General features: G+C 39.3%; 1 protein-coding gene across 9 annotated transcripts; it reads right to left on the bottom strand.

The window, feature by feature from the left end:
* Nucleotides 1-15,509: 15,509 nt before the first annotated feature.
* On the bottom strand, nt 15,510-113,194 carry RBMS2 (RNA binding motif single stranded interacting protein 2). 9 transcript variants are annotated; one of them, XM_063427064.1, is made up of 14 exons: nt 113,068-113,194; nt 54,792-54,964; nt 39,514-39,572; nt 38,445-38,536; nt 29,163-29,320; nt 27,449-27,528; nt 26,694-26,803; nt 26,410-26,456; nt 26,232-26,325; nt 26,095-26,145; nt 25,425-25,535; nt 22,684-22,761; nt 21,029-21,124; nt 15,510-18,195 (listed from the first exon to the last, which is right to left on the bottom strand). In XM_063427064.1, exons 1-13 carry the CDS (start codon nt 113,131-113,133, stop codon nt 21,053-21,055), a joined length of 1,191 nt encoding a protein of 396 aa, XP_063283134.1. In that variant the 5' UTR covers nt 113,134-113,194; the 3' UTR covers nt 15,510-18,195; nt 21,029-21,052. The 9 variants fall into 9 exon arrangements, with proteins under 9 accessions (XP_063283134.1, XP_063283108.1, XP_063283126.1 ...); XM_063427038.1 differs by having other exon boundaries at nt 21,039-21,124; XM_063427056.1 differs by having other exon boundaries at nt 21,043-21,124.
* Nucleotides 113,195-114,823: the final 1,629 nt, after the last annotated feature.

Raw genomic sequence — 114,823 nt, 5'->3', positions numbered from 1 at the left:
TGTAATGTACATACGGATGTTACCGTCTTCTAAATAAAAAATAGGGGGAAAAGACAGGGTTTAAGTCAAAGATAATTTAGACTGATAGGATCATTTAGCTTGATAGTGTGATCAGTGTCAAGAGAACAAATAGGACTCAAACCCGTGCATTTAAGAGGATTACAGACATCTAAGCAGCTGTAGAAAAAAAGAGGGATTTACACAAAAATTTTAAAAGGGCACATTATTGGAGCTTGTTATGACTAATTAGTGGTATTGCTATCATGCCATTTAACAATAATAAAAAATGTGTATCTGCAGAATTAAGAGATACATATTGGTGTGAAGGAGGGGGACCATTCTTGTCATTTGGTTTAGGAAAGTCTCAAGACAATACATGGTCAAGGGAGCGGAGAGCTGGGACAAACTTATTTTTATTATAAATAGATCACAAATTAAAATATATATATTTACTTTTTTTTTTTTTAAATAGCCATTGCATTAATACTGTGGTTAATCGTGGAGTACACTATGGAAATGTATATCTGGGAGAGAAAAAAAAGAGAATATAGTGCAATGCAATCAGCACAAGCGGAGGGTGGGAGGTGGAAGAGACCTCACTAGATGTTGGAAAATTCAGGCATCTCCCTCAATAATGGGGTAAATCCGCTGGTGGAGAGGATCTTCCAAAGAAACAGACTTCTTCGTACAGGTATATCTTCTTAAATGGCTCAAAATAAGAAAGTGAAAAGAAAAAAAGATTGTATGAAAGTAACAAATTTATTGATACAAAATTCAATTGCAGAATTTTAAATGACAGGCAGCATGTCTCACACAAAAGGTGGTATCCAGGTCTCCAACAAATTACAGGAAGAAATCCCAGGATCACAGATGCAATAAAAATAAACAGAAATAAAAAACAAAAAAATGTTAATACAAAATCCTACACGTTTCGTCCTGTTCTGTACTTCCTCAGGGATATGTAGTGATGGTCCATCGAGTTCTTCTTATATATCTGTTTCAATCGCGGCAAACTCGCGGCAGCTGATGGCGTGCGTTCCACTGTGGAACGCATATCAAACTTCCATGTAATCGATGTCACTTACAGTTTTTTTTCTTTTCACTTTCTTATTTTGAGTCATTTAAGAAGATATGCCTGGGGGTGCATGGTCAACAGCGAAACAGAGCGGACGTCTCTTACCTGAGCTCCGCTAAGGCCTAAGATAAGAAGCAATAATAAGCCACGAACAACGCAGAGACACAGACCAAGACACGACTATCCCCTCAACAGAGACTATGGGGAGAAAAAATAAGAAGGCACACGGACCTACCAGTCCCTGCCAGCCAGACATCAGAACCTCCTTTGAGAGGCCAGCGAACACGCAGGCCGCAAAGATGGCGCCCATGGCCCGCTGCACACACAAGGCATCAGAGTCCTCGCTGGACGAGGAAGACTCCATACCCTCCCCCCGATCAGACACCCTGTCCTGCCAGTCAGAGTCAGAAGAGGACGAGACACCCTCCACAAAAGGGGACATTAAAAGGCTCCTGATGGAACTGAGAACACTCTGGGGAGTGGACCTTAAGAAAATTCAGACAGAAGTGAAGGAGGTACACCACAGAATCCAAGCGCTGGAACAGCGTGAAGCAACCAGAGATACTCACCTGGCCAAGTTAACCTCTCAGGTGCAGCAGCTAAAACGCACAGTGACCGCAATAGAGGCACGGCACCGTCGAAAAAACCTCCGCAGGGGGGTCCCAGAGATGGTAACAGATGAGCAGCTCCTACCCTACATACATATGCTAATAACAACCATGGACGCGGGCGGCAAAGGCGACAAGCAACGGATCACTGCGGCTTTCCGCACGTGGAAGTCGGCGGCAGCCCCGAGCGACGCACTCAGAGACATTATCATGCTGACCCAAGACGTAACGGCAAGGTCGGCGATTATGTCAAGATCCAGGGAAATGGGAGCAATCATTCACAAAGGACACAAAGTGGCAATACCATTTGCAGTCCTTGCAGAGAAAAGAAAACTAGCACCCATTGCCAGAAAACTGAGAGACTCAGACATAAAGTACCGCTGGGAATGGAGGGCTACCTCCTAACAGAAATAGGGGGAGAGAGCATGCAACTAACTTCAGAGGACGATCCGGAGACCTTCATGCAAAAGGTGTGTTTCTCCACCAGGCTAACGCAACGACTCTCTTCACCTACCAAGAGACCCGAGACAACAGAAGACCCCAGCGACGCTGACAAAGCACGGAGCAGACCACAGAGTTTTAAAGTCAAGAGGCTGACTCCAGCTCCAAGAGCCACAGAGGCGCGACCACCTGCAGAGAAAAAAGACCGAACACAGACCGGGACCAACAAGGAATCCCTCTGGTAAACCGGACTAATGTATAGACATACTTACGGCACTGTAATTATCTGGTTAACACAACCCCAACAACTAATCACTATCTTGACACTGTCACCCACACCCAGACCTGCTAGATAGCCATGCATTGACAATACAGCGACCTCACAAGACATACCTTACCGAGACCCGGATGCCGGTATACCTATATACCCACACACTTACATACACCACAGCGGCAACACAGTAGCCCCAGTTAAGGCCACCAAGATGGCGATTATATTGTTACTGTATCTAATTGAACGCATTGCATAATTGTTAATGTTGATTTCAACCTAATAAAAAAGAAAAAAAAAAAGAAGATATGCCTGTATGAAGAAGTCTGTTTCTTTGGAAAATCCTCTCCACCAGCGGATTTACCCCATTATTGAGGGAGACATGCCTGAATTTTCCAACATCTAGTGAGTTCTCTACCACCCCCCACCCTCCTCTTGTGCTAATTGTATTGCACTATATTCTTTTTTTCTCACAGTTATACATTTCCATAGTGTAGTCCACGATTATTATTCAGGTTGTACCATTTTATTTTTCACCTTTGGTGATCAACACCCGTTTTCTTCCTTTTGGTTTTCTTTGTGTCTTTAGTACTTGCCGAGTGTCCCAAGGAAACACTTATTAAAGGGTTTCTGTGTGTTTCAGAGCAAATAGTGATCATTTTCTTTTCTTTGCATTAATACTGTGTTTGTGCTGGAACCGGTTGGAACATTTTATTTCTCCACCGTGCTCTGACCCACTGCATATTTATCTCCTCCCACTGCATATGTTCCAGTGTCCACCCATTACAGTACTCCTGAGATCTGGATAAAAGCGTTTTGTTGTCTTTATCTAATACAGTCCTTAGCAACAGAGACCGCTTTACTTTCTTTTAGGAATGCAATAATGATTATAGTTCTAGGATTCATGGAAAGAAATCCACTCACTCAGGCCTTTTTTTTTTAAATTTTTATTTATTTATTTAAAAACAAAAACAAAAATTTTGCCCCCCCACCCCCCCGAATTCGAGCTTCACAAAATCATTGCAAAAGAAGAAGAAGAAAAAAACAATTAAAAAAAAAATGAACAGGGATTTGTTTTTGTTTTTTTAAGCACAGAAGCAATGTGCGAATTGTGAATCATTGGAGAAACAATAAATCTGTACAAACATATTTAAGAAGAACCTAATTTGCATTATTGTGTTTGAATTAGCTAATGGGCAACGTACAGCTGATAGGTAATAGCTCAGGGATGTGAAACTTGGTCCTTAAAGCCTAGATTCTTGAAAGTTTCTTGTAATACACATGTAATGCGTTTCATCACGTAAACCACACAGCAATGTTTTTGTGGATATCAACCTTAAGAACCTGAGTTGGACACCCTTGATATAAATCACTTACTGTATTCCTGAATAAAACAAACTGAATTCAGTAACACAAAGACGAAAATATTATGTACCAGACTTGTAACAGACATATTTCTTTGATGCACCATAAGATCTACCATAATTATACAATTAGCTATGCATGACCATTCACATATCCACAAGCTAGTCCACATCTGTCAATTTTAAGATGAACCATGAGATAGTACTGTTAGAACGTTCTTTTTAAGTTACTTATTTTTGCTTATGCCAGCTTGCCAAGTGAACATGGCCATTTATGGCAAACATGCTTTAAAATGTCAGCTATAAAGAAATATATGTTTTACAAGCAATATCCAAGAGTACATTATATTTTACACAGACAAGATTTTTTTCAGGTGCTACTGCCATTTTATGGCGAACCCAGTAACACAGTCCAGTGTTCCCACTAAGCACTTTTCCACAAGCTGTCCCTCACTGTAACAGTGACATCTTTACAACGACTATATGCAGCAGTTTATCAAGGAACAAACACTAGTCAGTGTCAAAAATCAGGGACTGAGTGCACATATAATAAACACTGGGGGAAGTACTGAGAGGAAACACCACTTAAAAATCATTTCATTTTTGTTTGGATGCCTGCATTGCCAAAAATGTTAATTTAGGTACATAGCAGTAAATGGGACGATTTGACATTCTAAATAACCTGACATTTCATTAGTTATTTATATAGCTTTGAGGCTTTTTAACATGTCAGGTCAAAAGGCACCTCACCTTTTTTTCGGTACATTAGAAAATGGCCTGTTAAAATCGAAGCATCAGGCCAATGCTCTCCTCACCCCACTAGAGGCAGAAAAGTATCTACTACACCCATCTGGTCTTTCCAGATGGATGTCAAAACAAGAAGCACGCTATCTAGTGGAAGACTCTGTCACAGCAGTAAAGTCCTCACCCCCTCCCACCCTTCCCTTCCCTCCCCTCCTCCCCAAACCCCCTGTACAGATGGAAAACCAATGCAAGAACATTTGACATTTCTTTATCCCAAACAGCAAGGAGGTCGACTGAAGCATCTAACTTCTAAACCAGAGGTGGGAAATAACCGCCTCCTCTACAGTGACCGCACTGTGCAGTTACTGGTCTATCTCTGCCAGGAAAATGAACAAGAAATGGAACAAAAGAGATACTTGTCCTTCTACACATTCTGTGCCAGACGATGTATATTCTTTCAAACTTTCAAACGTTGCAACACCCTTTGCCTTCAACAGTAAGGAATCTCTCCGCAGTGAATCAAGTTAAAGAGAAAGCGGACAATTCCTTGACTATACTCTTTTCTTACATTAAGAGAAAAAAAAGTCACCATACATCATTTTTTATTTGTTTGCTAGGGAAGAGATCCCCAGTGCTTTCCGTCTAAAATATTTTGTCCACTAAACAGTGAATTGAAAGTAGACTTGCAAACTTTAGGCTACAAAATACAAGCAGAACAAATGGGTTGGAGAATTGTTTTTCCATAACAGCTATTTTGGCCTCAGTTTTACAACTCACTATTTAGTGAATGAACCCTTTAGTGTTAAAAGTCTTGCCACTTCAGAACTCCAACAACCCCCCCCCCCCCCGGACCCCGCCCGCTCAGCATTCCATTACATGTTTTACCATGAGACGCCTTTAGTAAAAACAGTCTGCTTACAAACATATCCTCATCTTTTTTACACACAATCCTCATGTTACAGTCTTTCTGGAACATTTAGCAGCAACAAAAAGGTTTGGAAGCCACAAAGTATAATAATCATAAGAAAAAAAAAAATCAACACGCCCCAGTTTTGTCTTTTGAGTGTATAAAGCTTTAACTCCTTGGCTGCTGGCCCTGTAGCAGCATACCCCCTTCATTGTGTTTGGACAGCTCCAGAGAGAGAGGAAGACTGTAGCTTGTAATAGGTTATACCATTTGGCAGCTAATGTTCATACATATACAGGAGACATCTTAAAATTAAAGCACCAGTTCACGTGGTATTTAAAAAGATATAAATTAAAAGTGCGTTCTTACACTCGATCCATGTACGTTTGCTAGGAAGCACTTAACTGACCTTGTCAATGCACAACGTTTTACTGTTGCCTTTGTTGGCTCTACAGGTGTTGAACAAAAAAATGAAATGTTCCAAAAACCTCTGGCAGATTGTATTTCAACTAAAGCTGGAGAGCCAATGGCAGTCAACTCCATGCAGACATAGGGTCATTAAACATTAGTTCAAGAGTATGAGTTTGATGATGGAGACCAGCCCCAACAAAAACCCAGAGAGTTGGACAAAGTAGCCAAATTTCCCATTTCCTAGCTGTTAGTTAAGTAGATGCGAATATAGCCATGGTAACCTGCTTATTATTCCAGGTTACATCTTTTACAACATGCATCTGGCATGAAGGTAAATGCCAATGTTTTCACCTATTCTCTTATCAGTTAAGATTAGAAAAAAACAAAACTTAAAACATGTAGGTCAAGTCAATCAGTATAGCTAATAAGAGAGAGGGAGAGTGTGAGTGAGTGAGTGTGTGTCTTTCCACTAAGCCAATTCCTCTTTTACATCTAAAATGTACACAAGCAATACCAGATACCTGACCGTGCATAAAAAGTCACCTCACTGTTGATGGATTTTGCATTTTGACCTATACATTTGACATTAAATAGATAACCTTAACTGCCCAACATAAAATATGCACATCACAAGCTTAGAAACAGACGGTTTCAACGCATTGGTTTGCATTTGAAAACTATGAAGTATATGGAAAGGGAAGGTTGCAGAATGTGGAGAGGTAGGTTAGGCAAAGTGGCAAAACTATATGAAGGCAAATGAAAATGTATTTTATGTTTATATGGTATCTCACTGGCCGCAGATGATGTTTTACTTTCCTTTGCGCTTCCGACTATATAATATTATGAGGCACGTTTTAGTAACCTGACACTATGAAGCTCCAAGGAATCTGTTTTGAATTTAAAAAACCACGAATACAAAAACAGCAGCCCCAAAAAGTAAAGAGAAACAAAAGTAGCAGAGTCATAACTGAACCCATCATAGCTTTCACATTGTAGTCTGCAATACACAGCAAATGTCCTGCAAAAACTCCTGCTGAGGTAGTCAATACAAAGCATAACCCTATTTATGACTAATGCTGACTCAGGGAAGGAGGGCTGGGGCAAATGGGCACATACGGCTAAGTTGTCTTCTTGAGACTTCCCAGTTTATAGGGTATTGAGCTAGGGAGGTTGTGTAAATACTAAGTATCTTAATATCCCGTAATTCGCCACTCTTGCTTGCTGTTATTTCCGTATTAATACCAAACATGTTCAGAACACAATTGATACAAAGAATGGATGATTTGTCGAAGTAAAACAAATGTAATTCTTTCTTTAGAACAATGTTCTCAGTCTCAGGTTTGCAACAATATAGTGTGCCACATTTGGCGGACGGGGAGTGGTGGTGGGGGGGGAGTAATAAGAGCATTTCCCTTTAAGCCTTGATGCACCCAATGGGAAAAAATTACATTTGAAGTTAAAATATTGAGCTGGATAACCTTTAGCTATCCATCTGTTATGGACTATGCCTAATAGGCTGGGTGCCTAGTTGAGCATCATGGGGAAAAGAGACAAAACAATGGGATTACCAACGATTACAATCCGATGTTCTGTATCAGCTAATGGAATAGAAAAGGGACAGTAACATCCATCTATAAAAGTTTACAGATCACTACATTTTCTGCAAATTATCACTTTCAAAAATTACAATCCTACAAGGAATGCTACTGTTTCATGAAGCAGACTGTTCATTTCAGACAAGTTTAATTAAGGGGCTGTTAAAGGGACACTATAGGCACCCAGACCACTTCATATTATTCCACAAAAATCAAGCAAGCAGTCTAAATGCAGATTGTGACCCAAGGAATATATCATTAACATTCTTTCACTACCCTTTCTCTCAGCTCTCACTGATGCCTTTGTCAGCCATGTTTTCTTGCAGGCCCCCATCACACTCTTTCCTCCTATGCACAATGGCCTTTGAGTCTTTATATCCATGACTGAATCATTTCTTTCTTCAAATCTACATGCGCGTCTATACCATATTTGCAGCTCCATGCTCTGTAACCATTCACTTTTTCTACAACTCAATCTCTATTCCCATCTTTTACCTCCGTAAGTACTCCTCCTTATTACCACCTTTTTTCAAAGAAGATCTAGTGCTGTCACCCAAGTGCCCTGCTTGCCGAGTATTGGGGTTTTTTGCTGCCTCATCCCATCATTCCTTCTCATATGGGTCAGCCTGTATAGCTAGTTTCTAGTTCTAAATTTTATTTTAGCTTGTTTCTTAAATCAAATTAAACTCAAACTATACTAGTCATGCAGCCAGCAGTTTTTCTCAATTAGATCACTGAAAAGATCATTGGAAAAATATCAACAAAGCAACTTTTAATGATATATTTAACCATTTGCTGTGCCATTTTGTTGATATTCTACAATACCGTAGAAAAGATATAGTTATCTCCTATTGGATATATTGCTAAACATTGTTTAAAATGAATACTTTAAAAGGGTTCTTCAATTATGCAAATGAATGGCCCATTTAAAAAAATGATTTGTCCCCATAGAGCAATGCTAAACTCTGGAAGTAACTTACTATGGGGCTCAGGGGTGCCAAAAAGGTAGATTCTCAGATGTTTTAGAACTACAACTTCCATGATACTTTGTTAGTCTAAAGATACGCAAAGCATCATGGGAGTTATAGTTCTGTAACATCTGGGGATCTACCTTGTGGGCACCCCTGATGTAGCTGATGCCAAAACTAAGAGAAACTGGAGTAAATGACATATTGAGAAAATGGTACCCTAAATTCCTGCACACCTGCAAACCACATGGCATCATAGTTACTAGTTAAATTCAGCATCAAATTCACATCTCTCCTCCCTAAAACAAAATCGGAAAAATACTTAACTCGCTCTCCAAAAACGTGAACTATTCATAAAAAAAAAAAAACATTTGCAAAGATGAATAAGGCACAATTAAACAAGAGTTTCTCACATGAATGTTAAAACCTTTCAACGTAAAAAGAGAAAACCCTACAAAACAGCTCTGTATTATGTTAGCATATAAAGAGATAAAAAGAATCAGAACATCATTTTCTATTGCTTGAAAACTTTGAGCATCGCACACATTTAAAATCATCTCTAAACAAGATGTCTACAATCCAACAGTAGACATGCATCTAGCAGTCTTCAATTCTTCACAAGCATGCTACGCAACAATGTAATATATGGATGGCCTAAGGGTAAATTTCAAACTGCTCTATAACTTTAATTCTCAAAAAGCATTGCCAACCTTTTTACCATCATGGGAGCTGTAGTTTTAAAACAGCTGGGGATATACCTTTTGGCAACCCTTGGTTTAATAGAATCTATCGGTCTGCAAAGAAGCAACCAGCACATTGCTTTTCAAACCCTCAAAACACAAAACAACCAACTACACCACAATTACATTGGAAAACTATCCACCTACTTATTCATAATTAATTAGTCCGGTTACCTGAAAATGTGAAGCAGCGTTATCCCGTTTATTTGTATTTTCCCTTATTTAGTTAGAAAGTTTGTTCTTAGGGTAGTTAAATTATGGAGTAGTTAAATTATGGACATTATAAAATGTTATGTACTTCTATGATGCCAATGGAATGATTATGCATGTTTTAGATTTAAAGATTGATCCCACTGCATTGTAGCAAGGTGAGTGAAATGGAAAGCCAGGTTATTATTATTATTATTAACTGTTAAGGGAATTGTGGACAAATGACATAGAAAATATTGATTTTAGGATTTAATAATAAATTCTCCAAGAATTAAATCGGATAATTCTCTCAAAATTCCCTTGTCAATTCTACGCAAAATCCAGTTTAGTGAGCAAACCTCAAAATGATGTGAATTTGTATTGCTGCACACCATCATTACCAAAATAATATGAAATTAAATAAAAATGCAGGCATGCAACAGCATAGTATGTATGTATAGGTGAACCATTTCTGTTTTCAGACACAGTGAATTCTGTTAAACTCTACAATTCTATTCAGAACACAACAGACAAGCTAGCACCAATGTGAGGACGGAAAAGCACGTGATCATGTAACACCAAGCCCATTAAATTATATCTTATATAATTCTGAGACTCCATTGGCAATAATGTGGGCTATTGTATAAATCAACAACGGAACTCTCAATAAAATATATTATACGATTAATTTGGGCTGGTTAGAACATGGCATCACTTGAACACATTCAAAAACACATATTGCTATAAAGTAACAAGAAGGAAGACTTAACACACCGAGCTAAACATTCTTTTCTCAAGAACATGCCCAAGATAAGGAAGAAACCTATGTACATGTATATACAAGCTCTGTTAGCAGTATAACAAGTCCATTAAAAATTACAAAGCCTCAATTCTCTAGTACGAGAATAGGAGATGTGTCATATTGCACTGACAGGATGTACGCAGGGATGAATTTCGAGTCTTCCCTTTATATGGCTTTCAAAGTCTTTGGTAACATTTTTTTATTAACACACAGACACTAAAAAAAAAAAAAAAAAAAATATTTTTACATAAATACATGATACACTATCAGCTTAACCGTAGCATTAAAGCCCTACCGGCTGATATTAGCTGTACACAGAAAGAGAGTGATAATGAAAGCAGCCGGCCTGTAGTTAGACCTTGAATCTAACTGCAATTCTCATGATCCTCAGCTATCTCTAGCTTGACTGAAGACCGCAGCAAGTCCAATTCAACAACTGCTGCATGGCTGTTAAAGAGCCACAGGTTGGATACCTTGAAGGTATTTATACTCAACTTCAGGTCAGTCTTTCAATGCAATATGTTTTTTATCACCATTTCAATATCCTATTGACTCCTTTAATGTACTGCATGGTATATGCTTGGCATATTGGTAGATATCATTTAAGTACTGTTTTGAGAAATCAACAGGAAAATATTGGACGCCCTGTTTTTTCAAGAAGTTGGCTATTTAGGGACTTTTCCACCAAGCGGTGAGTCGTAATGAGCAGAATCAACTGAGAAATCTGTATATTTAATTTATTGTTTTTCCTATATTTATGAAATTGTCAGTCACCAACACATTACAATTTATCATTCAATAAATAAACTCCCTTTGGCTAAGTCCTTTAAAGCAAAACAGGGTTCGCTCAAGCACTTGTTTGACTGGATAATAGAATTTGGTGGCCATTAACTACGGGCCATAGTCAGGTGGAAAGTAGACCGATTCAACACTGCAATGAGCTGTTTGCTTCTTAAACTGTCAAGCACCAGGGGTGTGATCACTTAAAAAGTAAATCACACAAATCACCTTATATATATTTCTTTCCATATTCTGAATGCATTCAAAATCTACTTTGGGTTTGCAGTCTGTATATTTGGATATTATTACCATTCATCAAACAAGCTCTGAACAGTGCCTGCAACAATGGCTAATTTGAAATCATACACGATCACAAACTACGTTTTATTTGTTTAGAGTGCTATGTCAGCTTTGGGGATTTCACGGTCAACTAACGAGTTTTTTGTTTAAATGGGAAATAACTACTACTAATGCTATTTTGCTTTATTAAATAAGAATATTAAGTAAAAAAAAAGAAAAAGGAAAAAAAAGTGGTGGAATTGTTGTATATAGTGTAGGAAAGAGGTAAGAAAGGCCCTGCTCACATGAGTTTACAATCATAGTTTAGTGTTAAGATGTAACAACTTGAGATGGGTTACAGATGAAGTATAAAGGCTGTTAATGATTGTTGGACTCACGCTGGGTTAAATTTATTATGGAGGTACATGGGGTGTTTCATTTTCAAGAAGAGCTGAACATAGGATTAAGGTAAATTGTTTATTTTTAGTTGTCTAGAAGTCTTTTGTAGCCCAGTCAGACTGATGATATTAGAGCTGCAGGAGTGGTTATATATGGAGCATGACCAAGAGCTTCACATGCAAGGTCTTTCCTATGTGAGAGGTTACTAGTGGGCAGATGCCCAACCCCCATACTCAGACACTGGAGGAGGTGGCACAGCGCTGAGTTTGACATCACTTTAAGCTGTTCCTGCAGTTCTGCTCTTAAGTTAACAGTCCAAGCACCATAACAACTTCATCAAAATTAAGTTGTTATGGTGCTCACGTTAAGGGGTTAAACCTCTCAAAAGTACATTTCTTTTCTAACAAGATTTGCGAATGGGGATTTACTGAATTCGATAGAATCTGACAGCAAGCCACTCTTATCCAATCAGAGGTGCACTGCCAGAATTTGCAAGAGCCTTCCGCTTTAGAGTACTTTAGAAAACGGAAGGGCAGAGAGGCAGGGAAATTTGACGCTAGAATACAGACTTTGGGGTTAAACCGATCTCGAACGGTTTAACCCCTTAAGGTGAGCCAGTACCAGGGGATTTCTGGCACCATAACTTCATTTTAAGTTGTTATGGTGCCCAAACAGACCCTTTAGACCTGCCTGGGCTACAGAGGTCACTGGTCATGGCTCCTGAGATTTATCTATCCCCATCAGCCTGCTTAAGGGCACATTGCTAGTGCTCAAAACAGGTGCCCACTAATGGTCAGTTGCCTGTAAGCCCGTGCCTATTCTGCCTAAACGGAAATCCAGCCCTGGCAAAGATGGAGATAAGTAAAGTTATCATGGACACAATATTTGAATTGTTTAAATTGTGTGAATTTGTAAGTGTGTACGCAAAATCCGGTATTGCAGAATATACACATTGTTCCTTTTAAAGGAACACTATAGTCACCTAAATTACTTTAGCTAAATAGAGCAGTTTTAGTGTACAGATCATTCCCCTGCAATTTCACTGCTCAATTCACTGTCATTTAGGAGTTAAATCACTTTGTTTCTGTTTATGCAGCCCTAGCCACACCTCCCCTGGCTATGATTGACAAAGCCTGCATGAAAACAAAAACTGGTTTCACTTTCAAACCGATGTAATTTACCTTAAATAATTGTATCTCAATCTCTAAATTGAACTTTAATCACATACAGGAGGCTCTTGCAGGGTCTAGCAAGCTATTAACATAGCAGGGGATAAGAGAATCTTAATTAAACAGAACTTGCAATAAAGAAAGCCTAAATAGGGCCTAAAAAGTGTTTATGGAAGGCTGTGCAAGTCACATGCAGGGAGGTGTGACAAGGGTTCATAAACAAAGGGATTTAACTCCTAAATGGCAGAGGATTGAGCAGTGAGGCTGCAGGGGCATGTTCTATACACCAAAACTGCTTCATTAAGCTAAAGTTGTTCAGGTGACTATAGTGTCCCTTTAATTAATAAAAACTGAAAGTGCATAATACTAGGTATAGCCTACAAATCCTTTACTTTTAGGGTTTTTTTTTTTTTATAAAATGCCTACTTTTCTCCTGAAGTGTATTGCAATTATTTGCTTTCTGTAATGTACTGCAAATCTCATTTTGGTGTGTTCACCAAACAGCGAATTTTAGTGATGCCATGCATACCTGACTAACCATACCTTGCAGGGATGTCCTGCCTATTTCTCGACAACCCTCCATTACATGCCATCCTTCCCAGATATTAAAAAAAAAAAAAAAAAAAAAAAAAAGTTTTAGGTACATGAGCAGCAGATGCTAACTTCTATTAAGGTCCCAAACAAGACGAGCACATCTGACCATTCGATCTGAGAGTAGAAACTCGAGCACTGCTAACTCATCATGTGTAAATTGTGTGCAATACGCCATTTAATTTGAGGACTGTGCTCCAAAGCACAATGAGAGCGATCAAACCAATTTTATAATCTTGGACTGATTAATGTAGGGAAATTTAATACACTGACATCATGGCTATTATCAGAGTTAAATCTCATCAGTACCATGCAGTGGTTCTGGGTATAACAAGTATTTCTCAAGAAATTCACATTTTACTTTGTTCTCAATTTTTTGTATATAGGTTTCTGGTCTAGATTTGCAAACGTTCACAATTTAATTTGGGGAATATCTATGAAATATTTATTTAATTTCAGCTCTGCATTAACGAAAAAGTATTAAATATTAAAATAAAAAGTAGGTGTTTACTAAAGTAGTCCATAAATCAGCTGCTGATTTGGCAACCTTAGCCTTGCCAAATCTGCTGATTTGTCTCCTCCTTTGGTAACTCATCAGACTTCATCTTTACTTTTACCCCTCTTTGGAATTCAGTTGTTCATAATAAATCGCTGTTTATTGAACAGATCTGCAAGAGTAATTAACATTTATAGCCTTAAAAAAACAAAACCTAAAAAAAAAACAAAAAACCCAAGGAATCCTAATTATTCTGATACCAGAAAACACTCACAATTCTAATACTGACCTACGGGAGATGACGGTTTATGGAAAACCATTCCTGCAAAAGATCTTTCAATTGGAGACGCTTCTTTCATTCTTATGCAGAAGAAACTTCTAGATAGCGAACTTTAAATCGAGTGGATGCTGACAAGATATGTCCAGCTAAGTGGTTGCAATTAGAAACCTCATATCCTTAATTAAAGTCCCTGTGTTCAAGCAGGGATATTCAACTTGGACATACCAGTACGAAAAGCACCAATAAGAAGGATCACACATCATTATATTAGTAGAAAATGGGAAAAAAATGAAAACTCCACACTTTTCAGATAAACTCCTCGGACTGAAAGCTTTTCCATACAAAATACATTTAAGCACAATTTAACAAATGGATTCCATATAATAGACCAAGGTGTGACCCTAGACAGGTTCTAATACTGCTATTTATCAAGAGAATGAATAAAAAATGGAGTCGACCGGAAACAGATCAAATGGACCAAGCCTCCAACCAATGAACTTTACTGTAATAGTTTGAGTTTTGTGTCCTTAAAACTCATTTTAAATTAATGTTTTAATTATAGTAAAAACATCTCAAAACAAAACTTTATGATCAACTAGAACTCTTACTTTATCCCATAGAAACACTATACAACTGAAGCCCAAAACCAACACATATGGGTACAGCTAAAATTTAAATAGTCGGTCTGAGCACATTAATTATGCCATACTTCAAAATAAAATACACCTCTACCATCTTATATGTCTCTTTCTGTACAAGTCTTTAATGTTTTTTATTTAGATCCAAATCATTTACAAATTTCTCCCCCACCCACCCAACTTTAAGGGATAAATGCTTGCGGAGACAAATTGATTATCAATGTCTAGAGTCTTGACATAATGAAACGTGTGATCATAGCTGCGTACAGCTTTCTCATGATGAAAATGCAGGTTCATATACAACGTTACAGACCTCTTGAGTAAGTGAAAGTCAAAGTAACTGACTCCCTTATCCTAATGAGTTGGATGGGTTATTCAGGGTAAGTTATCCATTCCTTTAAATCCATCAACTGAATATTATTGCTTTGTACAATTTCACAAAATGTAAGGAGGCTACGCTACATTAAAGGGACAGTCAAGCCTTTAACGCTTACGCCCTGAAAATTATAGGCAAATCTCACAAGCTGAGAATCTTTAAAGGTACCTGTATTCCAAATAGTACGAAAGATAAATTGTGGTCTACGAATGTCATTGACTATTATTTGACTAAGGCTGGCAGGCTACCATTGAGATTGGATGATATAAGATTGCAGGTTTCCTAGAAAATTCAAATTTGGTCTCCTGTGTAGAGCATTAAACAAACTGAATATGTTCATAAAGTGGTGGTCTACCTGAAAGTATACAGGGCTATGTTTTTAAAAAAAATGGAAAGTAGATAACCTATTACTATCAAAAATTTATTTTTTATAGTGACACAATAAAGGGGTTTAACATGTCTCAAGGCTTTACTGCCCTTTAACACATTCAGGCACATTCTAAAATTAAAAGGATATTTTTCTGTTAAACCGCCCTACGCATTGTGCCGTATTCAAATAGCCACCATATATTTACAGGAGAGGTATTGGACAAGTAGGAACAATGGAAGCCCCCCTTAACACAATGAAATATAGATCACTACTTAAATACAAAGAAGGTAAAAACAATGGCTGGATCACATCTTAATATTCCAAGATATAGCTGTAAACTGAATTTACAAATAAGTATACATTTCTCGCATTGATTTCTTACTAGTCTGGCCCACAAAATCCTGAGTCCCTTGCAGAAGTCAGAAAACTATTAAGATAATGAAATTTCCTATACAGTACTGAATACCACTAAACCAACCAATTCCTAGTTATACCTTCTCATCATGGGCATGACTAACTGCCATAAGCATATGCAAAATCTAAATGGGATTTATTTCTATTATTGCTAACATTGAACACGCTCAGGTTATGCACCAAAGTGTTTATTGTCAGAAATTCTAAATGAATTTCAAATTTAAGGCTATACTTCTGCCAGCTATACTTCTGATTTGGCTACTTTGGTCTTAAATTAGAAATTCACTTTGAATTCCCAACGATTCTCACTTTGGTGAATAACCCTGAAAAAAACCCAAACTACATTAGAATTCTCCAGTAAGAGAGAGCTCTCCCGTTCCTATAAGTTCCCAAACAGTCTTAATCCATGGTCTTGTGAAAAAGAACAAAATAGGATTTTCAATAAACCCTACATTAATTTTACCACTTAGGTGTTTTTACCACATAGTAATTGTACACTTATGTTATTACATATTGAGTTTTTTCATCACCCTAAAAATGAGGATCCACAAAATAACACTGACCGTTTATGCATGAAATTGCTTCACACTTTACATACATACAATTAGAACTCGTTATCGCATCTTTTCCATGGTGATTGCTGACAGAATATGTACTAATATAAGATACATCCACTCGAGAAACAACATTTCCAGAGTTTTGTTAGTAGAACCCTTACTGCCCTTGGTATAAGAACCGTTCTGAAAAATGAATTTAACTAAACAAAGTAAAGGGTCATAATGAGATAAATAAAAATGCTTTAGTTGATAGAACATAGAGAGAATCTACCTGAAGATCTCAGTTATAAACCTTTTCTGGAGAGTTATTATTAAATCAGTAAACAAAGATGTCTCTACTACAAAATAAAATTATAGAAAAAATAATAGTACGGTAGTTAAGTTGTACCTCAAACTCTCTAGAAAGGCTTTTCAGGCTTTTCATGATGGTAAACAATAATTTATTACGGTCTCTGGTCAATGGGTTAAGTTAAGATGTTCCTCAAACTCTAGAAAACCAATTCCCATGGTAAGCAAATTTAAGCTAGGACTGAGCACCTGCTAAATCATTTCAGTTCATTACTGACCCAGGTTTTTATCCCATTATATTTTTAGGCATTCAGAATCCAGCCTGGATAAACATTACAGTGTAATTTAAAGTAGTGAGTGATTGTGCAGCTGGATAGGCTACCACTGAGTGGGCTCCAGTCACTTTTCAGAGCTGTCCAACACCTTCCTGTTTCTAAAATGGAGGCCTCTTTTCAATATTGTGAGAAATAAACATATAACAAAGTCAGCAAGTCACTAAATCATATTCAAACAGGATCAATGCATTTACTATGCTTCCATACCACTTCTCACCACACTGAGGTAAGACAGACTTTTCAATTACAGTCAGCAGACCACTCATTTGACTCAGCCTCTATCAATCTGGCATCCATTGTTTTTTACTGGCACCCTAAGCTATAGCTTCCATTTTGACATTAGACAATCCTTACAGGTGACAGGAAAAATAACCCCCAAAAACATAAATCAAAATTTGAACACATCAAAATAATAAATCCCCCTCAAAAAAACAGCTTTGCATATTGCTTGCCCCCTCCCCGCCCCTATCCCACAAACAAAAAATATGATTAAAAAAAGATCCTGCCACACATTAAAAAACAAAAATCCAAACAGTTCTGAAAATAAAATGGCGTCAGGCAGCAAAATTGCAACTTCCCCTTTGCAGTCTTTCTTTCGCATACAATTCGCCGAGTTATGTCCTGTTTCTGCGCTTTCCTCATAAGATACGCATTTAAATAAAAAAAAAAAAATATTCTACCGTAAAAAAAAGACAAAAAAAAAAAATCTTCTTAATAAAATAGAATTTTGTTTTTTTTCTGCTTGGTTTTTTTTTTTTTGCTTTTTGCTTTATATTTTTTCTTTTTTTTTTTCTTCTTTTTTTTTTTAAATGTAGTTATTCAGTTGAAATTTGTAAGTCTGTTCTGGTTTCATAAGGTTTGCTGAGTTCTCTTTTTTTATTTTTTTGTAGCTGCTTTGGTTCCTTGGAAGTTTAAAGTTTATTGCAGTAAAAATGCTTCTTTGCAAAAGAAAGAAAGAAAAATAAATTGTTTTTTCTCCAATCATTCTCTCCCCATTTCTTTTTTTTCTTCCGTTTTTCATTTTTTTCGCATTTCCGTAAAGCCTCATTTTAAGCCCTGCACAGTCCATCCAGTCACATCCTGCACAGTTTCATTTCCATGTTGGAACCTGCAGACATTAAAAAAAAAGAAAGAAAAAAAAAGAGTGATACCTTTTATGACACACAAAAAAAAAAGTGAAAATGTGTGTAGGCGCATCAAATACATAATAGTGCACCGTGTGCAGCTAGTTAGAAGTTCTTCCACGACACTTAAATTATATATAACAAGAATAAAAAGAGTACATAAAACACACCCAGTGTACAAATATATGTATAAAATACTTAATATTCAAAAAGTAAAATACAGCATAACTAAAAACAAAAATAACATGCATACAAATATGAACAAGGGTGAGGGATGGAATCACACTCACATGATTCAGAGCAGTATCAGGCTTTGTATAGAAAGTCTCAATACAATACAGGCTTAGATATGTCCCTCTCTTTGTTGGACACAGGAATCCAGATTTAGTAGATAGGTATTTTTTTATTTAAACATTAATATAACTGAATATAAAAACAACATATAAACTAACAAAAAATGGGGTGGTGCACCTCATGAAAGCAGTAATTTTACTGAAATTCCACCCCAGTCAAGTGTATACTGAGACAAAGTAGGACTCTGTATACTTTGTCTCTGTATATTTCCTACGCCTAACACTTCTAGACACTGGGAGGAGCTACCCCCATCTGGAGGTGTCAATACTCCTCAAATATATGGAGTGTATGTATGTATAGGTGTTCGTGTGGGCATGAGTAGCAATGTGTATAAATGAATGTCTGAGAGAATGTGTGTTTGTAACTGTGTGAGTAGCAGCATGGGTGTAGCAATGTATGTGTGTGTAACAGTCTGGGTAGTAGCAGTGTGTGCAGCAACAACATAAAAACAACCTGCCTAATGTCATGTAGGTCCCCCTTGTGCTGCCAAAACACCTCTGATGCGTCGAGGCATTGACTCCACAAGACCTATAAACGTGTCATGTGGTCACTGGCATCAAGACATTAGCAGCATTTCCTTTAAGTCATGCAAGTTGTGAGGTGGGGTCTCCATGAATAAGATCTGTTGTTCCAGCAATTCCCATAGAGGATCAATTGGATTAAGAGTTGGGGAATTTTCAAGGCCAAGGCAACAACTTTATCTGTTTGTCATATTCCTCAAACCATTCCTGAACAATTTTTACAGAGTGGCATGGTACATTATCATGCTTAAAGAGGCCATTGACATCAGGAAACACCACTGTCATGATTGTGTGTATGTGGTCTGCAACAATCTCTATGTAGGGGGTATGTGTCAAAGTAACATTCACATTAATTCCAGGAACCAAGGTTTCCCAGCAGAACATTGCCAGGCTGGCCTGACTTCTTCATCTTGCTGTAATCTCTACGCACATGCACCCGGCCTGCCACCTGATCTAAAAGAAAACGCGATCCATAGGACTAGGTAACCTTCTTCCATTGCTCCATGGTCCAGTCCTGGCACTCCCGTCCCTTCTGATTGTGCTGTCGGAGGTGGACAGGGGTCATCATATAAACTGCAATGTACTGTATGTTGACACCTTTCTATCGTGACCACTATTTCTATCATGGCAAGACATTTTTAAGCAACAGTAGCTCTTCTGTGTAATTGACTAAATGGGCCAGCCTTTGTATATCAATGAGCCTTGGATGCCTATGACTACTGCATACTGGGAAGACCCCACAAGACTTGCTGTTTTGGAGATGATTTGACTCAGTCATCTAGCCATCACTATTTGGACCTTGTCAAAGTCAGTCAGATCTTTTTGCTTGCCCATTTTTCATGCACATGAAAACACATGAAATCAAAGAACCAACCGTTCACATAGTGCCTGATGTAGACCATCCGATGACAGGTGCCACTGTAACGATGTAACAATGTTATTCACTTCACCGGTTATTGGTTTTAATATTGTGGCGGTTCAGTGTGTGTATGGAGAGTGCGGGTAGCAGTACATGTGTGCGAAACAATAGGAGTGTTTGTCAATACTGTGGGCAGCAGTATGTGTATAACAGCATGTATAGCACTGTGTATAGTCTGGGTAGCATCGTGTGTGTGTGTTTAACAGTCTGGGTATGAGAAAGAGAGAGTAGAGAGAAAGAGAATGCGTGTACACCTGTCACTTCTAAGTTGGCTATTCTGGCCAATTCTCTCCAGCTGTATTTAGTCTGAAATGGTGGGGTCATGCACACAAGATTCCTTCAATCTGAACAGAGCGATCCCAGAGTCCAGCAAACACCAAATAGGTAGGAAGGGGGCTTATAAGAGGCTGAACTCAGTCATAGGGAAGGGTTTCATAGCATGAAAAAACTGCGCAGGAAAAGGTCTGAGGAGGCAGAGCAAGACAGCTATATGCCAGTGGAAGCTCACTTCCACTAGTACCAAGACAAACTACATCCAGGTTTGGACAAAAATGGAGAAGACAACCATAAGCACAGGAGATTATGATGCTACAGGCATCATGAAACCTATCAATTCACTATAAACAGCCACATTCATCTTATTTTAATGGTTCAGCACTTTACACAGTGTATTGCCTAATATCAAGGATGTAAGTCCAATATCTCTGCGCATAGACTTCAAAAAAATGGCAACCACTTGCACACAAAAGGGGCACAATCAAATAACATGTCAACAATTGAAGGCTATTGCACAAACTTTGCAAATATTTTTTATAGACTGTAACAAACCTACTATTTTCTGGTAATAGAGAAATGTGTTAAGATAATTATATGTAAAATAATAAGACAGAATATTAAATACTGAGCGACCCACTAAATGTCACTGGGTGAGATAGTTTGCACTAGCCGCACCAGTGGAAGTGTCAACTGTGAGCAGAAAGATTTAGAAGTCTGCTTTATTTTATTTAAGTAAAATAGACATACTTCTTCTTACCCACATTTATTGGTTCATTGGTAGGAATAAGCGGCGTGTTCTGTGGTGGTTTCCACGGCAACTTGTTGAGGCTGCCCGCTGCTCTCCTGAGCAAAACAAACAATTAGGAACGTCGTAGATAAAGTTACACTAACATATCCATTAAAGTAAATCAGAAAAAGCAAGCAGTAGGTTGCACGGTCTCTCATCTAATCAAAGGTTTAGCCACCATCTGGGAGGAAGATCGGAGGTGATGTAGCTTAACAACAACAGGAAATTTACAGAATTAAATGATCACTTTCAGTGATATGTAAAAAAATATCTGCATTCATTGGATTAAAAACACATCAACAGTGCAATCTGCAGACGTTTTTGTAACACAGTGAGCAAAATAAACCTGGATGCCAGTTATGTCTACCATGGCAAGAAAGCAGGTGCGGACAACATCTTCATATGATGCTCACCTAGCCAATTAGCAGAGACAATTGGGAGAATACGGTATATACACAACATGCTACATGCCAAATAAGCCATATTAATCTACACTACAGTATGTACAGTGATAAAATGTGAGAGAGAGGTTTCTCTATGCGTCAAGCATCTCACTATAGCAGAAGTAGCCTGAACGCTGATACTTGTATACGTATAAAATGTATAACATATATAAAAATGTCAACTCAGAAAACTTGCTTGACAGGCCACAATGAAAGATATCACCAAACAGTACAATAATTTATACAGGGTGAGGGATGCTTAGAGGGGGCTAACAAGACCGTAGTCTCATAGTTCTTTACAAATCTGTTAATCTGAGCCATTAGTCTGCTCTTATATCGAGCAGGTAGTGTTCCCAATTTTAAATGCCCTTACATGTTATAGTCCGTGATAGCAACAAATCAAGGTCTGTCTTACCATAAAGGTGATTATGTGAAGACTAAAAGAATAAGGGGATACTCTTATCAACAATATTATAATAGCCCACTGATAGACGCCTAATAAAACCACATAAAATGTGTCTAGAGGGCAATAGAAAATGCAATTTGAAGCTTAAAATTTTAATTTGATTTTATCTTCTCACTTATGCTGTGCAAAGCTTGAAAACAATATTCTGCGGCTAATTAAAGATTTATACAAATACAATTCTTCAAAGAACAGCTTTCCAAATTTTGCTAATAGCGGTCTTGCATGAGCTTTTTCTATTTAAGCATACTTTATCTACAATATGGGAACTACAATAGACACTTTGAAGGTTAATGGGCAATTCTGGAAAAGAATGTTCTTTCTATTGCTTCACATATCAATAGAAAACTTAATTTGCCATATACAAAAACAGGAATTCTATACAAATTATAGAATTACAGGCTATTGTACTGCGCTGCGGAATATGTTGGCAATATAGAAATAAATGTAAGAAGAACAATTAGATGTGTACATAACTGGAAGCCTGTAACAATCACCAAGTATGTATGTGTTTTCATTCCCTATAGTGTATCCAACAGGTAACTCTCAATCTCTTACACAACTTCAACTTCCATGATGCTTGGCCAACATGCTCACAGCCAAATCCTCTCACATTCATGGGAGATGTTAGTTAGTCTAAAAAAGGCTTCTCAACATGGCACCCTTAACATAACACTAATTTATCCTTCTGTTCATCACATAATCTCACCTCAATGGAGACAGTAGAAGGCACGGACGAGTACTGGGGGATGTAAGCCCCCTGCATAGCGGCTGCAGCTGGCATGTACTAAAAAGAGAAGAAAAAGATCATACAGGAACATAAAGCGAATTTATAGATTTATGGAATGACTTTGCTGATTATATCCAATTTCACAGTATACTATGTTTGTGCAGAGAGCATCTCACTAGTTTATAAAGTCTTCACCTTCACATTTGGTTATAGAGCCCTGATCTAAAAAGAGGTACTCAATTTTTATCTTAACTTATGGATCTTTAATATAAGTAAGTCTTATTAATAATGATGTCAAAAGAACTACTTACCTCCCGACTGTCCCTATATAGGAGGGACAGTCCCTCTTTTGGGCAAAAATCCCTCTTACCTTCTTTTCTATCATGATTTAGTTGCATGAAATTTTATTAGGAATTCGCCTAAATTGATTCAATGCATCTCTATGAGGAGATGCTGATTCACCAGGGTTGTGTTTGACTTGTGCTGGCTCTGCCCCTGATCTTTTCCTTGACAGTCTTAGCCAATCCAGTGCTTTCCTATGTGAAAGCATTATGATTGGCTGAAAGAATCACTTCAGATGATGTCAGCCAAGCAGGTAGATCAGGGGCAGAGCCAGCAGTAGCAGACTGGAATAAAAGTAAGATTTTGCTATTTTTAGTGGGGCTAGATGGTGGTTTTAACACTTTAGGCTCAGGAATACATGTCTGTGTTCCTGACCCAATAGTGTTCCTTTAAAGGGTCCCTCACTGTCCATCTGAAATTCAAGTTTGATCTCTGGTAGTATATAAACGATGAGGGTTTAATTATGCATAGCAGTGAGACTCAGTTAGTGGGGCAGTCTTCATGTTGTACATTAAAACACGCTTGCTCCCTAGCAACAGCAAAATTATTTTATCCTTCCAAACTTCCTGCATTCTAAAAATGGTAAAACTAATCTATATCTATCTCTATCTCTATCTCTATATATCTATATCTATATCTATATACATACACACACACACATATATATATATATATATATATATATAAACAGAATTAAAATTCCACAAACAGTTTCACACACACAACCCTCTACTATCCTTAACTAAATGGGGACTTTTCTGCACAAAAATGTGTCATGCTTCACGTTTTAAAATCTTTAATAACTTTACACATTCTTACATTCATTACCTCTATCCATATACAGTTGCAAGAAAAAGTATGTGAACACTTTGGAATGATATGGATTTCTGCACAATTTGGTCATAAAATGTGATCTGATCATCATTTAAGTCACAACAATAGACAATCACAGTCTGCTTAAACTAATAACACACAAATAATGAAATGTTGCCATGTTTTTATTGAACACACCATGTAAACATTCACAGTGCAGGTAGAAAAAGTATGTGAATCCTTGGATTTAATAACTGGTTGAACCTCCTTTGGCAGCAATAACTTCAACCAAACGTTTCCTGTAGTTGCAGATCAGACGTGCACAACGGTCAGGAGTAATTCTTGACCATTCCTCTTTACAGAACTGTTTCAGTTCAGCAATATTCTTGGGATGTCTGGTATGAATCGCTTTCTTGAGGTCATACCACAGCATCTCAATCGGGTTGAGGTCTGGACTCTGACTGGGCCACTTCAGAAGGCGTATTTTCTCCTGTTTAAGCCATTCTGTTGTTGATTTACTTCTATGCTTTGGGTCATTGTCCTGTTGCAACACCCATCTTCTGTTGAGCTTCAGCTGGTAGACAGATGGCCCTAAGTTCTCCTGCAAAATGTCTTGATAAACTTGGGAATTCATTTTTCCTTTGATGATAGCAATCCGTCCAGGCCCTGACGCAGCAAAGCAGCCCCAAACCATGTGCCAGTGACTTTTGTAAGTCTTTAGCTGACACTCTAGGATTCTTCTTCACCACATTGAGCAGTCTGCGCTGTGCTCTTGCAGTCATCTTTACAGGACGGCCACTCCTAGGGAGAGTAGCAGCAGTGCTGAACTTTCTCCATTTATAGACAATTTGTCTTACCGTGGACTGATGAACAGCAAGGCTTTTGGAGATTCTTTTATAACCCTTTCCAGCTTTATGCAAGTCAACAATTCTTAATTGTAGGTCTGCTGAGAGCTCTTTTGTGCGAGGCATCATTCACATCAGGCAATGCTTCTTGTGAAAAGCAAACCTAGAACTGGTGTGTGTTTTTTATAGGGCAGGGCAGCTGTAACCAACACCTCCAATCTCATCTCATTGATTGGACTCCAGTTGGCTGACATCTCACTCCAATTAGCTCTTGGAGATGTCATTAGTCTAGGGGTTCACATACTTTTTCCACCTGCACTGTGAATGTTTACATAGTGTGTTCAATAAAAACATGGCAACATTTCATTATTTGTGTGTTATTAGTTTAAGCACACTGTGATTATCTATTTTTGTGATGATTGATGATTGATGATCAGATCACATTTTATGACCAGTTTGTGCAGAAATCCATATCATTTCAAAGGGTTCAAGTACTTTTTCATGCAACTGTATCTGCAAATTTAAAGACAAAATATCAGGTAGTCAATTTTAGCAAGAAAAGTGATGTTATGTGTTTGAAATATGCATTTTCAGGTGGAATTGCAGTCCACAGCGGATCCTCTATCAGCAGAATCATTCAATATCTTTACACCAACCATAATTTATTGTGTTAAAAAAAGTAAATTAAGTCTAGTGGTAATATAGAAGAATGTTTCTTACCGCTCCAGTGCTGCCAAGCGACAGGTGCCCCAGCTGTTGAGTCAGAGGTCCCATCATGGAAGCGGGCTGGATGGAAATAGCATGGTCCATAGTGGAAGTGAGGATAGTTCCCTACCAAAGAGTGAAGGTTCAAGGGGCAACAGTACAAACAACCACATAACTATGCCACCTTCCCACTGCGAGAGAACACCAAAGGCTAAAGCTTTAGAAATATTATCTATATAGCCAATGGTTTTACTATTAGTATATGAGGAACATTTTAAATCCACAAAATGCTGCAAAGATAATTACCTGCGGATACCCTTAATGAAAGACAAGGGCTCAAATTTACATATACAACTATCATAGGTCATTCTTAATGACTGCTGGGAGTACAGTTAATAAGGTCAAATGAAGTAGTTGATGCTCAGGAAATATCCAAATAACTAGATCATAGTGAGAAGGTGGCACCAGTGGAAGAGCAATAGGCTAGATGCCAGAAAAGAAGAAAGAGATAGAAAGCAATGCACTGAAAAGATTACACTAGTGGAGGAGCAAAAACAGAGTATATGCCAGAGAAAAGAAAAATACAGAAAAGAAACTAGTGGGGACAGCAATAGAGAGTGGCACAAGCAGGGGAAAATAGATAATGTCATTCTCTTAATAAGGCTATGTATAAATGGTTACTCACTGCAGGTTGCATGAGGTAAGACTGGTGATGCATCCAGGAAGGATTGTGAACCTAAACGAAAATCAAGTATTAGTACCATACCATTCTTAGATATCTTTAGAATACTGATTTTATTATGTAAGTTTTTAAATCCATACCGGATAAGAAGATACGGGTGATGGCAAGTACGGAGAGAGGGCTGCCTGTGCGATCACCCGATTTGGGGCAATACTGTACGGGGTGGTATAAAACCTAAAAAAAGTGAAAATATACATTGTTAAGAAACTAACAGAATGAAATGAGAATACAATAAGACCGGTATGCTACGGGACTTACCCATTCTGCAAAGCGTTTGTAGGATCATATGTCAAGGTCATACCGCCCTTCAGAGGTGAGGAAAAAGTGATATGTCAATAAAAGAAATGGGACATGAGGAAGAATAACTAATGGGTGAAGAAAATGTGAGGAGGAGGAATGAGGAGATGTGAAAAGTGGAAAATGGAAGAAAAGAAGCAAATGAGGAAGAAAATAAAATTAAGAAATACACAAATAAAAGGAAATTTGTATTTTCAGTAAAAATAAAGAAAACACAACAAATATACTCCCTCATTTGTTATTACCGTCTCTCCCTCTCGTGGCCAGCCACGCCCATTTTGAATGTACTTTCCCTGGGTCTGTCGTTTTTTTTGTCCACCATCTGCAAACTTGCAAAGCAAGGGCTCTTGGGGAGCTGGAAATGAAAAAAAATTACATGGGGTAGTAGAAAATTGTAACCAGTAACTACGGGCATAGGCATACATTTTCATATTATACTATTGTAAAATGTCCCTAACCCAGTGATGGCACGTCTTTGAGTACCCAAATGTCTGCAAAAATCAAGCGTTTTCTTTCTTCTTTACAAACGTCCTCAGGTGGGATTCACTTGCAGTCTATAGTCTGCTCCACTAATGTCTGCTGTGTGCTAATATCAGCCTTAGCTGTGACTTATTACCTGGCGGCGTCACGGTACTTTACACACAAAATTTAAACAGGTTATCGGGATTGACAGCTATGCAGTAGGCAGACACTGATTCCAATTCCATTGGTGGCACCTGCATGTTTGGTTCGCCTTCAGTGCCTTTGCCTCACCCTGATCTATTTTATTCAAAGATACTAGAGCTGCATCGTAATAGGCAATTTATCAGACTGTAGTCATCCCAAATGCTCAACACATCTAGAGCTTGTAAAAAAAAAACAAAAAAAAAATGCAACAAATATATATGAACATATTATTACCTTCCCTTGCATACAGAGGAAAAATAAATTAAATACAAAATTACTACTATATCCTGAACTAAAAAAAATAAATACTGACAGACATCCTGTCTTTGCTTACCTGGGACACCAGGGGGCGTTTTGATATATTTGCCATTGAAGTGATGGATTACAGCTTCACACTTTTCTGTGGATTCCATTCTGAAATTAACGAATCAGTTATTTTATGCTCACACAGTAAACCATTGATTGCCTGGTTACCTGCTTATCGTTTTTTCTGTATTTTCTGATTATGTCTGGTATTAGCATAAAATGGCCATAGGAATTAGAAATATAGAAATGTATTAAACTTGTTTCAAATGTGCTTTTTAGTGTGTTATAGACCAGTTGCTCTACATATCATATGAATGGAAGAGAATCCTTAAATCAAGTACATACGGTGATCCCCGAGGAATGGTTTTTGAAACACTGGTGAGACTGAGGCATTGTATGGTATAGTCTTAAGTAAGTTTTAAAGAAACTGATTTTAAGATCTGCTTACTGCTTACACTCAATGTTTCCATTGTTCTAAAATCAAAACACGTCTTCAAGAAGTGTTCACTTTTGTGGGTCATTATTCTCATTTTTAAAACCTACAATGTAGTGACCAACAGAAAAGATTAAATTAATATAATTTGATATATGTACGCATTCTTGCCAAGACGTGTCTTGAAATGACTTGAGATTACGAGTGTGTGTGAAATGTGTTAGACTCAATCTGCTGTTTACTCGTCTGGATCATACGGATTTGACATTCAGTTCTAATTGCAACAAAAGTTAACTATTATATCAATGATAATGTAATTATGCTGGAAGATGTAATTACATAAATTAAGCCAAGTGTTTGAAGCCCTTGATGAAACCCCAGCAAGTGTTTTCTGTAGTCTCTTACACAGCAACATTTTGATACAGGATGACACAGAACCCAGGGGTTTTCAACTGTTAATAATCCCCAACCTTTCAAATGTGCCGAACTATGGATACCTGTTATTATAACTCCCATCTTTTCGAACAGTTGGAAACATAAAATACTATACAAATGTCCCTTAAGATATGCATGATACAGATTGTGGACCTTAAAATGTGTAATAAAACCAAGAACTCAGAGATTTCTCCTTTGATTTTCAAAGGAACGTAGAACCGTCTGGATGTCCCTCTTTCATCTTTATAATGAAGATTTACCGAGCATGTGTATGACTTCACATCAATACACGCTTACTAATTTGTTGCAGGAAGTTGTGAATGGGTATTGCAGCCACAAGTTGCATTTCCTTATTTTTTAAAAATGAGAACTGCTCACATAATATGAATGGGAGCCACCACTGGTTTTCATTCCCCTGAGAAACTGTTTTGCAATACTATTTTTTAAGTGAATGAGATGTGGCTTGCTCATACATGTTCAATGAATTACATGTGTGTAAAGGATTAGAAAGCAGGAGATACCGTGATGCAAGAAGGTGTAAATTACATATTTCTCAATCAAAATTATAAGATAACAATAGTTCTTAAATTTTAGGTTGAGACCTCATTTATTTGTGGGCAACAAGGATTGATAGGAGTTTTAAGACATTATCCCCATCATTTATTCATCAATGTTATAATTGACAATATTAGGAGAATATAGAGAGGACCAAATTAGGACATGTAATGCCAGAATAATGAGCAATGTGATTAACGCTTTAGTGCTAAAATGGTCAAAATATATATGTTTAAAACACAAGAAAGAACAACACGCTACTCATTTCTTAGTAAAATTCTTACTGTTTTCTAAAGCATTATTTAATACGCTCTCTTACCTTGCAAAACCAACACCTCGACTGGTCCCACTAGCATCCCGCAAGATACGAGTGGATATAACCTGCCCAAAGGGTTTCAGCAGGGACTCCAGCTCCTGCTCATCCATACTGACCGGCAGGTTGGAGATGTATAAGTTAGTTGGGTCCTGCTCCTGTTGCTGAATATACAAAATTATGAAATTTTACAAACTTGAATTAATGGATACTTTCACCAAATCCACAATCATTATATTGTGAATAAACAATTGGCATTTGGCAGCATAGCAACAGGAGACATATATTATCCAGTAATGAGACAGAAACACACACACTTAGGAACACACACTCTACGGTTCTTAAACGGGCCTCTATAGCCACCAAAACAACTTTAGCTTAATGAAGCAGTTTTTGTGTATAGATCATGATTCTAAAGTTTCACTGCTCAATTCACTGCCATTTAGGAGTAAAATCACATTGTTTCTGTAGTTCTAGCCACACCGCCACTGACTGTGACTGACACAGCCTGCAAGAAATAAAATGGTTTCACTTTCAATCAGATGTAACTAATTTTAAACATGTTTTTATTCTGCTCTGTAAAATTGAGATTTATTACATATAGGATTGCTCCTGCAAGGTCTGGTAAGTTATTAAACAGAGCAGCAAAAAGGAAATTCTAGATTAAACAGAATTTGCAATAAAAGGAAGTATACACATTAGACGACTCTTTGCAGGAAGTGTTTATGTAAGCTATGTAAGTCACATGCAGATAGGTGTGCTGCCTAGAACACGTGATTTAACTCCTATATGGCAGAGAATTAAGCAGTAAGACTGCAGGGGCATGATCTATACACCAAAACGGCGTCATGAAGCTTAAGTTATTTTGGTGACTGTAGTGTCCCTTTATAGCATCACTGTCACCATTCGTGTGTTGTTTTTTTTATCAAAGGGATGGAGAAGGGTTATAAACGTGACCTGTGTGTATGGTATTTCTGTATATATCACATAGTAATCTAATTCCCCATTTTGTTTTGAGGAGTCCACAGAGCTATTTTAACTTATCATGCTAGTCCCCAATAAGTAGACTGTGTTACCAGACAGACTAGCCAAATATGTTTGTGGTACTGGACACATTGTCAGCTCCACAGGGTTTTCTACATTTTCACAAGGATTTCCTAGGAATGACAAATGTGATTGATAAGGCATCCTAACATTTGGAGAAATGAGCCTATGTGACTTGGTGATGGGAGACACTGTCAATATATTGAAAATCAAATCGCACTCTCCTGAATTCACTCTACATTTATTTTGTTTAAAAATTCAGCAAAGGCTATTTTGGAGACATACTTACATTTTAGGAAAATTTAAATGTATCCCTCCTGGTGAAACATATTATCAATAAATAGATACATATGTACATCATAGCTCAAGCTTTCCACTTATCATAAGCCATTGGCAAGTGAAAATGTATCCCTGGTAGTAGAAAGTTACCCCTGGTTTATATGCAATTGATTGCAGAGGCGCATACATTTTAAGGCATGGCTAGGAGCAAAGGAGTTCATGTGAAGCCCTGCGTACATGCACGCATACATACACTATACTATACTCCATCTGAGGAGTGGCCAGTGAAGTTATCACTAGGCTGTAATGGAAACACTGCATTTTCTACGAAAAGACATTGTTTACAGCAAAAAGCCTGAAGGTAATGATTCTACTCACTGGAACAAATTCAATAAGCTGTAGTTGTTCTGGTGGCTGTAGTGTCCCTTTAAAGTATTATTTGAGCGTGTAGCCAGAAGTCAGTTTTGCTGCTGGGGATACTCTATTTTAAACAATTCAACACCTCTAGTTCACACTGTGAAATATAAACAGTTTTGCTGCTGGTAATCCCAATAACAGGATTAAAAGTGCTCTTTAACCCCTTCTTGTTAAAGTATTACACACATCACCGTATGTAATGTAATTCTTGGCGAGTCATCTGTCACAAACAGGTTTCACGATTAGTCTCATAGGTGTCTAATATATTAAACCTAAACTAGTTTAGCGCTAATACATCCAAATCTCAACTATGAAATGTTTTTCGTGCAGGCAGTTACACATTAGCTTATAAACGGCCACTCCAAGCACAATACGTGCATAGGTTCTTTGCATAGGTTTCAGTGCAAGAAGATCTTCTTTCCTTTTTTCAAACATACAAGCTCATAATCTGTTTGAAGATAACACAGGGGAACACGTTTTCACCTGCTCACACAAGTGCTCATTCAGCATATATTTGGAAAGCACTTGCCTTCACACACAAATGCCGCATTAAATGTGGCTTGAGTAGAATAAATGTATACATTATATATAGCAAGATATTCTACGATCAGTTTAAAGGGAAACTATAGTCACCTGAACAACTTCAGCTTAATGAGGTTGTTCAGGTGAGAACTATAGCTCCCTGCAGCCTCTCTCATGTAAACACTGTATTTTCTGAGAAAATACAGTGTTTACATTGAAAGCTAGGAACACCTCCAGTTGCAGTCACTCAGAGTGAACCAGAGGGACTTTGGAGTTGATGGAGGCATAACATGCCTCCATCCACTCAGATCTGCTGTCAGCAGAGCACAGGGCAGCACTGTGCACAGCATCCAGTGATTCAGTATCTCTTCCCTCTGCATGCAGACACTGAACTTTCATCATAGAGATTCATTGATTCAATTCATCTCTATGAGGAGATGCTGATTGGCCAGGGCTGTGTTTGAATCATGCTGGCTCTGCCCCTGATCTGCCTCTTTGTCAGTCTCAGCCAATCCTATGGGGAAGCACTGTGATTGGATCAGGCTACCACATGTCAGCAGACTGCTTGTTTTTCTGAGTCTAACAGAATGCAGATTTACAGCTTCTGGCTTGAATACAGTAAGATTTTTACTATATTTATGGAGGCATGAGGGGCCCAGGGGGGCTAGATGGTGGTGTTAACACTATAGGGTCAGGAATACATGTTTGTGTTCCTGACCCTATAGTGATACTTTAAGAAAGAAGTAATGCAACTAGGGTGCCCAACAGTCATATTAAAATTAGATACCGAACCACCAATATTGAGGTTCCTCGAAATTGTGGTAGGCTTAAAGGGGCTGTCACTTTCCAGAATTTTTAGTATTATGTTTATTTATCTACAAAGCTAATTGCTAAACTGGAGGAAAATCCAGCTCTCGAAAGATGAAATGGAGATTGGGATTTTAACACTATAGGGTTAGAAATGCAGGTCTGTGTTCCTGACCCTATAGTGTTCCTTTAATACAAAGAAAGAAAAAAATATATAATGATTGTCAATGTTTTATCCAATGGTGTAAATTCAGGAGAAGTGACAGTTCCCCTTTAACAATTATTTAGACAGTTTATTTTTTTGTGTCCACTCATTATATAATTTACATTCTCCCTTAGATTTGATTAGAAAGCATATTTATGAAAAATGCATACAGTAGATGTTGCAATTTCATGGAAAAGACAATCGTAGAGACTACTTTGTTGTAAGTTTAAGCCTTAACCAGTGTCCACCTGCCACATCTTGCCATTTACCAACATCCACTACTTGCAACAGCTGATTGGAACGGGCTTCTTTTTTTTTTTGGAGATGTGCAATTGATAGCATCTTCTTAACAGAAGATGTATGCAGTATTCCACAGGTGTGTGCACAAAGGTACGATGTGGCTCCTAACAGCTTTATCTGCCAGGACAAATGGATGGAGATGTACTGGAATGTTGGGACATGCAGTACCAAGAAAAGAGAACTTTAGGCAAGTTTTTGTTTACAGTCTTTCTCAAAGTACCACAATACAAGTGGACAGGTTACCTTGGGGTATGTTTGTATTTGGGGGGAAAATCCCAGAAAGCCACAGGGTTGCTATAGCAGCATATCTTCTGTTGCTTGGCTTTCTTTGACCGAGCAGTTAGAGAATGGGAACTCTGGGTGAATGAACTGCCAATGTTTCAAGATATATGGATCCCTAACAAGGTTTCACCAAAGAGAGATAATGTTGCTTTAGAGGGCATGTCTGAAGACATGTAGTGTTTTCGTGTGTGTGTGGAGTGGAGGCGCACTAACATACCCTCAAAACATTATGACCTTCTTTGCAAGGACGACAGTGGAATATGGATTTATATTATATAGTGACTGAATGTATGTAACTTAGAATAAACAGAATACAATACAAGACAAAGAAATTAACATTTGAGCACCAAAAGGATGTTCTGATCCTGAAGCCTGTGAATAAGTGCCAGTGGATGCATGCAAGCAAAGGGGAATCTCTCTGTATATTCAAAATGTTTCCACACTCTTACTAAACCAGTTTGTATGGAGTTACGTAAAAATAATTTTAAAAAATTGATCTCCTTGAGTCAAAAGAAAAAGTGTTCACAGAAAAATTCACTAGACACAGATAGCACTGGCACCACTGTATGTAGCTGTATGTAAGGTAAAACAAGTAAGCAGGATTGGTGTGCTCTCTAAATAGTTTACCCCTACATGAAATTAATGGAGGTGTTTACAGAGGTAGTATAAATTATAGGAGAAAGCGAAAGTGTGACCGTAGCATGCTGGTGAAGTTTACGATAAATCTTCTCGTGTCGAGTGTTGCTGGCACCTGATTAAATTCCTCAACATTTACACTGAGTCAGATAGCAGAGAAGAGATAGTCCTTTTGCAACACCACACTAATGAGGCCTACTGCACCTACCGTCCTAACCTGCACTCAAGAACTGCGTTTGCTGCCACACCCACCCCAGTCTTACCACTGAACAGACCATAGCCTCCTTTCATATTCCCCAAAACCTGGGCCTTGTAAAGAGTGAACATACACCTGTCATAGTTCTAAGCACCCATGAGTGTTCTAAGATTGTGGCCAGTCAAAGAATCTATATATTCACTTTGTTGGTGGCTCAATTCATTGAAAAAAGTAATGTGCTTACTAAGCCACATACATTTCCACTGTCTGCATGGTTCTTCGATACTATCATTCAGATTTACGAATGCCTTGGAGCATTTTACACATGTCTGCATTTAAAGTAGCCCTGCTATTTTTTCCTTTCATTATGCCTCTTGTATCTTGGTGATTAAGCTCTCCCTTTTGCCGGATCTCAATATCTTGTTGCAGCCATGTTGTACCCTTCTGCCCATGATATGTACTCTGGCTCTTCTGTGGGATTATTTTATTAATAGATTGTGGATAAATCTGAGTGGCAACTAAAACAGAACATTGCTTAAACTATAACCATTGTGAAGGTTTATCAACTTAACTGCTATACATAATCAGAAATAGTCCCTACCAATGCTGGAACTAGAATTCTCTTATTTAGTAATTTAGGAATCAAGTAAACTAGAGCAGAATGTAGACAAACCTCAGGATCACTGTTCCACCCTAACCTGCAGAGCAAATTGTATATGATAAAGATTTGGAGATTTACCCTATTAACAACTGTGACAGTAGTAACTGTCACTGGGGATGGAAGACAGACACTATGTCCTGGTATTTTCTTTTGTGATTCCTATTGTGTTTTGGTCACCCTGTGCCCATTATTGGTGCAGGGCATGTTGAATGTATTGCTTGTCTGTGCCTCTCCCCCTCCCACTTTTTCCTGTCCTATTGTTTCCCCAGCAGGGCGTTGTCCCAGGGACACTGCCAACCAACTAGCTACACCTTCCCTCCTCAATCTCCCATCAGCCTTCGCTATTGTCTGACCCCACCCTTCCTTGTACAATAGTACTCTATGCACCCTATTGTATGTAAATGAGGCTGCTGGGGGCTTAAAATATGTGTGCTATGTCTATTAAAGTTAGTTGTTGTTTTAACCTTCACCAAGTGTCGTCTGGTGTTTGGTCCAGGGTGGAAAAGGCCCTCAGTGATCCCAGTCAAGCCTCTGCACCTGGGACTGAAGTGCTCCAGGGTCCCTGATAGCTCCGATGAAGCAGACTTGGCGGAGGTACTCTAAATTTTACATTTTTAAAAACCATTTACAGTAGGAGATACAAAAGTATCAATATGATTAAATAATTGTTCCAATTCAGCTCCCTTAGTCTAAATTTGAAATCCACTTTGAATTCTCACTTTAGTGAATAATCCTGTAAGTAAAAATAACCATATGTCTAGGCCACTGGGCATATGCCTGGTGAGCTGCGATGGCCAAGGGCTGAGGCCCATAGACGAGAAAGGATCTCCCCTGCCGGCACATGCAGACCTGACGCTATCCATGCACTGTCCTTGCTGTGTCTTCATGGGCCAAAGATCTGCCTCATCGGCCCACTAGCACTTTACTGTAAGCAGTAAGGGGAGAGCAGGGGAGGACTGGCAGCATTAGGCCTGGGGGGCAAATTCAGTCAAGTGACCCATTGCACCAAGAGGAGAGTAAAAACACCTTTCCCATGTGATTGAAAGGGGGGCAGTACCCTAAACAGAAACACTCACTGACAGGCACACGCACACACACTGTTACAGACATACTGACTCACACAGACACATACTGACACACACACACACAGACATACTGGTACACACACAGACAGACATACTGGCACACACAGACAGACATACTGGCACACACAGACATACATACTGGCACACACGCACAGAAATATTGACACACACAGACATACTGACACACACACAGACATACTGACACACACACAGACATACTGACACACACACAGACATACTGACACACACACACATATACTGACACACACATACTGACACACACACACACATACTGACTCACACACAGAGACATACTGACTCACACACAGAGACATACTGACACACACACAGAGACATACTGACACACACACACTAGCACACAAACTTTACACTTTTAGAGCCAGTAGAAAGCGGCTGGGTAAGGCGACAGGGCTTTAGTAGGGGGCTAGGTGCTATAGTAGAGGACATGAGCACCCAGCCAGAGACAGGTTATTAGGATTTTTTCTTTTTTTTGCAGGATGCGGACGGCCCTGGATTTAGGGTGGCCTGGGGGGCAATTGCCCCGCTGCACCTAATCCCAGCCCACCCCTGGGGGAGAGAAAGGGAGCCCGGGAGGCAGAATATTCGTCCCATGAGCTGGTCATTTGGGAACATTGCCAAGTCTTACCACACCAATGCTCCGACATAGTGCAGCGCTGGAGCTTGAGAGAGGAGTGAACTCAGTCTGCAGCAAGAGTCACTCACCACTACCGGGCCATCAGGATTTGCAATTCAAAAAATAATTTATATATATATATATATATATATATATATACACACAAAAATGTCCAGTCCTTGCACTCAGATACATACACTGCAGGGCATTGCAAAAATAATTGCCGGGTGCAACAAATAGCCACAACCAAAAATAGTATACAAATAGTAAATATTGGCTTGCACTCACGGTCTTGTAGTAAAATAGTACTTTATTGAAGAATCATAAAATCGACGTTTCAGCCCACGACCGGGGCTTTCCTCAGGATCAACAAGCAGTAGCAAAGCCGGCCAATATTTACTATTTATATATATATATATATATATATATATATATATATATATATATATATATATATTTGCTACCACCTCAGCCCCAAAAACACACCCTATACCATCCAACAAATTCACACATTGCACCCCTCACATACACTGCACCCCTACATATCTGATCGCCTAAAGACACTACACCGCTTATACACACTGCACCACCTACACACAAACACTAGATCCCCCATACACACACTCTGGATCTCCTACACACACTAGATCCCCTTTAGACACACACTGCACCATGTACACACTACATCCCCTATGCACACACTAGACCATTGTATGCAAACACAAACACACACTATGCCACCTATACACACATATACTAAAGCCTCTATGCAAACGCAGACTGCATCCCCTATGCATACACTATGTACCTGAACACACACACTACAGCATCTAGCCACATATATTATAACACAAACACATCACAAATGAAACCAACCACTTTACACAAAATACCACACTACAATAATCACTCTATACACATAACCCCACAAGCAAACTCCAAACACATGCACAATACACTTTCCTGGCCCTTTTGCCCTCTGTTATCTCACACTAGAGACAAGTCACAAGTAAAAGCAGTATCATTCATTATGTTTTCGAAGAACAAATACGGGGCCTTTTTTTCTTGAGAAAGCTCTTCAGCAGGAACCAACATGCTCTCTTTGAGGGTGCCATATTGGTCATTGGTGATGACACAACACCTTCCCAACCTCTGGCCTTGCCCCTTCTCACTGGGCCGCTGTGATTAAAAATGGCCCGGGACAGTCCGGCCCTGCATATGTCTACACATGTCACAGCAATTTTACACAGTCTGGCAAGATTAATGTACAGATAATATTAGCATGCAAAATGCAACTCTTTTCACTTAAAACCAGTTTTTTTTTCAAGATGTACAAACTTCTGTGAAAATTATCAAAATTCTGACCGCAATGGCAATATTCATATTTAGAAACGCCAAATATTGTTGGAACTCAGAATCGGAAGTCGGAATCTGCAGCAATTACCCATGTGAGTTAGGTGTTTGGATTAAAATCATCAGAATCCTATACAAATGCCACTATTGTTGGATTAAATTAGAGCCTTACCTCTGCCACCAAAGGGTGGGGACTAGGTCGAGGACACTAGCTCCTCCCCGAATATTATAATTATGGCCCCCACCAATGTGTGGGAGGGCATTAGACCCTTCCCCTCTAATATTATAATTAGGGCCTCGGCATGCTGCCATGGGTAAAGACTGGTGGTGGGGGGTCATAAGGCCCCACTTTATTATAGTTAAGGCGCCCACCCCCTGGCCACCAGTGGGGGTAAGGGTGTCTACAGTGATCTATGTACTCCCAATTTAAAAAAATAAAAATAAATTATGTCTCCTTCCCGATGCCCATGGGTGGGGGCAAGGGTGGGACTGTGGCCTCCCCCTGGTATTTCACAGGCCCACATTGCTGGTCAGTGCCCTGGGAGCTGGGAGATAGGTTTCTTTGTTTTAATTTATTATTACAAGGGCTGTCAGCAAGCAGATTGTACAGATTTCTTTTTAACACCCAGGCCTGGATTTGAAGCATCGGACTCAGATTTCAGCCTATTTTGCAGTTCAAATGGCCTTTAGTGAATAGCCCCATCTGTCTTGTTTGTTAATCACACATCTACATCTTTAAATGGCTTTTAAATTTGTTTGTGCCTCTGGAGGCCTTTATATGTATTCCCATTTTTTGTTTACCACTTAGAATGAGAGCAATTGAAGTTAATAAAACTTGCTGCTCACCTTTGCCATTTGGGCTTGCACTCCACTGGCTTTCAGAGCCGTGACTGCTTTCTGAGCTGCTCCGGGGCTGTCAAAGTCCACAAATCCATAACCTGAGTTGAGAGAACACAGCAGTTAATGCAATTTTAAAACGCTCCAGTTAAACTTTGTTTATATTTTTACTTTGCCTTTCACCTAATAAATTCTATATTTTGTCCAAGTTCAATTTCTACACATTTATTATTCGAATACCTGACCGTTTATGAGCGATATTATTTGCAGAGCCATCTGGCACTTGAAATGTTAAGTGTGGTTCAAAATTCTTGCAAATACCACCAACTGGTTTAACTCCCTTTGTGTTCCTCTGCCTTCTTTGACTCCCCTGACACTAGAAATTCTTGGAATGCATGGTATTCTGCATGGTATTCTGATAAGAGCAGTACTTCTTGGAACTGCCCAGGCAATACTCTAGATAGCAGGTTACTGACTTTTAACACACACATCAGTTTTTCTGCGCACCTTTTTGTTTTACTTGTAGAATCTCAGGTAATTATTCACCCCCAAAATACAGCACGCCATCAGTGCATACATAATTAAAACAATGTTATCAAATTAAATAAGTGTTTTAAGAGGAAGGTCATTTAATATTAATAATTTGTGTGTGTCTGAATGTGTACGTGTCTGAGTGTGTGTGAGTATGTGTTTGTCTGTGAGTGTGTGTGTGTGTGTCTGTGAGTGTATGTGTCTGTGAGTATGTGTCTGTGAGTATGTGTCTGTGAATGTACGTGTGTATATGTCTGAGTGTGTGTATAGGAGTGTATGTGTGTGTCTCTACATGTGTCTTTATGTATGCATCTCTATGTGTATGTGTGTCTGTATGTGTACCTGTTTGTCTGCATGTGTGGGGGGGCGGAGACGTGTGGCGTAGGAGGTAGATGTATGGGGGGGCCCCAGGGCAATTTTCACACCATGGGCCCTGTGGTTTCTAGTTACGCCTCTGGATAAGCCCACTGTAAGATGGGAAGCCACAGTTGCCCTGCCTTTAAATAACAGGCCATGGATAATGACAGTAACAGAGAACATCCATTACCTTTACATTTGTTTGTCGTTTTGTCCAAAATAGCCTTGGTCGACACAATTTTTCCATACCTACAAGACATAAATTTACAGGAGTTTAGCTATGTACAGCAACAGTAATTATTCACAGTCATTGCTAAAATGAAATACAATAATGGTCATCAGTAACTAAATTAAATGAAGCATTTTACAAGTAGTGTCATGTGTGGTGTCAAATGATTTTACGTTTTTAAAACATCACAATCCATGAGAAATTATTACAAAATGTATTTTAACTGTATAGTTCTCTTGCCAATAGTTGAGTTCACTTTCCAGTGCCTGTGCTCTCATGAAGATCATGATGGGTTTGACCTGTTTTAGGAAGCATTATACTTGCAATTGTATACCCATAGAGGTATTTTAGATTAAATAATTGTCTGCATACTTCCTATTTCATTGTGCAGCATGCAGAATATGTTGATGCTTCAAAAATATATCATAAAACTTTTTAATAGGAAGTTTTACAGTAAATCAAACTAAAAGCCATAAACCAAAAATAAAATCACACCTGGTTCACTCATTCTTACCCAAGCGTTAGGCAAAATGTAAACACTGTAGACAAAAAATAACCATCACCAAGCACGAGTTCCTCTAAGATGGCCATTGCTGGATATTTCCCCCACTGGTTATTGTCCGAAACCTAAGGACAGGATTGGAGACTCTCTAAATCAAATTCTGATTGGAGATTCACCAAAACTCAATTAAAGTGGACTTCTCATAGAAACAATGGAGGGTATTTAAGGGGATTTGTTTCTTTATTAATTGTTATGCACCTTGACAAAGACTCAGGTGGAAGCGTATTGTGCTTGTACTTATATGGATGATTTTAAGCATACATGTAAGATTTTATATAATTTTTTAAATAAATTTGCTATACCTTATTTTAACCACCTACTGTCTGTATCCCACCTCATAACCTACATTGGAATATTGAGGAAAATTCAGAAGACACTCACGGATGGGAATACTTCTACAAATTGATGGTATATTGAGATACTGCCAACCCACTTCTATCAAACACAGCCAATATTGCTGGCTCCCTAAATAATACAGTTGTACACTTGAATTACATAACAAGGAAGGGTAATTGTATTATATATTGTTTGTCTTAGTGTGCACTTTCACCTTATTTGGTATTATTGTATTTTAAATGCAAGCATTGTTCTGAATTCTGATGGGTTTTTAAAGCAGCACTATCAAGTTATAGGGACGTGTTTATTAAATTAGGGATTACTTTTTCTTATGAAGCAGTGTGATCTCAGACAACCTTTAAGAACTACTGTCACCTCAAAACTATATTTTTAAACTAAATAATTGTTTTATTCTATTGTTTCCTATTTTCTTCCTCTTTCCGAATCCGTTCTTCTTTTCTTCCTATCTGATCAATTTCTCTTTTAAATCTAAGGACTACTTTTTCAAATGTATTTTTCCTATGCTTGACAATCTTGACAAAGTGGAGCTTGCCTTAAACTCCACACTCTGTCAAGTGTAGAGAAAACACATGAAATAAAGTAGTCCCTATGTTTTAAAAAGAAATAGATCAGAAATAAAGAAAAGAAGAACAGATTCAGAAAGAGGAAGAGAAGAGGAAACAATAGAAAAAAGGAAAGTTTGAAGTGACCAAAAAGCAAATTCAGAAAGCATTTGTTCAGTTTAGGATTTGTGCTTTTCGAAAAGGGTCAGAGGTAACGTGAAATGTAGGGCAAAATTGAGAGCCAGATCACTTGCCTGGAGGGTCAGTGATCCAGCAGTCTGACGGTGAAGGGAAGGGACGGCACCTCAGACCCACCATCATTCTATATAGAGTATGATTTTTTTGACTCTCTAAATACATTTCTCTGGCTTTTCTGAAATATCCCATATTTTCCTTCTTGCAAGACTTATTTTACTTGACCCTTGAACTTTACCTGAAAATCTTCAAGTACACATACATCTGTCATAAAATCTAGGCCCTTAGCCTGCCTTCACTGTACAACACTACTGCATATGTCAGTATGATTTCCACAGGTATGACAATGCACTCTTCCACATATAATACAATAGGACTGGTGTTTTGACTAAAGATGATGTTATGACATACTTTTGTCCCATTCACATCAGAGTTTTATCTTAAGCGAAACAGGAAACACAGCTAAAGTGCTTTAGCGTACGATTTGCGGTGTTCGTTTCTGCCAATGAGCACTAAAATGTATGTTTATTTTCTAAACACACAAAAAATTTCCAGACATGTCTTATGCCTTTCATACATTATGATTCGCCAGGTCCAGATTCAGGGAGCATTATTTTTTATTTTCCTCGCTCTGTAAATATCCAACTAGCTATGAATAACCTCCCTGAAAACGCAACTTCCCACCCATGTCACAGTTTCCTATTCCTACACCTTTTGCTCTGCTCCGGAACATGACCAATAACAACGCGTGGGGTGGCTTTAACTCTTTCCATTACAAAAGACATTAGGTCAACAGAGAATCAGTGCAAGCTCTTAGTCATTCTGTCCAGTTACGAAAGGATTAATTTTTCACTCTTCCCCTTCCTACCAGTCCCATCCCCCACCTCCTCCCAATCAGTTACTGACAGCAGACAGGAAATAACTTTGCAGGGCAGATTCTGTTACAAGCGAAACACTTTACTGCTCAGAATTGCTAATGGTTTGCTGGCTATAGAGCTAGTGGGTTTTAGAAACATATATGGCACAGCATTTGCTGAAGTGTGGTACATAAGGCTAGGATGATAAATGTGGTGCAAATAGGTTGGGTATAGTAAAATATAGTGCGCAATATCTCCTAACCAGCCCAACACTAACGTTTATATTTGTGGCACAAATCAACACAAACACATGGTTTATTTGTTTTTAAGCTTCGATAACACGGGGTGCAAACTTGGCTGGGCTTACTTGCATACTATCCCAAGTCCCTATACACATTTAAATAACTGGAGGTTTTTAGTAACACTCCAATGGGCATTTAAGTGTAAGCTCACCAGCCACGTCAAGGCATTCCCATTAGGGGAGTCCTATGCTAACAATTCACCTTGCTTCTTTCAGCTTCAGGTAAAACAAAAATAATCTCTAATGAGACGGAGAGGGGTATTTTTGTGAACCCTACGTGCTTATTGACCTTTAGTAGGGAACACGTGGGGTGGGCGGCAGCACTGTAATGTGGTGTGTAATACAAAATCAAATACAAAAATAAGTCCGTCGCTCAAACTCCCACTACTCCTGGGCGGCAGCAGTGACTGTAGATGTGAAATATTTCCAAAACCAAACTTGCACAAAGACATGGTATATTTTTATTCATATTTTGAAAACATGGGGCGCCAACTTCACACAGCCGTCAACGTACAGAGTTTGTTGTGTTCCAAATAAAGTACAATTATAGGGTAAAGTGATACAAATTGAACAGATGGGTTATCTTGCTTATTCTCAGTATTGAGAACATGCCCAAGAATTGCTCTGAATTTAAAATGAAATGAATGTGTACAATGTATTGTTTTCATTCACTGCAACATTGTAATCGTTTCCTGCTCAAAAACATGGCAACCAAACACAAACAATCTAAAAATCAAAACCCAATATAAACTGCAGGAAACTGCTAGAAATTTGTATTTTTTGCCGCAGTGAGTGTGTTCTTGATGGGATATTAAACCCTACAGTAGATCACTGTGAATAAAAGATGCACAGGAGAAATGCTGAATGTTTCTTAAAAGCTCAGGTCTCATACACTAGTAGACGTTAACAGAGCTTTGGCATCATGTGTATTTCCATCTGGCCTGCACTTCTCTCAAAACATCTTGCTTCTCAGTCTGTGGGCGACTTGTGTAGATCTCCTTGGGGCTCATGGGATGTTCACTGCATTCTTTGGCTGGGGTGAAATGAGGTTACAACTCAGAAGTACACTCTCTCCTCGTCTGCTTTTCTCAGCTCCTCCTACATTGCTTTCTGGGGTTTATATAAATATACTTTAGAACACATTTTTAAAGATCCTTAGCTTTTCAGTTTCTCACTCGTATAGCTCTTTGTCAGAGGATGGTGGCTATTAGCAAACTATGGGGCAGAACAATGACACCCTATTTTGGAATGCATTACATAGATAATGCATCAACTAAGTATGTCTAATCATAAATAAATAATAGTAATAATAATAATAAATAATTGCCTTTGTAGTTCCAAATCATTGTTTAATGGGTCTGTCTGCAACCAGTCAGTAGTGTCTCATCCTGATCTATGGGGTCTGATCTTATCCAACAAATATTGCAGGAGTTTATGGGATTGTTTTTATTTGGTACTTATATAGCGCCAACATATTTCACAGCGCTGCACAATGGAAGGAATGCAGATTATTATGAGCATTATTATGTATGATACAAAAGGAGCTGAAGCAACTCTCATGCACCATCAGCATTGCAACAATGCAAAATTGTGATAGTGCTTCGAGTGACCCCCCTTAAGACAAAATTGTATAAAACAGTAGAAAAGTACTCATGCGGCATTCTGTTTTAAAATAAAAAAGGACAGATGAACACCGTATGATATCCAAATAAAAAGTTTCTACTTTCTAATCCAAAATAGAAATTTGAGATTTTTTTTTTTTTTTTTTTTAAACCGACAAATCTTGCTTTCTCCTAAATCCAGATGACATCATCTAGCAGCCTCAATGCGTTCTTTGTGTCCTGGTATCCCTTCAATGTCATCACAGCTGGGTTTGGCGACATGATTTAATGATCCTCTAGAGTAATACAACTTGCTGTTTAACAGACATTACCATTATTTTATAACACAGGCACTTAAAATGGCTTTCCTGTTCGTTTTTCCCACCTTAAAGTGGCTATATCACAAATCATTTTACAGCATTTTAAAATGTTTTCTCTATACCTTATTAGTTTTTCAATCTACACAGTATTCTTTTTTTAAACATAAATAACAAACGATTTCCAGGTAACCTTCCTGATTATTTAAAGGGTCACTTCCCGTTTCCTGTACATTGGAAAGTTGGAAGCTTTCCTGCAATTCACAAAATAGGACTGGCTCCTTGCAATCTTGTCTGTTATAAAATGTAACTAAAGGTTTGACAATAGTTATGCATTTACAGTATAGCTAAATCTACCTCAAGTTTACTGATTTATAGAGAGATATTTTCTGGTGAAAATTCTCATTTCAAATATGTTTTGAGGTTTACAGCAGACTCAAAGGAGCTCTCCTTGCTGGAGAGGACATCCCATTTAATGCACTGAAATGTTCCTCTCAAATCAGATATGATGTAGTCCAGCCCTGTGCAGCGGTTCTATTCATCATGCAGGATGGCAGCTGCCATACCGCAGGTTACGGACTGCCCATTTCCAATTTTGTGAATGAGCCTGACCATCCTCATAGTTGGAGAGAGGAGCTGTGGGTTTACATTGTGTTTGCACATATACTGTACTGACAGATGAGCAAGTATGATTTTTGCGGTGATTTTTGTACCCGTGAATCTCAGTTATTGTTGTTTACATTTCAGTGTAAAGACTGCCTACCAGACAGCCACTAGAGGCGCTTCCTGGCTTTGCCACCGAGTTTAACTCTGTCAAACAACACTGGACGTCCTCGCACTTTTCATGGGGACGTCTAACGCCTTGCAAATCCATAGAGCACCTAACCTACATCCACATTAGGTTCCCCCTCACGCTGACGTCGGAGGAGGTGGAGATGGAGCCAGCACCGAGGGACCACGGCGCGGAAATCAAGTAAATGTTTAAAGGGTTTTTAACCCTTTGAATGCAGCATGGTGGCGCAGGGGCAGAGGGACACTATACAGTTAGGAATACAGCTTTGTGTTCCTAATAATATAGTGTTCCTGTAACACTGGAAAGTAAGACAGAGCAAGGAGATTAAGTGGCTATGGTGCCAGAGTCTATACCTAATTGCACATTAAGCGTACCTGTCAATTGTTTTTCTTTTGGGTTTTCTTTCTTTATGCCCCCTGTATATTAATGATTATACTCTCCTCCTTGCCACTCTCCTTTATTTACATTTATTAGCTTTTCTAATCGCATTTCAATATCTGGGAGCAGCCATTTTATTCAACTCTGCCCATGATGCCTGTTTGCCCTTCCGTGGGATTGCTTTTACGGATGGATTATGGGTAAATTTGATTTGTAACCGAAACAAAACCTTATGTTAAGCTCCGCCCATAGTCAAGTTTTATCAATCTGACTTGAAAAGAAAAAAAATATATATTCATTTATGAATTAAATTAAATACACAGCCCATCGGAAATAAATAAAAAGATTCTGACAAAGGGAGCTATACAGAAACAAATTAGATGAAGTTTAATATTGGTGGGGGGCGGGGCCTGACCGCCATGCTGACTGGTCGCAGGCTGGAGAGGCTCCTGATAAATCAGATCAAATATGGCTAAAAACTTAAGCAATTTCTGCATATTGACCGACCTGAAGATATATACAGTGTCCGGGCTGAGGCTGGAGCCACCGCGGGCCCTGAGATCGGGAGTACCAGAGCCCCCTGTGGGTGAAAGGGACTTCGGGGTCTGCGGCCTATGCGGGTGGAGAGCGGGACGGACGGCCGCCGTCCTGTTTGCGAACCTGGCTGCCACTCATCAGCCTTGTGATACACCTCACAGGCCTCGCCCCCCCCCCACATGGACCGGGGGGGTTACCCGGTCCCCACCGGAGGGAATCCTCGCCCTACAAAGCCCAACATCGGACCTGCCCGACGGCGCACACCATGAGCCGAGCCTCTCGAATGGCGGCAATGCAGCCTGTACTAAAACGCACTACTTTATATGACTGCATGCAAAAACGACCCACTGAGCTTAATCCTGCATTAAGATGGGGTAAGAGGTGGAGGACACACGTGGCGAACGCAGCCCTCGGAAGCACCACTCACCAGATATCCCTGAAATTGGGCCTGAAAAAAGGCCGACTGAAGCGACCCACACGTGGCACCTCCGGTAAGCCCGAGCCGGCATCAAAGCAAGGAAGCACGTCCACAACGCTCATCATTCGCCCACACTATGAGACCCTCATGCTCGAGCCTCCACACCTCTTCACCCAACGAAGATTGCTGACCCCAGCCTCGGACTTGCCGACCACGCAGAGCCCCCTATGCTACCTCATAACACTGATGGAATAAACAGCACTCTGGGGACAGTAACAGGCAGAAGGACAGGTCCATCGCCGGTGGTTTTACTTTTTATTTTATTTATTTATATATTTTTCTTTTGTTACACCCTTTTTATTTTACTTTTTATTTTTTCTGAATGGCTCGACTGCGAGATCCTTTGTGTAGGTGACAGACTGCCACCATACCCCCCATGGAGAGACCCGGTACTGACTGTAACAGGCATGGCTCGCACTGGGCTCCCAAGTCCACCGCAACCACAGCGGACTACCCTACGCTGCATACACCAACCTAAGAAGTCCAGACCAGCCGGGGTGGAATGCTGCTGTGGCCCCACTACTCGCAGGATATCAGTGGTTAATAAAGTGTTTAAAGCTTAAACCATTCAGCATAGTATATTGTCTACCAAATATATAGGCTTGATGTCGTTCAGTTAACTCATCCGTGTACCTAGCAAGACAGCTAATTTTATAGTGGATAGGTGTAAGACTAATCAGCCCAGATGTCTATGTATGGAAAGCATGCCCCTCTCTTAAGCACAGACAAGCGTAGTTCAGCATGATCATATTAATAACACTTACTTTAAGCTACTGAGGCAAATGTGTTTCTTAAAAGTTTACGCTACTCGAGCACCTAAACGATTGTTAAACTGTTACTTTAATTAAAAATGTGCCTGACAATCATTTACCACAACCTGCAATGCAAATGTTCAATATTGTTCCCTGATATCGCTGTTGTGGCGCACCAAAGCTTGTAATTACTCTTGTGCACACCAAAAATAAAGAATTAAAAAAAAAAAAAGTTTAATATTAAGCACAGACAAATTTTCCATACATCTTGATGCAGGCAAAATGTTTATCAAAGGAACACTATAGGCTCCGGAACACAGACATGTATTCCTGACCTTATAGTGTTAGAGCGTGGAGACGCTGAACGGCAGTGCTGCATACTATGCAGGACTGAGCCAGGAAGCACCACTAGTGGCCATTTGAGGAGTGACTCCTTGTAGGTGTCCCTAGGGGCAATGTAAACGCATAGAATGATTATACTCACCAGAACAACTACATTAAGCTGTAGTTGTTCTGGTGACTATAGTGTCCCTTTAAGCTAGGGAAAGAAAATGTGTGTTACTATGTAGCATGAAACGAGGTGATCAACAGCACTTAGCTACTTGGCGAGTAGCTGAAGAGATCTAACAAGGTAAATTAATAAAAGTGCTGATTTCTTTTGAAATTGACACTTTTTATCAGTGTGTGGGGGGGGGGGGGGGGATTAAATTAAAAAAAAAGAGGAAACACATTTCACACATAAAGCACTTCAGCAAGCTGAGATGGTTTACATATCTGCAGTGTTCATTTAACAAAACTGTAAAAAGGTTCCAGACAAAAAAAATTATATTATCCCATCATGCAGTAAGCTGTTCCATTGGATTAATTTGGGAGCACACTCTTTTATTATTATTATTATTATTGCCATTTATATAGCGCCAACAGATTCCGTAGCGCTTTACAATATTTTGAGAGGGGGGGATGTAACAATAAATAAGACAATTACAAGAAAACTTACAGGAATAATAGGTTGAAGAGGACCCTGCTCAAATGAGCTTACAGTCTACACTCTTAAATTGTATGTGCCAAGTTCAGATATTTCATTTGTATGGTACCACAAATTTTGCCTTGGTTTTGCCATTTGGATTAATTAGCAACAATCACGAATTTATAACCCTGTCAGTTTCACACAGGTTCTATGTTTCTCACCTGTATTTTCATCTAAACAATATATAAAAATAAGCATTGTATTTATTATTAGAAGCCATCAACATTAAAAATCTATATTGGTTTACTTTACAATTCCAACCGATATAGATTTTTTAGAGCAGATACCGATAATCTGTGAACTTTCAGGCCGATAGCCGATAGCTTACCGATATCCTCTACATTTACCGTATTTTTTTTTTCAAATCTTTAGTTATAAAGTGGTAAATGCACAAAATATACATGCCAATCAGATTTGTTTTTAAATGTTTTCAAGAATATTTATATGTGTGTGTAGTGGATGCAGTGAGAGTATTTGGTTAATAAATGCAGTATATATATGTGTGTGTGTTTGTGTAGTGGACGCAATGTGTTTGTTTGTGTAGTGGATGCAGTGTGGGTAGTGGATGCAGTGTGTGCGTGTTTGTGTAGTGGATGCAGTGTGTTTGTGTGTACCTGTCTCTTAGTGTCCTCCCACTCCCCTTAATGTTCCTCTCCCTTCTCTTTTAGTGGTCCCCCCCCACCACCCCAGTGTTCCTTTTCCCTTCCCTCTTCCTTAGTGTCCTTCCTTAATGTTCCTCTCTCCCCCCTAGTGTTCTCCCTCCCCCTGTCCCATAGTGTTCTTCACTGCCCTTCCCTGTCCCATAGTGTTCCTTTTCACCCCCCTCCCCCATGGTGTTTCTTACCACCTGCCCCCCATAGTGTTCCTTACCATACCCAAACCCTGTCCCATAGTGATCCTTACCACCCCCCACATCCGTTAGTGCCCCTCTCCCCTGTGTATCTCCCCTACTTGGTCCCTTCTCCCTGGTGTGTCTCCTGGTAGTGTGGCCAAGCAGAGCAGTGCACAGTCTCCAGATTCAGTCTCCTGTACCCGGCCGGACTGACGGGAAGTGCTCTCTCAGTCAGCACTTCCTTTCAGTCCAGCCAGGTACAGGAAATATAAGTTCCTGTACCGCGGTGTGCACTGCTCCGCTCGGCCATGCTACACAGAGTGCCTGGCAGAAGGGAGCGCTGTGTGCCCACCTCCTGCCGGTCACTCCAATTTAGCGCCCCAGGGCCGGTGCGCCCTAAGACGGCCGCTTGTGCCGCCTTATGGATGCGCTGGCCCACCCATTCATTATCGGTATTGCCGATGATTATCGGCAGATACCGATACTTACAAAAACATTGGAATAACCACTGATAACATCGGCAAAAAACGATAATCTGTCGATCCCTAGCTCAAACCAGCACTAAGCAGCTTGCACCATGTACAGCAAGCATGTCAAACTCAAAGTCTAGCACGGGCCAAATAAACCAGGTTTATGTTTATGTGTGCCGCAAAAAAAACAACTTAAGTTTATTTTAAAAAGTACAGTATAAAAAATAACCCAGCACCTTCTCTACTAAATCCCTGTCCCACCATCCCCCCATATATTAAATCCCAGTCCTTCCCTCTAGTCAACCAGCAGACTCCACTCACATTGCCGCTGCCAGTATGGGACTCCGGAGTTCAGCCTCTGGTATACCCCAAATGGCGCCATACGCACCCTGTGCCAAAGCGGATCCTACTGCTGCTTCTTGAAACCCTGTGAAGGTGGAGCACGTCAACATCACGTCGGAATATGACGTGGCACTCCACTGTCCAGCCGTGCCATCACAACACTGACCGAAACAAACACACTCACTGACACACACAGACAGACACACTCACTAACTGACAGACACACTCACATTTACACATTCTTGTATACACTCACATCACAACCTGGGGTCCAGTGGGGATCTTCTATCTGGAGATCTCCTTCCTGCTGCTTGCTGCTCCCTCACGCGCAGTTTAGTGATGCCGGGTGATGGACTATGTCTTCATATTCTGGCACCCGGCATCACTACAGATGGCGCGCACAAGGGAGCAATGAAAAGCAGGAATGCTGAGCTCCCTCGCTGCCGCTAGCGTCCGGCTTCCTCTAAATTCCTTTAAATTTTAGCGGAGTAGAAACCTGCAATGGAGAAAGCAGGTGCCTATTCTGCTTTAACATCAAGCATGTACTCGCGGCTCGCCGGGCCGCAAAGATGTTCATTGTGGGCCGCGAGTTTCACATGCTTGATGTACAGTGTTTGCAGTGATCCAACACCAATTCAAGCAAAACATATTATCAGGTATAATCAACATTTGAGAGACAAAACATGGCTTTAATGGACACAGAAGAAGGCTCTTCAGGAAGGAAATTAAAAAAATTATAGTAAAATAAATAATAAAAATAAAAAAAATCGTAAAACATAAATAACTGTATATAATAATAACCAACTAAATACACAGCCCTGAGTCTGTGCAATACAGTTCAGCAATAAAATGTACTTTTCCTTAATTTTAGCATTTTATATTTAACTATTAGCTATGCTACTGTACTACTTACACGGTTTTTGGGCATTTGCATAATTCCCCTTGCATTTCTCGCTCTTTTTTTGTGCATGTCTGTTTTATCACACTGTGTTTTGCTAGGGAAAACTATGCAGTAAGTAAAACCCACGTGCTTCAACAGAGGGCATTACCACCTTGGGAGACCATGTTCATGTGCTCGCCCTTCCCCTACAAGGCTATGAAACATGTGTTTTTCAATGCTTTAGCAGAAGGCATTAGATGGCAGTGTGTTTGAGGGAAGTAGGTTATTACACATCCACTGAATGTTTCACTCCAGCACACAATACAATGGAGTATATTGGCGTGAATAAAATATGACCTTCAAAACCAAAAATCAAACAGTTCTGTTTTAATTCCTTTGGTAATCTGGTTCCATGTTTACATGTTAAGCTGCTGCAGTTATTTTAGCTCAAACACTCGAGTCATGTCCTCAGTTAAAAAGGGCTTTGCTGCATTTCATATATGCACACAGTGAGCTAAACTCAATGTGCTTAGGAGGGCACACACTGCATCAGCAGCATGCGTAGCAGACAAAAAGGGTTCGGCATACATAGCTGTGTTAGCCACTTCGCCTGACAAGCTCCTACAAATTAAGAGCATGCTGACGCAGAACTGTTATTTTTTGGGGATCCAGGATCAGATGCTACGTGTGCTTTTTTATTTTTTTAATTTTTTTATTCTTTCTTTTGGTGTGGATGGTTCCACGAAATTTGTTTGCACATTGTGATACATATAAAACATCAGAAATATTATTAAAAAATATTAAAATTAGGCTCGAGGTTGACTTTTTTCGTATAATATAAAACATCAGTATACGTTGGTGAAATGGTAGTTACATCATTAAGAAAAATATAAACGCTTACAATACTTCAACAATGCTAATATTACTAGTGTAATCCTTACGGCAATATGAGACTGTCAAAAGCTCATTAAACCTAAAACAAGTGGTGGCAGATAAAACATATATAGTTATTTGTACGCAACTGGGCAGCAACTGGTCACCAAGGATTCCAGGATATGTCGCTGCTAAAGACCATTGATATGGGCTGTCCTATAGAGGGCCCTGCAGCCTGGGAGTATCTTTGTTTTCCACCGCGGAAGACCTAGACTCCCGTGGCATCTTGGTCGCTGGGGTTCCCTGGATTCCGTCTTGCTGTTGTGTGTCTGCTCTGTGTCTCAGCTAGCCATGCCCCCTCCTTGTGCTTTCTAATAACACTTGCACTTATTTATTTTCCCTGGTTGTCTAAATCATAGCATTTCTACCTATGGATTGTGTCTTCATTCTTCAATCTTGCTGTCTGGCTCAACCTCTGCACCGGATTGACCACAAATCTTTTTTAGCAGCAATATGTCTCTATTTGGGCCATGAAATGGTACATATATATTTGGACAATAATGCTGCCCACACTTAATCTTAAATGCACTCCAGGAAGCCTTGGTTCTGGAACAGTGCTGTTCTAGATTGTGGAGGTCAGCATGGATTTGGTCTCAAGCTGGTGTTACATTATTGACAGCAGAGGACAGGAGGCCTCAGTCTCTCTCCCTATTTGAGAGTCAGAGACTGTAGGTATCACTTTTTTTATATAGTAAAGAAAGTTATAGCCGTAGACAAAGTGAGGTGGCCAAGTATATAAAAAAAAAAAAAAAAACACAGAGTCTAAGGTAAGACACACACCACCATTACTCTCATCCTGTAAGTGCTTGGACGTGGGAGTATGCAGTAATTCAGAAGGTGAATTTAATAAACTTAATGATTTAGAAGGATATTTTTGTAAACCCAAAAATTCATTGATAATTCCACTAGTTGCTGGAGCATCATTACAATAAAGAAAGGGGCACTGAGACACACCTGGAGGGAAGGTACATAGACAGAGAGATCTTTATAAAACAAGACTATGAAAGACAAACATAACTTCATCAGTAGAGAGACATAAAGAGAATGAGGACATGTGAAACAAACAGAGAGAGAGAAAGATGTAAAATGGTTGAGGCAAAGGCACAAAAAGAAAAATAGAAAAGACTAAAAGACATTGAGGGGTTAGGTGTAAACCGTACAATCACACATCTTTTCAGGTTGCATTTTACACATTTGGTTGCCAAAGATTTGGGCTTCTGTAACAAATATGTTTGACACCCAAGTCTTTTCCCTTGGATAACGTAACAAGCTAGACAGGACCTTTGAGCTTGCCTGGGTGTTTATTCGTAGTAACACAGTAACATTGTAATCTAAAGTTGAAAAAAGACTCAAGTCCATTAATGGAAAACTATAGTCACCAAAATAACTTTAGCTTAAAGAAGCAGTTTTCCTGTATAGATGTTGTCTCTGCAGTCTTAATTTTCAATTCTGTGCCATTTAGGAGTTATATCACTCTGTTTATACAACCCTAGCCAAACCTCCCCTGGCTATGACTCACATAGTCTGCATAAAATTTTTTTTCATTTTCAATCAGATGCTCAAGTAACACTAAAGTGTTAGGAACTATAGTGTCCCTTTGTCATGAAAGGGTTAAATAACCATCAAACCACTTACCTGATGCCAGCGCTGAGCACTAAATCCTATGAGCATTTGGAAGACTCTGCACATCCTGAGGACGTCCAAGGACTTTCACAAAGTTAAATTCCGTGTAAATGCAAGAAGCACCTATGGTGGCTGTCTAAGAGACTGTTTTACATTGCAGGACTAAGAGCACATTTATTTCAATGAAATAAAGTGGTCTGTGTGCCTATAGTGTCCCTTTAACTTACTTTAGAAGTTTCTAGCTCATGTTCTGTAATATGAATTTTAATTACATACAGGAGGCTCCTGCAGGCTCTAGAAGGCTATTAACAGTGCGGAGATAGGGCATTCTAAATTAAATAGAATATACAGTAAAGGAAGATTAAACATTAGATCCCAATTTACAGAAAGTGCTTAGGAAAGCTGTGTAAGTCACATGCAGAGAGATGTGCCTCAAAGTAATTTAACTCCTAAATGGCAGATAATTGAGCAGTGGCACTACAGAGGCATGATCTATACACCTTAAAACTGCTCCATTAAGTTAAAGTTGCTTTGGTGTTTATATTGTCCCTTTAAGTTCAATAAGTCAATCAAATCAACTTTTATCGGACTGCAAATCACTGTTCGGTGAATAAACCAGAGAGTTTGCCAATTATTGACATCAAACTCAACTTTCCATAGTTGGCTTTCAATCAAGTTAATAATTACAAACACCACTTATCCTCCTATATTGGCACCTAACCCTACCATAATTACAATTTGAGTCCTCCTTTTATTGACTCTTTATTTTCTTAAATATAATTAAAGATTAGCGAGGATAACTTCCCAAGCATCTGAACAGCAAAGAAATTTCTTCCTGAGAATATTATACAATGTGAACTTGATTTTACTTTGGTGACAGTTTGTTTCCATAATTTAAAATGTTTTTATAGCGAGGTCAAACCATAGTTTAAACTTTGACTCAATTAAATCTGATACAGTAAGAAAGTAAGTTACGCGTCCTTAACAATCTACCACAGAGAATTAGAAAAGGAAAAAAGGTAGAAATCACATGAAGACATGTTGTTAGGTGGGAAGTAAATGAAAGCTAAACGGGAACAAAGATTTAACATGGTAATTTGTGATAACTGAATCACAAATTGTCAACTTTTCTCAAGCCTGTGATTGGACCACGCGACCCCTATGATGACGGAGGGGGTGCAGAAGATCGCTTCGGGAAGTCTGCCGCTAAATTCTAGGTGAGTAATACTTTACAGCTTTTTGCAGCTTTTACAGCAGATTGAGAGCGGGGACCTCCCTTACACCCTTAGTGCATTGACAATATGTGGAGGTCAGATGTTATGCAATAACTCAGGGATAGTGCAATATTGTAAATCAATATATTGTGTCAGATCTACTTTTATTTTACCTATACAGTACAGTCATATATTCCTTGATTCTCTATTTCACCCACCCCTAAAATTCAAAATATAGATTTACTTACGGCTGACAGAGCTTCACCAAGTCCTGGTCCGTAGTGCTGGGATGAAGACCTCTGATGTACAGATTCGTTTTGCTTAACTGTTCACCACCTCCACCACCACCTCCTTCACCCCCACCATTGCTGTTGCTGGGGCTGGGAGGAGCCATGTGCTGCGCTGATGAAACATAGGTCTGCTGAGGAAACAAAAATTAGAATATTTTAAAATGCATTTAAAGCCATTGCCTGCTAACACTGCAATTCAACCACTGTGCATTAACATTACTCTGGATGAACGTATGGTATAATGAAAGACATACATTCCTTGAAAGACAACTAAACGGACCCAGAACACTTAAAGGGACACTCCAGGTTTGTATTCCTAAGCCTATAGTGTTCCTTTAATTTTTACAAGACATTCATACAAGCATGCACATTGTGGGATAAGCAAACCTTCAACCATAAGCTTCATGGGAGTGCTAGAGCTTATCTGTGCCAAATGGCAAATTTTTTTAAAAAGTGATGAGGAATACAGGAATATAGCGGGGGGGTCATAAAAATGAAACAAGAAAGAAAGACAGCATTTCACCCATGTGGAGATTGAAGTTGTGCATTCAAGAAGCCTGCACACATCCCTCATTGAGTCCACATACGGTAGTAAAATTCTACAAAACGATGACAGAAAAGTAGTGGTAGCATTACATGGCTTTTGGTGGTGCTTCAGGGGAGAGTTCATTATCACAAACATTCTTATTCAAAACAATGAATTCAAACAAAGTTCTTAGAAGACATCAAAAAGTTAACGCAAAGAAATTTGCCTAGATTGTTTATGTTAAACATTGGTCTTCAAGCTAATGTTGGAAGAAAACTTCCATAAATGCCTGCCAGCCTACATCTGGTCCCAAGGTGTCAAAATGTAGTCCTGCCAACACTGGAGTACTACAATCACCATAACTTTTTGCCTGCGTAAGCATCAGGGGTGAGATTCAATTACTTCCAAAACACTCATTACATGGCTCAAATTGGCAACTACAAAGATCCCCAAAAATCTGCTATTGTAATATTTTTCAGTATAAGGTAGTTCACCTGAAGTTATAAAGTGAGCTCAACTTATTTTGTAAACATGTTTCTTAACATCTTACTTATCAAACTCCCAGAAACATAAGGTGGAAATTGTACAAAAATACAGTATTCTTAACACACTCCTTTTTATAATAATTTTTGCTAGTAAACACTTCAAGACAAGGGAATGTGCAAAAAGAGGTTAAAGCACTGGTGGGTATTGATCAGGGGCCACACTTTTTTCCAATTTAACAATTTTGCCTAATGTGACATTCCTTGGCGAATCCCTGACAGTTCATACAATTATATGGTTATTTACTAAAGAAGAGGGAATTGACAGTGAATTCAAAGTGAATTTAAAATGTAAGACCACAGTGGTCAATCTGAAATGATATACAGAATTTTTATAGTTCAGGAAGTGTGACCTTAAAAGGAAACTATAGTCACCAAAACTACTTTAAAACTGCTTCATTAAGCTAGTGTATAGATCATGCCCCAGCATTCTCACTGCTCAGTTCCCTGCCATTTAGGAGTTAAATATCCAAAAAAAATGGTTTCCTTTTCAATCAAATGTTAACTTACTTTAGAAGTTTTTATGACCTGGTTTGTTAATTGAACTTTAACCACGCACAGAAGTTCTGCATTGTGTAGAACCAGGTGACAGGAAATTCTAAATTACGATGTACATGCTGCTGCGCAGGTGTGTCATAAATTGGTACATATTTGTGCAAACTACATTATTTTCTTTTTTTCCCCCCCCATATCTGCATAAATCAAATTACAATGGACCAGAGAAGAGAATGCAAGACACCAAGAAGAGGAAAGATAAGGGCTACTTATGTATACTTTTGTAACTGCAACTTGTATTATCTCACACCATGTGCTTTAGATATTTTAAGATTCATTTGATTTATTGCTAGAGTGTCTGTTACACATCTTTTAGAAACTTCTGGCTAGTTCAGAGATTTGAGGAATCTCAGACCAACACAGTAAAATGATAAAATATGACATATCCGATGTACCATCTCACGAACCTTAGGTGATTCTTTTTACCCTTAGTCCACATGTTCTAGCGGTAACATACAATTTCTCGGCTGGCATAGCTTTTATAGCCCAAGTTTATCTGCAGACTGATGTTTCATCAGAGGATGTTGTTGTTTTCTTAGCATTTTATTAACTTGCTACAGATTTATCTACAGTACAGCCTTCCGAACCCTCATTACGCATGATGAATGATGCAGCTACTCGGAGCCTCCATCACTGCCTCGTAGAATTAATTAAAATAGGAAGAAAGGAAAATGCCCCCGAGGAATGTATATGGAATAGTATATTCATATTCTCTTTTAACACCATTGTGACTATAACTTTTAATGCTGCAGCATCATCTGACCAAAGCAATTTTCAAATTTTTGATACTGGTATATGTTAAGTAATCCAGAATTTCCCTCTTTTCTATTAAGTGAGACATATTGTATATACTTCTTTATAAAATATCTGACATGGTTGTTTTTGATAGCATGTATATGTAAATATATAACTTAAGAGAAATAAAATATTGACCCCAAACTTTTATTTTTTAACTGTGACGGCTGGCTAGCAAGCACTGGTTAGCTGCCAACTAACTTTAAAGGTTATTGTAACCAAAAATGGTGTTTTAATAAAGTTTTAGGCTGGAGTAGCTCTTGCTGGCATTGTCCCTCTCCCTGTTGGCAAAAACCAAGTTCTCCCTGCAGCCCCATGATCCTCCAGTGATGTCATTCTCCTTTGCTAGAGGGGGAGGGATGTCAAGGGAGATGGGCTAGGGGAGAACTCTTCAGAGTACAGAAATAGCGCCCATTCATAGGTTTCTAACATTTGTTTAGACGCTACATGAGATATTTGGGACAATATGCATTATAGTTTTAATATTTCCTAGGCCAATGTTTCATAAAGGTCATTTAGCAGCCAACATTGAATATTATTCCAAAAAATGCATACTTTGTCAACTGAAATATAAATCTCTCTGTACTTAAAATTGTTTTACTAACTCTCCCTGACTGGCACTTGGAAAACAATATTTCCCAGAATGCACTCGACTTCCTTTTCAGTGACTTATGTGACTAGCTCTTTTCTTATGTTTCAGAAATGTACGGTATTTGAATTTAAAAGGATTTAACATCTAAATAATCAATTCCTATGCTTGTTTGAAATCACTTTCTGGGTGCTGCCATATTGTATTTGATAAACAATTTACTCAGTGAATTACTAGACGCCTAAAAATAGACAAAGGCAGAGCTGTTCAATTGTTATCGTGGGTTGGGCCCCAGAGCCTACAGTTGTTGTTTCACCTACCCTGCAGCATAGAACACTTTTATACCCAAAAATAATATTGGAAGCATACTATTTTATAACTTTTGTCTGCATTGTGTAGAACCAGGTGACAGGAAATTCAAAATTAAGCAGAATGTGCGATAAAGTAAGTTTAAACATTAGATCTTTATTTACAGGAAGTAAATACAAAGACGAAAATCTATAGTTATGCCACATGTTTCTGTCCGATCAAATCAACTCTAGCCGGCATCCATGTCAGACAAAAAAAAAAATATTAACTGAGGATCAGTCTTTTTTTTCCAGAGACCCATCTTATAAGTAAGCATTTTTTACCCTGTATTGGTGCCCTTGCTGGTTAGCACCCTAGGAAATGGTTTAGGTCCAAAATGTGATAGAATGGCCTATGACAGTAGTTCCCAACCCAGTCCTCAAGTACCATCTTACCAGTCCAGGATTTAGGGATTACCCAGGTGTGTCTATGGTGCTTTCAGTAAAAAAACAAAAAAAAAAAACACTTTAGACATGACAGGGTAATCCCTAAATCATGGACTGTAAAGGGGGACTTGAGGACTGGGTTGGGAACCACTGGCCTACCGGATGATGAGAATACCTGCATTATTTAGGGAAGTGCCAATGCATTCACCAAAGAACACCTCAAAATTTAGGAATAGCCAAATGGACAGAATCAATTTAACAGGGAGAGGAAAAAGTGTGCATTACCAAAATTAGTTCTCAATGTTGCTTCAAAAAAGGAAACATGTTTTACAGAGATGATTAGCCCAAAAATGTACTTTGCAGCCATTGTTCCTCACTACAGTACAAGTTCATTATTCTCTTTAAAGCGAACATGACCACATCAGTGATTTGAAGCGTTCATGCTGCCTGGAATCTGTTTATACAGTGTTTTACTTTGACACACTGAATTTGACCCTTTTGTTGCCAGATATGGAGTTGCACCTCTTGCAGCAAAGGGGCTAAATTCAATGAACTCCAGGCTGGCAATTTTGTACAATTTTGAATGCACAGAGTCTTATTTATTGGCTGAGAGGGGCCAGCTGACCACATGAATCATTGCCATTAAATAGTCAATCGTGAAATCAGGATCGCCATTGTCTATTTGTTTCTAATATCAAGGGACAAAGCTTATCAGACCAGGTCATCAGATAACCAAGCCTCTGCCCAAGCAAAGCAGCTAAAATAATCTGTATGCAACTAGAAACAATTTCCTTTAATTAACCCCACAAGAAGAGTGTGGGTACAACATTTAAAACATATTTACAATTAAGTTTAAAAATGATGATACGACTGTGCTGGACAAAGACCATTTCAATTGTAACCAACTCAAGAACATTACAGATGCTAATTTTCTCTATACTATTTTGAACTCAACTGAAAAAGCACCTAAAGATTCCGTGATATACAGATAGCATTGTGCACATCTTTAACAGCTCACGCTAGTATGGCTCGATTATGTGTAATTATCCTATAATAAAAGTAAACATTTATCTACAGAGCACACTTGAAGTCCTCCACCCAAAATCAAGCTATAGAAAACACCTTGAGCTATAAGTATTTATAACGTAAAATTTGTGGGTAGGAACACTGATGAAATTAAAGACCATCAGTTCTGCTCTTATTTTTTCCAGATTCCTAGGATCAGAGCTTAATCATGAAATATTGAAAGAAGCAGTAATGGTAGTGGTGAGGGTGCATGGTGGGATTAAATCATTATTCCTCTGAGCTCACTTGGTAAGATTCAATTAGTTAGCATAGTCTACCACTACCTGACAGTGGCAGAACAGGATCCAACTCTTCAAGTAGTAGAGAAAGGGAACTAAAATGACCCATAACCATAACCCCTATAACATAGCAGCAGGAAGTATCAAAATAAATTGGCATTACAAAAATATACTACCCCAGATAGACAGATAGATTTATTTTCCACACCAACTCAATGATAAACTCAGGATGGATATCACCCCTTCCTAATATCAGCTTCCAAAACTGACAGTCTACAATATAAGTCTGAGATTACAAAATGTAATTTTGAATGTATGTACTATGGTTCCTGTGAAGGTTTTCTAGCCCAAGCGGCCTTAAAGGACCACTATAGTGCCAGGAAAACAAACTTGTTTTCCTGGCACTATAGGATCATTAGGTGTCCCCCCCACCCTCAGGGCCCCCCTCCCCATGGGCTGAAGGGCCCTTCAGCCACTTACCTTTCTCCAGCGCCAGGCTTCCTCTGCGCTGGTGACCACTCCTACCCCTGCAGTCGTCAGATCTGAATGGGCATGCGCGGCAAGAGCCGCTCTCGCATTCAAACCGCCTATAGGAAAGTAATACTCAATGCTTTCCTATGGACGTCAGCGTCTTCTCACTGTGATTTTCACAGTGAGAATCGGGGAAGCGCCTCTAGCGGCTGTCAGTGAGACAGCTACTAGAGGCTGGATTAACCCTCAGTGAAACAGCAGTTTCTCTGAAACTTTTATGTTTTCAGCTGCAGGGTTAAAACTAGAGGGACCTGGCACCCAGACCACTTCATTGAGCTGAAGTGGTCTGGGTGCCTATAGTGGTCCTTTAAGGCTGGCAGAGCATCATGGTAAATGGAGTTCACAAAAATCCGAACTGTAAATGTTAGCAATTGTTTTAACGTGTTACAAAGACTGGGATTTCAGCTTCCTTAGTACTAATGGAGATTTTCAAAAAACCTGCCGATCTACGTCTGTGTCTTTTCCCCTCCAGCAACAATGATGGTATCAATGCGTAGAGTGTGTTCCATTTAAGTTGCCAGCTACTCTGCCAAGTTCTCTCAAAAAGCTCAAACTGCAGTTCTGTGAATGCGCAATACGCAGCTCATGCCACAAAACTGTTAAAATGGACTCAAGACATATGTTATAATATGTACCTGAAACAAAAAAAAATTAACTACTAACAATAAGTTATTTGTACTGTAGCAATCTTTGTTAATGTAAGGTGTTAAAAGGGACACTAAAGGCACCCAGACCCATCAAGATTTAGTCTGGGTGCAGTGCCCCTGCTGTTTTAACCCTGCATTGTAAAATATTGCTATTTTGTAGAAACAGCAATGCTTACATTACAGGTTAACGCACCTCTAGTGGCTGCCAGGAAGACAACCGCTAGTGGGACTTCCCCTGCTATAACGGAGTCAAACTCGGTTATCGATGAAATGTTGCTCATAGAGCAGTGACGTTTTGCTGCAAATGCACACTAGCCTCCCAATGGAGAAACTTTAAAAAAAATAAAAAAATAAACTATTTAAGGATTTCTCTACAAAAATTCCCATAGACTTAATGGTGACTCCTGCAGTTAAATCTATTGATAACACTTTTTCCAACAGATTCTTTTCATTTGAAAAGGACATTCAAAAATATTAAATAGAGGCCTTAAAGGAATACTATAACTTTAGGAATACATGTTTATATTCCTAACTTTCTAGTGTCCATCTAAATAGTAGAATCCACTCACCCCTCCTCCTCTCTCCCTCAAGTAAGAATGATATGATCCAAAGCAACTTTCTTTACTCATAGGAAGCAGGGAGTGAGCGGACATTTACAATATCATCCAGGCATAAAAACAGTGACCAGTGACTTCTAGCCATTAAATCCCTTCCGCTACAGGCTGGTAATCAGCCCCAGAGTATCAATGTGGGTGAGTGAGGCTCTATGGACAACATTGAATTTAGAAAAAAAATACATGAAGGCAAAATTTCTTATATTTTATTCAAGGGGTGAAATGGTCACTAATGTTATTTCACCAGGATTCCAGTTGCCAAAACTTGCAGGCATTATATTATTAGGTATATGGTCCTTTTTACCAATCCAATAATGGTTAAAGTGCTGTTGAAGAGTACAGGAACAGTGGTATTGTGATCACTTTGACATCATGAATGGCTCATCGAAAGCTGTTAACATATTAATAAATAAAGGATTTGAGATTGCGAATTGTTAGGAGATTCCTTCTATTGGTATCAAAAGGTACTTTTGTAATTAAAAAAAGAAAAAAGTACTTATGTTCAAGCTTTTAGACCTCTACGATCTCTTCACTTATTTGGCACGAACAATGTTAAAAGCTATTTATTATGAAGAATAAGAAAGCTTCTGTGGTTGTCTTGGCAAAAGAACTGTCAACACCCAAGTTAATTTCAGTTCAAATACCACGTGACGCATATGAAAAAGATGGCCAGGCAGGCAGTATAGAAAGGGTCCTATGAAAATACTACTGTGGAAGCATTTACAATTGTAATTAAAAGGCTGGAGTTGATTCCCATTTTTTTTATGAACTATTAAGAAAATGCAAAAAGAAAAACCAAAGAAAACAACATTTATAAAAGAAATAAAAAGCTTACACGTAAACTTCCAGAATTAGCTACCAATCACTAGGGGTTTCAGCTTCTATCCTAACCAGGCTTATATTCAATGGCTAAGCAAATCCCATAAACTCCTTCCCACAGAAATTCTATTCATGACAGTTCCAGTTACAGTCTACAGGTTGCCGGGATGAGGAGAGAAACAGAAACACAACTGTGCGCGTACATAAGAATTCAAGCTCAAAGCCACTGATGGGCAAACAAAGCTAGTACGAAGAGGTCATGGATGGAGAAACAGAAATTGCAGTGCCGGGAGCTTAAGATCTGGTGGGACAGGAGGAAAAAATGTGTGAGTGAATGAGGTAAGTGGCTGGGTGGAGAATTGAGAAAGAACATTAAATACAGCATAATTAATAAAGAGAAGAAAAAAGACTGTGCTGTCTTAAAGGGACACCAGAACAACTACAGCTTAATGTAGTTGTTCTGGGGAGTATAATCATTGCCTTCAGGCATTTTCATGTAAACACTGCCTTTTCAGAGAAAAGGCAGTGTTTACATTGCCCCTAGGGACACCTCCAAGTCCACTCCTCAGATGCCCACTGGAGGGGATTCCTGGCTCATGGCTGCACAGTAGAGATGCATTGATTCAATGCATCTCTATGAGGGGGTGCTGATTGACCAAAACAACCCTGGGAAAGCATTGGATTGGCTAAAAATTAGCAGATTTTATGATGTCACCAATGGGGCGGGGCCAGGGCTGCATTTACGTATTTCTCAGGTGTTCTAGAATCTAGACAGCAGTGGAATAATGGTAAAACATACATATATTGTGCAACAGAACTCATCTATTGGATTGTTTTGATTGCGCTGCAATCATGACTGGTAGCGGAAAGCAAGGAAGAAAGACCGCTCTAGTTAGTGTCAGGGCACCAACCATCACCAGAATAACAATGATATAACTTTCCCACCAGAGGTAAGTATTATAATGTGGGACCGTCAGGAGTAATTTCCATGGTAACATAACAATAACATCTTATTAACCCATAGTACAGTACTTTGGAAAATGCTAGCGCTTTATAAATTATAGTAATAATAAAAAGGCACTGTCCACATTTTTGCCTTTAGCTTAACAGTGCTCTTCAGGCAAATCATAAACGAGGCATATGCTGCTTGCTGCAGTGGTTTAGTAACAGGTAAGTGAAACCACTAATGAGAACAGACCAATATCAAGTGGTACAAGGTCTGTGGAGAAATTAGTCCAAATATCAAAGTGTTTGGTTGACTGGTTCGCCTTGAGGGACAAAAAGAAACACAAGGGTTTTCTACTGATCTTTCTGTTTTAACATGTTTTTTTTTATATATATATTATATATATATATATACATATACACACATATACACAATTTTGCTTTCTAAGGGAGACCACACTGAACAATGCCTTAGTTTATGAACAGGTTTTGTTACTTTTTGGTGTTTTTTTGTGTCTTCGTCTTTGTGTCTTCTTCAATTGTATGTTTTTTCCCTTTTTTTTTGTTTTTTTTTTTAAACAAATAACCACATACTCAGATAAATGTCTTTAAGTAAAAATGTTCACAGTGGCTTGGAACTTGTGCGGGGGAACCATCACTTTTGTGCAAATTACACTGTTAAATAAAACATTGAAAATCCTTTTTAACCTGGATATTATTATTTTTTTCCATGTGTTACTCCATGTGTTGTAAATCTAATTTAAAGATTTAGTATATGACATAACAATCCTGTTCATTCCAGGCACAGCAGGGCATACAATGCAAATGAGAAGGAGAGACAGAAACACTGTTGCATATATCCTCTTCTATGTATTCTTTCTGTATGCTGACAGACAGGTGCAAAGGACAGAGCGTATAACAATGACTGACAGGGAGCTAAGATGAATGTGACTAGATGCAGGTATAGAGGTGTGAATTTCTACATTTAGCTTGCTTTTTTCACAAATACATATTTAATAAATATAGATAATACTAAACATAATATTAAAAGGTCTAAAAAATGATAGCACTGTAAAAAAATAAATAAATGAACATGGAGCATAATTTCCAGAAGAAGAAAAAAAAAAAAAAACAGGTTCAGGTAAGTAAAACTCACTCCCCGCCAGCGGACCTTAAGTGGCGATATCACTTTGTGATATCACCTGCAGCTGTGAGATCACCGGATATCTGACTTTGTAAATTTGGCAAAGTCCCCAGACCTCGGCAGTGCCACTTCTATATTTTTGCCCAATTTTTTTTAAATGATCACAATCTTTTAGAAAACCATAATGATTTATCTACAGCTCTGCAGAATTTGTTGGCGCTAAATAAAGAACAATAATAATCTACAAAAATCCACATAGACTTTAATGATGACTTCTGTAGATAAAGTTTTTTTTTTTTTTTTTTTTAACAGATTGCGATCATTTGAAAGGCACATTCAAAAACATCAAATCAAGGCCTTGAATGAACATTATAGTGTTAGGAATACAAACCTGCATTCTGAACTCTTTAGTGTCTCCCTTTATAGTTGTAATCAGGTACAGCCCCCTTTACCAATTAAAATGAATAAAAGTTTTACTTACCTTTTCCCTGTCCTGCTCACCTCTCTGCCTTCTGTAATTTCATGACGTGGCGATGGCCAATCCAATGCTCCTCAAAAAGGATGCATTAGAAACATAGAATGTGACGGCAGATAAGAACCATTCGGCCCATCTAGTCTGCCCAATTTTCTAAATACTTTCATTAGTCCCTGGCCTTATCTTATAGTTAGGATACCCTTATGCCTATCCCACGCATGCTTAGACTCCTTTACTGCGTTAACCTCTACCACTTCAGCTGGAATATACTTCCTGATATTTTTTTTAAACCTTTGCCCCTCTAATGTAAGACTATATCCTCTTGTTGTGGTAGTTTTTCTTCCTTTAAATATAGTCTCCTTTACTGTGTGGATTCCCTTTATGTATTTAAATGTTTCTATCATATCCCCCCTGTCTCATCTTTCCTCCAAGCTATACATGTTAAGATCCTTTAACCTTTCCTGGTAACTTTTATCCTGGAATCCATGAATCAGTTTAGTAGCCCTTTTCTGAACTCTCACTAAAGTATCAATTTCCTTCTGGAGATACGGTCTCCAGTACTGTGTACAATACTCCAAGTGAGGTCTCACCGGGGTTCTGTACAATAGCATGAACACTTCCCTCTTTCTACTGCTAATACCTCTCCCTATTCAACCAATCATTCTGCTAGCATTTCCTGCTGCTCTATAACATTGTCTGCCTACCTTTAAAGGACCACTCTAGTGCCAGGAAAACATACTCGTTTTCCTGGCACTAGAGTACCCTGAGGGTGCCCCCACCCTCAGGGACCCCCTCCCGCCGGGCTCTGGAGAGAGGAAGGGGTTAAACTTACCTCTTTTTCCAGCGCCGGGCGGGGAGCTTTCCTTCTCCTCGCCATCTTGATCGCGACGTCATCGGCTGAATGCGCATGCGCGGCAGGAGCCGCGCTCGCATTCAGCCGGTCGCATAGGAAAGCATTTACAATGCTTTCCTATGGACGCTTGCGTGCTCTCACTGTGATTTTCACAGTGAGAATCACGCAAGCGCCTCTAGCGGCTGTCAGTGAGACAGCCACTAGAGGATTTGGAGGCTGGATTAACCCTCATTATAAACATAGCAGTTTCTCTGAAACTGCTATGTTTATAAAAAAAAAAGGGTTAATCCTAGAGGTACCTGGCACCCAGACCACTTCATTAAGCTGAAGTCGTCTGGGTGCCTAGAGTGGTCCTTTAAAGGATCACTATAGGGTCAGGAACACAAACATGTATCCCTGACCCTGTAGTGTTAAAACCATCATCTACCCCCCCAGGGCCCCTCATGTCTCCATAAATATAGCAAAATCTTACTGTATTCAAGCCAGAAGCTGTAACTCTGCATGCTGTTTGTCTCAAAAAATACAAGCAGTCTGCTGTCATCAACAGAAGTGGTAGCCTGATCCCATCACAGTGCTTCCCCATAGGATTGGGACTGACAAGGAGGCAGATCAGGGGCAGAGCCAGCATGATTCAAACACAGCCCTGGCCAATCAGCATCTCATCATAGAGATACATTGAATCAATGAATCTCTATGAGAAAAGTTCAGTGTCTGCATGCAGAGGGAGGAGACACTGAATGTTTGGATGCATTTTAGGCAGCCATGACCCAGGAAGGATCTCTTACAGCCATCTGAGGAGTGGCCAGTGAAGTTATCACTAGGCTGTAATGGAAACACTGCATTTTCTCTGAAAAGACAGTGTTTACAGCAAAAAGCCTGAAGGGAATGATTCTACACACCAGAACAAATTCAATAAGCTGTAGTTGTTCTGGTGACTATAGTGTCCCTTTAAGTCATCAGAAATAATCACCCCTAAATCCCTTTCCTCAGATGTTGCACTTATCCACATTAAATGTCAGTCTCCACAACTCTGACCATTTTTCTAGTTAACCTAAATCATTTGCCATTTGGCTTATCCATCCTGGAACATCAACCCTGTTACATTTCTTAGTTTCATCAGCAAAAAGACATACCTTACCATCAAGACCTTCTGCAATATCACTAATAAAAATATTAAAGAGAATGGGTCCAAGTACAGATCCCTGAGGTACCCCACTGGTGAGAAGACCATGCTTCGAATATACTCCATTGACTACAACCCTCTGTTGCCTATCACTCAGCCACTGCCTTACCCATTCAACAATATTGGAATCCAAACTTAAAGATTGCAGTTTTTTGATAAGCCTTCTATGTGCAACAGTGTCAATGTTTTTTGTAATTGTCCTAGTTATAGTTAAATGCCCCCTCTTATAATATTGTAAAGCGCTACAGAATCTGTTGGTGCCATATAAATGGCGATAAAATTACAACAACAACAACAACCCTGGAATGTAAAACATTGCAAGGTTAAAAAGGACAGGACCACTGCACCCCTACCACAATCAAAATAAAGTGGTCTAGCAACTTTAGGATCCCTTTTTCCTTTTTTTATATGAAATCACTTTTTAGTGTGTTTGTTCAATGAACTAGAATATAACTGAATACTCTTCTTAAATGTGTAGCCTCCTCCCAAAATAACACACTGTAAACAGAGAGCAAATTAACAGAGTGGAACACTTTATTCATCAAGTGACTTCACACCATATGGTGAACATACTTTCTTAATGACTAGATCTTTTTAGCCTGTTTCTGGAAGAACCCAGTAAGTACTTGATTCACGCCACTACGAAAGGTTTTCCAAACACTTACTTGGCAAGATCTGTGCACATTTCAATACATAAAGGAATATTAGTTGTCTGTTGATAAAAAAATGTTACATGTATGCAGGAGTAATGTTACATTCAGAGACTGAAAGGGTTAATTTTATCATATGCTAGTTTCCCTCTGTATGTTCTAACAAACTCACAGAAAACTATTTAGCTATACAATATTTTTCATCAACGAAAAGCTGGCTAATCCGAATAGGGAAGACCCAGGTATCTAGGTGTGGGCCTTATGTGTCATTCAGGCTTAGAAAAGAGTAACAGGTTTTATTATGAAACAACATAGAGAATTGTTTCTGGATTGCTACAACAAACAAAGACTAATGAAGAGAACCCTCACCAATTCTGCAGCACATTGCCTATTGTTCAACTCTATGTTGAATACCTGTGTTAAATTTGAATAAAAAAAAAAAAAGATTTGTCCCTTGTTCTATGGCTATTTAAATGTAGCACAATGTGTAAACTTCCATCTAATATATATTGTGTTCAACTGCCTGCATATATAAAAACATACCAAATTAAACCCTGGGTTCAAACTCCCACTACTCCTGGGCAGCAGCATCTAAAAGCTGTAAAAACCTACACTCTTCTTAACTGTCAAAAGAAACCATACTAATTCATATGTAAATACATATACACAAAACTAATAATATACATATACAGAGTTCATCAATAAAATGTGAATTGTTTGGAATTCCATTAAAATTAAAAAAAATTAAGACCAAATTAATGCAAATGATAACACTGCAGCATCTTTTTTACTGAACTAAAAATATTTAAGAATTTTAACATTTTGAAAGTTGCCCCTTTTATCGCGTCAAGGGCCATAATCTGTTTCAGATTATATTTTAAATCAAAAGCATTTTTGATGTTTCCTTTTAAATAATTACATTAAAGAGTTATAGCAATCAGCATATATAACAAAATGCCCGCACCATGGCAATATATTACAATATATAATAAAAATGACATTGCAATTATTCAGTAAGTATAGGAGTTTCAATTTTCAATGTATTCCACTTCCCATCTTGTCTTATAACAGTCACATCCATTAAAAAAAAATAGGCAAGATTTCTTAAAAGAAGAGTACTGCTCTTTACAGAGAAAATGGCGAGCAAGAGTTTCATATTAAGTTATAACATGAAGAATAAAAGCAACTGACCTGGAGGACGGGGCTATTCAGGGCCAATTTACAACACTGTACAAGTTACATAACTAGCTGTAAAAATGCAAAGTGCACATTGGCAAGTGGGTTGTTACCTCACCACAATTCAGGGATTTGGAAAGAAAAACCTCCATCTCTAGTTATTTTAAAGTGTTTATCCCACAATGGATAGCGTTTGCAAATATCCTGCAATTAAAGTTGTTATGGTGCCAGGAGCCCCCTTCAGGCACTCTAAACCATTCTCGAACTGTTTAACCCCTAAGATGCCTCTGGCGCTGGTCTCAGCTCCTGCTGGCGACATCTGGCTTCAGAATTTTCACTTACAGGAAGCGCAGAGTGCCATCAGGCATGGCAACATTAATTAGCACTCTCAGCCAATCAGTGACTTCACCTTCACTAAACTGGCTTTAAAGGGCAGGCAGACCCCAGATAGGTTGTGAAACAGTTCCTAAAAACTTACTCTGACTACTTACTCTGGGAAGGCCCCAGGGCACTACCGGTGGCTGTAGTAGTTATGATGCACAGAGTATACCTTTAATAGTCAGTTTGTAAGTAAAATGGTCATAAACATATGTATTGCCATCCAAACAAATATTCATTCACTAAACTGTGAACTGTTGGGAAATGAAAGTAATTTTTAATTTTGGGGCCAAAATAGAGGAAACAACAAAGACAAGCATAATTTTAGTGCAGCTATTTAGGGTAAAAAAAAATGAATGTCAGTTTTACATTTTGCATTTATTCTGCAAAATTAGAAGATTCCAGTCTAATAGAATATGCACAATAATCTATACATTTTGTTAGCTATAATTTCATTGTTTGTACTTTGAAAGACATGAAAACTCCATCTTGAGTAATTGTTTGAACCGCATTTCCTTCATCTCACTGAACTTCTCTATGACTAATATGGAAAATGATAAGCAAAGGGAAATTCATTATAGAAGTCACTATATATTTTTTTCTGCATTGACCTGCCATTTCAACCAGATAAATGTAAAAAGAAAAAAAACTGTACATTCCACACATTCCACGGTTGCACTGATGAAAAAGAAGATTGGTGTTTACCCTTTTCAGCAACTTTTTTTTTACCAAACTAAGCAAATCTTTGACACTTTCCATTTTTAGGACATATATATTTATATAAATAATACAAATATATGAATAACAATAAAATAAATAAAATAAATAAAGATACTCCATTTGCTACAAATTCATATTATTTAGATTTCTGCAGTGAGCTCATGAAACCAGGAAATGGCTTTGCCAATACTCACTTAAATTTCTGTAGCATTGATGAACATCTCATAAGGAGAGTGTTGTGGGCACAGCATGGTTGACCTATAAAAGCCAGAAACCTAAGTGATGCTACTAGGGATAGACCGATTATCAGTTCCACAGACTATTAAAGAGATGATATTCGGCATATTTCTGATAATTGGTATTGGTTTTGCAAATTACCAATATTACCAATAACTTACTCGCTGCTCAGTCACAACACGGCATCAACCACATCAGGAAACTCCAGCCGCCACACAATGAGGCACCATGTCACAACCTCACAGGGAGGGTTGGCGCCACCCCTCCCTGTGAATCCCTGCATGCTAAGCTCAGGTGAAGGCAGGGAGGTGAGACAGTGAAAAATCTGCTGTAATGTACTGGGCTGGCGGACAGAGTGATAGGAGTGTGACTGATATTAGCTCTCACACTCTTATCAATAACAACACTGTATATGCTGGGATCTCAGTGATCTAAGGGTGACAGATAACCTGTATCGGCATCAGCTCTGGAAAACTGATATTGGTCAATACCTAGTTGTTCACTTTAGTAGCAAAAAATATGAACACTGCAGCATGAGAATTGAAGAAAATATATAATATGTAAATATGTAAAAATTAACTGCATATCTTAAGTTGCACTTTAAAAAGTCACAGAAACTCGAGAAATCATGTATACAGAACTATCCCAGAGTTCCCAGCTTGATATGCAAATGAGCAAAGTCAGTCATTTTGCATATCAAGCTTATGCATTTCTGCAGAAAAGACCTCCCATAGGCAGTCCTTCTGCTCTCCACCCATAGCAACCACAGCCCATGCACTGTGATTATTAGGGTAACTCTCTAGTCACGACGCTCCTAGCGCTGGATAGGGAGTACGGGAACCATTTTGTCTGCGTCACACAGTAGGTTCGCTTAGCTTGGTGAAGCATCAAAAAAGACTGCGAGAAGAGCAAATGGCGTTCAGGAGGTGAGTGTTACAGAACAGTACTATGAAGTTAATTACATGGCGGTGGTCGGACGCAGGTAAGGTGTTCATGTCTCTGTGATAAACGATGTATTCATTTAATGTATTTGGGGCCAATTTATATTGAGTTAAATATTGCATGAAAAATGTATTAAAAAAAAAAAAAGAAAAACCACAACAACATACCACAACTAACTGTAACCAAGCCTATACATTACACCTAACAAAGGATGGATATCTGGATTGCCACTTTAGTAACAATAAAACTACCTAAAATGGGAGAAACAAAAAACATGTTGCACTCATATGATAGATTACATCTGCAAAACTACACTTTATACACAACATGCAAATTAATAAATATGAAGAGACTATGATATTTGAATTAATAGATATTATAACTGTTCAAGAATAGTGTGATTTACAATACCAGTCGCTACAATCATTAATTTTGGATATGACCCATAAAAAACTGTTTGGTGTTGTAGGATATGACTGTGGTTATAACACCAGTATTCTCTCCATCCATTCTATCCTGTCACAAACCGTAGTGGGTAGTGGATGCATGGAATAGCCTTCCAGCTGAAGTGGTAGAGGTTAATACAGTAAAGGAGTTTATCCCCTTAAGGACCAAACTTCTGGAATAAAAGGGAATCATGATATGTCACACACGTCATGTGTCCTTAAGGGGTTAAGCATGCATGGGATATGCATAAGGCTATCCTTACTATAAGATAAGGCCAGGGACTAATGAAAGTATTTTTAAAAATTGGGCAGACTAGATGGGCCGAATGGTTCTTATCTGCCGTCACATTCTATGTTTCTATGCTTGGTTTTACGAATGTAAACAATCAAGTTGCCATGGCTGATATCATTTTTATCGGTTACAAAACATTAACAGCAATGGTAGCCAAAAGGAAACCTCATGGCTGTTGTAGAACTACAATTTCCATGAACCTATGCCATTTTAATATCTTTTGAGATTATTGACACTGCATTATAGGGCTTGTTGTTCTTCAACACAGGGATCTTCCCTGTGGTTACCATTTAATTTACAGGGAAAAAAACATTAATTATTATTATAAACATAAAATCAGAATAATGTGTGTATGTAGTAAAGTCAGTCAGCAGGAGGTATGCTGCACGAATTCAGTGACTCTGGGCACACACCATGTTTATTTCTATCTATAAATAAAACAAAAATACACTCAGTGAGAGGCACCAACTATAAATAATCTTGATTTATAAATACTGTGAAATCACAAGCTCACACATCCTGAAATAAGTCCATAAACAAATCAATGTGCCCATCTGCTCTGCTGGCAGTGCCAGCCTGCCCCTGGCATGGAAAGGGTTTGGTGCTAACGTGCTTCCCACCATATCAGTCATTACTCCACCCGCCACATTTCCCAATCACTGGCCTCCATCCAAGACTCACCCATGGCAATAATAACTCCCACACATCCCAGCCACAAGCCTCCCCATCCTCCCCCGAGGCCTACCAGCTTCCCGGTGGGTATCCTCATGGGTACACTGGAAAAGATCATCCTGTAAACTGTTGCTGGCCGCTATTTAATACAATAAGAATGCACAAACTCCCATTAATTGTTCATGGAACGCTGGAATATGAGGAATGTTCGGCAGAGAATCCCAGATGCAGTGCCCGCTCCGTGCCCTGGCCCTGCCCACTGTGCCCTCTCCAGCAGAGGTCAGCCCGGGGAAGTAGTAAGTGTTGAACTGGTACGGCAGGAATACAACGTATCTGTGAGTTTCATTAACAAAAAAGAGAGAAGGGTTGGGCTCTGGCTAGTACTAGCCCTGCCCACTCGTTATGGGCTGTCTCACAGCCGGGAGGACTCGCAGGAAAGGCCAAGCCCGTGTGACACACCGTATGACTGACTGGCTCTGCCAGCAGAGATGGGTTACAAGCTGTGCGCAAAGGGCCAGGGTTGGAGTGTGAGTGTGTGTTTGCTGGGAGTGAGAGTCCGGCCAAAGCAGCCCTCCTCCATCCTGTGCTTCCCCCTTTGTGGTTGCTTCCACGTGGGTTTTCCCTGCTGCTGGGAGGTACATTGTAGCAGAGCAGGGATTCCTGGCATACTTGAGGATTTAATCAGCAGATCAGGAGCTGAGCCAGATATACAGTCCCACATCCCTCCTCCCTCCCAACGACTAGCTTCCTGTGGCTTCCCATCTTCCAACCACTTTCAGGGAACAATCCTTTCAAAGGTAAAATACCTGACCTCCTAACCCCCTGGCTGGCTGCAGTCACTAGACAGTTTCCAGACTTGGTGTAGACATGTATGTGATTTTCACATTACAGTACTGCTGATATCAGATGATAGCATTGCATACTCATGGTACAGTATACAGGAAATAGTGATGGGAGCTGACAAAATGTATAGCTGGAATATTAAACCTGATGTCCTTTGGATGTAGGATGTATTACATTCCTATAGCCCCCAGCTTGCCAGGATTTAGACTTGTGAACATAAAGTCTAAGTGATTATAGCAGTATTCAAACTGAGGGATCAATCAGTGGGTGGAATACATTTCTCATCACCATTAGTCACAGCTTCAAATATAGCTGGCAGATCATGGGTGTTGCAATGTCTTAAATTGAATCTGTCATTTCATCACTGAAGTGTAAATTCTCAGGAATTCAATTTGAAATTTTAGACCAAAATTGCAGAAGTGAAAACACAGATGACTTGGGAGATTTTTTTCCATAAAAGCTATTTCATTAAATTTGGAAATCCTTTGGATTGCTGACTATTCACATATAAGTATATAACCATGACTGTGAACAATTCAGATTTATTTAAAGAGACACTATAGCCACCAAACAACGTGTGTGTGTGTCCGTGTGTCCATGCAGGAGTCAAGCCTCTTTGTTTCTGCAGCCCAAGTCACACCTCCCTGCATGTGACCTGCACAGCCTTCCTAAAAAAACTTCCTGCAAAAAGTCCTCTAATGTTTAAACTTCCTTTATTGTACATTTTGTTTAATTTAGAAGGTATTATCTCTTGTCTGTTAATAGCTTGCTAGAGGCTAGGAGCCTCTTGTATGTAAAGTTAAATTTAGAGAACAGTAGATAATACCTTTTTTAAAGTAAGTTGCATCGGATTGGAAATACAACCATTTTGTTTTCATGCAGGCTGTGTCAATCACAGCTGGGGAGGTGTGGCTAGGGCTGCATAAACAGAAACCAAAGTGATTTAACTCCTAAATGGCAATGAATTGAGAGAGACTGTAGGGGCATAGTCTATACACCAACACTGCTTCATTAAGCTATAGTTGGTTTGGTGATTATAGTGTTCCTTTAATTCTTTAAAGAAGATCTTTTCCTTCCAGAGAAATGACAGATCCTTGCTTTTTTTTTTACCCCTATAAACAATATTGCAGCATATACTGCAGTGAATAACACAAACGCTTAAAACAACTTACATCCACTGCACTTGCAATTTGAAGATATCAACCAATGATGCTTCAAGTGCTTAGAGAGAAATCCCATTAAACGCACATTTTCTCCAGCATTGTGATGTGTGCATGTGCTGTGCATATAGCAGTGCAGAGTTAACTAATCTCCATGTTTTGCCTAGTGTGCCAAGCAAAGCATGCAAATTAAAATATAAAAAAGAAAATATAAAGAGTTTTTAGAAAAACTTTAGCACAGCCAAGAGCCAACCAAGCTATTGGTTGTGCTACAACTTCTGTTTAAAGGGACACTCCAGACACCCAGACCACTTCTGCCCATTGGAGTGGTCTGGGTGCCAACTCCCACTACTCCTAACCCTGCAAGTGTAATTATTGCAGTTTTTTATGAACTGCAATAATTACCTTGCAGGGTTAACTCCACCTCTAGTGGCTGTCTATTAGACAGCCACTAGAGGGAACTTCCTGGTTTCTAGCACAAGAAACCTGTGCTAGAGCGTCGCTGGACGTCCTCACGCTGTGTGAGGACCTCCAGCGTCGCTCATTTCCCCATAGGAAAGCATTGAAATTATTTTTCAATGCTTTCCTATGGGGAGCGCTAATGTGTATTCGCGGCATTGCCGCGCATGCGCATTAGGTCTGTACTTGGACCCATTCTCTTTAATATTTTTATTAGTGATATTGCAGAAGGTCTTGATGGTAAGGTGTGTCTTTTTGCGGATGATACTAAGATATGTAACAGGGTTGATGTTCCAGGAGGGATAAGCCAAATGGCAAATGATTTAGGTAAACTAGAAAAATGGTCAGAGTTGTGGCAACTGACATTTAATGTGGATAAGTGCAAGATAATGCATCTTGGACGTAAAAACCCAAGGGCAGAGTACAGAATATTTTATAGAGTCCTAACTTCAACATCTGAGGAAAGGGATTTATGGGTGATTATTTCTGATGACTTAAAGGTAGACAGACAATGTAATAGAGCAGCAGGAAATGCTAGCAGAATGCTTGGTTGTATAGGGAGAGGTATTAGCAGTAGAAAGAGGGAAGTGCTCATGCCATTGTACAGAACACTGATGAGACCTCACTTGGAGTACTGTACACAGTACTGGAGACCATATCTTCAGAAGGATATTGATACCTTAGAGAGAGTTCAAAGAAGGGCTACTAAACTGGTTCATGGATTGCAGGATAAAACTTACCAGGAAAGGTTAAAGGATCTTAACATGTATAGCTTGGAGGAAAGACGAGACGGGGGGGGATATGATAGAAACATTTAAATACATAAAGGGAATCAACACAGTAAAGGAGGAGACTATATTTAAAAGAAGAAAAACTACCACAACCAGAGGACTTAATCTTAAATTAGAGGGACAAAGGTTTAAAAATAATATCAGGAAGTATTACTTTACTGAGAGGGTAGTGGATGCATGGAATAGCCTTCCAGCTGAAGTGGTAGAGGTTAACACAGTAAAGGAGTTTAAGCATGCGTGGGATAGGCATAAGGCTATCCTAACTATAAAATAATGCCAGGGACTAATGAAAGTATTTAGAAAACTGGGCAGACTAGATGGGCCGAATGGTTCTTATCTTCCGTCACATTCTATGTTTCTCCTCGGCCGGTGGGCGGGATCAGTCTCGCCCACCGGCCGATGCAATGCAGAGGAGGCGCGGAAAATGAGGCAGCGACGAGAGACATTGCCGCTGCCTCAGGTAAGTGACTGAAGGGGTTTTCACCCCTTCAGTAACCGGGGATTGGTGGGTGGGAGGGAGAGGGACCCTCCAGTGCCAGGAAAACTGATTGTTTTCCTGGCACTGGAGATTCCCTTTAAGCCAAAATACTGCTAAAGCTCAGTGTATTGGTTGGTTATGCTGCCATATCTCTGTGAGCCGCCCCCAGCTTTTTATGATATTGTTTGGGATCTATTTCATAAAAAAAAAGAAAAGAAAAAAAGGACAAGGAAACACAAAAATATCCTGGCTGGGGAAAGTCAATACGTACAAAATGATGATTTTCCCCTGTATCCTTTACATTTTTAGAATGATACCCCTTGGGATGACACCTCACTACTGCAATGCGCTACAAAAACTATGTGCTACCTTTCTCTGGGGCGGTAAGAGACCCAGGGTGTTCTTGGCACTCCTGCAAACCACACCAAGAATGGGGGGAGTGGGACTTCCGAACATTAAACAATATCACAGAGCAGCGATACTCTCAACTGGCATACTCCACCATGCCCAACCCGGCGCGCTCCAATGGGTTGACATGGAAAGAGCGCAATTCAAAGACATGTCCTTAATTGATTACCTATGGACACCTAAGAAATTCAGAACCAGACGCGCTGACCTATTCCTAACCACACACCTCACAATATCTCTATGGGACACCTTCATGGATGCAATAGGCCACAAAAATACAGTACATGCCAAATCGCCAATCACAGTCCTTAAAGCAATTGTACCAGAAATTCCCCTCAAAGATTGGACTGAGGCAGGGATAACAACAATATCACAATTACTAGACACCAAAGGTATAATCCCATTCCCAGTCTTGCAATCGCAATGGCAAGTCCCGAACCGAGCAATTTTCTCCTACTTACAAATAAAAAGTGCTCTACAGGCACACGCGTCTCCACCACAAAAATCTAAAGACCCAGCTAGAACCACCTCCTACTTAATTTTAGATAGATGTTGGGCATCACCCAACAAACCCAAATCTCTCACATCATGCTATAAGGCATGGCAAGAACTCTCAGCATCTAAGACACACACATATAAAGCTCAATGGGAGACAGACTGCGGAGAGATACTAACAGACGACGACTGGTTACGGGCTCTCAACGGCCTGTCCAAATGGACGAAATGTTACACGCACATCGAAGCCCACAAAAAGCTCCTATACCGCTGGTACATGACCCCACAGAGACTCCACCGCATATATCCCAATACGCCCCAAACTTACTGGAGGTGTAACACATCTACGGGCACGTTGGAACACCTGTGGTGGTCATGCGACAACATCCTACCCCTTTGGACAGTGGTAACCGAAACGCTGGAGCAATTGGGAATACCCACATTCCCACTAACGAAAACCTCATGCCTTTTGTTGCTACTCGCAGATTGCCTAACCTTCGGGCAAAAGCAAATAGCAGCCCTTACCATATTAGCTGCGAGAAACATGATAGCTCTGCATTGGAAATCTCAGACCTGCCCTTCCCTAGCTCAACTCCAAACCAAAATCACCCAGTACAAAATATACGAAAGAATTCTATTTCCACAAAAGAAACTCGAATTTGATACGAGCTGGGGGGACTGGGAGGGAGAGGTGGACGAGATAACAGGTCAGACTTGACTGACTAATGTACCGATGACAAAAGGACAGGTATAAAAAACCACCCCCATTACGAATGTACCGAAGACCCAGGTTCAGGCACTGGCAAATCCAACAAGTAAAACTGGCACTCTCTTCCCCTCCCCCCCTCTTGCCCAACCAATGACTCAACTCCCCCTTCCCCATCCCATACCAAGTTTAATCCCTATATGGGGGACCACCCAACAACTTGCCCACTTGGTCCACCGAGACTAAGACAAACCAATGTACACCACTAACTCACATACTCAGGGGTAAACTACTCTGAGAATAATAACAAGGTGATGCACTACATTAATAAGTGGCGGCCAATAACGCACTACCACTGCGCCGGAAAACCACTTATGGTAAACGAGAGTACATCTCACTTCAGCATTTACCTGTCCGTTTCATAGCACGAGACTAAAAGCAATCGCACAACCGCGCTCAAAAGAATATATGCTGTACAGACGTGTAAATATTGCTATACCAAGCGAATATATGTAACAAAATGTCCTTTGTTCTACCAACTGTTAACCATTGTGAACAATACAGACTGATGTGTACCCCCATTAACCTCCCCTTTTTCCTTCTGTATCCCCCTTTTGCATTGGAAAACAATAAAATACGAATTTTTTTTTTTTTTAAATAAATAGGGCTCTCTGCAACACACAAAGGGTGTTTATCTTCGCCCACATTGATAATATGGAATACACTGTATCATACATCTATTAATCTATCAACAGCACTGACAGTTAAATTGCCTATTTTCAGCTATATAAATGGTTATAATAATAACAACTCATAATAATACTTAATTGTCAGTTATCCCCACAGATTACTACATAATCAGTAATACTGGATTAACATTCAGAACTGTCATAAAACAAGGTTGCATGCAGTTACATCTAATTTAAACATGCAAACAATATGTGGTCAAAATAAAATGTGGTGTCCGTATGCGTTTCTTGTTTTTTGCTTTTTTTGTTCGTAGGAGACCAGCTGTACAGTCTTGGCTGGTAGTAATAGTTTGTTGAGATACTGCAGCCTACACATCATACGCTGTCACACAACCACATGTCACTCTCTGCCTGTCTCTTATTTCACTGTAGATCTTTTATATAGCACATGCGTAATTATATTAAACATTACTGCGAAGAAGCAAAACATCTTAGTCTAAATTGCCAAACCTGGGGGCGGAGCCTACAAGCCTGACGAGCGGACGCCATTTCCATAAGCTCCCACACACCAGATCGAATCTACCCAAATATCCATCCAACCATAACCCATCCGAACCCCTCACTAACATAACTGGGTCCCCAAACCGCATCGATAGATGCCTTTTTTTCTACAACCGAAGTACTCCAAGCCGCGGCGAAAAACTGCGGCCTACAGCACACCCCTAAGCCTGGGTCTGGAAGCACTCCTCCGCGGCAGCACTGTACTCCCCCCACTTGGACCGGAGCCAATAACCCCCCTGCCGCAACCGGAACACCGGAACGCAATGGGGCGACGCTCCCAAAAACCTAATGCTGTAGCTGACAGCAGAGACATAGGGGACATGCTGAGACAGCCAGCACAGACTAAGCTGACTCCTGATGCAGACCGGAATGAGGAAAACCGGGCGCAAGACGGACTGGGAGCTACAACACCCACCCAGGCAAGTCTCATGCACCCAATTGACAACCCAGATGGGACTGCTCCCACAACAAAGCAGGATTTAAACCTCTTGCTTAAGACATCCAGCAAGTCTGGACAGCCGACCTTAGGGCACTGAGAACTGACATACAGGCCATAAATGACAGCGTGCAAACCTCTGAAAAAGACATATTAGCTGCCAAAACTGACATCTCAGCCCTTAAAGAGACAGTACAACACTTGCAAAACACCCAAGTCACATTGACATACCAAATCTCAGCCCTGGAGGACAGCGCAGGAACCACATAAAAATCCGTGGCATCCCTGCTGCAGTGACCGCAGAGGAACTCCCTCATTATGCACACAGACTAATTGCATCCATACTGCCCCACACATCAGCCAAAAAGATGGTTGTGGACGGAGTGTTTCGTGTCACGGGCACACCTAAAACACCAACTGGAGTGGCACGAGACGTCATTCTCCGCTGCGTAACCTCACAAGATAGGAACCAGATCATGATGGCACTGAGGAATAAAACACCTCTGACCTTCGAAGGCTCCACGTTGACATTTTATCAAGACCTCACCAAAAATACCCTACTCTGGCGGAAATCACTGAACACAGTTACCTCTCAACCAAGATCTGCAGCCATACCCTACCGCTGGGGAACCCCAGGGACCCTTGTGGTAACCCGCAATGGAACCACTCACACACTTACGTTAATAGAGGGGGCACCGCCCTTCCTCCAAGCACTGGGACTAACAGACAGTCATCAGGACCCACAGCCAACCACCCCCAGGAGCACATGGGACCCTGCCCGCATCGCCACCTTCGTCCCGAGAGCCGGAGGCTAACAAGCAACTGATAACTGACAACTAATGGGGACTGGGCCAACACCCATGGACATGGCACCTGAACAAACACATATGGGCTAAAACTCAGCACGAGTCGTTATACCTGTTTTTATTTAAGTTGCAAATGCATATTTGTTTATTTCCTGATTTCTCTTTCTCTCGCTCTCTTTTACACACACTCCAGACCACCGCTCCATTAGAGCGCCATAACCCAAAGAGACGAGAAACGAGAATCTTGAGACACACCGACATATCACCCCCCCCACCCGCTGCCCCACCTGGTTAGGGGCAACACAACACATCACAATGAGGGCACAAATCTCCCCCCAGACGTCCTGGCAGAGCACCAAACGACACCCAGTCACACACTCCAACATCTCAGCCACTGGGCAAACGACACCCCATACACCGGGGATTTCCTACAGAACACCACAGGCATACACAAGAGATGCCCCTGCAACCCTCCACGCAGAACCTCAACTGACACTCCCTCACATCACAAGGGCACACCTGAGAGCCCATCTCCTAGAGACACCACACACTCAAAACTCGGAAGCACTCACAAAAATCTATCCCTTGTTATCAAACGTACAAAAATGTTGACAAGCCTGTTGTATATTTTCAATATTACTCTTGTTATGGAAAAAAAAAAAAAGTGCAGCACACCATGACTATGCTAAACAAAACATTGTCAATCTCTCTGTAACGCCATGTAATATTACCGAAATGTATACTCAACTCAAAAATAAAGAATTATAAATTGCCAAACCTAAACTATCTTAGCTACTCTGTTCTTTAATATCTGCAATCCCCTCCTCCATATTACATCATTTCTGATTTAGTGAACCTCTGTCTGTTTCCGTCTGCGGGAGGAGTGTATCTTTCTTGTAATCTGACACATAGCATCAACTTGATTTAAAGGGTTACTGGACCCTCCATGGCCGCTTCTGCTTTAAGACATGGTCATGGAGTAAGTGATCTGTATGTGCAGGGTTTCTGCTTGAGATAACTACACTTTTGTGCTGAATGCTAATTGCAACCCCGGCACACGTCAATTAGGTGGGCCGGAACTGTAATTTGGACTACCAAAAATGATGTCTATTAACATGCACTGTGTGTTGGCGACGGATGTAATCAGCGTTATCCGTGTGGGCAGCACTGTGAGTGCACCTGCAAGAGGAAGCTTGAATGTCCTCTAACTCTCTTGATGTGCTCCCTCCAAGCTCTCCCCACTTCTCCTATTCAATCTGAAGTATTTCTGTTTGGTTTTTAATTTTTGTTGGTGTTGTATAACCCCCCCCTTTATTTATCACTCTTGTCAACATCACACTCACTCCCTCAAACCCCGGCTGAGTGTACGAATGCGTTCTGAGCATGGAGATCTGTCCAATCAAATGCATTTGATTGGATCTCAAAGAGGGAAGAAGTGACGCAGCGTGATGAACGGAGTATACAAAACTTTTATCCAGTGCTCGATACCTGGTGAGTTTGTTCTTATTGTAAATGTTTTTAGAATTAGAAACTAGCACACACACAACAGTTTAAGTGAACAAGGATTGGAATAACCCTTTAAAGTAAAATTCCAAATGGGCATGTATTTTATTTTTGTTAACCTTTTTATCAGTACAAGTATAGCCACAATAAAAACATGCTGTTGTCCAAGGAAGTGAAAGCCAAAGAGTGTCTCTGTGATGATTGGTACTGCATACAGCACCAATCATCCCAGAGAATGGTATACTCTTTGGACTTGCAAATGCACATTCCTGCAGAACAATACCCGACACAGGTCACCATATTGTATGCATATTCCCCCAACATTTGAGTCCTGAGAAGTGGAACGCTGGTAAAGGGGAATAAACGGCATAGGCAAGTGACGCAATTACTGGCAGGTCAGCCTGGCGTAATGCGCCCCTGGCTGCCTGCCGATAAAGCAGGCCAGCTCACTGAGGGCAGGACTTGCAGGGAGAACTGTTTTAGCCTTGAGTGTAGCTCAAGGCACGTCTAAGCACTACACTTTTTAGGTACAGTCCCCAAAAGCAGGACACCAGAAAAGAATGCCGCGACTGTTTCTCCAAAATCAGGACTGTTGGGGGGCATCCTATACATGCTGAAAGTAGAAAGGTTGCACTTTGCTGTCTGATTGAAAGGGCTCTGTGGTGCAAATGGAAGCAGAATAATATCTCCCAGGATGTCTGACATCAAGGAGGGGTTTCTGCCACCAGTTATAAATGTCCAAATATGTATTAAAAACTGCACTTTTTATAAACTGTAACAAATATGACAGACTCCAGACACAGAAAGCACTTTAGGAAACTGAAATGCTTTATATGCCTAGAGTGTTCCTTTAAATCTATTGGGTAATTTTCTATTCGCACCGGCTTACACTTTTAGTAATGCACTCAGGGAGCATGCAAAGGGTGGAGTGGTGAGGAAATGCAACAGCTCAAACAAATCAATAGCAATTAGTATATAGGAAACACAGAAAAAGAGGAGACCTGAGCGTGAGGAGAGGTGGTTCCTTTGGGAATTAGGAGAAAATCTGCAGAAGACCTGCAGCTGAGGCTCAGGGTCACAATTCAACAAAGACCGCAAAAAAATAAAATGTCTTCTGACGGATGTATAGGTTAATGGAAACCCATCAACAAAATCGCTTTTCTAATAGCAACAACAAAAAAGCTAAGAGGATATACTGAGTTTTCAAGGGGCTTAAATAAACATGTTTTTACTTACTGATTGAATTACACTTAATATTTCTCTTTTTTTTTTTTAAATCCCACTTCGTTTTAAAAGTAAAAATATCTGACCTTTAAATATTTTAGCCAAATGCATCTATTCAGACAGATGTTCTGATACCGTTGGGTATGTTGATAAGGGTGCTTCAGACAGGCAGGCAGTTAAGTGTCATATATATATATATATATATATATATATTATTCTTTTGCATTATATGCTGTAACTCGCAAACATCTTTTACATAAAAGCACCTTACAACCTTCTTTCAAGAGCAATATAGTCATCATGATGTACACTGATCAGCCACAACATTTAAAAGAAAAAAAACCCTGACAGGTGAAATTAATAACATTGATTATATTGTTACAATGGCATCTGTGAAGGGATGGGATATATTAGGCAGCAATTTCATGTGTTGGAAGCAGGAAAAACAGGCAATTGAAAAGATCTGAGTGACATTGACAAGTGCCAAGTAGTAGTGGCTACACAATTAGGTCAGAACATCTACAAACAGGCAAGTCTTGTGGGGTATTCCCCGGTTAGTACCTACCAAAAGTGGTGCAAGGATGGACAACCGGTGAACCGGCGTCAGGGTCGTGGGCACCCAAGGCTCACTTATGCACCTTGACAAGCCACATATGCAACAAGCAAGACTGCTGTCTTCTATTCAGTTATAAACGTTTATACATTCACACACATTAATTCTCATATTGAGAACAATGAGACATTGATAAAATGATAATTGGGATTGACAGAGAGATCACAGCCAGTCCTTGTGAAAAAATGCCATGGAAGGGGAGTCAGGCCCTACCTAAATTAGAGGCAAATGTTTAGGCTTTTATTTATTTAATTTTTTGTCTCCATGTACACCCCATTAAATGCTGCACTGGCAAAATCCCATATTTGTGACGGATAGCTCTAAATTGGTGTCACTGCAGTATTTAACAGGAAAGCTATTTTAATTTAAGGCATGAACATGAGATGACTTCATTTTCTTCCTTTTACCAGATGTTACCAAGTGTACTGTGAGCACTTCCGACCTACAATAATCGGTGCTTGATCTGTGATAAGGATGGGTTGGGATAAGTGCCAATCTTAACCCTACAGATACGGAAGTCTACATTAAAAGCAAACAAATTGTGCAGACTTGTGTTCTCATTATAAGATAAGGTTATGGCAAGAATATATTAAAACACTAAAGTAGAGCTACTTGGTTAACCTATCGATCTTTAAATTATATAAAATACTGTATTGTTTAAGATTTGTGAAGACAGGCTGATAATGAAAATATTAATCTGAGTGATGAATCACACTTCTCATGGTTGGATGACTTTGGTGTGGCTGGCCCACACAGAGGTCTGACCTCAACCCCATCGAAAACCTTTGGGATGAACTGGAACTGAGTTTGCGAGCCAGGCCTTCTCATCCAACATCAGTGGCTGACCTCACAAATGCTCTACTGGATGAACGGGTAAAAATTCCCACATAAACACTCCAAACTTCTGGAAAGCCTTCCCAGAAGAGTGGAAGCTGTTATAGCTGCAAAGGGGGGACCAATTACATAATAATGTCTATGTATTTAGATGTGATAAAAGTCCATGTTGGTCAGGTGTCCCAATACTTTTGTCCAGATCTCTAAAACTGAGCTCCTTGTCTTTCCTCCTTCTAATACTGTTCCTCCTCTTTCGCTCTTCCTTTCAAATTAGTGGTATCCACATAAGTCCATCCTTGCAAGCGCGCTGTCTTGGCGTCATACTTGATTCTGGCCTCACCTTTGAGCCTTCTATCCGGTCCTCTCACACCTCACCCCTCTGTCAGTCCTTATATTGGCTTCCTGTATCCTATAGGAGTCAATTCAAAGTGCTAACCCATACCTATAAAGCACTAAACAATTCTTGCCCCTGTCATATCTCTTCACAAATCCACAGGTATGCCCATTCTCGGTCTCTCCGCTCTGCCCGTGACCTTCTCCTGTCTCCTGCTCGCACCTGTACGGCCAACTCACGTTTGCAGGATTTATCGCGGGCAGCTCCCTTCCTATGGAATAGTCTGCCTACCACAATCAGACTCTCCCCTAGTCTTCAATCGTTTAAGAAGTGCCTTAAAACCCATCTCTTTAGGAAAGCTTATGGCCTCCCAGACTAACCTCTACCTTATATACCTGTCTGTTGCTCTCTCCTAAAGGGCAGCACTCTACTCTCTCCTCCAGCTCTGCTTCACTCCCACCTTATTTGATTGCTATTTCCTGGCCTAGTGTCTTTTATACCCCACTTCCTATAGACTGTAGGCTCGTTGGATCAGGGTCCTCTTCAACCTATTGTTCCTGTAAGTTTTCTTGTAATTGTCCTCTTTATAGTTAAATCCCCCCTCTCATAATATTGTAAAGCACTACGGAATCTGTTGGCGCTATATAAATGGCAATAATAATAATAATAATAATAATAATAATGAGCAAACTGACAAAAAGTCCTTTCAAGCTTGGTAGGTTCAAAGGGTGGAAGTAGGACAGTGGGCCTACTGGGTGGGTGTGCTATAAAGCAGTTAGCATCATGAAAAAGTAGTGTCATTTGCATGCAGGCCAGACTGACAGGCTATCCAACAGGGCGACAAGTCAGGGCTGTACATACATTGATCATTGCTGAAGTGCTTGTGTATGGACTTAAATGCCCTGAAATTCATCATACGTGCAGCACAACCATGTCTAAACAAGCATTTAGCAGTTCTCCTGACACTAGTTGACAGAGCCTGTATATGGGGTGACTAGGACAAATGTTTGCAAATCATGTGTCACATGATGAGATTGTATATGACCTGACAAGACTCTACCTCCTTGCACAATAACCAATGCAGTAAGCATAGGTTGTCATGGGGCTTACAGTGACTGTTTATTATTATTTTTCTACTGCTATGATCCATCTGCAGGCGTCCTTACGGAGATCTGTCCTCAATTTGTCTTCTGATTGACACTATATGCTATGCATCAACAGGATTAGTAATGAGTAAACTGCTGCACAAACTATATTTACTTAACGTCCACTTAGTTGAAGCACGGCACAATGCATGTTGGACACAAACCTTATTACACAGCCTGTAGGACAGTAGGAAAGTCGTTTTTGAAAATCATTGTGCTGCTACGAAAAGTAGAGAGTTTCTGCTTAACTGATACAAGCCTGCAATGCAGCTTTAATTAAGCACAAAGACACACAGAATTCAGGGAAGGTTTTTGGGAGGGGCTGTACAAGAAGAACATCTCTCGGCTTCTCTCAACCACTTCCTGCCTGATCCCTGTCGCCAGAACTGTCTGCCACCGACGCAAGTGACAGCATTGTGTGACACTCAAGACTTCACTGAGCTGGCACTGCCAGCAACAGATCGACGATAACAGCTGGGGATGTTAGCGAGGGCAGACAGAAACTCTATAATTGAGGGCAAATGCTCATTTTCAATCAAATATCCACAACTGCTTCTCCATCTCATCTGGTGTGTGTTTGTCTGTATGTGTATATATATATATATATATATATATATATATATATATATAATGTGTGTGTGTTATTTAATTTTTTTTTATGGACCTTTTGTTACCTGTCTATGCTAAACAGATGACACTATGGTAGCATGCCTGTCTAAACGTGCTGATCTCTTGAAATTGCGCATTCTTGGTTACTAAATGGGAAACGTCATGGCATTTTGCAGATTAGCACTGAAATGTAACCTGTCCAATAAAAACACAAAACATGAATTCAAAAATGAAGTTGATTTTTAAGGCAACATTGACAAGGATGGCTGGGACACTAAGCTGCAAGCTGGGTGGTCTGCTGCAACACGAACAGACTCATGGCTGTGAATGTTTGGCAAAATTGCTATAAGACGAACAGCTTGCCCACGTCCTCCCAGGTTGAATCATTCAGGGCTATTTACTAATTGGGAATTCACCGGGGAATTTCAAATGTAAGGAAAAATTTGCCAAATTGGAATAAATTTCCAAGTCGGCTAAGATACCAACTCTGCTGTTTTCACAAATCTGCATAATTGCAACTATGCTAGTTTAATGCCCTGCATCCCTTTCTCCACTCTGAGAGTGGCTTAGAAAAAAATAAATAAAAAGCACTGCAGCTCTAAGTCGGCCCCTCAGAGCTGTCAGTCAGACGGAATTCTCAGTTCTGTCTGTCTAACATCACTTCTGTCCTAGTGGTGCTTTTTAGTTCTCTCTTTGCTGGAGAGATCTGAGCTGTTAATCAAAGCTCTGCACTTCAGTGCACATAACTCATTTACTAAACAGTGAACTGGGCTACATGTATAACAATAGCTGCAGCAGTTTGACAGATATCAATTTGCAGATCCCACAATGATCTGCTGGAAAGATCCCTAGAGACCACCAGAATACGATGCCCTTGACTAGAGTTGTTGTTTGTTTGTTTTTTTGCTTTATGTTTAATGCATATTTTATTATAACACCTTAAAATACAGGCAATTTCCCTCCTATAGGTTCCCTTTTAAATTTGTATTTCTCTGGTAAATGCTGAAATTTTTCTCTCTGGTAAGGAGCTTTTAAACACCAGCGTAACCAAATGACTTTTAGGCTGTGATGTTGATGATTTCTTATCTTGCCGCCAAGGTCCTCCCATTAGCCCGTCCTTCCTGACATCCTACAACCCCCAGTGAAGGGAAATGACGTCACCAGTGGGTGATCAAATATTGGTGCTGGATTGAGGGTAAGTTTATGCTTTATTTTTGTTTGTTTGTATTCTTCTTTGGGGGTAGAGGGGTTAATGTGCATGTGTGGTAGAACATCATGCGCCAATCATATGCTCTTAATGATTGTCACTTACTCTATAACCGAATTTGACTCAATTATAGTAGCGGAAGGGCTTCTAGAGGCATGTTAACCCTGCAATGAAAACATTGGTGTTCCTGGAAAACAGCAATGTTTTCAATTAGAGAGTTAAAAAGACAGGGGAACTGCAGCCAACCCTCTTCATTGAGATTAAGTGGTCTGGGTGCGTACGCATTATGGAGCCCTAATGTCTTGCAGGTGAAAGTTGAGGGTACAGGTGCAAGCAAAGGGCTACCACAAGCATTTGCTAGAACAGTGAGGAAGGTATGAGACATAGTTGTTCATTGCTAAGGATTAGCAGATTAGGGCACTGTTGTGGAGAGCAGAAGAGGATGACCTCAAAACCTGATGAAAGTCAACCCTGTGCATGACTATCAAAGTACATTAAGAAGTCACTCAAACCTTCAAAGTAAATGTAAAGAACAGAACCTGATATCAGGCTTATCTTCTAACGCTATCTCTCTCATCATTACACCCCTCAACAATTAACTCACTAATACCACACACAGAAGCAACAAATAAATCCGCATTCCAAGGATACTTCACAATATTGTGCATATGTGCATCTTTTTGATCCCTAGGGCAGGAGTTGACAACCTTCGGCACTTCAAATGCTGTGGACAACATCTCCCATAACGCTTTAACAGTCGTAATGCTGGCAAAGCATCAGAGGAGATTCAGTCCGCAACATTTGGACTGCCAAAGGTTGCCTGCGCCTGTCCTAGGACAAAACCATTATTGCTCGTACTGTCACAATTAGACCACAAGGATACTCTGTATGTTGACATGCCAGATAACCTTTTTCCACTATTTGAATTCTTGACAAACAGTAACAATACATCAGGGTAAAAACAAGATGACAAAGTAGCTGGTACAAAAGTCCAAAACAAACATTTATAAATTGTTAATAGCCAGAAAGCTTTTTTTTTTTTTTACCATTAAATACCATAAAAATAGTGCCGCACTCTTGAGGGAAATGGAGTACAAACACAGATCTGGTACACTCAAGAAAAAACATTGGCAACTCCTCAAATGCCATGCGACCTTTGGATTCATCATCATAGGCCACACAAAAAATATATATATATAATTTTTACTTTTCTCTAAATTACACCTTAATAAAACATTGAAATCTACCTAAAACTTGTGTTTTAAACTATACATACTGTACGTAAAAGATTTAGTACTTAAAATCACAACTGACAGTCCTACTTTATTTTCTATCAAGATCTCCACAAATCCACCCTAGTGGCAGAAAACCCTTAGCTCAGACATCAAACCATTCAAAATGGATGGCTTCAGATACATTGTCCTTTTTAGAAGGATGGGACGTTATACAAACACACTCCACTAGCTCCTGCCTTTCTTTTGACCGTTGAATTATATAAATTGGGAGAGCACCCACCTAAAAATAAATTAAAGGTGCAGAGACTTCGGCTCCACCACTCTGGGAAACATTGCAAATACAAAAAAAAAGATGTCCTTATAAGACGTGCCACTATAAGGCACTCCTTGTAGTGGTAGAAATATCACTTTATTGGCAACCCAAAACAGAAACGTTTCGACTGTGTGCCTTTATCAAGCAATCTCTCGCAGTTGAAACTTGCAGTTTTGGGTTGCCAATCAAGGACTATTTATGCCACTATATGGAGTGCTGAACATATTTTGTATGTGTTTGCATTTCTTGTAGCCCTTGTCTTCACCAAGCCATTAATGGCAACAAGAGATACCCCATCTAGACGTGCAGAAGGTGGCCCCATTTGTCCTTTGAGGAGGAGAGAGCACTGGCTGATGGATCTGAACTACACCTATTGCAATATCTGTGGGGATTTTAAACAGTCTCCAATAAATAGCGTTTAAGCAGACTCCAATATGTAGATGCTGTCTTGTTTTCCAAAAGTGGATTTGTGATTACTCTGTTGTAATGCATAATAGTATCGTTATTGCTCACTCTGATAGTTCATGTATCATCATATTTGTTCGAAGTGGATAGAAGAAGGGTTTGAGCTTTGTGTGCTCCATATCGATAGTGATGACATGTTTTGGTCCTAAAAATTGTGTTGTTTCCGGTTTACCCAGAGTTTAGTGACTAAAACTAGCAGAGGTAAAAGTATTTAGAGAAAAGGAACAGCATTCACATTTAGAGCTGGTTATAATAGTACTGTGCAGCTTAACAATGTATCAAGAACCTATTCAATATATGAAAAACCAATGCAGTTAACCACAAGATGCCCAAATGCAGTGTTATTATTATATTTGTTACTGTGTGATTCAATGTGTGATTTATAGTTTAATTTGCTTCTGTATTATATATTTTTGATAGTGGGTTCCGCTATTTCCCCTAAAGAATATTTCCACATGTATTTCACATTAACATTTCTTCAAAAACAAATTTTACTTGCAGTGTGATTTCCAATATGATAAAGGTATACTCATTATTGGGATGTGACAAATTATTGATGGCTTTGGTTGCAATAACAATCAATTCTGTTATTTTCTAATCGTTACATTGCCTTGGAAATGCAGAACGCCACAGCAACAAAATAGGATGGCATCATATAGCGCCAACAGTTCTCCCATGCATTGGCTATTCTATAGGGCCACCATTAATATTAAAGTGTCTCTGTCACCTTCTGGGGTCTTTGAATAGTTTGCAAATGGAGATGGTTACTTTGCCGCTTGCAGTGAGATGGCCATAGGGTGCAAGGAAAGATGAGTTTTACTTACCTGAACCTGTCCCTCACAGCCGCTGACATTACCTTCTTGCTGGTCCTCGTTAGCTCCTGGCGCATCATCTGTTAGTTCTGTACTCTTGTGCATGCGCGGGACTACAACTTTGTTATCTATGGTAGATCTCGCAAGACTCAACATAGACAGAGCCCACAGGGCTTAACAGCAGTAGCTCCACCATTTTGTCTCTACTTTCTGTTATATCTTTTGACTAGGTTGGTATTTCATTGATATTCTAACACAGTTCTTAATGATGAAGATTTTATCTTTACGAAATGCTTATTTTTTTTTGAAAAAGTGACAGAGATCGCTTTAACTCATACGTTAGTAAGCCTCAGTCTGTGGTCCTTCCACCAGATTTTAATTTTTTTCCCCCTGCTTTTATACATTTGATGCCATGAACCACCACCACTTTCTCATGACCCTTTCCCATTCTTCCTACTCCCTCTACCATCAACCATTTTGTCATATACTTGCACATTTCCCAGTCCTTCCGCCCCTGATGCTCTCAGCCTACCAGTAGCTCCTCATTCACAAAATATCATATGCACATTTATCGCTCTGTCTTGTGAATAGGGATCTACTGAGAGTGTCGGCCCATGATCTATCAGCAGCTCCCAGTCTCAAGCCTTGGACTGCAGCGGATGTTCATGAGAAGAGCTAACAAGCACCAAAGTCAAGAATTTGGGGTTAAGCCATTTGTAAGCCAGCGACCGTGGACTTCTGATGAAGTTGTTGTGGTGCCCAAAGTGTTCCTTTTAATATAATTTATCTTTAAATCAATTAGCTATTAAAAAAAATACACACTGTAAAGCTCCTGATTGTGCTTTTCAATGGATTCAAAATGTCTGTGATTTCTTGTTCATGTTAGTAGCTTTGTTCAGATGTGCATATAACAATCCAATCCACTTCATCTTCTAAAGCAATAGTAAATTGTAGTTGGATCAAGGCCTAGCCTGTCATCCAAAAAGAAATACAAATTAAATATCCATCTTGTCTCCTCCTCTCTGACACAGTCTTGGAGTCTATATTGAAAAGCACAGTGTAATCCACGAGAATGGTTATAACCATTTAGGGTATAGGGATTGAAAAGACTAACTCAGGCAAAAGAAATAAATCTTGAAATTATGTAAGATTAGCAAGGAAGAAAAACTAAAATGCCAAAGTCTGGAACATAACTGACTGGCATCCAAGTGCTGGTTCACTTACTTTTTAAAAATGTATATGCAAAGATATCTTTTAAAATCACATCCTATTACAGAAGTTTATTGTGCTCTTCCTCTGCAATAACTTGTTTTTTTCCAGGGAAAGTCATATTGGGTTGGCACACATTATGTTGCTCAGCTTTATAGCCAAGCACTCAGACACACAGGTTATGATGGTGGGATGAACTCCAATATGTAGCTGACATTAAGAAAAATCAAGGGGAAGTTTTTTGGTAGTGCGGTCTAACGGAGCTGCATTTACCCAGGGAGCTAGATGTTTGAAGCGGTTTGAAGTAATTAGGCGGGCCCAGAAGGTAGATCCACAGATGTTGTAGAACTGCAACTCACATGATGCTTTGCATGCCTTTAGAATGACAAAGCATCATGGAAGCTGTAGTTTTAAAACATCTGGGAATCTATCTTTTGGGTACCCCTGATATATAGATATGTGGCTTGTTTTATTTTTGGTTTTTTTCTTTGCTGATCAAGAGGCCTTCTATTTGTTTTAGCATAATGGCATTTGCTTATGTTTTATGTTAAATGGAAACTCTAGGCATCATAACCACTTTGTCTCAATAAAGTGGTTATGGTACCTGGAATCCCCTGGCGCCCTACTACAGTTAAGTGTTAAACCTCAGCATTAGCCAGACCAGCAATGGGCGACACTAATAAGCTGAATGTGTTTACTGAGGGATTTTGGCCTATTACTGCCATCTATCCTTGGTATAAGTTGGTATTGCTAATGCAGAGTTGCACTCCTCCTTAGCCATCCTTCAGCAGGATGAAGCGACTGGTGTCAAGGCACCTTCATTCAGTGTTAAACCAATCGAAAAGGGTTTAAAGTAAAATTGTGGGATTCTGATGGGGACTTCAGGCATTATAACCACTTAAATGAAGTATCTAGAGTGTTTCTTTAAAAGGGCAATTCAGATGTGGACCCATAACACACAGTTCCAAGAGGAGTATCGGCTATAGCTCACTGATGAGGCCCAATGAAGGCCAAACAATTGTTCGGGGTTGCTGTATCTCTCGTGCTGAGGGAAATTACTATTATTTCAAATATGGATTCACCTGAGCAGGTACCAACCAAAGGGCCAGCGACTACATTTTTACTTATTTTCAGTGTTCTCTTATAATGAATTCATTTTTGCTCTCTTTGCAGCTATCCTTCTTGTAATGCAATCTAATTACTTCCTCTGTGAAGTGACACAAAAGGTGGTGTAGCAGCTAAATGCTTTTGGTATTTTTCTTGCGAATAACCATGCGTCTGGAGGATGCAGTTTTGCACCTTCATTGCCTGAAGTGTTCCTTTTGAGACAAAAGGTGAAGAAATCCAAAACCAAGAGATCATTTGTCATTGTTCTTAAACATTCCTGCCATGCTCCTTTAGATCATTTCGTACATTTTTAACATGTGCTTTCGTTTTCAAGTATTTGCTACAATTATTGGGAAATGTGATTATCTGTGACTCAGTTTGTAACCCTTTCTTTTACATAGTGCTTCAAGAAGGAAAACTATTATTCAAACAATCACTTAATGATAAGCCAATTGCAATTTAATGTGCATAAACAATCCTGGCATTCAATGTCCCCACATTCAGTCAATAAAGCTAAATAAACAGCTGCGTAGTCAACATAACACTCCAATACCAAGATATTCTCTACCTTCTACAGCAAAAACATTTTACAGTGCTTGAAATAGAAATGTTAGAAGTCGCTTATGTTCCTCTCTCGATGTCACAGATTCAGTGAATTAAGCCACCCCGTCAACAACTAGACACATGTCCATGTTCCATAAATTCCCCTGAAATTGGGTCCATTATATCAAAAGAACCTACTCAGTTTAGAGATGTAAATATCCCAAGTTAACCAGAGAGCCTGCAATTTATCCATGTTGTTTGTCATGGTTTCATTTTAAAACCTTGTTCTGGATTACAAAATCAAAGCAGCAAACCTGTCACTGTCTAGGTCAAATCATTGGGAAACAAAATTTGGTACCCAAGCTATCTTTCTGGGTCAACTCATGGAAGTGTCATGAGTTCCAACAGTACAATGTATAACCCTCTGACACAGAGAATAGTCTAATAATGGTGTTTTAATTACATATAATATTATAACTGAAATTGGGTAATTTTACAACCGCAGAATAGGTCCCACAGATAATGTCAAAAGTCTGATGTTGCCTCGTGCCTTTTATGCCCCCTCACCTTATTTGCGTATCCTCTCTACTACTTTGCATTTATAGTATGGCCAAGAAGTGTGGGAGTGAGAGTCCTGAGAGCTAGCATGGTCACAGCACCAAAACTTACTGAGAGAGCATGCTCACTCTCGGGATTTCCACTCCCATGTTACTTGTCAGACCCCATAAATACCTACAAACTACATGGCAATAAAAAAAATTATTGTTACAGTGTGATTCGGCTCCTACCGGTAAGCTGGTGGTACCAGAGATGGCAGGATTTTGTTTACCTAAATAGTGCAAATGTTCATGTGGTGGCAATTCACTCTGGTTGGTATGGCAAATACCACCCCTCTAGGTACTGCATCGGACCGAGGGACACACCAGGACCCTTTATGAAAAGACTGTCAAACTAGATTGAGTAACCTCCATTTACTAATTATAAAGACTTGAAAATTGCCATTATTTATTTATTTTTATTTAGAGCATCATAAATCAACAACAAACAAAAGTTGTTAGAATCGGTATTATAATTTAGAACAGATATTCAGTTCTAAAATTTGTGTAAATAGGAACCCAATACTTTGTGCATCTAGCAACTTTAAAGTCAGGAATAGGAAAATCACAATAACTTGAAAGTCCTATATATTCATCAGTTAGAAATGGGGTTTAATGTTGGATTTTCTTTTATTTATTTTTTTTAGTTGCCTGCCAGGTAACCATGTGATTATGGTTTGATGATAGCTAACTCACACGTTTAGAATGTTGTATTTGTATATAATATAGTTACAAGATCCACCATGTTCTCAGGGACATAGTTAAATATTGATGGGCAGCACAAGAAAAGGCTTGCCCTGCAGTATGTAAAATTCAGAAGAAGGTGTATAAGATTAAGGCATTAGGCATTGAAGAATATATATTATAAATACTGCAGGGCAACCCTTTTCCTTCACTTTCATTATTATGACAAAATTAGATGAACAGTGCCTGTATTAAAAGAATTTCCTGTTTTTACGTAAATTGGCCTGTGTGGACATGAAAATAAATGTTACTACAATTTAAACTTTTGACTGAAAGGTTAAAAAATCCATTCATGAAACCACTAAAGGGAGATTTTTTTCAAAGCACCTTATAGAAACATAGAACATAAAAACATAGAATGTGACGGCAGATAAGAACCATTTGGCCCATCTAGTCTGCCCAATTTTCTAAATACTTTCATTAGTCTCTGGCCTTATCTTATAGTTAGGATAGCCTTATGCCTATCCCACGCATGCTTAAACTCCTTTACTGTGTTAACCTCTACCACTTGAGCTGGAAGGCTATTACATGCATCCACTACCCTCTCAGTAAAGTAATACTTCCTGATATTTTTTTTAAACCTTTGTCCCTCTAATTTAAGACTATGTCCTCTTGTTATGGTAGTTTTTCTTCTTTTAAATATAGTCTCCTCCTTTACTGTGTTGATTCCCTTTATGTATTTAAATGTTTCTATCATATCCCCCCCTGTCTCGTCTTTCCTCCAAAGTATACATGTTAAGATCCTTTAATCTTTCCTGGTAAGTTTTATCCTGCAATCCATGAACCAGTTTAGTAGCCCTTCTCTGAACTCTGTCTAAGGTATCAATATCCTTCTGAAGATACGGTCTCCAGTACTGCGTACAATACTCCAAGTGAGGTCTCACCAGTGTTCTGTACAATGGCATGAGCACTTCCCTCTTTCTACTGCTAATACCTCTCCCTATACAACCAAGCATTCTGCTAGCATTTCCTGCTGCTCTATTACATTGTCTGCCTACCTTTAAGTCATCAGAAATAATCACCCCTAAATCCCTTTCCTCAGATGTTGAGGTTAGGACTCTATCAAATATTCTGTACTCTGCCCTTGGGTTTTTACGTCCAAGATGCATTATCTTGCACTTATCCACATTAAATGTCAGTTGCCACAACTCTGACCATTTTTCTAGTTTACCTCAATCATTTGCCATTTGGCTTATCCCTCCTGGAACATCAACCCTGTTACATATCTTAGTATCATCCGCAAAAAGACACACCTTACCATCAAGACCTTCTGCAATATCACTAATAAAAATATTAAAGAGAATGGGTCCAAGTACAGATCCCTGAGGTACCCCACTGGTGACAAGCCCAAGTTTTGAATATATTCCATTGACTACAACCCTCTGTTGCCTGTCACTCAGCCACTGCCTTACCCATTCAACAATATTGGAATCCAAACTTAAAGATTGCAGTTTATTGATAAGCCTTCTATGCGCAACAGTGTCAAAAACCTTACTGAAATCTAGGTAAGCAATGTCTACTGCACCACCCTGATCTATTATTTTAGTTACCCAATCAAAAAAACCCAATAAGATTAGTTTGGCATGATCTCCCTGAAGTAAACCCATGTTGTCTCTGATCTTGAAATCCATGTGTTTTTAGATGTTCAACAATCCTATCCTTTAACATGGTTTCCATCACTTTCCCCACTACTTATATTAAGTCATCTGCAGCAGTAAGCAAGGATCACTATAGTAGATGAAAGGCTAAACCATTTATATAAGCGAGCCCTGCAATCTTGAGGTTCATTGTGTGACAAACATTCTATTCCCTTTCAAAAAAAAAAAAAAAGAAAAGCGCTTTAATTTGATTTCCATGACAAAGCTTTTGTTTCTTTTACATTTTGTAAAAGTAGGATAATTCCCTCATAAAATATGACTCAGTTTTTAGAGAAACTGCAATGTTTACACTGCAGGTTTAAGACAACCTCAATGACCTTACAACATCCTTTCATGGAGTATAAATGGAAGACAGCCGCTAGAGGTGCTTCCTGTACTTCATATGACTTTTACTCTGGGAAATGATGTTGGATATCCTCACTCTTTACATGAGGATGTCTAACATCTCCAAATTCCTAATAGGAAGGCATTGATTCAGAGCTTTCCTATCGGGAAGCTCTAATGCGCCTGTGCATTAGGCTCCTCCAATCTTTTTGATGTCCGAGACTGAGCCAACACCAAGGGACAGGGACACTATAACGTTAGGAATACAGTTTTGTATTCCAAACACTATAGTGTTCCTTTAATATCTTCCTATCCTAGGAGAGCCATTTCATTTCCAGTAAAATGTTCATAAATAACTTTGCCTACTTCAATAATGACCATTCTCGCTACAAAGAAAAGGTGGAATGCACGGATCGTAAATTTCTAAACCTTGAAATTCCAGCACCAGTGTGGAGTATAGCCACAATGTTAAAATGCCTTAGGCTCACTTTGTCCTTGTAACATTGTCCGAGATAGGGTGGTAGCTTTGAAAGCAGAAGAGTAGAGAAATATCTGGCCCTCTACTGATACACATAGATGTACTTTTGTTATTAAACAAATTTATGATACACAGATGATGGCTTGCACTTACGACTCAAATGTCGATATCTTTATTGGTTATCATATTTGCATATCTACTCATATATAATTTATCCTCTCCCTTATCAACTACAGAAAAATCCACTGTGTCGCCTTGGCTGCCATCTATTATTGTCCAATCCTTTTTAGTCATATTGTCAGGATTTTAGTGTGGATAGACCTATTTCCTCATTGAAGGTCCCCCATGAAAATTCTAATGTGATTTAGGTACAGTGTCATACTACAGTGCCTGCTTTAACATTGAATTGCAGAAAATGATATTTGCATTTTTGGAAGTATGAAGTTAAAGGGACATTTTAAAGGGACACTGTAGGCACCCAGACCACTTCAGCTCATTGAAGTGGTCTGGGTGCAATGTCCCATGACACTTAAACCTACAGTGCTAATTATATATTTACTTTGCAGGGTTAAGTCCTCCTCTAGTGGCTGTCTACAAGACAGCCACTAGAGGGACTTCCGGGTGCTTAGACGACTTTTGGTCGTCTAAACGACGCTGGACATTCTCTCGCTTTGCATGAGGACCTCCAGCGTCACCGGAATCCCCATAGGAAAGCATTGAATAATGCTTTCCTATGGGGAAATCCTAATGCGAGCGCGGCCATTGCATTAGGTCTTCCCTGCCGGCTGTCAGCAGGGAATGAGCGTGGGCGGAGCCTGACCCAGCGCCGATCTCCCTCATTCATGTAAGTGACTTAAGGCCTTCAGCGACGTGGGATGGGGGGCGGGAGGGTGGGGTGCACTACAGGATTCTACAGTGCCAGGAAGACAGCTTTGTTTTCCTGGCACTAGATAATCCCTTTAAGCACTATAACCATTCAATGTCCCTGACCTTGTCCCCTCAGAATGCTTGCACCATGGTGCTTAGCGTCCCCTTTAATAAGGCTTTTATTCCATGCTTCTATGTGAGTCCAATAGTATAACCAAAGGTGATACACAGAAAAAAAAAATAGGCAAAACTATTGGTGAGCCATTGTAAAAAAAATCTGCATCAACAGCATAACCACATAGGGTTGATGGGGGAAAATAATCCTGCTATTTGTACAACCATAGGCAAGAATACCTATAATGACAAAGTTTTGGGCAACAAGCCCTTCCTCAGTGCACTGAGGAAGGGCTTGTTGCCCGAAACGTTTGTTTATATTGTGTCCTCTAATAAACTGCAGTAGCACCTGGGTGTGCACTACCTACTTGATGCGCAGAACTCCATCTTTTGTCTATCTGCTTGTTACACTGTTGAAACTACAGTAAGGAGACCCTGCAACTCGGATTTAACTGTTCATTACTGTGTTCTTTATCTTTGATAATCAGTGGGCATCACTGATGCCTCAGCCTCATCCTATGCATAGTGGACTGAAGCTGAGCTTGGGCCTGAGCCCCAACGGAGCTTGTCCTCTGGCCCAATTTTAGCAACTGGTAGTGTCGTGTCAGGGAGAAAGTAATCTATGCCTCCTCTGCATGCTCAATAAATATTCCAAGATATTTCCTATATCAGAGCTTTTACTAACAACATAGACAGGGCTCTAAAAACAAAGATCAGTGTCACCTGTTGGCGGCTCCTTCAGACCAATCTATGCCAATATGTGTAAATTAAAGGGACACTACAGTCACCTGAACAACTTTAGCTTAATGAAGCAGTTTTGGTGTATAGAACATGCCCCTGCAGCCTCACTGCTCAATCCTCTACCATTTAGGAGTTAAATCCCTTTGTTTGTGAACCCTAGTCACACCTCCCTGCATGTGACTTGCACAGCCTTCCATAAACACTTCCTGTAAAGAGAGCCCTATTTAGGCTTTCTTTATTGCAAGTTCTGTTTAATTAAGATTTTCTTATCCCCTGCTATGTTAATAGCTTGCTAGACCATGCAAGAGCCTTCTGTATGTGATTTAAAGTTCAATTTAGAGATTGAGATACGATTATTTAAGGTAAATTACATCTGTTTGAAAGTGAAACCAGTTTTTTTTTCATGCAGGATCTGTCAATCATAGCCAGGGGAGGTGTGGCTAGGGCTGCATAAACAGAGACAAAGTGATTTAACTACTAAATTACAGTGAATTGAGCAGTGAAATTGCAGGGGGATGATCTATACACTAAACTGCTTTATTTAGCTAAAGTAATTTAGGTGACTATAGTGTTCCTTTAAATACGGAATGAGCATCCAAGGAGCACTCACTATGGCAAAAAAAGAAGCCACAGGCACTAAGCACTGTGGTATATATATATATATATATACATGGTGGCAATGAAGGAGTTAATCTGTTGTGTCTAGGATTTGATTGTGAGGAATTTTACATCTTGTGGTAATTGGTCAGTTAGACAGGTATCTGGGGAGAATTGATGACACAGCTGTTTCTGGGGGCTAGAGCTGGCATGGGATTGGTTGAAAGTTGCAAGCAGAAAAAGAGCGGGAAACTGGAACAGTATAAAAAGAAGCAGCACAACCCACCCCTCCTCTCCCCCCTCACTTTACTTTTATTTAATTGTGTTGTCGTGGTGTTCTGAAGCATTGGGGCAAAATTCATCCTCAGGGTCAAATTCTGAGTAAGGATATGGTGGTAAATGGTTTTAAATAAAAGGTTAGTTATGACTGAGGGCTATGTGGTGATTAATAAAGTGAAAAGTTTTGAAAGTTGGTGAACTATATGTTATATGGTTATGGTTACAAAGTTATGGTTGTAAGCCCCGAGATCTTTGAATAAAAACCAAGGCTAAGCCCATTGAAAAGTAATTAAACGCTGTCTGTGGTTATTGTGTGGTCTTGCCTCTCAAAACAACAACCACTCAGGTACAACTGGCCGGCATAAATGTGTGATGGCAGTAGCCTATGTGAGTGTGCATAACATAAAGTATGTTTCATCAGTCTGTATGAAGAAGAATATGGTAAGGAGAATTTCACCGGATGTCTGCCAGACTGTCATCTTATTATGCTGGTGGATCATATCTCCCTAATTTTACTGTGACCAGTTTGGATGTATGAATAGCTGTAGAAAACATGAAAATAGCAAAATGTACAAATCTTTGCTTTAACAAAGGCTCATATTTATAGCTGGAACATTCGATTTCTAAATATATAATTATAATAATAGTAATCCATCATCTGTGCACCAGCTGAAGTCCCAATTGCCAGGCTCCCCTGTGCACCACCAGCAACATCTTTCACCAGACACACTTTTCTACTAATTATATACATGTTCTGGAGTAACCAATACTATTAAAGGGTCTTCTGTTTTCTAGAAGTGTTAGGGACGGAGACCTCAACACAGGACCACATCAAATTGCTAATAGTTACTTAAATATTAATATAATTCTTGGCCTTAAGTTATATTTTAACCAGCAATACTAGCAATCACAGGAGATTGTTCTGTTGGGAAAATACGGCCTGACATCTCCTGTGAGTTACTGGATATTAAAGCCAGCACTTTAGATAATGGAAATTCTAACCATCATCAGGAAAAGTCATCATTGCCATACTGCTTTTGTTTTCAGCTAGAAAACTCAAACAGGAAGCTCTGTGACCTAATTTACGTTAGGTTTGACAAAGGAAGCTGAATTTGCGTTAACTCGCTTTTGTTAATGTACCATCAGTACAGCTTATTTATACCTCAGGGTTACAGGATTCATTCCCAGCAGAGTCAACTCAGCCTTTTAATCTTCTGTTTTGGATTAAAATGAATACATTTGAGTTGGGTAGTAATATCTACTAAGCAGCTGATAATTCAGTTGCGTCAGAGTATGTGAACTAAGGCCCTTTGAGTTCCTTTAGGGGAAAAAAAGAACAATGTACAAAAATAATTATTTTATACAGTAATTTGTAATTAGTTTCTGATATATAATTAGGGTGTTTATACCTATAATCCGGCATTATCCAGGATTATTAATTATAGTTGATTATTATTCATGAGTTTATAAAACCTGCTCTTTCATAAACCATTTTAGAACAGCTTTATATTATTTAATTTTGTAATGATTACTTAAATTGAATAACTGATATTCTTTAATTTAAGTAATGAACTCAATAATCCTAATATTTAAATAATGGAAAAACGAATTGTATAAAATCTTTGATGCTGGTATCTAACAAAACAAAAAGAACCACACTATTCGAGGTACACATACAGTACTTTTCCAAGGTAAGACTGGTATATGGCATTATACAGCACTTCCGTGATAGATCTGCGTTTTATATATCTCAGTACAAATTGATTAACATGCCCTTTCCTAAGCAACCTCAAAAACCTTATTTGACTCTTGATCATATCATAATGATAATAGTTTGAACAAATAAACTGATAAGTCTAGCAGAAAAGAAGCAAAGCAGTCGTCTACAATCAGACTTTGCGTGACAAGCACAAAGTCAACATTAGTTCAGGAAATATCAAATGAAAAATTCTTTCATTGTATATTTGAAATGGGGAGTCCTTTAAGTTTACTTGAATTTCAGAACCAACCATGGCCAGCGCTTAAATTGGGATACTTAAACAGTGACCTAGGGCACTCTTTAAGAGAGGGAGTCAGGCACCGTAATGCTTGTCTGGACCTCTCTCCCCCATTACAATATGCTGGCCGTGTTCAATCACGGTGAACAATCATGGAAACCTAGAAACCCCACCTCCCCCTGTGACAGAGCGGCCAGCGCCCTACCCTCACTGCTTCGGCCATCCTCATAGTAAATTCTGCACTCTAAAGCGACACTGTCACGCCGTACTTTCCTTCTGCAAATTGCTTCCTCTTCTCTTCCTCTTCCCTACTCTGTCTTTCTTTTTTTTCATTTTAAATATACTGTATATACTCGAGTATAAGTCGACCCGAATATAAACCGAGGCCCCTAATTTTAGCACAAAAAAATGGGAAAACTTATTGACTTGAGTAGAAGCCTAGGGTGGAAAATGCAGCAGTTACTAGTAAATTTCTAAATAAAATTAGATCCCAATAAAATTACATTAATCAAATATTTATTTACAGTGTGTATATAATGAACGCAGTGTGTGTGTGTTTGTGTAGTGTGTGTATATAATGAATGCAGTGTGTGTGTTTGTGTGAATGCAGTGTGTGTGTATATAATGAATGCAGTGTGTGTATATAATGCAGAGTGTGTGTTTGTATGAGTGTGTGTATATAATGCAGAGTGTGTGTGCATTACATACACACACACTCTGCGTTATATACACACACTCATACAAACACACACTCTGCATTATATACACACACACTCTGTGTGCATATAATGCAGAATGTGTGTGTGTATATAATGCAGTGTGTGTCTGTGTGAATGCAGAGTGTGTGTGTAGTGTGTGTGTAAACTGGGTGGGGGGAGGGCATTTTTATTTTTTAATATTATATTAATATAATTATTTTCATTTTTTTTTAATATTATTATTTACATAATTTTAATATTTATTTACATTTTTTTTGTCCTCCCTTCCTGCTTGTTGCCTGGCCAGGGAGGGGGGCTGTAACATTCCCTGGTGGTCCAGTGGATGGGCTGTGCAGTGGGGGGGCCAGAGCGAGCTCTTACTTACCTTTGTAGCAGCTCCGGTCAGCTCCCTGTCAGCTCCGTGCAGCTCCCCAGTTCAGCTCACAGTGTAAGTCTCGCGGTCTGCGTGCCGCGCGGAGCGTTGCCACGGGTTACTCTGACGGCTGCGGGTGTCGCAAGACTTACACTGGGAGCTGGACTGGGGAGCTGCACGGAGCTGAAAGGGAGCTGACCGGAGCTGCTACAAAGGTAAGTAAGAGCTCGCGGCCAGCCCCCAACAGGACCGCCGGGCTTGTAATGAGCCCGGTGGTCCTGGTCTGTATTATGGCAATGTAAGTTTCCATAATACAGACCTTGACTCGAGTATAAGCCGAGTGGGGCTTTTTTAGCACAAAAAATGTGCCGAAAAAAATCGGCTTATACTCGAGTATATACGGTAATTCTAACAAAAGGAATAAGACAAAGTAGGGACTACTTTGTCTTATGTTTTTTTTCCCCTACATCTGACTTGGACACTGGGCGAAGCTACAGGGTCAATCCCCCCAGCCGTCAACAGTGATTGCTGCAGGAAATTGGCTCTGTCTATGGAGGACCATGTGGTCTTACAGGACTCTCCATAGACCTCAATGCTGTACTCTTGCACAGTATGTGTGAGCATGAGGCATTGTGTATATATGTATATATCTGTTGGATATGTATTCGTCAGTTTGAATGTATTCGTCAGTTTGTGTATGTGTCTATGTATAAGGCAGTTTTTGCGTGTGTATGTTTTTGGCAGTGTACGGGGGTGTATGTATGTATTAGGCAGTTTGTGTGTCTGTATAAGGCAGTGTATGGATGTACAGCATGTATTAGGCAGAGTATTTATATAGATATGTTTCTATTCCCTGTTGCCCCAGTCTGTTTCTTAATTTGTGCCTGTTTTACTAGAAACAAAGAAACAAAAAAAAAAGGATCAAGCAGGCATACACTTTTGGGATCATTCACTAAATCATGATTTGGTAAATTTCTAAAAACTTAAAATGTAGGACAAAAAAAGCAAAGTTTGAAACCTTTTTCAGCTAAGCTGAGATGAAGACTTTTCCCAACTTTTCTATTTTGGCTTTATCTTTCAACTCACCATTTAATAATTAGACCTATTTAGAAAAAGTGCCTATTTCTAAAAAAAAATTCATTTTATAATTCGGGTAAAAACACCTCCCTGTCTGTCACACCTCCAGGAAGGTATTGTTCCACTTCCATTGGCTCCACAGAGCTAACATAAGAGACAGACGCAGTTTACCAGTGTGTGCCTGTCTTCCCCCTTTCTCAGTGAAGTGTGCATAAATATTGGAAAGTCTTGATCGAGTGTGAGTAGCCTCTCAATGAGAAGCCTCTAACCGGAGAATTCCTTGGCACAGACTGAGGGCTTGCAGAAATAAAATAAAAGCATATTTTCTTTAGGGGTATATTTACTAAATTATTAAAATAAATCAATGGAATGTTTCCTTTTGGAGTTTAGTTAAAAAACTTATGACACACTGGAACTTTCTCATGAGGGGGCGACAAATGGATCTTTGCCTACGGCGGTCGAATTCCTTGAACCTTCCCTGGAACCAACAGTTATATTAAGTGATTGTTTTAAGTTACAATATTAAACTTATGCATGTTATCTTTTACTTTTACTGTTTACTTTCTTTAAACACATCAGCAACCTCGATCAATGAAACTGTAATTTGGTCACAACTGATATGGTTCAACTGTGCATTTTAACTGGCAAGAATAACTCAAACAATCTCTTTGTTAAATACCTCCTACCTAACAATCAGGTAAAGGATACAATTAGGTTAACTAATCAGTATCAGGCAACTGATCTATTTAATGCCTATTGCTGGGTGAAAATACTCTGATTATATTGTTCTGATAATAAAATCTAAAGACCGAAAAAAGAGGTTTGAAGAAAGTCCAGTGTCTCTCACTATAGTACCGTAAGCAGTGAAAAGGATTTTCTGACTGAATGGGTGCAGCCTCATCTAACTGGCTGATGCACAATAATGTGGTCGGAGCACCAGCATAAAAAGCCAACTATATATAGTTGGTTTGTTTTTTTTTCGTTTTGTTTTTTAGCCGGTAGTTACAATTGTTATCCTAAACAAGTACTTGCTAACCTCAACCTACTGTCTCCATCATACAAACATTGTTTTAAGGGAATATTTTCTTATTTGAATAAAGTGGCCCTGTTTAGGGAAAATATAAAAAAAACACTATCAAAACATCTTACGGCCATGGCAAGGAGCTTAATTCCTTTATTGGTGACGGCAGCATGCGCCAGGAATCTCCTATTAGCTTAAGTGAGTGGAGAAAATAAAAGCTATTAGTCCATTGAGATATATGTTGCAACTTGGTCCTCCGGATTGAGTACATTATTGAAACCTAACAGATAATCATCAAACACTATACATTTTTGGCTTAACCCCTTAAGGACACATGACATGTGTGACATGTCATGATTCCCTTTTATTCCAGAAGTTTGGTCCTTAAGGGGTTAAATGACTTTGGTCCCTCATACCAAGCTTCCCCAAACTTCTCCCTTTTTTCTTCCTCTCTCTTTCTTCCTCTCCATTCTCCTCCTTTTCATTTTCCTCCCCACCTTTCAGTATTGGGTTTCTTAGCCTTTGGCAACCACACGTCTATTTAAAGGGTGGCCCTTCAGGTTTAACGTGAAGCCACCAGTTTTGCTTTGGTTGGTAAAATCCCTTCTTGGCCTTATGACTTCCTTGTGCATAATTTTTATTGTGGTTCATATGGTTTTGCTATCGGTACACTTTTTCTCTATTGTTCAATCTATGTGTCTTGTATCGCCTAAGTTATTTGTAATGTGGAGATTTTATTTACCATGGTATAATGAAAATTTTAAATAAAGATCTATTTAAGACAGATGGCCCTGTCAATAGAAAAAAAAAAATCTATGCAACATTATATAGAGATTTTAAAAACGGTCTATACTTTGAATTGATAACTTTTCATTGTATTCAGCCGGTTTTATAAAATGCAAATAAACATTTCCAGAATTCATAGGCATGCAAGCATCACTAGAGAGTTCAAAGAAACATTTCCTGTTTCCTGCAAAATGGAAGCCTGTGAGCTTCTCTCAAAACGAAAGAATTCAATTGGCTGCTGCCAGCACCATTACGTATTATTAGGATTTAAAAACTATTATGCAATTGCAAGATTGCTGTCCCCTCAATGAAAAACGCCTAGCGGTAATTCCAAAAAACAAGCTCTTGGTTAAATGAAAACTTTAATAGTCTACTTGCAATATTGTTTTAAACTGATTTGTAAAAATAACAAGTGTCACTTTAAATTGAGAACTATAATTAATAGCGAACACAGCTGAATCTTATGTCATTAAGATAATAATTGTATTTCTTAATTTTGTGTTTGTATAAAAAAATTTCCTTTCAGCATTAAGTATTCAAGCTTAAGCTTGTCAAGCGTCAACAAAATAACCCATGGTCAACAAAGTGCCTCAGGGTTTAAATGATTCTTTCAGAAAATCAAAGAAATCTAAACAATTCCTGTGGACAATCTGAAATTAGCCAACTGGAATGCATCTGGAGAGCACAGGCTGATTAGAACTACACAATTCTTTTCTGACATCTTGCTGTTCGTAGCTAAACTTTTGTCAAATAATCAAAATCCATTATGCCATGGTTATTGATGTTAAATGCCAAGTTTCTATAAAGTAAAATCAGACCTCTTTCATACAAATCTGAAGTAATCAGAATAGCAAAAAGAAAGAAAAAAATGACGAAGGGTTTATGTGTAAAGTGGAATTCTCAGACAAAGCTTAAAAAGTGGAAGAGGCATAGCAATAAGAAACCTTTTTAATGACACATTGGGGAGATTTATCAAAGTCACACATACAGTTTTGGTCTTTTTCTGTATTCTTTTGACGAAATCTATTAAATCTGTTTGTTTTTGAGCCCTAGCAGTCATTTTTGAAGGTGCGCCTTTTCTTCGGCAACGCAATGGATTTATCAATTTGTCTTTTCTTCCACAAAAGTTATTTGGTTCATTTCTACTTTCCCACCACTCTGAATTGTATACTCTTCTCTGAAATACATATTTCAGATAATAATTGCGGAATTAAGGCTTAGACAACCCAACACTCGCAGAAAAATTTGATAAATTTCCCTTATACACATGTGGTTCCGCTACAATAGACACCCCAAACTCAGACAGACAGTAAACAGTATTCGGTTGACCAGACATCCAAAAAGTCATCACATCATTAATCGTGACCAAGAGAGGTAACCACCAAAAGACTGCATCAGAACCTGGGACTACAGTTCCGGGGAGGATTTTGGCTATTGTCAGTCCATGGGAAAGGGTCCTTCCCTCTAATGGATTAAACTACCATTCTGTAAATTGAAAGGGAAATAAAGTTATTCTTCGTCCATTTAATGAAATGGGATATTAGGCAGCTCCATTTGTTAAATCATATCTTACTAAGGTGTTTTTTGTGCAGAGAAGTCCACTAAAATAAAATAGAGCAGTCAATCTGGTATACAGGCTTAAATCAAAGTAGGATTGAAAGGCGATATACATTGAGACAATATTCTTTACAGTTCACGCCTGTTAGACAGTGTAGTAGAGTCTCTGCCCCAATCTTGAACCTCTGTGGTCCTGTATAGTCTGTTGACTAGTTGAAAATAGCTAATTGAAAAGTGAGCCTGAATTGAAATCCGGAGGCTTCAAATGCAAAATCATGAACTTTCTTTGAAAAAACTGGATATGGTCGGTTAGACAGTCCAATAACTTAGTGTTCCCCTGTCCAATGGAGGGTCCAGGGAAGTTGGTGGCTGGTAGTGAAGAGAGCATAATAATAAATCGCCAACCAAGGAAGCTGTGCTGTTCCTGAGTTTTACTACTGAAGAAGCAGCCGTCTAAGGCTTTACCCTCACATGGAAGAAATCTGGGTGAATGATATAGTGAAACTAGTTTGCTAGTGGAGATATGCTGTATTTTTGCATGCTCAAGTCTTTGCAGCTTTTGCACAAAATAATAAATGTTTTGCAGAATGCGGCACCAAAAGCCTGCCTATTTAGCCACGCCCCTCCTTCCAGAAAGACTTCCTTATCAAATGTATGTACACAGATCAGTCCCAACATCACTGAGTGAGCCCCTTTTAATTTACAAAATGGCTGCTGACAGTCGCAAAAAACAACAAACAGGTAGCGAGTGCCATTTCCATGCCGCGTCTAGTAATCAGATGACCACATTTCCTTCTTAGTGTGAATTCCATAACCAATTTTAAGGGCTTCTGGATAATCAACGTGGATTGTCTTGTTTTTAGAATGCCCATTTGTGCTGGGTTAAACAACGTGCTCAAAGGTCCCTAAGGTCTTTGCAACACCCCTAAACCTAAATTTGTTTTTCAGTGCCCATACATGTGCAGGCCGAGCAAATATCCAACCAGTCTCTGTACAAGGTTAAAAGCTACAAAACAAATGGGAAGATCCACAATTATTGCTTCCACTTTCCCAATATACAGTAACAGCAAGTCATTATTTAAAAACATGTTGTTCTTTTCAGTATTTCATTATTTAACGATTTCATCATACTGACCCTACACATTAAATATTTTTTTTTTCCATATACTTTTACAAAAAAAAAATCTGGAAACTTCATAAAATGCAGAAGTTAGCAAACCCATGATTATTTTACACAAACAAAATGATGTATTTTTTTAAAACGACATTTAAACATTTTTGCTGTGCTTTCTGATTTTTTGTTCATAAAATGATTTACATTAGTAAACCGATCAAGCACTCTTTTCCTCACTTCAAGATTCTAGTTCCATCTCAACCTGGTCTGTATTGAACAAGAATAAAAGCCTTAAGCTACCCTGCATAACAAGAACCAAATTCATCTTGAAATATCATAATGGAATAAAATGGATGGAACAATTGTGTAATCTTGATGCTGTAATTAGTCCACCTTATTCGTTTATTCTTGTTTTCAATGGAAGCTATTTTACCATGCCAGCTCCACAAGGAGCAAAATAGAAGTTAGCAAAAGACATGTGTGGGAATAATCATGCAAAATGTCCAGCAAAATATTCGAAAAAGTTCCCAACTAACAATTACATAATTATTTGTACACTGAATAAAAATAAATAATTAAACAAACAAATAGAAAACCACAATTTTTTTATGAAAGGAAAAGTACGTAGATAAAAAAAAAAAGAAAAATAAATGTAAAAAGTCTAACGCAAACGATCTATGCTTCCTCAGCTGTTTTTGGCCTCTCTAACGATGGTAGAGAATATTGAGAGTTGTAGTCTAAACACAGCTGAAGGGCTGCATTTGAAAGTGAGCTTTTACAATCTGTTCCTTACAGGTAGACTGCTTAAATAGTTATCTTTATATAGTATAGTTGGGTCATTTACAACTTTATCGAATTTATAGAAGTAGGTCCTCATCTGCAGGCCTCTTTCCACCATCTTGGTGACACGCAAATCTACCTGTCCTCTCCTGCTCTCTCCCCGTCCCTCTTGACTAGAGTCTCTGACTGCCTCTCTGCTTTTTCTAACTGGATGGCTGCCCACTTCCTTAAACTAAACTTGACCAAAACTGAAATTCTGGTCTTTCCTCCCTCAAGTGTTGTTACTCCTGTGTCTGCCTCCCTCCAAGTCAACGGTGCTACCATCAGCTCCACCACGCATGCTCGCTGCCTAGGTGTTCTCTTTGACTCCGACCTCTTCTTCAAGCCTCATGTTCAATCTATCGCCAAATCCTGTCATTTCCATCTAAAAAAAATGCGCGCATCCGCCCCTACTTAATGCCAGATGCGACTAAGGTGTTGGTCTATTCCACTGTCCTTTCTCGCCTTGACGACTGTAATCCGCTTCTCAGTGGTCCTACGTGCTCCCAACTTGCGCCATTACAGTCCATAATGAATGCGGTGGCGAGGCTCACCTTCCTGTCCGCCCGCACCTTCCATGCCTCACCCTTCTGTCAGTCCCTACATTAACTTCCTATAAAATAGAGCTCAATTTAAAATTCTGGTTCTTTCTTTCAAATCTCTACATAATGCTGCTCCCACCTATCTATCCTCCCTTATACACAAGTATGTCCCGTCTAGGCCCTTACGATCTGCTGAAGACTTACGTCTATCTTCTGTCCGTACTCCCACCTCTGATGCTCGCCTTCAAGATTTCTCGAGGGCTGCACCGTTCCTGTGGAACTCGCTTCCCTCCTCCGTTAGATGCTCACCCAGTCTCCACTCCTTCAAAAAAATCGTTAAAAACCCACTTCTTCATAAAAGCGTATCAATTAAACTGTTAATAGCTCCCAACTGATTCCTCTTCTGCAACTATCCTTACCTTTTGTGTCATTTTACCCCACTCCCTCTAGCATGTAAGCTCATTGAGCAGGGCCCTCAACCCCTCTGTTCCTGTGTGTCCAACTTGTCTGGTTACAGCTACATGTCTGTTCGTCCACCCATTGTAAAGCGCTGCGGAATTTGACGGCGCTCTATAAATATCATAATAATAATAATAATAATAATAATCTTCTAAAGTATTGCTACTTAGCACTTATTGGCCCTCAAGCATTTAAAAAGTTTGTATTAACCCTAATGATGTCAGTATGTATGTCAGTACTTTCCATTTTGATGAAAATGTGCGATGGTCTGACTCTGGTTATTTCACAATTCTGGCATAAACCCATGATGCTGTGCACTGTCCTTTGACCCCTGTACTCTCTTTGTGCTTGGTAAAAATGAAAATAAGTAACTACTGAAGGGCCAGATTGGTGAGGAATCACTGTTTTGCTAATTAACAAAATGGGTTTGGCCCTTGGATTTAAACCGTGATGCCACTCTTGCTGAAAAAGACCAGTCTTGATATACTGGTGTACCATTTTAATCAAAGTCCAGTTTCTTCTGACCACATGACTTGGTCAGGAATAGAGTTTTATTGTTTTTTTGCAGCAAGTAGACTTGAATAGTGTTTGAGGCAGTACATATAAAAACCCTGAATTATAATACATTTCTGAGGTGACAGCTGTTGGTAATTACTGTAGCATGGGGCACGTCAAATACCAGAAGCCAGGTCCTCATTACTCCTAATATTGTGAGGATAACATTTTGATCCTTGTGCAAGTTTTAATTTAATGGCTACCTAAAGGCAAACTGACTGCAGAATCTTGCACACTGAATAATGCACACAACTTAAGCATCTACATAAGATGGATTTATATTTATAATTGGATGACCACGTGCCATCTTCTTATCAGACATTCCCTGCTTGTTCCTCTGTCACCAATTTAACGTTCTATGAACCCATTTCAGAGTTAGAAACTGTTACATTGATATTATAAATCAAAATGGGTAATTTCCATTGTTTGCCAGGCAGTCCAGCAAAATTATAAGCCTTCTTCATCTTCTGTGTCTGTCAACACTATTTTTTGTGCCAATTACATATTGTTAAATAACATGACAGTATAACTGTGAAACACGCAGAAAATGATGGAACTATATAAATGTACATAATACAATAAAAAAAATGATAATACAGTGCCATAGAAATAAATACAATGCCATAAAAATCTTCATTCCAAACCAATTGCATTAAAAAAATTTTTTTAATGCTACAGTATGTTGCATGTAAAGCATACATCTAAATTAGATTCCTAATACATAACCACTAATATAAAACATCCTTTTATCCCCATTTACAGATCAGATTTGCTTACAGCGCAACGCTTCAATTTGCCTTTTTTTTATTTTTTATTTTTTTTAAACACAAAAGCCTAAATGCAGTGAGATTGCACGAAAGCATGCGGAAGGCGAGACTCATTAGCCTTCAACAGGTAGCCCTTTCTTCTAGATCCACAGGATAACCAGCAGTGTGACATCAGTGCAACAGCTCCAGCCTGGTGATACAGCCAGATGTGCAGCATCCTCCACCCCCACCCTACCCCCAGACATCCTGCCTCTCTGAGATTCTCCAGCAACCCGCACCTCCACAAGCTGTGTATGCCTGTGTCCTGTCTCTAATCTTTATGTTTGTACATAAATATATATATACTAAACAAATATATATATATATATATATACATATATACATATATATATATATAAAACCATATTATTTATTATTAAATTTATTATTAAATTACAGACAGATGCTGAACTCCAGTGTGTGTGTGTGTGTGTGTGTGTGTGTGTGTGTGTGTGTGTGTGTGTGTGTGTGTGTGTGTGTGTGTGTGTGTGTGTGTGTGTGTGTGTGTGTGTGTGTGTGTGTGTGTGTGTGTGTGTGTGTGTGTGTGTGTGTGTGTGTGTGTGTGTGTGTGTGTGTGTGTGTGTGTGTCTCTAGATACACATAAGGCAGTCTGGCCTGTGCTGAGAGCAAACCTTTCCTACATTTTGTTTATCTTGCAAGTTATTTTTTTTACACTGGCATACATTCTTTAACTTTCTGCTTCTTGATTCATTTGCTTTGTTGTGCTGGCTGTCTCTTGTCTGTCTCTTCCCTGCCTGCTAGCCTGCCTCTGGGTGCGCCTGCCTCTCTCTGAATGCCCTTCCTCTGTGCCTCTCTCAATGTTACTTCTGCTAAAACCAGGTCTAGCTACACACACACACACTGACAATCCACACACACACACTGACAATCCACACACACACAGCCCTTCTCAATCTGATTATCCCAATAGCTTACCATACAGCCCTATGATCATGTATCCTGTCCCTGCTGTTAAAAGCCCAGGCATGGGGACAAATCATCAGACAGTGTCATTCAGTTCCTGATGGGTGACACAGACAGCCAGACACACAGGCATGCAGCAATCCATGTGTACACACACACACACACAGGGCACACACAGGGCAGACTGTCATTAGAGCCAGGCACAGTGTAGCTCCTGGACAAGGGTAAACTGAGTCCCAGGCAAATCATTTGTGAACCATTTGCTAGGGGTGGCACAGGCCTGCTAGTGTGTCTGTGTGTGTGTGTGTGTGTGTTCACAGGGCTGCCCAGGGCTGAGGTGGGGAGCTGGCTTACCTTCTTATGGCTCCTGGTGTAGCTAAAAGAGGCGATCCCTGCCCTTGGAGGGACAGACAGCAGCATTTTTCCTTTAAGGTACAGGGAGATGGGACACAGGAGACTGGCGATCTGTCCAGCCCTCTGACGTCGCACAACCGGGAGAACGAGCGCTCTGGGTCCTAGCGCCCTCTGTGGAGAGAAAAGAAACCGTGTGTGGCTCTTTAACTCCTTCTGTGCCTTCATGGTTAATACTTGGCTGTTAGCAAAGCTACTGAAATAGACAGACAGACAGACAGACATAGATAAAGAGAGAGGGATAGATAGACAGATAGGTAGGAAAGTACTTAGAGAGAGAGAGGTGACAGATAGATAGATAGATAGATAGATAGATAGCTTGATGAGAGAGATAGGTGGTAGGTAGATAGATAGTATATTATTATTTGTATTTATATTGCACCAACTTATTCTGCAACACTTTACAGTATTATTTACTTAACAGTAAATAAGACAATTATAAAATGTTACAGGTACTATAGGTTAATGAGGACCCTATTCACATTAGTTTACATAGGATAGATACATAGATAGATATAGATAATAGTATTATTATTATTGATATTTATAAAGCGCCAATTTAATCTGTAGCGCTTTACAATATTATAAAAGTAGAAAATTTAGCAATAAATGAGACAATTATAAAATGTTACAGGAGCAATAGGTTAAAGAGAACCCTGCTCAATTGAGGATAGATAGATAGATAGATAGATAGATAGATAGATAGATATTTTGTGTAGAATGATTATACAACCTACATTGTAGAGACCTTGGAGCAGAATTCATTCTCAAATTTAAATAAATAAAGAACAAGTTAAGTGCACTTATTAAGATGTATAGAAGTTACTGTTATTTGTATTTTGTCATTGGAATTAATAATATGATTGTGAATCAACAAAATTTACATAGCACCAATAAATTCTGCTAGATATAAGTATACATGTTTAATAATACTTAGTTCTCATTGCGGCAGCGTATAGTATAAAACTGGAACAAATGAGAGAAGATTAGCAGTACCCCATGGAAGTATGATACGCATTTGTGAAATCTTCCATACTTCAAGAAAAGAAAATGTATACTAAAGCTTATAGGATTATTCAGGAAAACAGATATTAACAATGGAGATAAAAACAATATATAGGTTAAATACTATACAGTAAATATTCAACTTTTTCCGTCTTGCCTATTGTTGCCAAAAATTTTTTTGTAAATTTATTTAAGACATTTTTTATGCCTGAATTGTTCAGTTAATACATTATTGAAACTTACTTTGTTTATTAAAACAAAAAAGCTCAGTCTGGTGAATAACAAAATAACCTGCAAAACACACGGATCTAGAAAAAATCACCAATTGAGCTATTGTCACAGTCTGGCTACTTTAGCCTTTGCAATTCAGTTTTCAGTTCACTTCAACTCACTGTGAATGTTGTGACAGACCGCCTGGCACCCTGACCGGGTGCCACCGCCAATCAATGCTCCTAGTGCTCACCGAGTACTCCAAGCACTCCACCAGCCACCATCAGCACTGTAGTCCCCAGTCCAGCGTTACAGCTTGGCTGGGGTCTCGCCGTCCTCTACCCACCCTGGACCCAAGACCAGGATCCTGTGGTGGAATCTCGGTAAAAATAAATTTAGTAGGCCGAGATTACCACGTGGCATGTGTACGTGCATATGCTGACGTATCGATTAGTTGGTTGCACGAGGCAAGATACGATCAGTA

The sequence above is a fragment of the Pelobates fuscus genome, chromosome 1 (assembly GCF_036172605.1).
Source record: "Pelobates fuscus isolate aPelFus1 chromosome 1, aPelFus1.pri, whole genome shotgun sequence".
Lineage (NCBI taxonomy): Eukaryota > Metazoa > Chordata > Amphibia > Anura > Pelobatidae > Pelobates > Pelobates fuscus.
The sequence above is the reverse complement of the archived record's forward strand: the minus strand, read 5'-3'. Positions and strand labels throughout refer to the sequence as shown.

Excerpts from the sequence above, each read along its gene's own strand:
- RBMS2 (XM_063427064.1), bottom strand. The coding sequence starts at position 113,133 with ATGCTGCTGTCTGTCCCTCCAAGGGCAGGGATCGCCTCTTTTAGCTAC. Across the intron at positions 26,457-26,693 it reads GGCCACGAGAGGGAGAGACG|GGCGGTATGACCTTGACATA; the intron begins GTAATAACAAAT and ends TCACCTCTGAAG. Across the intron at positions 26,326-26,409 it reads ACAAACGCTTTGCAGAATGG|GTTTTATACCACCCCGTACA; the intron begins GTAAGTCCCGTA and ends CACTTTTTTTAG.